The sequence below is a fragment of the Medicago sativa genome, chromosome 2 (assembly GCF_051527215.1).
Source record: "Medicago sativa cultivar Bolivia chromosome 2, Bolivia_mono, whole genome shotgun sequence".
Lineage (NCBI taxonomy): Eukaryota > Viridiplantae > Streptophyta > Magnoliopsida > Fabales > Fabaceae > Medicago > Medicago sativa.
In genome coordinates, this window is record NC_140750.1 from 1600037 (window position 1) to 1721932 (window position 121896).

Sequence of the window (121896 nt, forward strand, 5' to 3'; positions counted from 1 at the left end):
CACTTTGAGTCAGTTTTGCCCCTAGGGGCATTTTGGTCATTTCAAGTGTCAAGTCACTGTTTAAATCCTAAAAATTGTCTCTGAGTCTTTCAGGTTGGTTTAAATAAACTTTTGTTTCATTTCCCTGTCAAAAATCCATTTTTTAAATTTGCATCTGAGTCATTTTCAGTCGTTTTAGCCCTAGGGGCATTTTAGTCATTTCACACAAAATTTCGGCAGAGAGAGGTTACTTTAAAGTACCTCATTTAGGCCATTGGTTCGTTTTAGTCCGTTTTGTCAATTTTAGACGTTTCGCTTTACGTTATTTTCCAATTACCAATTTTAATTCATTTTATTTTTATTTTTAGTCCTAAATTCCTAAAAATTGCATTTTAGTCCATTTTTGCCCAAGTCATAGTCCAGTGCCACATGTCAGTCTTTTATTTGTCCTAAAGTTAGTTACGCCACATGGCAGTTTGTTATTGGTCCAGTCCATACACTTGTCAGCTATAAATAAGCCCAGTCATCACAGTCAAAGTCAGATCCATTCATTCCTTTACACATCATCATAACAACTTTTCTTTTCTCTCTCTATCTTCTCACAGATCAAACACAAAAAATCAGAAGAACTCATTGAAGATTCATCAAGAACTTCAACAAGTTCCTCAAAACCTCCATCATAACCGTCCCTGTAACTAACTCAGACCACCGTAACAAACCACAAAACCACCACAAACCGCCGTAACTAACAGCCACGGCCACCACTAAACCACCACAGACATCAAAATTCCAGAACACATTCAGATTCATCAACCGTTTCACAAACTCAGAGGAAATCGGAAAAATCATCAAGAAATCAATTCGAATCCAGCACTGATCATCACAAACAGTGACGAATTCGAATTCTCATCACAAATCTACAACAATCACAGTCGAACAAATCAACTCAGCACAACACAAAGATCGAATCCAAGCCACAACGAATTCGAGTCAGTTTGGGAGCAAGAAGTAAGAAACAAGGAAACGTGAAAGAGAAGGAGGATCGAAGCCAGAGAGAGAGGAAGCAGAACCGTTCGTATTCTTCTTTTTTCGGTAATTTTCGTTCGTAACTTCTCTCTTAGATCTACGTCCAGTTGTTGATTACTTGTGAAAACCGTTTGCATATTCGAAGAGAGAAGGGAAAGAGGAACGTTTTGATATAAAAATTTTCAAAAAAAAGAGCAAAAAAACTCCGGTGCGGCGGCGCTAGGGCCAACCACCGCACCGGAGGGTTTCCGGCCGCCTCTCTCTCTTCTTCTCCGGCCAGCAGGTCTGTCAGAGCTTCTCTCTCATCTTTGCGTTTAGAGAGAGGAAGTATGGGAAAGAATGAGCCTGAAACCGGTTCAGGCTTTCTTATAGTGCCACTGAACCGGGTCGGACCATCCTTAGACCCATGCCCATACCAGCTCCAAGCCCAATATTCTATGCCTGCGTGATATTCTGCTACTCACACCCCCCTGTTCCTGCGTTCTTGCTGTAAAAAACTGCTACATACACCCCTGCATGTCTATTTTTGTGCCATAAAACTCCATAAATTTTTTCATGAGTCCTTGATGTTTTCTTAAACCTTTTTGTGATATTTCTACGTGTTAAATTTTGATAAAAAGATGTGTGGTATTTTCTTGATAATTCTTTACTATTTTGGTTAAAATTTGTGAAGTTTTGCATGTTCTTGAGTCTAAAAATCTTCAAAAAATTCTAAACATTTTCATAAGCATTTCTTGATATTTTTGTAGCATGTTGTGATAATTCTTACATGATAAAATTGGTAAAAAATAAGGTGTTAATTTTCTTGTTATTTTTGTCATATTTTGTGCTAAAAGTGAATGAAAATTTGCTTGGTTTTAATCCAAATTGCTTGATGAATATTGGTGACCTATACCACTTGATTTCATAGGGTTTTAGCTACTGTTTGTGTTTGATATTGTTGCATAATTGTGAATCTTGGTTAATTGCTTAGGTTACAAGTTACTTGTGTAAATAAATAATGCAAATATGCTTAAAATTTGTTTTAAAATGCCAATTAAATCATGTTGCCTTAATTCCCATTCCAAGACTTGATTCTAAACCTTTAACATGTATTGGAGTGTGAGAATTATAGGTCATATGGTTCTTGCATTCTATGAACAAATTTTAGTCATGTTTGCACTCTTTTTGCCTTTATTTTGGTTTATTGTCTATCCTTTATGCTCTAGTATTTCTCTTGCTTTATTTCCTTTGATATTGTCATGTGTTACTAACCATTTCATTTCATGTCTCATATTCTCCATAAGCATTCCCATTTCATCCCACATCTCATCTCTTTCTCCACTTTTATTTCTTGCATTTTAAGTTTCAATTCCATACAAAAATTAGAATGTAAAGATTTAGGAATTCTTGTAAAATTTTACTTTCATGCTTTTAATTTCTTGGCAAAGAGGCCATAGAATGTATCTAGGGTATGATGTAATAAGGACAATGGACTCTAATAATGTACACCGACACAAGCACCGACACATGCACACACACCACTATAGCTAGAATATGCATGTTTAGATGTATGTCTAGGATTGTATGTTTAGATGAATGCCTAGGATTTATACTTAGAAAAAACCAATTTTCCAAACAAATGTGAACAACTTCACTCAAATCTTTTCCAAATAAACCTTGGGATCCAATATCCCATTGTATTTTCTTTTCCATTTTCTTAATCAAACTTCAATGAAAAAATAATCAAACTTTGACTTCTTTTGCAATTCACTAATCCAACCTCACTATTTCCTAATCTCATGCCCTTGAGGCCTCTTTCTATTCTTCAAAATCCCATTTTCAAACTTAAAATCAACCAACAAAAACAAAAAACATTTTTGAAAGAGAACTACGGTGGATTTGATCCCTTAAACGGGTACGTAGGCAAGGAACAAAATTCCTTCAATTCAACTAAAATAAAAATTCAAACACTTTCTTCTCCCTCCAATTCTTCACTTAGCAAATTTTAGGTGTAAATAACATTTTCAAATAGCATTTAAAAATAAAAGCGCGCGCGTAGAAATTAAAGACGGTTCCTATAGGTTACTATAGTCGTTATGGGTGCCTAACACCTTCCCGTAGCGAAAACAACTCCCGGACCTCGATTCTCAAGGGTTTTGCTTACTTTTTCCCTTCCCAAGAAAAAATAAGATATCACCGGTTTAAAAGGTTCAAACATAATCAATGTTTGACACCCGAAAACCAAGATAAAACAGAACGTATGGGGAAAAAGCCCTTACCTTAAATGCTCTCCTTCCTAATGTTTTTAGAGTATCTACCCAATTTCTGGAACAAGACTTCATGAATTATTCTTCACTGAAGAGAGTGCTAATGGAAGAACAAAAGGATGACTTTATTTAGAATGAAATTAAAGGAATTGAAGAAAGAATGGAAGAAACAGACAATTGAATAGCTCTTACCTCTAGACTTCTATTAAGATGAAGTGTTTATATAAATAAATGGAAGGACTTTAATAGAACCGATAGCTTGTAGTTTCAATTGTTGGCAGGAGAATGACTTTATTTTTGAGTTTAGAAAGCTTGGTTCAATGTTGTACGTGAGATGAAATTGTGTACTGCTATGGGAAATATAAAGATGTGGAAGTTGAGAAAAAGATGGGAACGTATGACATAAAAGTTGAGAGAAATAGGGAGTGGAATTACCAAATACATATGAAGAGAAGTTACATGATTTAACCGTAGTCACGTCCAGCCCTACCACTTCTTTAGTTCCCTATTATTATTATTTTTAATTATTTATATACAAATGTTTGACTTGGCATGACTTTGTTTCCATCTTAGTATAGCTACATTTTAGCACACTTGCAACTCCCATCGACTAGTCACTAAAAACTTCTTCTTAAATTAAATAATTGAAATGATAATAAACCATCAAATAATTAAATATAAAATAGACTTATTGATAAAAATAACTCATCAAAATAATAAATAAATATTTAGAACAATTATAATTATTTTATCATTGTCACACCAAAATGATTAATTAAATGGAGAAAATCGAGAAAATTATAAAATAGCATGTCGAAAATATTGGGATGTTACATTATTACCCCCTTAAAATAGTTTCGTCCTCGAAACTAGAAAGTAGAAGAAAAAAAATACGATAGATATAACAAAACATTTTCGGTAAAATCATTCAACATTTTTATTAAAATTAAATTAAATTTTCAGCCAAAGTACTTTCAAATTATTTTCACAAGACAAAATAATCGAAAATAGACATTCCTGTACAAGTAAGAAAATTTAAGACCGAAATAAAACATCCAGCGTCGATAAAAGAAAAATGTCATGTTTCCGCTGCGCCTCTGATATCAACAAATTGGTCATCTATCATACTGGTGGTACGTACAATCCTACCCCCAACAATCATACTATCCTCTACATCTTACACTTGGCGTTCTCCGAGTTCATATAACTCTTGGTTTACTCTCCTCCACAAAAATAACACGACTTATAACCACTAAGGTCAAGATTTTTGTTTACGAATTGATACCTAAACAGACACTTCTCGACAAGGGATGACTTTAAGACAAAGTCTGAGTGGTGGTGGAACAAGCACACACCATCTCTTAAAGATGGGGAAGAGTAATCTAAGTCTTACATTTTATTTGAGTCAAACAAGATATTTCCAATTTAGTCTTAGGTCTAATAGCTTCCAAAAGTAACATCTAACTTGCAACCAAAAATATTTTACCAAAAATTTAAATCACAAAGCCACTAATAAGGAAAGAATAAAACAACTTAACAACATGTTGTATGCATGCAACACACAAGATACATAATATATATATTTTTTTAACAACAGATAAATCAAGCAATCACCACAAGAAAATAACCGATAAACCAAAATTACAAATTTTATTAATATCATCAAAGATAAGCATGTTTTTAGAAGCAAAGTGAAATAATATCAAAACAAAACCAATCACAAGATATATTTAGATTGTAAAATATCAACACAACTCTATGCATATAGTAGATTACTCAAGGCAATTCTAGCACCCCAAATCTTTAAAGTCTTGCTAACAAACACACAAAATAAATATGGTAATCAAAGATCAAAGACTAAGATAATTGTATTCTCTTAAGCAAATTGAACATATTGATCAAACAACAAACTGATCCTACTACTGCCAAACAAATTACACTTTAACTAAAGGCTCTTTCACTTTCTAAAAACACAACGCTAAGCAAAAATAAATAAAAAAAAATTTACTTAAATCATACAGGAAACAAATTTTTTTTTTTTATCAATGATTCAAAAGGGCACCAAAATTTAGAACACATATGCATTTCTTTCAAATTCACCAATAATATTCATTTCACGCAATAGAAATCATCTGTTATTAAAAATTTCTCTCAATTAAACTTCAACTCTTTTTAAAACCAATTTCTACCATCTACAACATGAACTAGTAATATTGATCATAAAAATATTCCTACCTAAATTTATTGTCATGAAAGAAGGTATTCCATACAGTTTAGAAAATAAGGTATATTAGTTCAAAGATATATTAGACATATAGTACCTTGGTGCTTCATTTGAATCGTATATGTACAGATCAATCAATATAATAAAGTGCATAATTTGTATTTTTAAAACACTGGCTACCAACCTCTTAAAGAAGAACAATTACGTCACTTATTTAATAAACATTGTTAAATGGAACAATAAACTAACACTCACATAGACACATCAAGAAAACATAACCTCAAAAGCAACAATAAAGAAATCAAATAAGCACACATATGTAAAAACATGCGTCAAACAAAAACGTCCCACCCAAAAATAATTTGTCCGAGGATTATTGTTCTGATACCATAATGTAACGCCCCGGATTTTTCATCCAAGACATTACGTTTACATCATTTTCTTTTTCTGAAAAACACTACTATTTTTTTTTATTTCATCAATAATATATATATTCTAGCAAAACCTATACAAAATTCTTAACATAATTTAATTAAAATTCTTAAACTAATATCCTTCAAAATTACTTCTAAAATTACAATTCAATAAAAACCCAATTTTTGTCCCCGCGTACGCTTTCATCACACATCAAACTTCATATATCATCTTTGGTACCTACAACATTATATTAATGTAAGGGTCAATTTCCTTATCCAAATTGGTTCATACTCAAAGCACCAGAAACAATGTCATAAAATAGATAATATCAAAACTTATCAATCAAAAAGAAATAAGAAAAATACATTTAAGTCTTTAAGGTAAAGTTCATACACATTTCTTTTATATATATAACAGTTTAATCACTTATCAACACACAGAGGTATAATAGACCCAATGCAATGCTATGATGTGCAAAATGCATGCTCTTATAACTATATGATCCGGATATAATTCCCGCCACTAAGGCATCCACACAGAAATATAATTGCAATTCCCGCCACACAGGCATCCACACAGAATATAATTGCAATTCCCGCCACACAGGCACCACACAGATGCATATGACATGCATGATAATGATAATGAAAACTAAATCCCGCCACTTAGGCACCACTAAGAAATGCAAACTAAATCCCGCCACTTAGGCACCACAATGCAATATGATATTTACCCGCCACAAAGGCACCACATAGAAAATAATTATATATCTCACATCACCATGAACATGATCAAAAACAATCTTTTCAATAAAACTCACATTTTCATCTCTTTTCATTTTCCTTAATTAATCAAAATCTAACATGTCTTTCTCAGCATCACAAAAACATATAAACATAATAAAATAAAATACAATTATCATTCCACATCACACAATTATCATATAAAACATAATTAAATAATCACATTTAGAAAAGATTAAATTTTAACCTTAAAATACATTTTTAATTATTTTTCTTTTCAAAAGACAAGAATTGCTACCACTATTTCATAACAAAGCCCTAGCACTTAGTATGAACGTATGGGGAAAAAGCCCTTACCTTAAATGCTCTCCTTCCTAATGTTTTTAGAGTATCTACCCAATTTCTGGAACAAGACTTCATGAATTATTCTTCACTGAAGAGAGTGCTAATGGAAGAACAAAAGGATGACTTTATTTAGAATGAAATTAAAGGAATTGAAGAAAGAATGGAAGAAACAGACAATTGAATAGCTCTTACCTCTAGACTTCTATTAAGATGAAGTGTTTATATAAATAAATGGAAGGACTTTAATAGAACCGATAGCTTGTAGTTTCAATTGTTGGCAGGAGAATGACTTTATTTTTGAGTTTAGAAAGCTTGGTTCAATGTTGTACGTGAGATGAAATTGTGTACTGGTATGGGAAATATAAAGATGTGGAAGTTGAGAAAAAGATGGGAACGTATGACATAAAAGTTGAGAGAAATAGGGAGTGGAATTACCAAATACATATGAAGAGAAGTTACATGATTTAACCGTAGTCACGTCCAGCCCTACCACTTCTTTAGTTCCCTATTATTATTATTTTTAATTATTTATATACAAATGTTTGACTTGGCATGACTTTGTTTCCATCTTAGTATAGCTACATTTTAGCACACTTGCAACTCCCATCGACTAGTCACTAAAAACTTCTTCTTAAATTAAATAATTGAAATGATAATAAACCATCAAATAATTAAATATAAAATAGACTTATTGATAAAAATAACTCATCAAAATAATAAATAAATATTTAGAACAATTATAATTATTTTATCATTGTCACACCAAATTGATTAATTAAATGGAGAAAATCGAGAAAATTATAAAATAGCATGTAGAAAATATTGGGATGTTACAACTCCCTTCTTCATTCTCCTCATCTTTCTCTTGCAAATCTTAATATGTATAGTTTTTATAAGTAAACGATGAAAAAATAGTTTGCTATGTGCTCTTGCAATTCTAATTATAGTCTCTCCTTCATGAAAAATATTTAAATGACATTGAGTTTTAATGATATTAGTTGTATTCTGTCACATTAACGTGTGCTCCTTCATCACTCACACTCACCTCACTCTGACGAGTTTCTCTAATATAGTTTGGTGTGCACTGCATCAAAACAACAATGACTCATTCTCCGACACAAAAACCCATGTATATTTTTCTACGATTTCATTTATTATTGTTATTTGCACACATTTACAATTCGAGATAAGAAACACGTGATTATGAAAATATCAAATTATATCGCTTTGTCTCTCTAATTTATATGTATATCAATGAATATTAAAGCAAAAGATTGGGTGCAAAGGGTTCGCCTACCGCAACATTCTTATCATATATAAGTGAAAAGGAAATGAAAGTACAAAGAGATGGTGTACATAGACCAAACCCCTCAAGGAAAATAAAAAGCACGGGAAAGATCAATTGTTCAATTGAAAACCTTTGAAAGTACTTATGCCAAGTATAATAGGGTAATTTTCTTTTAATTTATGACGGAGAGAGTAATCTACTACTACTACTATTTATTTTAATTTGCACATTATCTTTTAAAATTTAAATAAAATAAATAATTTATCTTAATACAAAATATTTATAGGATTTCAAAATTGCTTAAAAATTTGTCTGCCTTTAAGTCAAAAATAAATTTTAATAATTTTTTCATAAATACTTGGGCTTTCCTCTCGGGCCTATTTGGGCTTTTCTTTCAACAATGAGAAAAACGACGTCGTTAGGATGAATGATAAACAAAGAGCGCACACACAGAAAAACCTTACTTGCTTCTAGTTTAGTTTCGTTAATTTCATCTATCATCGCATCGAATTGAGGTATGAATGCAAAGTTTGGTTTTGTAGATTTTTTTACTCATGTCATTTTTTAGGTTATGATTTTAATTTTCCCAATTCGATTATTTTACTCGTTTAGGGTTTTGATCTGAAACCAGTATTTGTGAAGAGAGAAGAACGTAATGGATTTATCAGCAGTGAAAACCGCATTGGAATCCAAATCTTACGACAAAATTGCTGATATCTGCGATAATCTCATGCTTCAGGTTCGTTACTTTCTTTCACTCTCACTGTTATAATACTTAGCGTTTTCTTTTTGTGTGTATTTCGTAGCTTACTTTATTGTTAATTCTCACTCAGGTTGCTGCCGACGGTGTTGCTTTTCACGACGAATGGCCCTACGCTGTTCATCTTCTGGCTCACTTCTATGTTCATGACACGTAATCTATTTTCCCTCTACTTAATTTTATTATTCATTATGTATATAAATAAATAATGTAGATGGAAGTGTTATATGCTTCAAGTTAAATTAGTTTAATGTTGGATTGATATATTGCTACTGTTATAATCTTTGTTTTATAATTGACAATAGGCTGTTAGAATTGACTTATTTTAGTTTACCTACTTACATTAGCATTTGTGAGACTTGCCCGATTGGGTTGGACTTGTTTACTTACATAAGCCCTTGCGAGACTATTTGGTAGATTTATGGAAACAACCTATGACATGTCTATAAGTTGTTTTCAGTTTATTTCCATAAGCTCTCCGGGATTGCTTATGAAATGAAATAGCTTATAGCTTATATGAAAATAGTTTGACTTTATTTTATTTTATTTTATGCTATAGAAACAGCTATGCATAAGTATTTATATGAGAAGCACTAATGCTATAGACGTTTATTTAAGTTGTTTATCCAAACAGGACCAGTATTTTGGAAGGGATGGGGTTGGTTATATCTTATGTCTTGTAACTTCTTTGATTTTAGGTTTTCATGTTTTCTGTTGTGATATTGCAGCAACAGTGCTCGTTTTCTATGGAAAACAATACCTTCTTCAATCAAAGAAAGCAACCCTGAAGTCAATGCTGTGTGGAAAATTGGTCAACAGCTTTGGTTAAGGAACTATGGTGGAGTGCATGAGGCGGTCCGTGGTTTTGAGTGGAGTCCAGAACTCCAAGGCTTCATTTCTGCTTTCTCAGGCAAGCATTTAAGAATTTTTTATTTTTTTTTTATTTTGTTAGCATAGCTTTGAAAGTTCTGTAGAAAGAAACTCTTTGATCTTCACTATATTTTAGGCATGATTCTGTTCAATTTATCTTCACTTAAAATATCTTCTTAAAACTATAGCTGTATAAGCTGTTACTATAGACTCTTAATTATCTAAACGTAGCCGTTGCTTTTATTATAACCCATTATATCTTGTTAATGTTGTCAGCAGACTATATTTTATCATGAAAGTAAGCCATTTCTGCGTGGGACGATCACTAAACCATTGATGTATTGATTATTGAATCTGTAGTATTGTTGGTTGTTTACATTACTGTATTTAGTGTTCAAGATAGTGGCATGTTGCTATGGATGGAAACAAGTGGCTAAAAATTGTTATTGGTTGTTTGCACTGCTGTGTATAGTCTTCAAGATAGTTACATGTTGCTTTAGTATGTTATGGATGGAAACATTGCAAAAAGTTGAATTGGTTTGATAAAAAAAAAGTGTAATATAGTTTGAACTTGGGAAGAACAGTGATTGATCACTTGTTTTTGGCTGTTATCTCCCTCTTTAAATATAACTCAAAAGAGTTTGATGAATAATATAATTTCTTTGGCCAACATGTAATGTCGATGAAGGTGCCATGGATCACATAAAATTTAGTAAACTAGTAATGTGCCACTCCTGCAATAACTTCTGCAATTGCTTTATTATGTTTCTTGCTTTTCAATTTATTTTCTAAGCAGGTTGACTGCAAAAGTCTTTTGCATCTATATGTTTTTTTTTCTTCTAAAGAAGAGTTGTACAGCACAAAAGTTAATACAACCAATATGCTTTTTCCAGAACTTTACACAAAGGAGATTTTTCAGCTTCTTGTATCTGCTTATTCTACAATAAGTGTTGAAGATGTTGCTTTATTTCTGGGAATGAGTGAGGATGCTGCTACAAGTTGTAAGTAGTTTTATGTTCATTTTTAAATCAAACAATGCTTGTCTATTTGTTTTAGCACCTCTTGCATCATAAACAATGTTTACGTGATAATTTTTTTTTACATTAAATAACATCCACAAGCAATCAATGCATTTATTATAACTTGATTGGGGTCAACGTTATTTCTGCATGACTAGATGAAGTTCATTAATGCTCGGCCTCTATCCTTTCTCGACGACCCTTGGAACTGAAAATAGTCCTTTGAATCTTGCACTTGGATACACAATGTGTTCAGTGAAGACACTCAGATACACAATGTGTTCAATGAAAGTGGATTCCAATTCTCCTTGTTATATTCCATGCCACTGCTGTCAATATATCTACTAACTAATTAGATTTTTAGCTAGACTGCAGAGTAGCTAATCAAAATTTTATGCTAAAATGTGATGAGCAATAAGAGAATCTTCTAAGGTTCCTCATGTGCCACATGATGTAATTAATGAAAGTCATATAGATATAGCTGACAGTCCTGTTAGTGACATATATGTTGGATCTTTATCAGCATAGCTTCTGCACTCAATCTTTAACTTCTTAAATGGTTTAATCTTATATTAGTGTCTCACTTTATTGGGTTTGGATTTAAGGTGGTTTGTTTTTGGGTCTATTGACACTGTAGAAACCACGGTTTGGAAATATATGTTTTTTTACGGAGAGCAGTTGCTGAATTTGAGGCTAACTGTTTCTTGAAATTCTAAGTATCTGACAAGTTTACACTTGGAATGAGGAGAAAAGAGAAGGAAATAGAATGAATATTGGATTATCAATTCAAGAAGTCAGTCAGTGGAAAATGGAGGAGAAAATAATGGGGGTGGGAACCAAAAGGAAAAAAATGAATGAAAGGTTAAAACTTCCCTGCACTATCTAATATTATCAGTTTAACTTTTCCCTCTCCTAGAAACAGTAGAACTTGGATATTGATTATATTTTGTGCTTGGATTGAGAAATTAATCAAAATTATATTTGAAGCCCAAATCAACGTGATAATTGGCATTTGATGATGAATTGGTGTTGTCATTCAGCGGCTATCGTGGTGCTTTAGTGCCATAACTTGGCGGAATTTTGACAAACCGCTATTGCTCCCCAGCGATACGCGATTAAGTCCAAAATGATGTCAACTTGCAACTGTATAGGTACTATAACTCTGTAGTGTAGCGGAATTTGAACAATCCACTATTTTCCACCATCTACAATTGACAACACTGGTCAATATGGCAGGCTGGAAGTGATCATGACAACTACTAACAATGAGCTATCTTGGAAACTGCAACCTCTGCTTGTGTAGTCTTATTTTTGATGCCTTTTGAAAAATTAATCAAGCATTAAATTATATCAACCATCTCTTCCCTTTCTATGATATCATTATAGACTTTTTGATTGTATGATTGTAGATGTACTACAACAAGGTTGGACCGTGGACAATGCCTCTCGGATGCTTACTGTGAAGAAGCAACCTGTTGTGTCAGTGCAGAAACTTGATCCTCGCAAATTGCAACAGCTGACAGAATATGTCTTCCATCTTGAGCATTGAAGCTTTTAGTCTTGTGAAGGAATTAGATGAATGTTTTTCTGAAACTCTTCAATCACGTGATCCACCTTTTGAAGGTGTATGAAAGTGCATATATGCTATTGATAGTTTTGGAAACAAGGCAGAATCTTTCTTGTGTTTTAACTTGAGCTCTGATTAGATGAATTTTGCATGGCACTTCTGGTAGTTATTGAACATGCCGTTCTCTTGTATGATAGCGAAACGTAAAGAATTTTGCTGATTAAACCTGCTTTTGAGAAATCCAGTTACTCTGTATATTCTTTAGTACAGTGAATATTTTTTCATGGTATTATTATGTTACTTGTAGGCGGGGTAATACTGATAGTTGATACGTATTTTCATCATAATTGGATTTAGATTGCTACTTTCTAGACCAACTAACCTGACAGCGAAACTGTTAACTAGTTAAATAAGGAAAGCTAAGATCTCACATCGTTGAATTTAACGTGTTACAACTTACAATAGTTCTTGGAACCTCTTTAACTAAAAATATTACTCATCTGTTTCAAAATGAGTGTCGTTTTAGCTAAAAAAAATTGTTTTAAAATGAGTGCCGCTTTCAGTTTCCAATGCAATAATAACTTTTTTTTTTCAATTGTACCCTCCAATTAATATTCTGCACACTACTTTCAAAGTATTACTTTTAAAACTAACCAATAGTTAATAAGGATAATTTGGTAAAATAACAATTCTCTTTCTTTTAATCATTGCATTTTTAATATGTGTGTAAACACTTAAAACGACACTCATTTTGAAACAGAGGGAGTAGTTCTTGGAACATGAATTTTAGAATTTTTTAAACTTGGCCATAGTATTGCGCTGCCCAACATTAGTTGACCTGCAAACTTGTGGTAAGCACATTAATCTAAGACGATGGTGATGACAATGATAATCGCAAACATGCCTTATCAGCGATATATATTTAAAATCGTTGCCCGGAACTATCCATAATTTGGAGAATAATTCTAAGAAATAAAGCCAAAGCTTTGAGTTTCCGGTGCGTTAGCATATTTTAGCATAAAACTACTAGACGGTGGACACAATTTTATTATCCACTTATATTCAAAGATAACCTAAACAATTTGGTCCTCTATCTCTTTTTTTTTTTTTTTTTTTTGGTACAATTGGTCCTCTATCTCTTCTTGAAGAATAAGCAACAAAATTTGTTAACCAAAAAATATTATGCATGAATATAAGCAATGTTCAGAATCAAATATAATGTTTCAGCTTATAGCTAGTAAATACGGCACAAACTCTAACCCTCACCACCATTTTCTCCTCACCACCACTTTCTCCACCGATATCTTTGTCTACCGCATGTAGTCATATGCAATAGACAATCCTTTCCATTAATTTGTAATTGGATAGTCTGAATCACACATTCAAAAAATCACCTTTAAATAATCTCAAATATTGATAAAGATTTGACTGTCAATAACAGTTTTACCGTGACACATAAACCTTACTACCTCCGTCCCAATTTAATTGACACAATTTTGTTTTTCACGCATATTAAAAAAAATGTATAAATAAAGGGGAAAGTGGAATATATTGTATTGGGAATGATAAAAGTAGTATTATTTAGTGTTATATTGTATTGAGAATGATGAAAGTTGTATTGAAAATTGAAATGAGTCAGTTATTTTGGGACTCTTTTTTTTAGAAAATGAGTCAGTTATTCCGAGACGGAGGGAGTATGTTTTATTATCATTATTATATTATAAAATATAATAGCAAGTGATGTGATGTGATGTGATGATTACACAAATTTAGTGACTTGGGTTCATTTAATTTGGACCGGTTATACTTTAGGTTCAACTTGGACCACTCAAGTGACCTACAAATGTAGGTTTGAAACCGGTCAAAAGTTCAAAAGCACACAACAAGTGAATCGTACCAACCTGAAAGCTATAATTATTGAGAAATGATATTTGTACAACCATTTTGTGGCAATTTTTTGACAACTCTCTCTTTCATACTCACATTATAATTTTATTCTCTTTCTTCATTTTTGACCAATTGAAAGAGAGAAAAATGAAGTTGTCATGGTAGTTGTTAAAAATGGTTGTTCAAATATCATTACTCATTTTTTTGGTACATCACTACTCATTATTATTATTAAATTTAAAAATAAATAACGTGTATAATAAACACCTGATTGTTGTCCCTCCATTAGAACGGTCTCATAACTATTAAAATTTATAAATCAAAGAGTTAAAATTAAAAATTTAATAAAGTCTATGGTGCATCATCTATAATATTGATTCAGTGTAGACATTTAGTGTTAAAAATTAACGGAGATGACCAACAGCATGATATATATAAGGGTGCAATTTACAAATTTTAATAATTATGAGATCATTTTGAAACAAAGAATTAAGTTAAGGGATTGACCGTCTATTTTTTTTTTTTTTTTTTTGTAAAAAAGTGAAAAACAAGAAGTGGCTTAAGAAGGGTTTTATTATCATTGTTGTTACCATCACCGCTCACGGCTCACCACACGACCATATTTCCTTTCACAACCTTCTCACCTTATGTTAGAGAATCAGGGGCTGTATGAACATGCATTCAATTTAGCTTCAGCAACAACACCAAGCGAAGGTTGAAAACGGCAATAGTTTCAAGTATTTCAATTCTTCTCATGTGTATCATATTATCTCATTTCTTCTCCTCTTCTCACTGACGACTCACTCGCCTCACCCTAACGTCTCTATTATCTCGTCCTTGTGTTTACTCTCCCGCTGTTTTCTCTCGTCTTTCTCACCTCTTGTTGTTAGATAAGCTAAGGTAAGCCAATCGATTCTCCAATTTCTCATTTCTTCTCTATTTGAATTGGATTCAAGTATTTTGTTTTAATGTGCTCCAAGTGTTCGACAAAATGCCTGAATGATTAAATTTATGTTACTTCAATGGTGAAAAGGGGATGCAATGAATCATTAACAATTACTTTGGTTTTAACTGTTAATGGTTCTATTTCTATGAGTTTTGTTTACGTGCTAGGGTTGTATAAGTGTTTGATGTGATTTAATTAGGTAGAAGATGGAAGTTTTGTATGGAACTCGAAATTTTCTTGAGGAAATTTTATATGCAAATTCTGATATTGTAAGTGATGTGACGTAAGTTTATGATAAGTGATGATAATGTTGTATTATCTGACTAGTAGCTGTTAGGAGTCTAGTGAGAGAAATTCTGTTAATAGGGATTAATCCTAGAGCTAAGTAATTGTAAATATAACATCGAGGTAACAATTTCTGCATGTTTTTGTTGCTAAAAAGAATGCTACTGTTGTAAATACCTTAGGCCAAAACTCTGTCTTCCAACTTCGTCTTCTTCTTTCCGCAACGAAACGTTACGATGAACATGCTGGATTGTTCTCGAATCTAAAAGGCGCGAAAAAAATTATCCTCCCTAACCCTCATATTATTTAAATTATCCTCCCAAACAACAAGTTTTGTCTATAATGTTAGAATTAATTTGATTTTAATGAGTTTTAATGGGTGGAACGGTGGATTTTGTGTCTATTTTAAATCTGAAAAAGTTAAATTTGAGCATAAACGTGAGTAATTTACCATTATTACTGAAAATTTGTTGACCAAATACCAAACTGTGTGAATCTGTAAAAGGCAGGAATTTGTTTGACTGAAGTTTTAATAGGTGGATTTTTTTGTTGTTGTTTTGACCAAACTGTTGATAATTGATAAACAATTGATTTGTGTTTAATTTTGGTTTATTGATTGTTGCTAACATAGAAACTGTGTCTGAAATTCAGGAAGAACACGTATAATTGTTACCGGCTGTGGAAGTGAACAATGGATGATGCCGTATCAAATCCATGTTACCTTTGATGCAATATTACATGATGAAGGCATCAGAAAAACTTTGAGAAGAATCCCAAAACGCAAGCCATTGATTGATTTGCAGAAGTAGCTTCAAGGGTTTTTGTTGGGTTTTTCTCTTCTGCTCCTAAGAAAGAAATGAAGTCACCTTAATTTCATTTCACTCTTCTTCAAACAATGCATCGACACCACCGTTTCACTCTCTCCACTCTCCGCTATCTCACCCACACAAATCCATTCCCATTCCACTCACACCCCCCTTTCCCTCCCTTACACCCCCCTCGCCACTTCTCCACCACTCCCTTCCGCCGTCCACCACCCGACCCAAACGACCCTTCCACCCTCCTTAAGGAAGACGCTTTCTCCCTCATCTCCAATCTCTGGATCGAAAACTTCCGCCAACCCGATAAACTCATCACCAACCTCTCCTCCACCCTCCGCCGCTTCGAACTCTGGCTCCTAGCTTATCAGAAAGTCACCACCGATGAAACCGGTTCCTACACCCCTCGCTCCTCCATCCAACGCTCTGAACTCGAAAACCTCCTCGCTCTTCGTAACGCCGTCATTGACGGCAATTTCAAATGGGGCTCCCGTCTCAAATTCTTCATCAAATCACCCATTGATAAAACCGATCACGATTCCTTATCCAAAAGAAAAATCAAAATCATCTTAAACACCACACAACCTACACCTTTTCAAGATAGAATTGTTCAGGAGGTTTTATTAATGATTCTTGAACCAATTTATGAACCTAGGTTTTCAGAGAAATCATATGCTTTTCGTCCTGGGAGGACGCCGCATACGGTTTTGAGGGTGATAAGAAGGAATTTCGCTGGCTATTTATGGTATTTGAAAGGTGATTTGAGTACTTTGTTGGATGGAGTAAAAGTAGGGTTAGTGATTAATGCTGTTATGAGAGATGTTAGGGATAAGATGGTTGTGGATTTGTTGAAATCCGCATTGGTTACGCCGGTTGTAACGAGTAAGGTTGATGATAGGGAGGTGAAGAAGAAGAAGAGGAAGTATCAGAAAAAGAGGGTTTTGAATGAGGATGAGCCAAAGCCGGATCCTTATTGGTTGGATACATTTTTTGGATTTGCGCCGGAGGAAGCTGAGAAGGTTCCGAGTTGGGGGCATTGTGGGGTTTTGAGTCCGCTTTTGGCAAATATTGTTTTGGATGAGTTGGATCGTTGGTTGGAAGGCAAAATGAAGGAGATTTACGTTCCTTCTAAGAGTGATGTTATATGGAATAGTCCCGAAGGGGAAGCCGAGCAAGGGAACACTTCTTGGCCGGAGTTTGTGCCGACTAGTGGACCGGATAAAACTAGGAAGATGGATTTTATAAGATATGGAGGTCATGTACTGATCGGTGTTCGGGGTCCTAGAGCAGACGCAGCGACGTTGAGGAAGCAGTTGATTGAGTTTTGTGACCAGAAGTTCATGATCAAGCTTGATAATGAATGCCTCCCTATAGAACATATAACCAAAGGTATAATGTTTCTTGATCACGTGCTTTGTAGGAGAGTTGTTTATCCGACACTTAGGTACACTGCAACTGGTGGAAAGATCATTAGTGAAAAGGGTGTAGGAACCCTTTTATCGGTCACCGCGAGCTTAAAGCAATGTATTAGGCAATTTAGAAAGTTGAGTTTTCTTAAGGGTGATAGGGATCCTGATCCACAGCCTTGTTTTAGGATGTTTCATGCCACTCAAGCTCATACCAATGCTCAAATGAACAAGTTTTTGTCAACCATGGTTGAGTGGTATAGGTTTGCAGACAATAGGAAGAAGATTGTGAATTTCTGTTCTTATATCATAAGAGGTTCACTTGCAAAGCTCTATGCTGCTAAATACAAGCTTCGCTCGCGTGCGAAAGTATATAAGATTGGTGCTCGAAACCTGAGCCGTCCGCTGAAGGAGAAGAAAGGGCAGTCTCCTGAGTACCAGAATTTGCTTAGGATGGGTCTTGCCGAATCAATTGATGGGCTCCAGTATACAAGGATGTCCCTCGTACCTGAAACGGATTACACCCCATTCCCTGGTAATTGGAGGCCTGACCATGTAAAGGCATTGCTAGAATACATAAAATTAGCAGATCCAAAGACTTTGGAGGAGCAACAGAGTTGCATCAGAGAACAAGGTCTTGTTACACCTCAAGATTATATTTCAATGCTTGTTTGGAATTACAAAAGGAACTCTCTTCCTATGGACCATCTCTCGTTAGCAAAGAGCGACGAAAGTGTTGTAGGGAATCAGCATTTGCTAGCTTCCTCAAACCAGGACAACACAAGCAAAGAGGAAGAAAATGATGCAAGGATAAATGAAGCACAAATGTAACAAAAGGGTTCGTAATGTGCACTTGCATTGAAATGCTTTATTTATGCTATTTTTTTTTTGTATGTGTTTTTTGAATAGGATCTTTCAAGATAGTGTTCAAGATAGTGGCATGCTGCCATAGTATTGTCGGTTGTTTACATTACTGTATTTAGTGTTCAAGATAGTGGCATGTTGCTATGGATGGAAACAAGTGGCTAAAAATTATTATTGGTTGTTTGCACTACTGCATATAGTGTTCAAGATAGTTACATGTTGCTTTAGTATGTTATGGATGGAAACATTGCAAAAAGTTGAATTACTTTGATGGAAAAAAGTGTAATATAGTTTGAACCTGGGAAGAACAGTGATTGATCACTTGTTTTTGGCTATTATCTTCCCCTTTAAATTTTTTTTTTTGATGAATAATGTAATTTCTTTGGCCAACATGTAATGTTGACGAAGGGGCCATGGATCACATAAAATTTAGTAAACTAGTGATGTGCCACTTCTGCAATAACTTTTGCAATTGTTTTAATAAGTATGTTTCTTGCTTTTCAATTTATTTTCCAAGCAGTTTGACTGCAAAAGTCTTTTGCATCTATATGTTTTTTTTCTTCCAAATATGAGTTGTACAGAGCAAAAGTTAATATCACCAATACGCTTTTTCCAGAACTTTACACAAAGGAGATTTTTCAGCTTCTTGTATCTGCTTATTCTACAATAAGTGTTGAAGATGCGGCTTTATTTCTGGAATGAGTGAGGATGGTCCTACAAGTTGTAAGTAATTTTATGTTCATTTTTAAATCAAACAATGCATGTCTATTTGTTTTAGCACCTTTTGGATCATAAACAATGTTGCCCTGATATATATTTTTTTTTTACATTAAATAACATCCACAAGCAATCAATGTATTTATTATAACTTGATTATGTTTAACATCATTTCTGCATGACTAGATGATATTCATTAATGCTTGGCCCCTATCCTTTCTTGACGGCCATTGAACCGAAAATATTCTTGCACTCGGATACACAATGTGTTCAGTGAAAGTGGATTCCAATTCTCCTTGTTGTATTCCATACCACTGCTGTCAATATATCTACTAACTAATCGGATTTTTTAGCTAGACTGTAGACTGTAGAGCAGCGAATCAAAATTTTATGCTAAAATGTGATGGGCAATAAGAGAATCTTTTAAGGTTCCTCGTGTACCATGTGATGTAATTAATGGAAGTCATGTAGATATAGCTGAGAGTCCTGTTAGTGACATATATGTTGGATCTTTATTAGCGTAGCTTCTGCACTCAATCTTTAACCTCTTAAATGGTTTAATCTTATATTAGTATCTCCCTTTATTGGGTTTGGATTTAAGTTGGTTTGTTTTTGGATCTATTGACACTGTAGAAACCACAGTTTGGAAATATATGTTTTTTTACGGAGAGCAGTTGCTGAATTTGAGGCTAACTGTTTCTTGAAATTCTAAGTAGCTGACAAGTTTACACTTGGAATGAGGAGAAAACGGAAGGAAATAGAATGAATTTTGGATTATCAATTCAAGAAGTCAGGCAGTGAAAAATGGAGGAAATAATGGGGGTGGGAACCAAAGGGAAAAAAAATGAATGAGAGATTACAACTAACCTGTGCTATCTAATATTATCAGTTTAACTAACCTGTCCTCGTGAGCTTAGCTCAGTTGGTATGGATAATGCATAAAATATGCAAGGTCCGGGGTTCGAACCCGGCCACCACCAAAAAAAAAAGTTTAACTTTTCCCTCTCCCAGAAACCGTAGAGCTTGGATATTGGTTATATTTTGTGCTTCGATTGAGAGAGAGAGAGAGAGAATAATCAAAATTATATTTGAAGCCCAAATCAACATGATTATTGACAGTTGATGATGAATCGGTGTTGTCATATAGCGGCTATAGCAGTGCTTTAGTGCCACAACGTGGTGGAATTTTGACAAACCACTATTGCTCCCCAACGATACTCAATTAAGTCCAAAATGATGTCAAAGTGCAACTATATAGGCACTATAATGCTGTAGTGTAACGGAATTTGAACAATCCACTATTTTCCACCATCTACAATTGACAACACTGGTCAATCTGGCAGGCTGGAAGTGAACATGACAATTACTTACAATGAGCTATCTTGGAAAGGCAGCTCTGCTTGTGTAGTCTTATTTTTGCTGCCTTTTGAAAAATTAATCACGCATTAAATTATATCAACCATCTCTTCCCTTCCTATGATATCATTATAGACTTTTGATTGTATGATTATAGATGTACTACAACAAGGTTGGACCGTGATCAATGCCTCTCGGATGCTTACTGTGCAGAAGCAACCTGTTGTGTCAGTGCAGAAACTTGATCCTCACAAATTGCAACCGCTGACGGAATATGTCTTCCATCTTGAGCATTGAAGCTTTTAATCTTGTGAAGGAATTAGATGAATGTTTTTCTAAAACTCTTCAATCATGTGATCCACCTTTTGAAGGTGTATGAAAGTGCATATATTCTATTGATAGTTTTGGAAACAAGGCAGAATCTTTCTTGTGTTTTAACTTGAGCTCTGATTAGATGAATTTTGCATGGCACTTCTGGTAGTTATTGAACATGCCGTTCTCTTGTATGATAGCGAAACGTATAGAATTTTGCTGATTAAACCTGCTTTTGAGAAATCCAGTTACTCTATTCTTTAGTATAGTGAATATTTTTTCGTCGTATTATTATGTTACTTGTAGGAAGGGTAATATTTTCATCATAATTGGATTTAGATTGCTACTTTCTAGACCGACTAACCGGACAGTGAAACTGTTAACTAGTTAAATAAGGAAAGCTATGATCTCTCATCGTTGAAGTTAACGTGTTAAAACTTACAATAGTTCTTGGAATCTCTTTAACTAAAAATATTAGTTCTTAGAACAGGAATGTTGGGATTTTTAAACTTGTCCATGAACTACAGGTACTATTGCGCTGCCCAACGTTAGTTGACCTGCAAACTTGTGGTTAGTACTTTAATCTAAGACGATGGTGATGGCAATGATCATCGCAAGCATGGCTTATCAGCCATATATATTTAAAATCGTGGCCCGGAACTATCCATGACGTGGAGAATAATTCTAAGAAATAAATCCAAAGCTTTGAGTTTCCTGTCCGTACCTCACACACATTGGTGACTGGTAGTAGCATATTTCAGCATAAAACTACTAGACGGTAGACACAAATTTATTATCCACTTATATTCTATAATAACCTTAACAATTTGGTCCTCTATCTCTACTTGAAGAATCAGCAACAAAATTTGTTAACCAAAAAAATATTATGCATGAATATAAGCAATGTTCAGAATCAAATATAATGTTTCAGTGTATAGCTAATAAATACTATTGTAAAGTTGACCAAAAAAAAAAAAAACTATTGTAAAGTATCTGAAGACCATATTACATCTGTATGAAACCTATCTAAAGTTAACTTCTACCACAAGTCAGTTGTTAATGTGACCTAATTCTCATTAAAGGGAGGTAAAATAACTATAGGATCTGTACCTCTATACACTTCTTCAACATATCGAAACCTCTTATTCTTCCTCCTTAACCGTTCATCTTCAATTTCTGCCAACACATCCTCAACTGAATCTGTGGGTGATGATGGTGAAATATCATCACTTCCCTTACTCTGTTGCGTCTTCGATTGCACCGTGACGCTGTTGCTGCTATTGCTATGGCAATTTTCATCCAAGTAGGCTGTGCTATTACTAAGTTCTATTAGGAGTTTCGCTGCATCAATTTCCGTTAGGGAGAAAAAACCATACTTTTTCTTCTTGGGGTTCATCTTTTCGCATGCCATTGAGAGAGGGACAGAGGTCGCAGGTTCTTTTATACATTTCTTTCCATGTTGTACTGTTTTCTGTTTTATCCTTGTCTTTTTGTATATGTATTTTTGCACAGGACCTTCCAAATATCTCTTAATGGGTTTTCTGTATTTGGTAAAATCTGCTTTATGGTGATTTTGATTATTGTAGTTATTTTTTTTCTATTTATGTCTTTGTCATGCTTTTTGTATTTGAACCACACGCTAACGTGTCGGGTTCTAAACATCTTTCACCAAGTTATCTTAACGAGTCCTTCATTGATAAGGATTGTGATTTTTATAATCTCTATTTTTATTGTAGAATTCTTCTTTTTAGTAGAATTCTTAAAATAAAAAAAAAAGTATAAAATTTTGATAATTTTTAATAAAGGAGAGAGAATTATTATTGTTTAAAATTATTGATTTTGACCTTTTTTTTTTCTTCTTCGGTTTTTTCTAAGTATACAACTGTACACACAATGATGTGGAATCTTGATCATTAAAAATTAATGAAGTGAGAATATTTGAAGTTTAAAAAGAAGAGAGATGACTATTAAAAGTTGGGATCAAAACTGTAGAAAAAACTGGAGAGACTCTACCGGAGGGATTCTTCTCCCAAATAAACACTTGTCATGATCTATTTTTTATTCATTAATTACATATTTTTCATTTTTTTTATAGTAAAAAGGATATTAAAGGGAAGGTAATCTATAAAATAATTAATGTAAATATTTTCTTTTTCATATAAAACCAACTTTTTTTAATGTTCCTTAATCTTTTTGTAAAGTTTTTTTTAGGAAAATATATTTTGGTCAAGTTATTGGATGTTTTTCATTTGTTAGTTTTGACCCGTTTTACCAATGAGAGAAAGGGTGGGTGTAGTTTCCTTTTTCAAGCAGGAATATATTGTGATGAACATATATGACTTTTGCTATTTAAAAAAAAGAAAAATATGATATTTGTATGACTATTTTGGAACAAATATTCTCTTCATATTCACATTGTGATTTTACGATCCATTTTCCTATGTCTCGGTTTGTTTTTACCGATAAGAGAGAAAAAAATTATTTCAAATGTTGTCACAAAATAATTATATAAATATCATTGCTATACAATGAATCCGAATTGTTTCTTATTTTTTTCTTCTTCTTTTCAAAAGCGTATTATTTGATGTTGACTCTGGGTATATGAAATTTCTTGCTCCCTTCTATGTCCTTTAGAAGCTTCACCGAAGAAGATCCCAAGTTTGGTAAAGAGTTATACATTAGTGTTAGTAAGCTTCTTGTTCACATTTTGTAAAAAAAAGAAAAAGAAAGAGTTCCTTTCTTGTTGACATATACTCCATAGACTACTAGTACAAAGGTAATTAAACGAGTCTAGCATGTTGTGTTTGGGATTGAATCATTTTTCATGGGTAACTAAATAAATGTCCATTCAAGAGTCAGGGAAATTAAGATTACAAATTTTTTCCTTTTCTTTTTGCAAAGTATTCAAAATGTTAACAAAATATTCAATTTAGTACACCTGATTAGTGATTTCATGAGTACATTGGGTAATTGGAAATATTTCAGGATTTATATGAATGAATATTTTCTAAAACTCTTGAATCACGTTATCGACCTTCTTGAAGGTGTATGAAAGTGCATATATGCTATTGATAGTTTTGGAAACAAGGCGTAATCTTTCTTGTGTTTTAACTTGAGCTGCAGCAAAGTGGCCTAGGACTTTATACATCAATTTATGGTTCTAGGTTCGAGTACTCTTTTAAATTAATTCTTTAAAAAAATAAGGAAAACGGGCACAATGGGAGAGACCTATTATACGATTTTTTTTTTGGGTAACAATCATGTGTGGCTATAACTACGCATAGCCCTATGGTGGATCCGCCCCTGACTTAAAGCACTGGTTAGGTGAATTTTGCATGACACTTACAGTAGTTATTGAACATGCCGTTCTCTTGTATGATAGCAAAAGGTTAACTTTTTTGCAAATTAACCATGCTTTTGAGAAATCCAGTGCCTCTGTATACTCTTAAGTATATATACGGAATATTTTTGCATGGTATTAAAATATTATTTATAGGAGGATAATGCTGATAGTTAATACCTATTCTCATCATAATTGGATTATGCGTTGCTACCTGCGTATATGTGGTATTCAAATCCAAACCAATCAATCCAAATGATTAAACTCAGGTGGTTAATAAGCTCTATAAAAGAATAAATCGTTTGTGAAAACCCAAATGTTAGGCTAATTAGAGTTTACTTGCGAATAGTACTATTAGCCTTCTCTGTTGAGTGTTTGAGATTGGCTATAAATAAGCCTCCCTTGTATCATTAGAGAATGAATGAAATCAATATTTTCGAATACATCGAGTTCAATTTTTAGGTGGAACAATTCTCGATCAAACTTTATTTGCGTTCCGACTAAACATTGGATTATTAACGCTCTTTTCCTAAGTAAACATGAGGGTTAACACAAAAAATCCAAATGAATCCAAAATTCCAAATCAAAACTGCCAACTAATCCAAAAACACCGAAAACTGTAGAAAATCAAATATTATTATTAGATAGATGCATTTGGATATCGTTTGCGTAAACCGCATTTCTTATCACTTTTCTAAAACCAAATTAAAAAAGCAAATGAAATCGCATAAGTAAATTTTAATACTTATTTATTTATTTTATTAGTATAATACATTGAATTATATAGTTTATTGGTTTTTATTTCTTTTAAAAGAATACTTATTAGTGTAATTTAATCTATTGTTTGTATTACTTCATATGTTTCAAACATAATCGATCATTTTCATTCCGCAATATTAATTTATGATATATTTCATATTATACTTTCTATGAAACATACCGCATTTGTGTAATATTAATACTAATAAAAAAATTACAATTGTATTTTGATATAAAAAATCAATCCAAATAAAACATAATTGGATCGTATTCGTTTTTTTTAAGTGCCATCCAAATCGAAGTGAACCGTGCATGATTATTTATTTTTTAGATCGGATGATTTTTTACCTCAAAATCGATCTAAACCCCATCGCAAACCCCCTACTTGCATCCAACAAACCAGAAAAATGTTAAATAGTTGAAGAAAGAAATTTAGACTCAACATCATTGAATTTAAGTGTTACAACTTCCAATAGTTCTTATAACAGGGAATAGCATGATTTCTTAAACTTGGCCATGAACAAAGGGTACTTTTGTGTTGCCAAACATTAATTAAACCCCAAACTTCCGATTAGTACTTGAATCCATGGCGATTGAGTGGATTACTTGCATGTTAATCATCATCGCAAGCATGCCTTTCAGTTTCCATACCAGCAAGATGTATTTGACTCACTGAAGCACATTGTCTTGATTCTTTGTACTTGTTGTATTTCAATTTGGGTTTCTTACGTGGAATGTCCTAAAATCGAGGTCTGAAACTATATAATATAATAAGAAATAAAGATAAAACCCTAGTAGACGGTGATGCAATTTTATTGTCCATGCATACTCAACGCGACAAGCTAAACAATTTGGTTCTCTCTATTTAATTTCTAACACTTGTAGGCGTTCAGAAATCAAGCATAACCACAATTACAGTGTTCAAAAGTAATTAAAATAATGTCTATATAAAAAAAGAATTAGACATAATGCTTTGGAGTATAGCATCCAAAGACTATATTGTAACAAAAATAAAACCCATCTAAAATTAGCTTCTAACACAAATCAATTGTGAATGTGACCTCATTCTTATCAAAGGGAGGTACAATAACTATAGGTTTTGTTGCTCTATATAACTCTTCAATGGAACGCAACCTCGTTTTCTTCCTCTTTAATCCTTCATCTTCTACTTCTGCTAACGTATCTTCAACCGGAACGGAGAGTGATGATGATGAAATATCATCACTACTCTGACTTTGTTGCAGCTTAGATTGCATGGTGACGCTGTTGCTGCTATTGCTTTGGTGATTTTCATCGGAGAGGATTGTGCTAGAATGAGTCTTTTCGTCGCTATTGCTAAGCTCCATTAGAGATGTCACTACATCGAACTCTGTTAGGGTAAACAAAAACCTCTTTTTGTTCTTGAAACTCTTGTTTTTGCATGCCATTGAGAGGAATATGTAGCTATAAAAACCAAAAACAGAAGTTGCCAGTTATTTTATAGGGATTTGTTTTGGTACAATCTTTTTATAAGATTTATTTTTTTTCTTCTGTTCTTTTATTTCTTGGTATAATCTTCTTTACTGATTTGATTTGTATTATTTTTTGGACAGGACTTTTCTAATATCTCTTATGGATTTTTTTTCTCTATCTGGTAGATATGCTTTTTGGTGATATTAATTGTTGTGATTTTTTTTCTATTTATGTCTCTGTCATTGTTTCTGTATTTGAACCACACGTTAACGTGTTGGGTTCTAAACTTCTTTTTCACCAAGTTATCTTATCGAATCCTTCGTTGATAAGGATTGTGAATTGATTTTTATGTTTCCTTGCTTTTAATATATCGGAATTGATTTTTATATTTGCTTTTAATATATCTAATAAAGGAGGGTAAATTATTATTATTATTTATTAGTTCTGATTTGGAATTTTTTGCCTTTTAGATTTTTATGTTTGCTTTTAATATATCTGAATTGATTTTTATATTTGCTTTTAATATATCTAATAAAGGAGGGTAAATTATTATTATTTATTAGTTCTGACTATTATCTTGTACAAAAAAAGAATGTTAATATCTTCTTTTTAATATATTGAAATTATTAATTACTAGCGTCAAAACGCCAATAACATAGTCTTTTCACTTTTTTAATATGTTTAGTTCTATTTTTTTTAGAGTAAATTACACTCCCCTCTCCTCAAAGATGCTTGAATTATACTCCCCTCCTATGTTAAAATATACACTTAAAATCTACACTCCCCTCCCCTATAAGATGCTTGAATTACAACTCTCTCCCTTAATAATTAAATATGCACTACACTTTAATCTATTTTAATATAAATAAATATTTTTATGATATATACTAATTTTGAACCACCATTTAAAAAAAATAAATTCATTTCTTTATAATTTAAATGTCAATGATAATTAAATTTAAATATTTTTCTATTAAGTATATAATTTATAATATAAAATTAACTTTTAAATAACCATACTTTATTGTCTTTAGTGATTTTTCACATATTTTAATTTTATTTTTGTTTGTTTCATATTTTATAATAGGACTTAAAATTATATGTTAATGAAATTGTGAATAAAAAATAGCGAAAAATATGTATTCAAATTTTGATTATATTAAAATAGACCCGTAGTACTATTTTTTTTCGAAGTGTGTTAGATTATTATTTTTTTGCTAGATTATTAGAAATAAAAAATATATTGAGGGAGTAAAGTGTAGATTTTAACATAAGAGGGCAGGGGAATGTAATTCAAGTTTCTCTTAGGGGAGGGGAGTGAAATGTTTTCTAATATGTTTCGAATGAGAGGGGAAGGAAGTGTATATTTTAACATAAGGGGGGAGAGATGTGTAATTCAAGCATCTTTGAGAAGAGGGGAGTGTAATTTACTCTTTTTTTTAATATACTACAATTACATGAAAACTTAACCTTTATAAGGAGATTTAACTACTTTTTTTAATTTAAGATTTAAATAATATTATGCTAGGTATTAGAAACCTAATTATTACATGAAAACTTAACCTTTATAAGGAGATTTAACTACTTTTTTTAATTTAAGATTTAAATAATATTATGCTAGGTATTAGAAACCTAATTGTGTGATCAGTGGATGCTTTAGCTTAGTTTAGCAGATTGCTTGGAGTACAAGTAATATTGGTCTTTACATCTTAAACATGTACATGGCTATAAATTGACCTATCTCGTATCATTAATTGTAGAATTGAATGAAACACTCTTTACATCTCATATATTATACAAAAAATAAAATTGTAATAAATTGTAATTTGAATAGTTTAACCGAAAGGTATAATTGAAAAATAAAAAGTCATTGTATAATAATGTATCCTCTTTATTTATAGGTATAAATATATTTTTCTATATTTATTTTGTAGGAAAAGAAATACTAAAGGGAAGGTAATTTACCAATAATGGAATGACACAGTCACACACAAAGTCAAGCTCTCCAACTCCAGCCTCAACCATCATTTTAAATTGATTCCCTGTTTTAGCATTCAATTCCATGAGTGAGTATAACATGTTTATTTATTTATTTTTGGGTTAAATATGTTTCTGGTCCCTATAAATTAACAAAATTTTTGTTTTAATCCTTCTAAAATTTTCCTTCAACTTTTAGTCCTTATAAAATTTTCAATCACTATTTTCGATCCCTATTTTTAAGTAAATTTTTGTATTTTTTTTTAATGAAATTGTGCAGAAATGTGTAGAATTTTTGTATTTTTTCAATCACTATTTTAGAATTTTTTAACATCAAAACTATCAAAATTCATATTTAATTCATGTTTTCTAAAAAAATTCTAACTTTTTCATTTTGGAGAGATTCTTATAATATTATAATTTTTTTTTTTGCAAAATTTTATTCAAAAATATGAGTTCTACGTATGAGTTTGCTATAAGACACAGATGTATACTATGAGAATGATTATCTTATATGAGAATAATCATCAATCATTAGATAAAAAATAAATGGATAAGATTAAAAAGTCACATATGTACCTCACCTTATTATTTCCCTTCTCTCCACAATCAGGATTTCTGCTGCCATAATGTTATAATGGTTTTTTTTTTCCTTTTAATCACCACCATTTCCATACCTTGTTTCTTCATATATTTCATGGATCGGTAAAGTATAAAAACCATTATATCTATACCAATTCATGGCTCTGCTTCATAATAATTGTGGTTCGCACTATAAGTTCATAATTGTGTATGAAAAAATGTTAGAAATACTCTCTTTCTTAACACTTCAAACGTAGTGCGATTGGTAGTGTGAGTATTCGTAATTGCGATTGTTCATAAGCATTGATGCAGTAGTTTCCAACAATTTTGCATGGAAAAATATTTTTATACATTCTTTATCTATACTTCGTCAATCGTTAAAAGAGAGATAAAAATAGAAAGAATTATGTGATAGATATGATAAACAAATGATACGAATAGAAAAATAAAAAGAAAATAAGATGCTGAAGAACGTAAGAAATATGATTTTGTATAGAGATTAATTTTATTATTTTAAGTATTTAAAAATTTTCATCTCTATTCACTTCCCTGCTATCTTGTCTCATCTAATAAAAAATGGAAAAAGTCCCAAAGCTGCTTCGTTTGCATGTGGTTGGTAGCTTGACTCGTGATTCAACCCACGTGCACATCACCATCTTGATACACATTACGTGCAAGGCCAAGTCAAGATCCTCATTTCTTTTCTTCTTCATTTGAGTTTTTGACTCGAACATAATTTATTCAAGTATCTTGTGTGTGGAGTTGGGTTCTGTAACAGGAGTCAGGAGCATTTATTTTACATGAATTTTAAACAAATGAGTTGAATGTGAGATTTGGTTTTTTGAAGGGGAATGTGAGATTATTTATATTTAGGTAATTAAAAGAAAATAAGTTAAACAATAAATTAACGAGATTAAATGATATTTTCCATTAGTGTAAAATTAGTTCACAATCAATCAGAGCTTGCCAACACAACATAGAATTGAGTAATGATTGTTTATTCAAAAGAGGAAATTATATATGATCACAATTTCAAATAAAAAATATTTAGACACATTCATATAATTAAAATGATAAAAATTAAAACAAAATAATTTATCACATCAATTAAGATCATTTAATCATATATTTTTTAATTATGTCATTTTATATGAATGTATCCAAATATTTTTTATTTAGAGTTGTGAACGCACCAAATTAACTTGCTCTTTTCATACATAATGTGATAGATTGAAGAGTTGAGATTAAATGCAACTCTTATAATAAATTTATATTGACGGTGTATATCCAATTAATCACTAAATTTAGAACTAAAAATGAATTCCAACAATAAATTTTAATTCATTTTAATGTAATGATTTTAACTCTATGTCTTACAATTTTAGGGAAGGCAATGGTGTCTCAATCTCTTTCTGTTTATGAATCGTGTCGTTCGAATTGCATACGTACTCTCAAATATTATTTGTTTTAAAATATATGTCGTATTTTTACACGTACATTATTCACATTATTATTTTGACCTCATTTTTTTAACTTATATATAAACACAAATGTTAATATATAAGATATTGTTTTTCTTCAAAAAAAAAAAAGATATTGTTTGATTTACCTCGATAAATATTTTTAAAATATTAAATTTTTATAATTTTTTACTATAAGTAATTAAAAGACATCAACAATCAAAATTGTGTATTGTATATGCAAAGTGACTGTGCGACGTATGTTTTAATACAGAACGAGCACCAACAGTCGAGCATGGCACATTTGATTTTTTTTTTGCCACATAATTAAATTTAAACTTGCAATAATTGATCAAATTACTCAATCCTTTTATGCCCCTATTTTCATGATTATGCCCCAAGCCCCCAAATGTGACGAAGCTTGCTTTATATATATAGACAGACACAGTTACCTACATATTTCTCACTATTCCACTAATATTTAAACTTTCAACCTTTATATATTTATATTTGAGCATCTTTTATTCTTAATGATGTTGAATGAATTTTGGGTGTACGAAAATAATTCCTCTTAAACTTTGACAAAAACTTAAGGTAATACTAATACATATCATAATCATAATGTATGAAAAAAATGACTTACCATGACATTAAGTTTAACAATTCAAAAATAAATTAGAGTGTGGACGTGTGGTGTCGTAGTCAGCACCGCCACCGCCATGCAACAAATAAAAGCATTTATTAATTCGGTGAAGCTATGTCTCAAAGTTTATAAATTGTGGTATCAATGATCAAAGTAAAACACAACACAAAACAAAGCAAAGAAAAAAATGGTGAAACAGAACTCAAGCAGTAGCAATAGCAACAACTGCGAGATCATAAAACTTGAAACCTTGAACACAATACTTATAAAACCCTCCAAACCCACACCACCACACCTTAAAACCTTCAAACTCTCTTTATTCGACCAACTTTCACCTAATATCCGTGGTAACACCACTTTCTTCTACCCAAACCATTCATCTGACTCATTCTCCCAAAAATCAAAACTTCTTCAAAACTCACTCTCACAAACACTTTCCCTTTTTTACCCTCTAGCCGGACGTGTCCAAGACGCCACCACCATTAACTGCACCGACGACGGCGTTTTCTTCGTCGAATCACAAACCACCACCACTCTCGCTGATATCCTCACAAACCCTAATTTCAACACACTTGAATGCTTCCTCCCAACTACCGAATTAGAAAAACAAAACATGCTCTTAGTACTCCGTTTCACTTTGTTCAGTTGTGGTTCCACCGCAATTACCGTGTCCCTTACACACAAGATCGTTGACTTTAACACACTCATCACATTCCTAACCACTTGGACCGCCGTCTGTGGCGGAGCACAACGGGTTTCACTCCCGGACTTAACCACCGCAACCACTCTCTTTCCACCGAGAGAAATTCCTGGTATGTCCGCTTCCATTAAAACTTCAACCAAAAAATTCACTTCTAGAAGATTCATTTTCGAAGCTACCAAAATAGAAGAACTCAAGAGAAATATCAAAAGCAAAATAGAATGCCAAAACGAGTTTCAGTTTCATCCTTCTAGGGTTGAAGTTATTCTAGCTCTCATTTGGAAATGTGCTCTTTCTGCATCTTCTCGTTCAAAAACGACGTCGTTTAAGCAGCGTTCGATTATGTTCCAAGCAGTGAACCTACGTCCACGAATGGAACCCACCATACCGGAAACCGCCGTCGGAAACTTCGTATGGCCGTTTGCGGTGACGGTAGAAGAAGAGAGCCATGCAGCGTTGCATGAGATGGTGAAAAGAATGAGGAAGGGTATAATGGACTTTATAGAAAAGAAAGCAGAGAGGTTTAAAGAGGAAGGTGGGTTTAAAGTGGTGATGGAGAGTTTGAAAGAGAGGGTTGAGATTTTGAAAGGAAACAATGAGAATAAGAATGAGGGTAGTTTGGTAATTTACAAATGTTCGAGTTGGTGTAAATTTCCATTGCTTGAATTTGACTTTGGGTGGGGGAAACCTGTGTGGAGTTGTAGTGTGAATAATTTGGTGAGTAATACGATTGCTTTGATGGATACAAAAGAAGGTGGTGGAGTTGAAGCTTTTGTTACTCTTGATGAGGATGAGATGGGGTTTTTTGAACAAGATCAAGAGTTGCTACAATATGCTTTGCTTAATCCTACAATTATCATTTGAATTTAAGCACTTCTCATGCTGCCATAATGTTTATATTATCCACATCCATTCGTAGAAACAATCATATGTTTTTCAAAGATCCCTTAGAACATATGTTTTATTGTGAAAAATATATCATATATGTTTCATAAAAAAGTAACAACCATTATGTAAAATATACTTGAAAGCATTTTGGCTTAATAAATTTATGTCTTTTTTTTGTAAGAGATGGTTTGACCTTTGGAGGCATTCTACTTTTTTTTTTTTTTTTTTACAAGAATTGGAAGCATTCTACTTAATAATTTTTTTTTGGTTACAACTTAATAAATTAACATAAGACAAAATCCTTCAAAAAAAAAATAACATAAGACAAAAAAAAAAAAGAGTAATTCATTTTGGGTATCTTATCTCTCAGCTAGTGGACTATACTGTTCCATATAACATTTATCCAACTCATAATATTTTTACTGCAGTGGTGAATATTTAAGCAATGAATAAGGTACCATCGCTTAATTAATTCCTTTGGTTGTCGATTGCAAGCTTAAGCAGTGCTATTTATCAAGAAAGATTTTATGAAACTGTCCCGAAATTAATGTTAACCAATAAAATTACTGTATGGCCGGAAATCATGGGGTGGTGGGTTATATGGATTTTTTTTTTTTTTTATGAAACAATAATCATATAAGATTGAAATTCAAGGGACAGTATTGTGCCATGTCATTATGGAAGCAATCGTGATTTTCCTTTTCGCTTTACATAGCATTACGCTAATTATATATGGAAAATGTTGTAGATCACGACAAAATTTCAAGCGAAATTATCACTATCTTGGTACTGTAGCATGATGTCATCTTTTTTTCCAGCCATCCTTGATTTATGCCAAAGAAAATCCAACGGTGGTCTTGAATTCACGAACTCTCGGGGAATAACTTGTCGCTATGAATAGCAATACTCATTATATAGTGGTATAGAATGGTAGCTTAAATAAGATACTACGTAATTTTTATGGAACTCAAATTGTTACATAGATGTCCTCCAATGAAAAACAAAACAAAATAATAGAAAAGCTATATAGTGAGGGACGGACATATGAACAAAGTTTCAATGTGGCACCTGTGTATAGTGTATAAAACTCAACAATGAAACTCTTGTTGGAGAAGTTTTAGCATTTGCCATTTAGCAATGACAAAAACGTTTGTTTTTATACAGGTGCCAAAGTTTACGCCATCCTTTTGTACGTAACATCAAATAATCAAGTTTGAATTCGTTGTGTTGTTGAATAATTAGCCACATTATCGGGGCCAAAGTACTGGTTTTGTCTTGTGTGTTAGACCTTACAACGTGTATGTGACTCTATGTTTGTAGATGTTCAATTATATATATTTTTTTATAAAGAACATTCAATTATATTTTGTTAACTAAGAAGTAATATTACTTATAAAATATAATTAAACATGTATATTTAAGTCCTACTTAATATCTAAGTTATATTTACGTAGTAAGTTTTTATACATGTATTACAATTTATGGATATATATGAACTCTTATTTCACTACCAAAAAGAGAAACTCTTATTTTACATATTTGCTTTAAATATAAGAGTAGATTATATGGTGTAGTGTTTGACTACGACTATGTTTGGTTTGAATCTTGGTTGGTAGAAACTAAGGACAATTAAATTTACCCTTCTTGAGCTTAAGTATAGAAAGTGCAATGCTATTTGTGGCTAAAGGAAATAATTCAAAGTTTTACGAATTGTTAAAAAAGGGAAAATATTTTTGTCCGAATTTGTGGCCAACATTTTCTTATACGAACACAAAAAGAAGTAAAATAACATAATTACTAAGTAGTTAATTCACTAATTGAACTAATTTGATGCTTGAACACATGCTACATGATGAAGGAAGGAGATTAGATTAATGAATTGCTTTTGTTGATCTAGAGATACATCAGATTGTCCTCGAAGCCATCATCATCCACACTACATTTTTTTCACAAAACAGTGATGATATGCATGAATGCATATATTTTTCCACACTAGAGAGTATATAATATGGTCACACTTTCACACCACGCATTTTAATTCTATAGCTTCCACGTTGTTGTCATGCTTCTCTTTTGCATCTTCCTCACCTACTTTCTTAACTTGAAATTGTTGGTTAATCACGTCTTCAATACTCTCTTTATTTTCATCCAAAGGAATTGGAAACACTTCTGAAGACCCTAACGGGTTCACAACAACAATGTTAATCACTGCAGGCTCTACTTGCTCCTTCTCCTTTGCAACACCATATTTCGAGTAATAGCCATATAACACCATCTGAATTATTCCAAGTATGAATCCAACTACATTTGGGAGCTGCAAAAAAAAAAAAATTAATTAATAATTGGTATACATAGCTGATAATTGTGATCATTTTTATTTAAATAATTTAATTTAATGCAATATATACTTACAAAAATGCAAATATCCCTTTTAACAAAACCGTATAGAAACCATACTACGGCACTCAATGTAAGAAAAAGTGACAAATTGAAGGGCATAAATTCTACACTCTTTGTTTTAACGACCCGTACCTACACATAAATAAATAATGAGTTTGACAAAAGTTATTGATATAGAAATTAGTTGAAATTGAAATTATATATACTTGACTTACCACAATGCTTAGTGGTGCTGCAAAGACACTAATTGATAAGGATGTACAAATCCATCCAAGGACTTGAACACGGTGGTTTTCAGGTATAGCAAATTGTACGATCAAGAAGATCAAGACAAATGAAACCACATTTAACACCGTAAAAAGTTTGATGGTTAATTTCTGCAATTAAAAACAAATTAAACAATTTTTTTTCTTCAATAAATAGAATAAAACAACTTCATTTTGTAAAACAAAATGTAACACATATATTTTTAATCAATAAATAGAATTTATAATATTTACCCTGGCATCCTTGGTTGCATAGGCTATGTACATGATACAGTAGATAATCTCTATGACACATCCAAATGCGTTAATCGAAACAATGAAAATTGTATTTGTTTGAATCAATCCATAGTATAGCCAAAGCATTGAACTGAATAATGCTACCAAGTATGGTAGTGACTGGAAACATTCCGTGCTTTTCTTTTTGTATATTTGGATAAAAGTAGGCCTGCAATAATATATACAACATTTAAGCCAACGAAAAAAATATAGTTAGTTCAGTTTTTTATATATTTAATTTAATAAACTTATAGTAAAAATCGGCATGATTTAATAATATATATTCTGTTTAAATTTACTTACAGAGGAGCCAAGTACACCATGCAGGAAATTATGTTACCTGCAAATCCAAAGAAAAATATGTTAATTTGTTAGTTTTTTTTTTAAAAAATATTGAAAAAATGTAAACTAACGGAAATCGCAAAGTCCCATTTTATTAAAAGAGAAGGAGGAGAAAAAGAATTTTCAACAACTATATAAAAAGTTGGAATTTGTGATCAACCCATACGTCAACTATAATTCATAGCAATGGGGCTATCACCTATTCACTACTTCCAAAAAATGGAAAATAAAAGAAAAAGAAATACGTACTATAGGAACTTGTTGGAAAATAAGATAGTTAAAGATATGAAAAATCATATATGAGCAAGAAAATTATAAAGGAAAAGAAAAAGGTATAAACCAAACACATTTTCCTGAATCAAGAAAGAAAGAAAAGAAATGAAAGAAGGAAGAAAGAGATCAAGAAAGAAAGAAAGAAAAGGTTACCTAGTAAGCCAAAAGCAATGACTAAAAAATGGTTGTTCATCGAAATCATAGCCATGATTTTCTTCTTCGTTTTCTTCTCAAGATTTTGATCTAGCAGAAGAAAATAGCTAGCACAAGGTTTCTTTGGGGTTGGGACTTGGGAAGAGGAAAACCTTATAGGTTGGTTTTTCTTCCAAAGCAACCCCTTAATGTGATGCAGGTACTGAATGAAGATTTTGTTGAGCAACTCTTGCTATATATACAGATACGAACACTGAGTGAGAAAGTTTAATAAAAAGATGAAAAATATGAGCAAAGAATTAAATAAAAAAAAGGGAACCAAAAACAGAAAAAATGGCACAAAGTATGTATTGTTATGTTATTATTAGTGAATGTGCATTCATGTGTAATTGAGTCATTCAGGGTTCATGAAGGGTTTATTCATTTTAGTAGGTAGCGTGCCACAAAACCATTTCCCTTCCCAATTCTCTTGAATTATTGCCTACGTGGCACATCAATTGTGTATAAGAGGCAAAAAAAATTATAACCTATATATAGGTCATCAAACAAATTTGACAAACCCAATTGCATGAAACTCATAAGAAACTAACACGTGGTAAATAATTCTTGTTTAGGAGAATTCTTTTTATCTTTTTTCTTTTGGTAGATAGCATATAGGAGAATTCTTTACCCTGTAGTTTAGTTTAATATATGCAAAAATAACCACTTGAGTTGGTTTACTAATGTTTATTTTGTGACTTTAGAGTGTGTTCTCTTAATGTTTTAAGTTTGATCATTTCGTGTCAACTTTGATAAGTTGGTCTAAACAAAACTTTGATCTGATTTTAAATGAGGTTCTTATAAGTGGTTGGTGGGATTAGACCAATCAAATTAGTTGGTTTTCAGATAGGTACTGAGTTTTTAAAAAAAGTTTAATATATGCAAAACTAATTTAAAATTTAGATTTATTTTAAAATAAGTAAATATAAAAAATACATAAAAATAAATGATTGAACAATAAGTAGATAGTACATCACCAAACTTCAAGATACTGAAATGTTCACCACTAATATATAGTAAAATGTGTCTTTTTTTTTTTTTTTTAGAATAATCATGAATTGTATTGAAATATTGTTTCTTATCACGTCAATTGATATAGTTTTTTTTTTAGGGGAGTTTCCTTTTTTTTATTTTTTATTTGGTGAACACTCTAGTGCCCTATCATTCAATAATTAGAATCAAGTCTTTTTTTTGTAATTAGTTTTTTCTTAAAACTAATTAATTAATTTTGTCAACATGTACCAATATCCAATAAAACTCTAAGATATGGAAGAATTTTTACTATTTACGATCGGAAATACAACATAGCAGCTATGGGCTAAAGAGGTCTTAGACTAGGGTATACATATTTAGGATTAATAAAGTTTTCTACAATTTGGAAAGAAATTTAATTAAGTTTACATTCCAAAAAGATATGTAGAAGGTATGAACAAGGTAGGGGCAAGGGTAGGTTCACATGACATTTCAAAACGGTACCCTTCCCTATAGTTTGTTGTTTGTATGAGATGATGGATCAATTGCATCCAGTGACAAATTTCAATTAAACATGCCAATGCCATGCTGAATCCTACGTACACACACTTTCTTTGCCGTTCTAGTGTTGAATTGTGTCATATTGTGTGAGCTAGCTGTTTTTATGTCCAAATTGAAGGTTTTTCATGTGTAAGAGGCACAACTCCCTCTTTGCCTATTCATTCCTTTCCTTGCAGTACAAGTACATTATGCAAAAGGTTAGAGTGGGACAAAATAAGAAACTGCAATCAATGATTTTTGGTCTTATTTTAGTTTTCTACAATCAAGTACCTACCTAGATAAGTCCAAAGGAAGACCTTAATTTTGCTGTCGTATTCATTCAATTCTGTTTCTCAATGATTGGGATTGATCGATTACTTGAGCTTGTGAACAATTTTCATTTTCCAATTCAATTAAAGGATATGGTAGTATGATGTGATGAATGATGATGAATGCCTAACCTCTAACATGGTCAAATTTGCATTAATTACAGGCTTAATAATTGTATATATTTTTGGTTCCTATAGTTTTCAATTGCTTATATCAAGTTTTCCTTCAAGCAAATTTAATTACTCAATACTCCTTTAGTACACCTTACGTTAAAGAGGCGTCTTTATAAATTGTGAAAAATCACAATTGAATACCAACAAATTTCGTTGCATTGAAAAATAAATCTTGATTAAATACAAGAAGACTTTCAAAGAAAATTTGCAATCATCATCAAAGTCATATTAGTCAATCATTGCTTGTGACAAATAACAGTGATCTTTAAAACTCTCTAATTTAGATTCCATCAGACCAACACACATTTTCATTGGACCTGTGCTTCAACGATCTAGTTATATGTGTACTACTTCAACGTTTGTTGATTGCATTTAATTGATGAAAAAGATTAGTACTATGTTTCTCATGGTATATGAAAAATTGAAAAAATAAATCAAAATTTAATTTCATGGTAAATTGGAAATAACAACTTTAATTATAGTATTCAAAAAAAACTTTAATTATAGTATTTTTAGACCTAACATATATTATGCATTGTTCTTACCGATTGAGGTAAATTTACTGTGATTGTTTTGTGGTCTTTGTTCGATGATACAATTACAATCAAATTGAATGCTTAATAAAAAATGAAATATAAAGTGATAAAGAAAAATAATTTAAAAATAATAAATGGGTTGAACCATTTGCGAATCTAATCACATCGGATATGGAAAATGATCATTCTAGTTATCCCCCAATATTATCATTCTATAAATAATAAATATATATAGATTTGTTTGGAGGGATTAATAAATAAATACATACATATATAATTTTAAATGATTAATTACACTCAACTTCCATAAAGTTTCTTTTAATGACACGGACACCCCCTCTAATTTTAAAATAAACATTAATCTCCTTTAAGTTCTCATTAAATAGACAAGGATCTCTCCTTCTCTCTTAACATTATTATATCTATCTATCTACTAACAATATATAAAAACAAAGTACTACCAAAGTTACTTAACTACCCATACCTAATTTTCTTCCAAATTTTTTCCTTTACAACTTTAAGGTTATTTTTGTCAAATCCACTATCAAAACTCACTTTACTAAAACTCACTTTCTCACCCATCTTTATTTAATAATAAAATTTTCTCTCTCATCCCACTTTCTCACATTTCTTTATTTAATAATAAACTTTTCTCTTTCATCTTTCTTTATTTATAATAATAAACTTTTCTCTTTCATCTATATTTATTTAATAATAAACTTTTCTCTCACCTTTATTTTAATAAACTTTTCTCTCTCAATCTCACTCTCCTCTCTTATCTTTTTCTTACCATCTTTCTTCATTTTTCATTTTCTCTCTTCATTTTCAACTCCATTTTCTCTACTAATTTTCAATTCAGTTTTACTAACAAGTTTTTTTTAGAGGAACCTAACAAGTGTTGTTGTTATAACAGAATATGATTTTGTATTTTACGATAACACTATTATAAAATACGTTAATTATATTTTTTCACGGGACGCATATTAATATTTTTCACACTCAAACATATTAGTAAATAAAATCTATGATTATTTTTATTTATTAGCTTTTTTCATATCGTCAATACTAAAACATGAACAATATTATAATATACTATGATTAATCATACTTCAATTTTTTCTGTTGTTTTTTTTAAATGTATCCCTAAAAAACCCGTTGGAGTGTACAATTGCAACACGATACCCATTTTAATAACTACAACGAGTGATCAGTTTTAATTAGTATTTTTTTAATATCACTAATTTAACACCACGATTGCCTAGGTTTTATTAATATATTAATAAAATATATGTGGGTGTATGGACTATATATTAATAAAAATATATGAGTAATGTTTGTTTTATGGGAATATATTAATATATTCTTATTTCTAAAATTTAATGGGAGCTATATATTGATAAAATACAAATGAGTATATGAACTATATATTAACAAAAATATATCTCACTATATTTTTTTTACGGGAATATGTTAGTATATATTTATTTATGAAATGTATTTTCATTTATTAGCTTTTTTAATATTGTCAATACTAAAACAAGAACAATATTATAATATATTATGATTAATCATACTTCAATTTTTTCCCTTTTTTTGAAAATGTATCACTAAAAAAATCATTGGAGTGTACAATTGTAACACGGGACCCATTTTAGTAACTACAACGAGTGATCAATTTTAGTTAGTATTTTTTTAATATCTCTATTTAAACACCGCGACTGCCTAAGTTTTATTAATATATTGAAAAAATATATGTGGGTGTATGAACTATTTATTAATAAAAATATATATGTGAGTATATATTTGTTTTACGGGAATATATTAGTATGTTCTTATTTCTGAAATCTAATGAGAACTATATATTGATAAATATATATGAGTGTATGGACTATATATTAATAAAAATATATCTCACTATATGTTTTTATACGGGAATATGTTAGTATATGTTTATTTATGAAATGTATTTTCATTTTTTTTTAATATCGTCAATACTAAAACAAACAAAAAAAATTATAATATACTATGATTAATCACACTTCAATTTTTTCCATTGTTTTTTTAAAAAATGTATCAATAAAAAACCCGTTGGAGTGTACAATTGTAACATGGGACCCATTTTAGTAACTATAACGAGTGATCAGTTTTAATTAGTATTTTTTAATCTTTCAAAAAAATTAGTATTTTTTAATATCTCTATTTAAATACCGCGACTGCCTAAGTTTTATTAATATTAATAAAGTATATGTGTGTGTATGGACTATATATTAATAAAAATATATATGAGTATATGTTTGTTTTACGGGAATATATTAGTATATTCTTATTTCTGAAATCTAATGAGAACTATATATATTGATAAAATATATATGAGTGTATGGACTATATATTAACAAAAATATATCTCACTGTATTTTTTTACGGGAATATGTTAGCATATGTTTATTTATGAAATATATTTTAAGATAACAATATTATATAATCAATTAATTATGATTTTTCACGGGATGCTTATTAGTATTTTTCACACCAAAACATATTAGTAAATAAAAACTATGATTATTTTTATTTATTAGGTTTTTTAATATCATCAATACTAAAATCTAATATATATAATTGTTCATATTAAAATTTAATTATTTTATAATTTTTTATTACTAACGATCAATATATACATTATTATGCTTTAAATGCTTTACATGTTTTCACTATAGACAAAAAAAATCACTATGCCAAGTGCATCCGAGACGCGACACGCGGCGGAGCCGCGGCCATACAGCGCGGCGAAGCCGCGCTACCCGTGCTGTAGCACGGGTATCTCGACTAGTTTCCGTTAAAATACAAACATGAAGTTCACGTTCTCACAATCTTTGACCTTTCAAGTGATTTGTCTATTTTAAAGATAACTTCCTCCTACATAACCATTTAATTGTTGTATTTTTGAGTTATTAAATATTTCAAAAGTTTTTCTTTTTACTAGATAACAATTTAAATTAGAATTATTACTTTATTCCTATTTGTTGACTAGTTCCAATATCCCCTTAAATATCTCCATGACTCACCATTATTAAGAGATACTCATTTTATTCCTTTTGACCACATGTTCCTATTATTATGGTTAGTCAAAGGTTAGTGCCACATCAGTAACGGTTTTTGTTAGCCTATGAGAATGGACATTGCTTGCTATATATTTACACACACGAATGGAACAAACAGATTGCAGTACATATAACCCACACACCACACATACATACTCTCTTATTTTTCATATGTTTCTATGTACACACCATTATTTTCTCATAAAAAATTCTGAGTTTCTGGGTTATATCTCCAGTTATCTTTGAGATACATTCGAGCTGTTCTGTCACTTCTGGCTATGATTCATAACGGGGAAGAACTGTTGTATCCTGGGAGGATATGCGCTTATGAGGCGGATAAAATCCTCAAGGACAGTGACTATGTCACGCCTCAGGTTACATAACAGTGTTTTGTTTTGCAGGTTTCCCCTAATTTGATTTGTGAAGGTTTTGATGGAGTCGTATCGACAACCAAATTCGATAGTTCCTTTTACTTTGTTTCACTTTATTATTAGTCATATTTATTTATTATGATATTTCTCTTTAATTTCTTATTTGTGATAATTCCACATCTAAATTTTACAACAATTACTTCACTTACTCAACTCTCCAACATTTTCTACCGTAACAAACCAAGCACCCTCTCCATCATGGCAATATGCTCTAAATTTCCATGAGTCTAAAAAGCTTCACCTTGCATTTGAAGCGTACAAGTCAATTTACACACACACACAAAAAATCCTAAAACATATCAAAAACATACTTAGTTGATGAGCATGATTAACTACAAGTCAATTCAATTTTAATTTTGATTTTATGTTTAACAAATCCCTAACTTGGTTTGGAGCCTCTGGTGGGTTTGGAAAAAGGGGTTTAAAGGGACCTTAAATTTGATTTAAATTTGATTTTCTTTTTTGAGTGAAAATTGATATTGTTTAAAGAAGATAAAATTGGGAATGAATAGCAAGAAAAAGAAAACAAAAATAGGAAGAGATATGTTATATTAGCTTTCTAGTGTTAATACTTAATACTGATTAGTGTAAATAAAAAACAAATTGAAGAGGAACACACTCTTACCGCAAAACTATTTGTATCCATCGTTAAATAATTTGAATTAATGTTTTCATACTTAATTGGTAATATAGCACTGTGGCTATATATCTACAGATTGCTATTTTGACGGGTGTTTTCTTAACTTAACATATGGTTAACAGAGTTTAGTTGAGAGAGGTTACTGCATTTTTTTTTGACGTTTACTGCATTTTTTTAAACTAGAGGGGAGGTGTGGGTCATTTAACAAAATCTTAGGAGGGGTTAATTTTATTTTCCCTTAATTAAACTAATTAGATACTAACATAAATGTTAATGTCCGCTTGAAAGAAGCCAAATAAAAATCATACGACTACGTTCAGGCTTCAGTGCAAGAAAAAGTTACAAATATAAGAGTGTTAATCAAAATATTTTATATTTAATAATGAATACCGAGCGTTCATGCCAAAAGCACCAACTTGCGAGCGCATGTGTGGGAAGGTTGGGGGTACAATTTGGCAAACCAATCGAAAATACCAACTTCAAACTTCCGGGAGTGGACTGTGGTTGGGCACCATAATCGCTTTCAACAAAGAATCCTGCTCTTCTTCCATTGCTCCCACCCAACCAAACTGACCAAAATACCCCTGCGTGAGTTAACTAACGCATGTGTAAAATTCTGCGTTAATTAACTCATGCAGTGTGACTTAAGTCACGCAAGTGTAAAACAATGCGTGAGTTAACTCAAGTTGGTTATAAACAATACCAGAATTATATTACTTTCCTCCGTTTCTAATCAATACCAGAATTTAAAAGGAAGGTACAAGATCTAAGTTGCTATACAACTCCTTACCAAATACTCCATCCGGTCACTATTATAAGCAAATTTTGATTTTCTAGGTTCATTTAATAAATGATGTATGTGGTCTATATTGTAGACTACATACATCTTTTATTAAATGAATCTAAAAAGTAGAAATTTGCTTATAAATGAGACCGGAGGGAGGAGTAATAATGAAGAATCTAGTAATTCTCTTTTGTTGGATCATTAATCCAACATTGGCCTTATATGTGAATAATTATGTATTGTGGACTGTCATTTAAGTTAGGCCCAATTAAAGTGATCTAATAAGGTTTGGCTAAAGTGGGCTTATGAGTATCTAATAGGGTGTGGGCCTTTAATGTGTAGAGACTAATGGGTAATTCTATTTTTATGATGGGCTAAAATAGAAATACCAATAGTTAACCCTAATTTGGGTGCTATAAATAAAGAGGTCATGGTCCCCAAGTCACACACACCAAGCCGCCGTTCTTTGCTGACATCCCATCATCACAAGGAGATCAAGAGAATAACAAAGGGTTCTCTCAGTGAGAGTGTGTGTTGATCTGGAAGGCCATTACCACATCAACAATCTCCGAATATGAATTCAGGTACGCTTCCGCATATTGATTTGTTATTTCTGATGATTAACATGATTGACTCTAGGGTTTAAAATTTAGTTTGGTTCTAAAAAGTGGTATCAGAGCCAATCATGTTTGATCGTTAAGAAATCAATTTTTTATGTCGTGATTATGTTTCTCGGCATGATTCAGTTTCAGCTATTCATATATCTTTCTTTTGTTTTTTGTTTGTGCGATATGCACATGATTCAATTGCCTTCGGTCAGTTGCCTTCGGTTTGTTTTCAATTTTTATGAATGCATCGATTGTCTCTCAGTCTCAATATATATATAGTTTAATGTATAGCTTCCGTTTCAATTGTGAAACACTGTTATGCATGGTTTATCAATTGAATTCGGATTGATTTTTATCAAAATAAAATTATGCTATATGTATTTTGTGAATAAATTACTACTAGTATATAAACAATTGCCTTATGAATTCCGGACCTCTATATATTTCATTCCTCTGTCTTGAAAATCAGCTAGCAGAGCAATTCATAAAGACAATTGTTTAATATGTCTCGAAAGTTTACTTTGGTGCTATACAGAAATTTTGTTCCAATCAATTTTTTTTAAGATGTAAGGTAATTGGGACAAGACTTAAGTACTGTTTTGCAAAATTGCAAATTGTGTTGTCGTGTTTGCAACTTTGGTTATGTTTAGTTCAATAAATTATAATTAAATATTGGAAAGTTAGGTATATAGATTTTGAGCTGAATTAATCTTAATAATATGTCGCCAAAGTGACCTCTTTTATGAAGATTAGTTTATTTTAAAATATAACAGGTTAATTTTAAGTTTTGGTTAAGTAATTATAAATTCAAATAAGGAACAGTTTATGTATATATTTTGAGATAGATTGATTGAAGCACTATGTCGCCAAAGTGACCTCTTTTGTGGAAATTAATTTATTTGAAATATAAAAGGTTGTGTGTTTGTAACTCATGTGAATAACTAATCGGCCCAAAGGAAGGTTGTTATTTGACAGAATTACAAGTGCTCATGTGGTAATAAACATGTGATAATTATTCGGTTTTACATGGGATAATAAATTGGCCCAAAGGAAAATTTATTGTTTGACATGTTCTTATTATCAATGTTTGATTACTGCGCCAAGGTATCACTGAAAAGTTAATATTTTATCCAAAGATACAATGTTAATGGATTCCCGATATCTTGTAATGGGATTTACCTTTATTTGAATTTAGTATTACTTTTATTCTAAGGTTTATATGAGCATGTTTTGCTTGTTTATTGTTCTCTGTTCGGATGATCCTATGAATATTACACCCAACATCAATTATTTTGTTAAATGGCTCAAACTTCAAGTTCTAGAAAGTAAATATTTTGATAGTTCTTTGAAGTTATGGCTATCAACATTGCATTAAGGTCTGACTCTCTCTTACCTCTTACGGATGAGAGTATCTCTAAAATAAAGAAGTGAGAGAAATCAAAATTGCATGTGTTTGATGATAATGATGAAGGCCATCCGGAAACATTTAAGGGCAAACTATCTGGAAAAAGAAAAAAAAGATAATTACAGTTAAGGATTTCATTTAATTTAAGATATTGAAAAGAGGTTTGTCAAGCACGAAAAGTCCAAGATAGATACGTTTTTGACAAACTTTAATTCGATAAAATGTAAGGATAAGGAAGCTGCGAATACAATTCCTCAAAAGAGATAACAAAAGATATTTATTTTGTGGAGTTGAAAAGGTATTACATGTTTCTTAATTTGGTTTGTTTTCAGATCAATTTAACTTTCATACCTAGTGTGTCTAGGACGTGTTGTCTAAATTGTTGAAAACTAAGTGATGGTGAAAGATACAACTATATTGGTGACAACAATACAGTTCAGGTTGAGGCAATTGGAAAGCTTAGATTATTGTTAAAGACTGGATTTTATTTGGATCTTGTTGAAACTTTTTCTTTGTAGCGTCTTTTAGACGAAATTTTCTATTTCTGCTTTGGGCAAGTTTAGTTTCTCTTGTTCATTTGGAAATAAAAAAAAAATTAGTTTGTTTCAAGATTCAAAATTGGTTGGTTCCGGTTCTTTATCAGGTTATCTCTATCTAATTGACACAATTGTTTCATTTGATGAAACACTGCAGTTAAGCACATTAAGCGTAAAAGTAAAATTAGCCAATGAGAATTATGTTACAGTATGGCACAAGAGATTGGGTCACATCTCCAAATGGAGAATATAGAGACTTGTGTCAAATGAAATTCTAGAACAATTGGATTTTTCAGATATTGATATTTATATCAATTTTATAAAGGGGAAACAAACCAATACAAGGAGATTTAAGGCCAAATAGGACTTTGGGCGTCTTAGAAGTTAAACATACCAATATTTGTGGGTCATTCCATACAGTTTCTTGGAATGGTCAACAATATTTTATAACGTTCATAGACGATTTTTGGTAGATATGGCTACATTTATCTCATTTATGAAAAGGAAAAGTCTTTCGACATGTTCAAAATATTTGAAGTTTGAAGTTGAGAATCCACTCAACTAAAGAATAAAAGGCGTCAGATCAAACCTTGGTAGTGAATATCATGGTATATATGACGGTTCAGGTGAACATTGTCCAAGACCAATTGCTAAATTCCTAGAGGAATGTGATATCGTCTCATAACACACTATGTCAAGTTTTCTTTCTATGAATAGTGTTTCTGAAAGGCGAAACAGAACGCTTAAAGTTATGGTAAGAAGTATGATTGCTCATTCTAACTTACCAGAATCACTCTGAGGAAGGAGAAGCAATTAAAATTGCAGCATATATCCTTAATAGGGTTCCAACTAAATAAACTACACAAACTCCTTACAAACTTTGGATAGGCAAAAAGCCTATTTTAAAGCATTTGCATGTTTGGGGTTGTCCAACTGAAGCAAGGCCTTATAGGCCAAGTGAAAAGAAGCTGGACTCAAGGACCGTGAGTTGTTGTTTTGTTGGATATTCTAAAAAAATGAACTAGGGGTATAAATTTTATGATCCCATAAAAAAGTCGATTTTCAAATTAGGAGATGCCCATTTTTTTGAGGATGTCGAGTTTGCAAGGGGAGATATGGTTAAAGACTTTGATGTTGAAGAGGAATATCTTGATATTTCCATAGGTGTCATTGACATTGCTCAAGATCATTTTCTTGACTTTGTCTAAGACACAATAAATCAAAACAATGTTGAAATCCCCATGCAAGAAATTGTTCCAAAAAGAACAAAATCTTACATCTCAAAAACATATGCCATTAAGGAGATCCACAAGAGAAAAGAGAAATAAAATACAATATGAATATATTGTGTTTATCCAGGAACATGAGGTTGCCATTGGAATGATGGATGATGATTCGATCAACTTCCGTCAAGCCATGGAAAGTTAGAATTCTTGAAGGTGGATTGATGCCATGAATTACTAGATTAAATCCATAAAGGACAACGACATTTATGATATTATCCCATTGCCACAAGGTCCGGAAATTATTGGTTTCAAATAGATATTTAAGACCAATAATGATTCCAATGGCGATGTGGAGAGATACAAAGCTTGTCTTGTCATATAAATGGTTTATACAAAAGAAATGCATTGATTTTAAAGAGACTTTCTCTCTAGTTTATTTGAAAGACTCTTTTAGGACTAAAATGACATTGGCGGCATATTTTAATCTTGAGTTACATCAAATGGATGTAAAGACTTTGTTTCTAAATTGCAACATTGACGAGACACTTTATGGTGCAACTGGAAAACTTTGTTTCAAAAGATTCAAAGGATATGGTTAGCAAACTTAAGAAATTCATGTATGGGCTCAAGCAAGAATCTCGACAATGGTATTTCAAATTCCATCAAGTGATCATCTCGTTTGGTTTTGAGGTGAATTTGGTTGATGATTGGATATATCATAAGTTCTGTGGGAGTAAGTATATATTTTTTATATGTTAATGATATTTTGCTTGCTAATAACAATATAGACTTGTTGCATGAAACCATGAGATTTCCAGCAAGAATTTTGAGATGAAAGATCTTGGTCATGTATCTTTGGTATTGGGCATTCAGATATACCGAGATCGTTCTCGGGGTATTCTTGGATTATCCCAAAAGAGCTATATTGAAAAATTTCTAAAAAGATATGGCATGCAAGATAGTAAACCAATAGATACCCCTGATGGCTAAGGGAGACAAGTTTAGTCTCAATAAGTGCCCTAAAATGATTTTGAAGAAAAGAAAATGCAGAGGATTCTCTATGCATCAGTTGTAAGGAGTCTAATGTATGTTCATGTTTGTACGCGTCTAGATATTGCGTACATTACAAGGATGTTGGACAGGTATTTAAGTAATTTAGGTTAGAGCATTAGAAAGCAGCCAAACGGGTCATGCGGTACTTAAAGAGAACAAAAGACTACATGCTCACATGTTGGAGGTCAGATCAGTTTTGAGATCATTATGTATGCTGACTCCAACTGTGTTGGATGCAAAGATTTTATTTTATGAGGCATCTAACCATAGTACATAACTGAGATAATTTGTCACGGGGCTACACATAGTGAATATGAAATTGAAAGACCACTAAAGATATTTTGTGGCAATTTATCAATAGTTCTATTTTGTAATAATAACAGGAACTTGACGAAGTACAGACACAAAGAGATCAAGTTCTTGGTTGTTCAAGAAAGATTTCAGAGTGAATAGTTGTCTATTGAGCATATCAGGACAAACCCCATGGTTGCGGATCCGCTTACGATAGAGTTGTCACCCAAAAGGTTTCATGAGCATATTGCTCGTATGGGTGTTTTGGCATTAAGTGATATTCGGTTTTAGTGGGAGTTTGTTATTTTAAATGCTTTTATGATATAGACATATTTCAGGTTAGGTAAGGCTTAAGGATATTTTCTGCAGAAATAAAGTTATGGTAGTTTACACTCTGATTTTGGTTAAGGTTTGATCTCACTAAGGATTAAGTAGGACCAATTGGAATTAGGCATGTTTAGATCACATGACATGAAAATTCCATGCTACACATCCACATCATGATCCATGTCATTCTTTTGTGTTAGCATCTGTGACCATTGATGGGTTTAGTTACGATAGTTGTAACGAAAACTGCTTTGATCCTATGTTGGCATTATTGATGGACCGGATTGGTTATAGATACATTCAGTAACGACAGTCATTTGAGCTCATAAGGATAATTTTTGCAATGCATAATTATAAGGTTGCACATATAGTCCAAGTGGGAGATTGTTGGATCATTAATCCAACATTGGCCTTATATGTGAATAATTATGTATTGTGGACTGTGTTATACCCTAATTTTGGACCTAAAAATACTTGTTCAATTCTTCTTTTCTTGCATTATACTACCTCCGTCCCTAGTTATAGGACCCTTTTGCTAAAATCACGGGAATTAAGAAAGTGGATATTTATATTAAAGTTGTTTGTAATCACTATTGTTTTTACAATTTTATCCTTAAGAGAGAGAGTTAGTTTATGTTTTCCAAATGCTATTTATTGCTGATTGAAGAAAAAGATGTATAATAAATAGGGGCATGTATGTAAAGAAATAATTAATGTAGTTGGAAATAGCAAATGGGTCTTATAAAAAGGGACAAAAAAAATTCTCAAAAGGGTCTTATAATTAGGGACGGAGGTAGTAAGTCATTTGATATGTCTCTGATCAATTGCATCTTTCTCTGCATTTTATTTCAATGTTATTTACAAAATTCATGAAAAAGGGCATTTTAGTCATTTCCTATGTCAAAAGTTCTTTCAGTCTTTTAAAATTTTGTTTGAGTCTTTTCAAGTAGTTTGAATAAGTCTTTGTTTCATTCTATGTCAAAACCCTTTCCAAAAATTGCATTTGAAGTCATTTCGAGTCAATTTTGCCCCTAGGGGCATTTTAGTCTTTTCACGTGTTAAAACCATGTTTAAATTCTAAAAAATTGTCTCTGAGTCTTTTATTTTGCTTGTATGAATTCTTGCTTTAATCCCTTGTTAAGAAATCATTTTAAAATTGCATCTGAGTCGTTTTTAGTCGTTTTAGTCCCTAGGGGCGTTTTGGTCATTTCACATAATATTTCTGATTCGTTTTAATCTGCTTTGTTGTTTTTAATCGTCTTGCTTTACGTTAATTTTCAATTTACTTTTTCAATTCAATTTTAGTTTAATTTTCATTTTTAGTCCTCGTACTTTTGTTATTTACATTTTAATCCCTTTTTTAAGTTTGTTAGAGTCCAAGTGCCATGTGTCCAAATGCTATTGGTCCTTAAGAGTTTGTTACTACTTAGTCCATGTGGCATTTCCTCATTGGTCCAAGCATCCCTTTCATCACCTATATAAGTCAAAGTCTTGGTCAATTTTTCATTACCAATCATTTTTTGCAAATTCCAAAAAATCACAAACTTTTTTCCTCCCATTTCTTCCTCCTCCTTCTCTCACGTAACCAACTAACTTCTCCTCCATAACTAACTTTTCCAACCACCACTTCCACCACCACAACAAACTACAACCACCACCCAAACCTCCATAACAAACTTCTCCTCCACCTCTAACCACCACAAAACCACCCTAACAACCTCCTTAACCACCAAAACCGCACCATTTTCAAGCAAATCGAATCCAATTCCGACGAAGGTTCCGCTACACCGATTCAATCACAATCGAATTAGCAAGATCAGCAACAACAACACGTTTTCGAACAAAGAGAGGCTCAAAGGAGCATAACCGAACCAGATTCAAAGCCGAAGCCTCAAGTTTCCGGTAACGGCGAAGTTGCGAAGAACGGAATCGAAGAAGAACGGAATTGAAGCTGATTCAACTCAGAATTCAAAGAACAAGGACGGAATCGAAGCTGTTAATGAATCAAAGGCATCCAGATCCGAACGTAACACCAAGAAATGAGAGGAAACCGATTCAAGCTTAAAGAAGGTGAGCAGAGCCAAACCGGTACACAATCTCATACGGTTGAAATCAAAGCCATTCGCATTTGCACAGCAACAATCAATTCGTGAAGGCAAAAAGGAACAAATCCAGAATCAAGTTCAAGGAAGGAGAAAAGCGAACGGAACGATGAAGAAAGCGTAATAGCAATTGTTCGTGAAGCAGGCTGTGAAGCATTCAGTCACGATCCAAACAGAGGTAATCCTTTTCTCCCTTTCTTTCTCAGAGTTGTGTTCGATTTTGAATCTAGTACTTGTATGATTGTTTGAAAATTTTAAGAATGGATTTGAAAAGAGGAGGAGATTCTGATTCTAACTGTGCAATTTGTTTTCGAAACGGAGAAGTTTTACTCTCCGACGCGGCGGCGCCGCCACCTTTCGCCGGCAGCCACCGCGTCGGAGTTGGTTGTGCTCACCGGAGAAGATGAAGTTCATCTTCATGTTCTTCTTTGTTTCCAGCGGTTTTAGTGAGAAGGGAGAGAGCATGTGTAGTTGAAAATTTTTAGAGAGAGAATGAGATGAGGAAAATGATTTAAGAAAACCAGAAAAGCCTCTTATACTCCCTCAGCCCAATTCGAAAATTGCTCTAAGCCCATTCCTCATGCTGTTTTCTGATTCTTCTCTGCAGTTTTGCTATGCGCCCCCCCCTGTCCTGCATGTTTCTTGCTGTTTTCTTGCTATTTGCACCCTTACATGTCCAAACTTTTCTAAAAAAATTCCTAAATTTTTTTTTATGTATTCTTGATCATTTTCTTGACTTTTTTTTTGGTGTTTTTATGTGTTAAATCTGGATTAAAAAATGTGTGGTTTTTTCTTGTTAATTGTTTACTATTTTTGCTAAAAAATTGTGAAGTTTCATATGTTTTTTGTGTCTAAAAATTCTTTAAAAATTCCAAAAAATTTCATGTGTGTTTCTTGATAATTTTGTGACCTTTTAGTGTTAATTTTACATAATAAAATTGGTAAAAGATAATGTGGTGTTTCTCTTACTATTTTTGTGATATTTTGTGCTAAAAATGAATGAGAGTTTGCTTGATTTCAATCCCAATTGCTTGATGAACGTTTGTGACCTATGCCACTTGATTTGAGGGAGTTTTAGCCACTGTTTGTGTTTGATATTGCTGCATAATTGTGAATCTTGGTTAATTGCTTAGGTTACAAGTTACTTGTGTAAATAAACAATGTTAATATGCTTAAAGTTTGCTTTGAAATGCCAAGTTAATCATGTTGCCTTAATTCCCATTCCAAGACTTGATTCTAAACCTTTAACATGTATTGGAATGTGAGAATCATAGGTCATATGGTTCTTGCATTCTATGAACAAATTTTAGTCATGTTTGCACTCTTTTTGCCTTTATTTTGGTTTATTTTCTATCCTTTATGCTCTAGTATTTCTCTTGCTTTATTTCCTTTGATATTGTCATGTGTTACTAACCATTTCATTTCATGTCTCATATTCTCCATAAGCATTCCCATTTCATCCCACATCTCATCTCTTGCTCCACTTTTATTTCTTGCATTTTAAGTTTCAATTCCATACAAAAATTAGAATGTAAAGATTTAGGAGTTCTTGTAAAATTTTACTTTCATGCTTTTAATTTCTTGGCAAAGAGGCCATAGAATGTATCTAGGGTATGATGTAAAGGACAATGGACTCTAATGATGTACACCGACACAAGCACCGACACATGCACACACTTCACTCTAGATAAATAGTTAGAATATGCATGTTTAGATGTATGTTTAGGATTGTATGTTTAGATGAATGTTTAGGCTCTATACTTAGAAAAATCATTTTCCAAAAACTTGAACAAACTTCACTCAAACATTTTTCATAATAAACCTTGGGGTCAAAACCCCATTGAATTTTCCTTTTATTTTCTTAATCAAACTTCAATGAAAAATAATCATACTTAGACCCTTTTTGCAAATAACTAATTCAACCTCACAATTTCATAATCTCATGCCCTTGAGGCCTCTTTCTATTCTTCAAATCCCATTTTCGAACTTAAAATCAACCAACAAAAACAAAAACATTTTTTGAAAGAGAACTACGGTGGATTTGATCCCTTAAACGGGTACGTAGGCAAGGAACAAAATTCCTTCAATTCAACTAAAATAAAAATCCAAAAACATTCTTCTCCCTTCCATTCTTCACTTAGAATACTCTTAGGTTTAATAAATACTTTTCAAAATAGCATTTAAAAATAAAGCGCGCGCGTAGAAATTAAAGACGGTTCCTATAGGATACTATAGTCGTTATGGGTGCCTAACACCTTCCCGTAGCGAAAACAACTCCCGGACCTCGATTCTCAAGGGTTTTGCTTACTTTTTCCCTTCCCAAGAAAAAATAAGATATCACCGGTTTAAAAGGTTCAAACGTAATCAATGTTTGACACCCGAAAACCAAGATAAAACAGACTGTCATTTAAGTTAGGCCCAATTAAAGTGATCTAATAAGGTTTGGCTAAAGTGGGCTTATGAGTATCTAATAGGGTGTGGGCCTTTAATGTGTAGAGACTAATGGGTAATTCTATTTTTATGATGGGCTAAAATAGAAATACCAATAGTTAACCCTAATTTGGGTGCTATAAATAAAGAGGTCATGGTCCCCAAGTCACACACACCAAGCCGCCGTTCTTTGCTGACATCCCATCATCACAAGGAGATCAAGAGAATAACAAAGGGTTCTCTCAGTGAGAGTGTGTGTTGATCTGGAAGGCCATTACCACATCAACAATCTCCGAATATGAATTCAGGTACGCTTCCGCATATTGATTTGTTATTTCTGATGATTAACATGATTGACTCTAGGGTTTAAAATTTAGTTTGGTTCTAACATCTTTTTCTTTTTTGCCAGAAGAATCTAGTAATTCTCATTTAACCTTTTTCACTAATGATGGTGTTTGATTTTTACGTCTAAGGTAGGCAAAAGAGTATTATGATAGAGTTGGAAAGGCATGTGCATAAAGTCCAATACATGTGCATAAAGTCAAGACGAAGGCAGAGATGAAGAAGAAGAGGTGAATGGCTTTTTGTTCTAGCGTGACTTAAGTCACGCTGCGTGAGTTAACTCACGTAGAGGTATAATTGTCAATTTAGTTGGGCGTGAGTGTTTTGTGTTGAGAGAAGAGCAGAATTCTTCAACAAATGGATCTCCAAGGTGTCGAAGTTGAGAGAGTGCACCATAATCTAAATCCAAATTGTAGGGTAGCCTGCAATAGTTTTTTAATAAATTAAATAGACTTTTCATAAATTAAAGCAAATATTGTCTAACCTAAATGATACTACTATGTCCTTTGAGTTATATGTTCCATGTATCTATCCAATACACTTTCCATTTGAGCGTCATTATCCTCTTCGGTAATCTCATCATCTCCTACTGGCTCCGTCACTTCAAAACTTCCCACAACTATTCGTCTTCTTTATTCTCCTCCATTGTTCTGACAAAAAAAATTAATCTAGAAAAAAATATAAAAAATAATATTTTTATTCTTAATTAATTTCATTCTTATTAAAATAAATCTAGAAAAAATAATAAATATAATTTTTTGTATATTCTTCATCATTATCATCAGGCCCGGCCCTGAGGGGGTGCAAACAGCTCAACAGAGCTGGGCCTCCCTCAGTCATGGGCCTCAAGTTTTTTTTAATATCCACTAGTACTACTGCCCTCCAATTTTTTTTAATACCCCTAGCCATTTTATGTCCTCTTGTTTTAGCCTTTTAGGCCTATTAGAATTAGGTCCTCTTGCTTTTGGTGTTAGGTGGGGGTTCCTCATGTATACGGTAGTCATTTTCACCTTTCGGTGTACCACATATATACGACACCTTATATTTATCTTTTAAAAAAAATAAATAGAACATTGCTCTTTTAAAAAAAATACGTTTTGATTTTATCACTGACCTCTTTTCATTCCCAGAGCCGAGCCTACGAATTCTTAGGGACGGCCCTGATTATCATCATCTTATTCTTCAAAGTTCAAATCCATAAAAGTAGGAAATATATACCTCTCATTTGAATCTGACCTAACCACAATAGTCTTCAGCTCAATATGTTAAAAGATAAAAGATTAATTATACATAATATAGCATTAAATGTTAATTATATCATACCTCATTTGTAGTTGCTACCGTCTGCCCAGGCTGGGGTTGTGGTGCATAAGGAAAATCCTTATGCACCCTGCATAAATCCAGAAATGGTTTTTGTGAGTTGTACTCCAAAACCATTGGATGTACTTAATGGTTTCCAGCACCCATAAAATTATAGTATGTTGTACTCCAAAACCATTTTACTGTGGGAATGGTTTCTGTGAGTTGTACTCCAAAACCATTTCTGGATTTATGCAGATCTGGATTTATGCAGGGTGCATAAGGATTTCCTTATGCACCATAACCGAACCCGTCTGCCCATACCGAGAATAGTATAAGTAAAATCCAATCTGAAAGGCCCCCAACGTGAATCCAATCATATTGGGAACCAGGAAAAAAAATTAAACATTTAACAAATAAATGTATAAAGAATGATTTTAATAATTTTTTATTAATTAAATTAAATAAATACTTACATAGATGCTAATGTTGTTGAGCATGAATTCATACCCAAACCATATCACTGAACTTCCGATAAGGGAGAGTAATAGAGTCTATTGCTTGGACTCCATATTTTGTGTATGAACTACATGTATCTACAAAATATTGATGCATAAAGTTAGTGGAAAATTTGTAATATTAAAACTTATAAAAATTAGTATAGAAAAGTTTACTTACCATAACACTCAGCGGAGCCGCAAAGACACCGATAGATACACATATACACATCCAACCAGGAATGCTTACACTATAGGAAGCAAGTACATCAAAACGTATGATCAAAATGATCAATAAAGTTGTACCCACATTCATACCCGTAAAAAGTACGCGAGTAGATCTCTGTAAATAAAAATAAATTAAAGAAATGTAATTATATGAAGAATATATTAATAAAAATTAGAATTTATAAGTATAAAAAATAGAGGTTAGAATTTTGAATTTACCCGAAAACATGTGCCGGTGCATAGACTATGCATACAATGATATATATAGCCTCGATGAGGCATCCAAACGAATTGATTGATATAAGCAGAGCAACATCAGCTTGCATCAATCTGTATAAGAGCTATAAAGTACAACTAAATAGTGCCACCAGATATGGCAATGTTGAAAAATCTTGTGTGCTTCTTTGTCTGTATATGCCTACAAGTAGGCCTGCAATAGAAAATTCATGTCAAACTAAAGATTAATTTTATGACTAAATTGGAATTGTATGAGAGAGTGTTCACGAATTAAGTTGCAGACAGGAAAATAATGGAGAAGTTGTAAAAGGATAAATTATTTCTTAATTGATTTTTAATTTTTAATATAATTAATAATTAATGATGAACATCAAATTGGATGAATATTGAGTTGAAGTTGAAATGATGAATTTTAAAATAAAATTAAAAAAAACTAGGTTTTTTTCATGAAGATGATAAAGGTTGATGAATATTTAATAAAAACACATCAATTGCACATTGTATTATCTTCCAGCATGGTATATTTTCATTTCTTGTGCTTTTATTAAATTTTGTTCAAATGTTACTATTTTTAGCTTATAAAAAATCTAAAATCCATATTTAAATTGTAAAAACCCAAGAAGTTTGAAATGAATAAAATAATCAAATTTACTTACACCGGGGAGAGAAACACCAAGAACGACACAATATTTCCTACATAGAATAATTACCCAATAGACCCAAGCAGTTGGTAAGCAGGAACCCAACTGCTCTCACATGTAAAGCCATGATTGTCTACAAGAAAATGAGGGAAAAAAAGAGTTAATTCTATGAAAACTGGAATGTTGAATCTCAAAATTGTGAAAAGAGAACAAGGAGATCGATATCCCACACAATAAGGATTGATTTTTTCCACACGAGGATGAAATACGAGATAGATGTAGAGGTTTTGGATAAGTATCAGTTATGTCAAGGACTAACCTAGAAGTCTTGAGTAGTGAGGGCAATACATGCACGCACGCACCCACCCACACAAACACACACACACGCAAACACTCATGCGCGCGCACACACTACTTTAATTTTGAAAACATAGATATACTTCATAATTCTTTCAAAAAAAATATAATTCATAATTGTTCTCTTGCGATTCCGCATTCGATTCTTAATAATATTCAATATTTATTGTGGAGAAAACTCTTTCAACAATTATAGAAAGATTCATGTATATAAAAATAAGAAAATCCTAACAAGCACCTTTAGGACATTCTTTAAGAAATCAAAAGTGGTAACTTTTGCTTAAAAATTTGTGTAATTATTACTAAGTATTTTTAAAACAAAAATTATTTTTATGAAATCCTTAAATAACACCCTTAGAACACTTGTTTACATGATCATATATAATATTAACCAAAACATCTATATTATTATGCATATATCATATTACAAAGATCATTATTTTAGTTAAGAATGATACAAAATAGTACTCTCTCTCTCTCAACTAAATTGTTTTTATTTATTTATCATCATCATTTTTTTTTCTCAAGAGTTCAAACCCATGAAAATATAAAAATAGATATATATCTCAAAATCTGACCTACCCACCACAATACTCTTGAGCTCGGTATGTGAAGCACCAGGTACCTAATGAAAATAAGAAATATGTATTAAAAATAAAAGAAAAGATTTTTTTGAAAAATGTTAAAATATAAAAGATTAATTATACCTCCTCATCTGTAGTCTGTAGATGTGTGCTCTATCTGCCCATACCGAGAAATATATATATATATATATATCGCGATCTGGATTGCCCCCAACGTGAATCCAATCACGTCTGGGAGCTGAACAAAATCTGACCTACCCACCACAATGCTCTTGAGCTCGGTATGTGAAGCACCAGGTACCTAATGAAAATAAGAAATATGTATTAAAAATAAAAGAAAAGATTTTTTTGAAAAATGTTAAAATATAAAAGATTAATTATACCTTCTCATCTGTAGATGTGTGCTCTATCTGCCCATACCGAGAAAAGTATATATATAACGCGATCTGGATTGCCCCCAACGTGAATCCAATCACGTTTGGGAGCTGAACAAAATCTGACCTACCCACCACAATACTCTTGAGCTTGGTATGTGAAGCACCATGTACCTAATGAATATAAGAAATATGTATTAAAAATAAAATAAAAGATTTTTTTGAAAAATGTTAAAATATAAAAGATTAATTATTCCATCAAAAAAAAAGATTAATTATACCTCCTCATCTGTAGATGTGTGCTCTATCTACCCATACCGAGAAAAGTATATATAACGCGATCTGGATTTCCCCCAACGTGAATCCAATCACGTTTGGGAGCTGGAAAAAATTAATCGATTAAAAGAATAATATATAAATGATAATTGATTTAATTAAATAAATACTCAAATACTTACATATATGGTAATGCTGTCGAGCAAGAATCCATACCCGAACCATATCACTGCACTCCTAGTAAGGGAAGGTGATAGAATAAGTGGCATGGGCTGCACACTATGCGTCCGAACCACAAGTATCTACAAAATATTCATACATAAAATTAGTGGCAAATTGGTAATATTATAATTTTATAAAAATTATTATAGAAAAATTGACTTACCATAACACTTAGCGGTGCCGCAAAGACACCAATGGATCAGCACGTACATATCCAACCAAGTGTGCTAACACTATAAGAAGCAGGTACGACAAAACGTACAATCAAAACGATGAATACGAATGTACCCACATTCATACCCGCAAAGAGTATGAGAGTAGATCTCTATAATTAAAAATAAATTAAAGAAATGTAATTATATGAAGAATATATTAATAAAAAATTATAATTGATAAGTATAAAAAATAAAGATTAAAATTTTGAATTTACCCGAACATGTGCTTGTGCATAGACTATATATATGGCGATATATATAGCATCGACGAGGCATACAAATGAATTGATTGATACAAATTTTTATAGAATAATTAATTAATTAAAAGTAGGATGAATGAATTGTAATTGTGTGATGAGTGTGATTGGATTATGTGTATCTAATGTGGAATTTGAATCTCTGATTCATTTGATCTCTCAACTCGAATATTTACCTCATTTAATTGTTTGGATTGGCTTATTTCTATCAAAAAAGATACATGCTAATAAACCATGAGAAATCACAAGGTTTTCATATTAAGTCACTTAAACATGGGACTTAAATTCTTACACGATACTCATACAGACACGCCAATCAATTATAACCATTAGTTCCTTTAAAAACATTTGACTTCAATCCGTACACCTTTTTATTAATATATTCTTCATCAAATTACATTTGATTAATTTATTTGTCATTACAGAGATCTACTCTCATAGTTTTTGCGGGGTATGAATGTGGGTACAACCGTATCGATCGTTTTAATCATACATTTGATTGTACCTACTTCCTATAGTGTGAGTGCGCGCACGCACGCACGTGCGAGTTGGTGCTTTTCGCATGAACGCTCTGTGTGCATTATTAAATATGATATATTTTGATTAACACTCTTGTGTTTGGCTTCTTCAATGCTGAACATTAACATTTGAGCAATGCTATATCTCTAGAGAAAAAAAACATCAAGAATTCTTCAAGAATAAAAAGCAACCAATCACAATGCACTATTTGCCACAATTCAAGGAGGTGTGGCTGAAAAATAGGAAGTAGACAAATAAATCATGCAATTAAAACTTGTCACAAGTGTCTTGAAAAATTTTTGATGCTATTTTTCTAGATAAATAGCATTTTCCTTAACATTTATGTAGTATCTAATTAGTTAAATTAATCATTTAAAATAATTACAATTATCACCTATATCTATATATATACACATACATATTTATTTATTAATCCATCTAAACAAATATGTATATATATATATGAGGAGAGATATATTGACTCCAAGAGTAAATCTATAGACTTACTCCAAATCCCTACCCTTGATTCTTTTTAATCTAACGGCTTTGAGGTGTGTTATATCTGCTCTTCCCGTAAACCCCCTCTTGGTTTTTGTCCTCCTAAACACATCTCCAAAAATACATTTTTTTATTCACCAAAACCTTCAAAGAAATTGAGTATTGTGGTGGCCGTTTTCAAGCAAACTCCATTTCATGATTCGAAATCAATTTTCTATGATGCAAACCATAGTAGTCTTTCGTTAATTTTTCCTTGAAATAGTTTCGTTCTTCTCTTTCAATAGCGTAGAATTCTTAGGGTTTGTAGGAAATGGAATTGATAATTTGAAGAGGAGCCATGACATATACAATGAAAGAAAGATCTGGAAAATCATGTTTTATAAAACCGTTAAAATAATCAAGAATTGAAATAATGTGGAATTGTTTAAATAATTGATAATTTGAAGAGGAGTTAGTCAATTAGAATGATCTTGGGTATCAATGGAGTTTAAATTAATCTCAAAAAAATAAAAAACCATTGGGTAGCAAAAGGGAAGGAATCGTTTAATCTATATAAAAAAAAGAATTGTGGGTATCAATGGAGTTTCAAATTTCCGACATGTTTTGCAGCAAACCTTTTGTTTTGCCATAGAGAAAAGAAATCAACCTCACAATAGCAATTATTATTCATTAATCCTAACCATTAATTGATATTAAAATTAAAGGTCTAGATTTGGAGTAAGTTTATAGACTTGCTCTTGGAGTCAAAATATCCCACCCCTATATATATATATATATATATATATATATATATATATATATATATATATATATATATATATATATATATTAACATTCTTATGGCAGCTCCCCGTTGTGTCTGGATTTGTATTGGGGGATAACTCAGATGATAATATATGGATACTATTCTAAATATAGTGTTGCGGAAAATGACACGCAAATAGAACACACTTAGTTACAAATGAGAATTGTAAAAGAATCAAGTAACCAAGGAGTTGTTACAGATGATGTACAATCTATATGTATATGGATAAGTTTGAACAATTCCAACTCTCCAAGAACTAAATCTTTTATCATATATATAGATGAGTTTTTTTTTTTTTTTGCTTAATAACAATTTTGACCCCTTAAGTATCACGATTTTGGCCTCCTAACAAAATAAATTACGATTCAACCTATTGCCCCTTTTCAGTTTTGAACCCCAAACCAATTTTGACCCATTCAACGCACACGTGGGCGTCACATGTGTAATTTTTAATTTAAAAATAAATAAAAATATCACGTGTGTAATGTTTTAATTAAAAAAATAATTAAAACAAAAAAAAAACCTTATTTCTCTTCTCTCTCATAATCTCTTCTTCCGTTATAACTTGAAGGCAGCAAACATTTATATTTTTAGTTTTAATCAAAATCAAAACTTCATAAAAAATCACCGTTAATAATTTTCAAACGTTAGCGCAATAAAAATAGCGGAAAGACGGGCATGTGAGTGTCCGTCTTTTCGCTAGTATGTATAATTAGTCTTTAATGCTATGACATATACTTCCTCCGTTTTAAAATGAGCGTCGTTTAAGATTTTTACGCATAAATTAAGAAATATAATAATGATGTCTAAAGACATGATAACTTTACTAAATTAATATTATTTACTATTGATGGAATGTTTTAGAAGTAGTGTATGCTCAGTTAATTAAAGGGTATAATTAAAAGTAAAATAATAATTCTGCATTAAAAAGTGTAAGGGACATTCATTTGAAACTTTGTCTAAAATGACACACAACGATAAAAACACAATTGAGTTTGAAAAAGAGGAATGCTATTCTGACATCCAATTTTCAACAACTTTTAGGGACAACTCTCTTTTATACTCATTATACTTTTATTCTCTCACTTCCTTTTCTCTCTCTCTCTCTCTCTCTCTCTCTCTCTCTCTCTCTCTCTCTCTCTCTCTCTCTCTCTCTCTCTCTCTCTCTCTCTCTCTCTCTCTCTCTCTATTATCATTGTCCAATAAGAATAATGGAAAAAGGTTGTCCCAAAAAGTTGTTGAAAATTGGATGTCAAAATATCATTCCTTTTTGAAAAATAACAACCCTCCGAAAACAAAATATTTAACATATCGGAAGTGCTATATATAGCGACAACAATTGTCTCGAATTGGTCCTGAATTAAAAGCTATGTTGAGCGGATATCATGGGGAGGTGGGGAAAAAAGATGGAAAACATGAGATAAGGGTGACCGGCATACATGCCAGTGTATCGTGAAAATTTCGCCCGACAGTTTTTTGCTTTAAATAGCATTTTTGTGTTTGTTTCAAGTTATTTTTGTAGATTCTTGGGAATAAAATCATAAAAATGCATATGCCTATGTTTGTTACAAGTTTATTAAATTTTATTCCCGGGTATAAAATGTTCCTGGGAATAGAAAAATTTTCCCAAAGAAAATGGTGGGAATAAAGTTCCCATGGAGATGAGAATAAAATTATGTATAATTACCTATTATATTTCCTATTTTTAAGGTTCCTTGGAATATTATAATGTTAACCAAACATTTTTTTTGTAAATACCTTGGAATAAAATTCCTATCCTTATATTCCAAGGAATGTTATTCCTAGGATTAAATTTGTTACACTTGAAACAAACACACACAGATGGATATATATATATATATATATATATATATATATATATATATATATATATGATAACTTTTTTAACGATATATAGATGAGTTTTTTGTTTTTTGAAATGGATATATAGATTATGTGCACATAATCATATCTATAACAAATAAATGTGGTGTAAAGTCATAATCATATTAAAATACTTAAACATAATGGAGTGTTATATAATGTTAAATTTGATGTGATTTTTATTTATTTTTGTTCAAATAGTTCAGTAATTATAAATCTATCCTTAATGTGAATAAGCAGGAAATCTGATATATAATGTTTAACTTGATGTGATTTTTATTTATTTTTGTTCAAGTAGTTCATTAATTATAAATCTATCCTTAATGTGAATAAGCAGGAAATCTGATATTCGAATCTCGGTCCATACATATATAATATGATATTCCTGTCAATTGAGTTATGTGTATGATGTCTTTGATGCGATTCTCTCTTCATTGAAATTAAAATTTGTAAAGTTTAATTTTCACAAATTAAAATTTGTATAGTTTTTTTTTTGACAAATTAAAATTTGTATAGTTTTTTTTTGACAAATTAAAATTTGTATAGTTCTTTACATTTAATCACCAAGGATCAACGTGCATTCTTCAAGCTGAGCTCATGGCCATCCTCAAAGGCCTTCATCTAGCAGTAAACATGGGAATTGAGGACCTAGTATGTTTCTCAGACTCTCAACTGTCAGTTAATCTCATAGCAGGAGAAGTTTATGAATATGAATACCATGCCTATGCGGTGCTAATTCAAGATATCAAGGATTTAATAGCTTCCCACAACTATAATATCCTTCACACTCTAAGGCTCTGTTTGGTAAAAATAACGGATAGCTGATAGCTTTTAGCTGATAAGCTAGCTGATAGCTTTTAGCCGATAAGCTAGCTGATGACTGATGACTGATAAGCTAGTTGAAGTGTTTGGTAAAATTAGCGGTTCAACTAGCTGATAAATGTAAAATGACATAAAAGGGTATTTTTAATTTATAATAAAATTTATATCAATTAATATTTAAGTATTTGAAAAATATTTTTATTTAGTTCAAAATAACAAAAGGTATATTTTCATCAATTGTAAAATACAGCTGAAGGTATATTGATTTGCACGTTAAAAAAAGTATATTTGGTTTGTAAAAAAAAAAAAACTAACAAAACTGACGGTATGCCGTATAAAGAAAAGAAAAAAAAACAAGGAAAGACAAGTGCTTCTTTTTTTAATTTTTTTGAAAAAGAATTGGATTTTTGTTCGCAAGAGACACAGTAGTATTTATGAGGAAGTTATATTAATAAATTGTAATGGGTAAAAATGGAATTTAGTTAGAATAATAAGGGTAGAAATGGAATTAAAAGTGAGAAGCTATAAGCTATAAGCTCAAATGCTACTTGGAATAGCTTCTGAAAAATAGCTTATAAGCTCGTTGAAATTCGTGAAATAAGCTATAAGCTCATTGTAAAAAAAGTTACCAAACAGGGCTTTTTTTGTCAAATGAGCTTATAAGCTATAAGCTATAAGCTCTTTTGGTAGCCTTACCAAACAGACCCTAAGAGAAGGGAATCATTGCGCCGATTTCATCGCCAAGCTTGGGGCTTCGTCAAATATAGCTTTCTTGGAGCATCAGTCACCTCCTCATGATCTCATTGACAAGCTTAAAACTGATGCTAGAGGAACTTGCTTCCTAAGAGCTTGATTGTCTTTTTTTTTCTTTCTTTCTTTTTTTTTCTTTTGCTTTAGCTTTGTAACAAAAAAAAAAAAAATCACCATTTCCATTCAAGTCATATAATTTCATGACAATTTTGACTTGAACTTTTTTCTTATCCAGTTTCGACCTTTTTTTTTTTTGAGGGACTATCCAGTTTCGACCTTAAATTCCAAATTCAATCCGGAGGCATTTTTAAAACTAATCCCTAATTCGTGAGCCTATCTACTAACTTCTTCGAATTTATGCAGTCACACGAATTAAATATTTTATTTATGTTTTAAACTTTTGGTTGATTTTTTTACACCAAAAATACCCTCTGACATATTGTCATTTTTCTAAAAAAATAAATGTTTTTTAGTCATTTTTCCCCATAACAAATGGACCAAATCTGAAACAATTTAAGAGGGGGGAACTTCATTGGAGACCTGGGCTCAACAAAAAAACAAGAATAAAAACATGTTAAAAAATTGCTTTTCTGACATAGAATACTTCCAATTGACACATGGAAATGACCATTTTACCCCCAGCGGCAGTTAACAGCCGCTGGTTAATGCGCCGGCAGTTAACACCCGCTGGAGTCTTCCAGCGGCAGTTAACAGCCGCTACGTGCGTTCTAGGATGCACCGTCCTTTTCACCCTTCAACCTCTTTTTCTTCATTCATTCAACACATATTTTCCATATTTTTTCCACATTCAACCTATTTTCTTTCAACATTCAACCTATTTTTTCTACATTCAACCTCTTTTTCCATCATTCAACCTCTTTTTCCATCATTCATTCAACCTATTTTTTTCTACATTTTTCCCCTATAAAAACCCTCACATTCTCACATTTCCTCACATTTTCTCCTCCTTACTCTCATGTCCTCTTTACTTCTTTACTCTTTCTTCTACAAAATGTTTGTTTGTCATAGTCCAGTACTCAAAGAAACTCAACCAGAACTTGTTCATTGGTTATATATTCAAGTGAGGAACAACACGAATTGCAGCATGAACCTTCTTGTAAAGCTCCTCAAGGCCATCTGCCTCGATTCCTTTCTTAATGTACTCACTAAAGTGAGTCTGGTATTTCTCAGGCTCATCCTCAGTCAATAAATTGAGTCTGGTATTTCTCAGGCTCATCCTCAGTCAATAAATGTACGACGAAGATGACTCCACCTATTAAGGAATAAATGTACGACGAAGATGTTATTTTTAATGTTATTGGTACGACGAAGCAGATTTAGTTTTACCCCATTGTAAATGTATTATTATATTAATAAAATTTGATTTTATATATATTACTTGTGTTCCTTTATTTTAGTTTTTATTTTCATTTATTTATATAAAATCCGAATAAAATTCGAATAAAATCTAACGTGAATTCAAATAATTAAAATTCGAATAAAATCTAACGTGAATTCGAACAAATATTGCGTATCGAATAAGTAAATTATAATAAGTGCACAACATTAATTCAAATAAAAATGGCGTATTGAATAAATAAATTCGATAAGTACACAACATTAATTCTTAGACAATTTTATTTAGATATAATTTCATCTACGTTACATTACATTGTGGTATCATTACATTACATTACATAAAAACATGTACGTCAACTATCATTACATTACATTCGGAAATGTAACTTCCAACTACAACAATTATCTTACCTTTGAATGAGGTCAATTCAAACTAGCTAAAAAGCAGGACTCCGACATTCGTACAGAAGTGTTTTTATTCCATTCCAAATGTTAAATTCTGGTTGGTCTTGGTTTTAAATGATAGTATCTAAGAGCCAACGGAATGAGGTCCAGACCTTGACACTTCGATACCATCATTTAAACGAAGCCAACCAGAAATTAACATTTAGAATGGAATAAAAACACTCCCGGTCGAATGTCGGTGTCCTGCCATTTAACTAGTTTGAATTACCCCATCCAGAGGAAGACAATTGTTGTAGTTGGAATGTGCATTCCAATTACAACAATTGTCTTACCTCTGAAATGAGGTAAATTCAAACTTGCCAAACAACAGGACTCAAGCATTTCGCTCAGCATTCATGCTTTCCTTTGAAAAGAATAAATTTTTGTTAGGCTTGATTTAGATGAATGTATTCCAGTGCCACCGAAATGAGGCCCATTCCTTGACACTTAATACCTTCATCTAAACCAGCCAAACAAAAATTTAATCTTTTTAAAGGAAAAACATGAAGGCTGAGCGAAATGCTTGAGTCCTCGCCGTTTGGCAAGTTCGAATTACCCCATTTCAGAGGTGAGACAAATGCTGTAGTTTGAATGCACCTTACCCTAACTAATGACGATCTTCTGGCGGAATCAAGTTGTTGATGATATCTTCAGTTGATTTCAGCAACGTCACCCGCATATCGATCCACTGGAACTTGGTGTGCTCCCAAAACTTACTCGTCATGTTTTTGTCGTTCTTTAACTCCACCCAAGTGAATGATACCATCCCCTCGTCGAGCGTTGGACGTTTATACCGAACGTGTTCCACCCTCCTTGTGTCTCTGGGGTTGACTCGTTGGTTGAATTCATTCAGTTGATCCTTAAGACCTCTTAACGTTACATCAAGGCACCGAACCTTCAACCTCTGAGGTTCTCCGCCGTTGAATTCTGCATGAACGTCGATCCACCCGGCCATTGTTTCAAATCTACACACATAGAAATTAAAAATAATCAATGAAAAACTCATTCAAACACTTGTAGTGAAAATTTGACATAAACCCTAAAAATCCTAAACAAACCCTAAAAAATTTATAAAATTCGAAAAAAATTTATAAATTCAATCAATATAACTTCATTATAACATGTATTGATAATATATGTTAATATCATTTCAGATCTACAACATAACTATATTAAAAACAAATATTCAAAATTTAATAATTAAACAACAACTAAAATTATAAACATATAAACACATATACTAACTAAAATGTATGACAATAGCATAAGTGATAACTTACTTGTGATTTAGTGGAAGAAATTTTGGATGATTTGGTAGAGTTTTTTTAGAGAGAGAGTGAAAATTTGAGAGAAAGATGGTGATGGTGATGATGGGTGAGTGTCTGGATTGTGCTACTGACTTGGAGTTATCACGAACACCAGCGGTAGTTAACAACCGCTGGGTACCAGCGGCAGTTAACTACTAGCGTGTTTACCAGCGGTAGTTCACTACCGCCAAGGGCAATATGGCCATTTCCATGTGTCAATTGGAAGTATTCTTTATCAGAAAAGCAATTTTCAACATGTTAATTCACCATCCTAAAAAAGGGGAGCCAATTTTTTTTAGAGTTATGAAAAACAGCAAAAAAAATCTCACATGAACCTCTTCATGTGTACCATTAAACCTCTTCCTTTGTGTCTACTCTCTCAATCTGGACAAGAGAGGTGTTTGGGTATTGTTTTGATTCTATAAAAAATACATAAAACTTACAATTAATTTTCTTTTTTTATTTTAAGGACACTCGTTAACATGACATTATTTTAATTTAGTGAATATGGATCTCAGGAGAGAGTGATCCAAGTCTATTTTATGTTTTTGGCCTCCGCATTTTTTTTTTTTTTAGTGAATTCTTATTAGAAGATCATATCATCGAAGAATTAGGTGCTTGATTAGAAAAGGATCTTCCAACATTTACCTATCTAATTATAACTTAACTAAAATTTTGTATTTAAAAAAAAAAATCTACCTAACTAATATTGGATTTTTAGCCCTTCAATTTTCAAAGAAAATAGTATTTTTCTTTTTACCATAGAGAAAAGGGTCTTGATAATCTCAAAGATAAATAAGATCAAAATTACAAAAATAAATAAGATCAAAATTATTTTAGATAAATATTAAACTCGGACTATGTAATCAATATACCTTCTTAATAAGAATATCCACTTTATATAAAAAAAATCATATTTTCCAACCAATAAATATGTAATTATTTCTTGTAAATCAAAGTCAATTTGATTATTTTTTCTTTATAATATAAACAATTTGAGTACTATAATACCGTGTGTGGTCCTTCTCTATGATGTCTCACTTTTGACTTTATTATTATATAAGAGTCATGTCAAAAGCATTATATATCATGTGGATTTCTTTTTCATTGATGACTAATACAAAAAAAGACTAATAATTGTTTGACTTTATACTAGGACATACCTTACCTGGTATCTAAAGGACTCCAGCTTATCAGTACTGTGTTTTGGTCTACAAAAGAACTGGTTATTCATTTTTTGAAAAAGAACAAAGAAATTATGTTACCTTCCTTCATATTTTTGCCTTGTTATTCCTAGTTGAATCACACACATTATGTTATCTTCCTTCATATTTTACTAAATTGTGTTATTTTAACACACTTTTAGACACCGTACCTAACGCTGCAGAGCTCTATCTATCACTTGAATTCTCGAGCACAAAGAAAAGTTGTGTATATTTGACAATTTCTTGTGTCCATTTCTTCTAATATACCATGCTTCTATTATTAGTCTATTTTTCAAACTTCTTAGGATTCAAAGCATTGTTCATCAAAACAAAAAACAACAATCAAATCAGTATAATCAAGTTTAATTTTATATAAATTTTTGTAGAATTGATTGTAAGACCATCCACAATGGTAATGTCTTAACTATTTAAGACCCGGTACCTAATAGGTACCCCCATTGTGGAGAAATTTTCTGGGGGTCTTCTAAGACCCAGGGTCTCACTTAAGACCTCAATGCTTAAGTGGGTCCCACATTACTTTTGCTTAAAATAATCAATGTCATTGTACTATTGCTTTTCAATTGCAATTTACCTTGGTTTTTTAATGTTATTGGTGGGTCCTATTTAGACCTTTTGTTGGAGGATCTCCATTGTAGTGGTTGAGTACCTATTAGGTACTATTATTAAAAAATAATAAAAAAGTGATGTGTCAATGTGGGACCCATTTAAGACCTCAAAGTTGAGGGTCTCCATTGTGGATGCTCTAATGGAATTTGGAACAGATTTTTATGAATAATAAAGCAGCAGAAAAGCCATAAGCAACTGCAAAGAAATTAAGGGCGGAGAAACTTCAACATAAAAGGCAACCAATCGGCAGCTTCATCACCTTAACATGCCAATCCTGTCAAGCATGTACACGAGCATGCGTTTGATATCAAAAATATTTAGACAGATAGAAGAACCTAAAGTCTTCAATTTTATCAAAAGCAAATTGTCATTTTAGACACAGGTTATTAAACTTGTGATAGATTGTTTCTTTTTTCGACATAACCTATAATAGTTTGTTGGTACAAGGATAACATGGCCTTGGTACGCATGAATCTACCGAGAAAGAAACACAGCAACATTTTAAGTTAAAAATGCTTTAAACCCTAATACATAGGTTACAACATAGTTATACAGCATCTGAGCAATAACAATGGCCTAATCCCATAACACTAGTAATAAGAATAAGACAGATAGATATAAAAAACAAGGAGACTTTTACCATCACCAAAGTTTGATTAGTTCACTTTAAAGGCCTCTCTTTGCTTCATGATTAAAACTATTCACAAGCCAACTTGGTGTCAAAGCTGCTTAAGCATATTGCAAAAGCTTGGAATGCAGATAAAGGATATCGATAATCCATGGTGAACATATCTTTCCCAACTTTGCCGAATTGCAGAATAATCTTATCATGTTCCGGTGGTGCTGGTTGAGATGGTGTCGGCGCCCCAGCAGGTGGTTGGGTGGAAGCAATCAGCTGAAAGTTTTTAACAGATGCAACAGTTACTCGTCCCCGAAAATTAAGGCACCAGCACTGTAATTGTTCATGCCATCTTGGAGGCTTGTTTTTCAGAACCAAAGGTCTCATCTTGCCGTCATCATCCTCATTACAGGATCCCCCAATCTCAGAAAACCGTGCACTGCTGAACTCGATGGAATGATCTAGAGACTTCGAAAATGAGATGCTCCGGAATGAGTCCTCTAGGGAACGGTGAATTAGCTCTGGCTGTCCAGGAACAGAGCCGCCAGCATCAAGTGCTGAATTTGGTATTGAATGCATAATGCAATGCATCTTCCTTGGGCCTCGAGTTCCGAGCACATTTAGTTCATATGTTACCTGAGCTATGTTGTAACTCCCAGATGGGACCTTTGGCGATACCTTTTTAAAAAATCTACGGCTCGTCTTCCCAGTCCCTGGAGGACATATATGGGCAGAAGTGCAGGGAGGCTGTGTATCATATATGATGAATTTTGTTCCAAGAAAGTTTGATCTGGTGTATCAAAATAATAACAAATAATCTTGCAAGTAAGAAGACAGATATAAAATAGAACAGAAAAAACCCAGTAAATGGTCTTGAAGATATGAATAGCAAACAAGGAATATCTGCATCACATAAGTGGAAAATTATTTATGGAATAAGAAGCCTAGATTATTTATTACCTCTGATAAGTGATAATAACATTTACAACACATTTTTATTTAATTACAGTAGAAACTCTTTGAATTAATACTCAGTAAATTAATAAACTCTCTAAAATAATAAATTTGTCCGGTCCCGACTTGGGCCAATGTAAAAAATTGAAAAACTCGATAAAATAATAAGATAATAATTTTTCGGGAGATCCCTTTATAATTTTCGGTCCCAAGAAAATCGTAAATTAATAATTCATAGAAACTGAAAAAAAATATATTAAGAATACATTGAACACATTTGTTCCTCTTGTTTACATTTACTGTACTTCAAAAGTCATTATTGATTTCCAATGCATATGAACACAGTAGTTACTAATTTACGTTGAGTCCCAAGGTTCGCTGCAACGTAATTCTAAGAGGCATAGACTAATTTGTCTTTTTGTTTGGTATGTACAGTATAATTACTTAAAAACTCTTTAAATTAATAATTATTAATTTATCGATAAATTAATAACGCTCTAAATTAATAAATTTCTCTGGTCCTGACATTATTAATTTATAGAGTTTTAACTGTATAGTTATGTGCACTTAAACATAAGACGATAAAAGAAGTACTTAATCTTAAACCAACTGAAATTCATTGCAACTTTGGGAGATTATTGATTCTGCTGTTTTACTTCTGGGAGTTAGAATGCATTTTGATAGTCGGAACAGTAAACCATAGTAGTTTTAAGAGTAGAATTTTTTTAGACACCTAAAAGAAGTTTTTAACATAGTAGATGAGAGAAGGACAAACTTTTGCAAGTAGAAAATTTACCTCAGTTTTCCAATGTAAGTATTACTTGATCTAGAGATGTTGTCAGCATCCATTGAAATCACATACTCAGTGTAGGTTGTTCTCCTGGTCCTCTTAGCAGAAAGAAGGAATTTTCCATTTTCAACCAACAAAGCTGCAAAAGTCAAAGTAAATAAAATTGAAACAGGAACAAAACTAAAAAGTCAAAGTAGATAAAATTGAAACAGGAACAAGACAAAAATGAGTTCAAGATGTCGTAGAAAACTTCCCTAGCATCAAAACTTTAGAAATAATGTTGCTAAAATAATTAATATAAAACGACAAAATAGACTGTTAAGCATTGCCCCCCCGATGTAATGGACATCAAAGAAAGAATATCCAAGACTCCTAGAATCAATCACAAAAGGAAATAAATCTTCACGGAATAACAACCATTATAGAAATGTTACAGAAATGTCTGATTTTTATGCATTGGCGCAAATCGCACTGTTACAAGTGTCATCAAATGCACAAACACACCAGAACAAATCTTCATTGACGCATACATCTACACGTGCAGCCACAACCAACATATGCACAAATATTCATATAGCCAGTAACTTAAAAAACCTAAACTGTTTGAATTTTGAAACATCACATCAGAACAAATCTACACAATCACACCAGAAGCATCTGAACATAAAAGCATATAAACCCACTAGGTAACTAGGCGTAAGCGAAGAGCGCTTACCAGGGCTCAGACAAAGGAATAGGTGGTATGTTAAGTTAGATTTATCTCTTTTGATAAAGCATTGAATGATTCCGTCTCGTGGCCCTGGCTGAAAAGTGAAACGAACGAGAAAGTCAGCATGTTGCTAACATATCATTATTATTTCAACATAAAGGTAATTGATTCTTAGTAAAAAAAAAAAAAGAGGTGAGATAATTTGCAACCAACCTGCTTCAGGGACACAGGGAACGTAAGTTTGCCACAGAACTCTGGGCTCTTAACGATGTCCTTGCACATATTCCTCCAAGACTGGCAAACAGAAGCACATGCAACTACATGCTTTCTTGAAGGCCATGTATTCTCACTCTCCTCTAGTCGCCGAATGACATCAAATAGTAATTCCGGGGGCAAGTTCGCCCAGCAGCTATTTTGAATTACAAGAGGCTGATCATGCAAATCCTGTACAGAACCATGAGACTTTCCTCTATGATGATGGCCAGTAAGTTTGACATCAAAACTACGCCTAGATAAGCTCCCAAAACTATCACGAACGTCACGAACTATGCTACGGAAAGACATTCCGGAGTAGAATCCCAAGAATAAGTATCTCTTTTGTGAACTTCTGATGGACTATAACCAACCAGTACAAGCATATGGCTGCCATCAAAGAAGAGTATCAGTTCAACAGTCACATTATTATTGTTGAATTTAGCTATTACTGTTCATTTTCCTACCAAAATACTATCCAAAAACTAAGAACCAAATCAGAAAGCTTCCGATATTTCAATATTTACACACAATCCAGTTTATGCATCCTAGCCATGAATCAAATGCAAAAAATATTTCAACATTTTAAGTTAGTGTAGATTACTGAAGTAAAGTTTGCATTGTTTTGCTTCTACGTACTTAGGGGGAAAAAAACATAATTTTGTTACATTACAAATCTTAATTAGATTTTATATGGTTTATGGAACACCTTACAAGGCAAATAAATTATTACAATAAATCTTGCAAAATTTATCACATATTTACCAACTAAAGTTGCATATATCAAGGTACCAAAAAAAAAAAAAAGGTTGCATATATCAAAGGGAAAAAATCACTTGTAAATTTCTTTCTTTTAACCATCATCGTTAACACATGTAAGATAAGCATAATGTAAGGGATGAAGCAAGAGAAACTACCTCATAAAACTTGCTAGTTAATGTAAGTTGACCAAAACTCCTAAGCTAGATCACAAAGCACCCTTTATCTGCAAAACACAAATACATCAAATTATTATCAAAAAATTTCAAATCACACAAACTTGTTTAAGATTTCATCATACGAACAGTTGAACAAATTTGCCTCATTACTATGCTTACAAATTTCAACCAAAAACCTAAAAAAATATATTTTTAAAAGCTGAAAAATACATTCTTCAAAAAAAAAAAAGCTGAAAAATACATAAAAAATTCTCTTGGTAATTTCAACAGAAACCCAGTTGACCAAAGGCTTCAGATTTGAAGAAAAACTTCACAAATTGTTTGAATGAAAAATTAAAAAAAATAATAATAACTTTGGATTTGGAAGATAAACTTACCCAGAATAAATAGATCTAGAGAACACCCTTGTATTGTATGAAGCTGAGATGAAAGATACAAACTTGAAACAAAGCAGAATGATAAAAGCTTTAGGTCAGAAAATGCTAACATACTCAGTTTCTTACACCTCCCTCATCTCTCTCTCTCTTCTCTCACTCTTGTACCCGGACTCAAAAATTTCATTCAATCTAGTTCATAAAACTAAATGTAAAGGCATGAATCAACTTAAATTATTTTATTATTTTACTATGAATTTAAAATATTAAATGTGTTGGTCAAAAATAATAATTAATGTAAAATATTTTATTTCATTTAAATTTTCTCCACCTAAAGGTACGTATTAGACTTTTATATTAAAAATTTATATAATAGATAATTAGAATCGATAAACTTTAATATCATATTATATTTTTATATTAAATATAATTTATTCTTATAAAGTGAAGAGTGTATAGTTTTATAAATTTTAGTCAGGCTTTATCTTTGAAACTTTTTTTTTATGTGTATAACAATAATTAATGTAATTTTGATGTTGAAAAATTAAAAATTAAAGAAAAGATATTTGTATATCTATTTTATGTCAATTTTGAAAGAAGTAATTATACAAATATCTTTTTATTCAAAAAAATATTACAAAAATATCTTTATTATTTTTATTAAAAAAATGAAAGGATGTTGTCCAAAAATAATTATACAAATATGTTTTTGAAAGGATGATTATACAAATATTATTTTGTTAAATAATAGTAATAATATAAATTCCGTCAAAAAAAAAGTAATAATATAATGATTCTGTTATAATCATCTTTCTTCAAAAAACAAATGATAGTGGTATAATCATGTTAATAATAAGGTGTTTTAAGTAACGTATCCACCTGTTGTCCACCACCAAAACAAGGAATGCAATGTCATGCACTTTCCTGTTATTATTTTCGGACATATTTTCGAAAACATTGATAACTATTTTCTCGGTGTCTTTCTTCAAAAAAAAAAAAAAACTATTTTCTCGGTGGTTTTCTTTTCTTTTGCGGACTTTCTTTTAGAAGTATCTCTAAATTTCCTTTTTTCATTACGTATCTTTTTTCAAAGTTTCTTTATATATATATAAATTAATATTTTTAGTCTTTAATTTATTAAAATTAAAGACTACTGCTATTTACTTTTTTTGTGTGAATAAAGACTATATTTACTTTTAAAACTATCACTAATATATTTAAATATTTTTTTTAACTTATTGAATTAAATAACAATGTTACTTTTGAAATAAGTGAGACTCATAATTTAGAAATTAATTCAATAGATGAGTACTACTTGATGTACTTGAGTCAAAAATAATAATAAATTAAAAAAAGTTATATAAACAAATATTACTTTTCAGTCCCTAAAAAAATATTACTTTTTAGATTCATATGATAATCGATATATCTAAGTTGTATTATATTTCCTTTGTCCATGTATGTAAGCAACATTTGCATTTTACACATTTTTTAAGAAAAATTGTGTCTATTTTGTGTGTTAATATTACCAAATTGTCTTTTGTTTGTATGTGTATTAAATTTGACCTTTCATATTTAAAGACAAGTTAATTAGGTGTATGTTTAGAAAAAAATAAATAAATGCATCTAGTAATTTGAAAAAGGGTTTGTATTTAGAGATAAATTTTTAGTCAAAAATGTGTTTAGATATAGAGACAGAGAGAGTAACTTAAATGGATCAATTATTCAATGAATTTGAAAAATGAATTGTAACTTGTTATAATGATGAGATACTACCAAATAAAAGAGAATTTTTGTTTTGACACAGAAATGAAATGAGAGAGGTTGAAACCACAATTAACTCACGTTAGTAAGCATAATCATTGATATCTAACACCTCATTCCAAATACTTCCTTCTCTATCTCAAAATAATATTCCAAATATTTGTGAAATACAAATATTTGTATCTGATTGACTCGTATGATTATCATTTATTTATGCTTAAAAATCAAATATATTTTAGTCACGGATTTGTATTGCTTTTTTTTTAGGGAAAAAAAAAGCAATACTCCCTCCGGTCCTTATTATAAGAAAAAGTTGACTTTTTAGGTTCATTGTATAAGTGATGTATCTAGTCTATATTTATAACAAGATACATTAATTATTCTATGAACCAAAAAAGTCAATTGTTTCTTATAATAAGGACCGGAGGGAGTAGTTGTTTAAAGTTTATTCATGATTTTTAAGAAAAATGATTAATTATGTTGATTTAAGTGATAAAATTAGTAATATTTACTAAAATATTTTTATTAATGTAGTTCGTTTAATAGTTAAGTTAAATGTGATTCAATAAAAAAGGGTATAGTAGCGTGAAAAAATAATAAATGTTGCATTGATATTCGAAAGTGACAATTATTTTATCATTTTATTATTATTTTTTAACTTACAAGTTCCATACGAGTTTTTGTAAAAAAAAAAAAAAAAAGTTCCATACGAGTTTAAGTTGTTTCCGTTCAAGGCTCGTGGCATAATTATGCACAACATGTAAATAACATATTAGCTTAAGAGCAATTATTGGGTGGACAATTATTTGGTCACTTAATTTGTGCAACATGGACATGTAAATAGAATACTTAATTTTAAGTAAATCTGCATGTATATGTTGCCAAAGGGTGCAAAACCGCTCTCTTCACTCATTTTCTTTCCCCCTTATTTGCTTCCTTCGTCTTTCCCTAGATCAAAACACAATGTAAGTATCCAAGAACTCGCATGGCTTCTTTCCAATGAGCTTTTAAAGGTTCTTGCATGAACTGGATGAGTATGTGGACCAAGTAAGTTATTTCAGGATGAGTGATGGTTAAATAAATAAGTCACTTGATTATTCTTGTGTGCCGTGAGGGATCCAAAAAAGATCACCATATAGATAATGCCAACCTATGATTTTGTTCCATCGGGAAGGTTGATGGCGTACAAGCAAGCATATATCATGCATTCATCTTGAATGTTCAAGTTGTATTTTTGTTGACACTCTTTGAAACCATATGTCGAAAGTTCACAAGAGAGCTTGAAATACCAGTTTCACGGGGCTTCTTTCAAATCGTATATGAACTTCATTAAGAGATAAACTAGTTCCAGATTCGATGTTTTGTAGCCTCGTGGGATACTCATGCATACTTGATCATCTAGTTTTTCATGCATACTCTCTGTGTTTCAAAATGAGTGTCGTTTAGCAAAAAAAATTGTTTCAAAATGAATGTCACTTTCACTTTCCAATGCAATAATAACTTTTTCTTTTCAATTGTATCATTCAATTAATACTATATACACTAGTTTTAATAGTTGATTAGGATAATTTGATAAAATAACATCTCTCTTTCTTTTAATTAATACATTTTTTAATATGCGTGTAAAAACTTAAACGATACTCATTTTGAAAAGGAGGGGTACTATTTTATCGTAATTTTCCAAAGACAAACAGTGTGACCCTATAATTTTGAGGGGGCAAAATGACTATTTACTAGAAGTTTAATTTAGGATGAAAGCCAATAATCACGCGTGTAATTGCTCAGTTGCGAAATTGGCAGATGACTTGGACTCAAAAGGTTTTGAACTTTGAAGCCTCCTTTTTGTACCATTCTCCTCATTAATTCCCTTTAGATCAAATTTGATTAATGTCAGTGCTCCCTCCGGTCACATTTATAAGCAAAAAACAACTTTTTAAGTACATTGAATAACTAATGTATCTAGTTTATAAACGTGGTTAGATACATTAGTTATTCAATGTACCTAAAAAGTTGTTTTTTGCTTATAAATGTGACCGGAGGGAGTAGTTACTACTGGTAGTTGGAGTTCTAATGTCAAAGTTTGACTTTGTTGACCCTCGCTCAGATATAATTAAGGAAGCTTTCACACATGTTTTTGCTACTTAGTGTACCTTACATGTTTCTTTACGTTGAATTTTAGTAGCTGTAGTATTTTTGTTATCTCCATAGTCTATATAATTGTTGAGAAAAAAAATAGAATAGTCTATATGGTGATTTTAAATTTTGTTTTTTAATCATTGTGAGCATAACTCAATCGATAGATACATAGTATATAATAAGCAAGTTGAGGTTCAATTCAAATTTTAAATTATATACTTATTCACTTTAATGGGAAGGTGTAAAAACAATTTTTATTGGTCATTGATTATATAGAAGATGTGAAGAGAGAGAGCAAATTATGAGAATAAGTAAAAAATATTGTTCAAAAAGATTATTTTTTGGAATAACATTATAAAAGAGATTAATGTTGGTCTTCTTTTCGTTATAATTTAGGACAAGAAAATAAATTTGTTTTGCTTGTAATTTTTTTTTGGAAACAAAAGGGAAGGGAAAAAAAACTAAAGAGGACCCATACTAGGGTCGAACAAACGCAACACCCACGGCATCTGCTAAGAGGACAAAGGTCATATCAGGAGGGGCTTCATTCAATATAACAAAGCTACTACCACTAAGAGCACCCTTTTTAGCTAGAAAAATCAGCTGCAGTATTACCCTCATGCAAAGTATGTCGTAAACTAACCACCCAATCTCTACGAAGAAGGTGTTTAATAGCCATGACTAAATTTCCATATTTGTGATGAACATTCAAATCCTTTTGGATGAGGTCAACAACAATAGTTGAATCACAGAGACACACCACGTGCTTAAATCCAGTATCCCAACACAACTTCAAACCATGGTATAAACCCAAAATCTCAGCATGGAGGATGCAAGGTCTACTAATTTTTCCAAAGAAACCATGCAAAAAGGAACCTGTATGATCACGAATAAGACCGCCAAAACCTCCCAAATTGGAATCAAGGAACACACTGCCATCAACATTAGAATTTTGCTCTACACCCAGCACTTTTCGCTCGCGCCCTGCAGCCATTCCGAAAATACCCCTGCGCTAGTTAACTAGCGCAAGTGTAAAAAAGTGTAAAAAAAGCGGGACTTAAATTTTACACTTGCGTGACTTAAGTCACGCCGCGTGAGTTAACTCACGCAGAAATTAACACTTACGTGAGTTAACTCACGCAGAAATTAATACTTACGTGAGTTAACTCACGCAGGTCTTTATCTGTGCTTGTTATTTCTATTCAAAAGTTATATACTTTTTCTGCTTTGTCTACAATTTTCCTCAACTTAAAACTAGCATTTCTTTAAAAAAAAAAAATATCTTATAACCTCTTCTTTTGCTCTGGAATCCCAAAATCTGCACCATTTATCTAGTGTTACATTTGATCTTTTGTTAACACATCCTTATCCTACTTTAATAATTTCATTGCCTTTTTGCTTGACAATGATAAAAAATTATGACAGGTAAAATAAAATTATCATCAAATTACACTGCTAAAACTAAAAATCGATAGTGATAGCAGAGCAAATTTCCTTTGTTTTCTGTTAACTGTTTCGTTACTCAACTTGAAAGGCCTTTTCCTTGGAGTGTACTTGGGAGATGAAAACTGTATGAGTTTTTTATTTACTGTTTTTGTTTCTGGTTGGTGGTTTGGGTGGGGTAGAGGAGATGAAGACCACAAACAATTATGCTGCATGTGAAATTTGTAGTAGTTTGGTGTGGTTGCTTGCATATTGATGGCACACCAACTTTGCAGATGAAGAAAAACAAATAAAACAAAATGAAGAAGATGATGGTTACTATGAAAAACAATACATGCGTGAGTTAACTCACGTAAGTATTAATTTCTGCGTGAGTTAACTCACGTAAGTGTTAATTTCTGCGTGAGTTAACTCACGCCGCGTGACTTAAGTCACGCAAGTGTAAAATTTAAGTCCCGCTTTTGTTACACTTTTTTACACTTGCGCTAGTTAACTAACGCAGGGGTATTTTAGGAATGGTTGCAGGGCGCGAGCGAAAAGTGCTGAATCCATACTAGGTCGTTGCTTGTAATTTGAGACCGAATGAGTATTTTCCTATGCCACAAGTTTGTATGATTCTGAGTAAAAAAGAAAAATGTTAACAAATATCCTTAGAATCATCCCTTATTTATTCATTCTCTTCTAGGATCCCACATTTTATTTTATCTTCAAGTAATAGAGCACGGCTAATTCGTGCCCTCATTATGAGATCAAGGCCTCTGTACTATAAACCCCCAACAAGTTTTTGTTTTCGGTCAACATCTCCCTTCAATTCATGAACCTAATAAAGATGGTGTATGATTCGCTTCATGCCTTCCCTCTTTGCTTTGGACCATGAGATTATAAACTGAACTAGTGTTTCAGATGAAACTTGTTTTGTTTTACTTTAATCTTAAACTTTGAGATCAAATTCTCAAGTTCGATCGACTTTATGCTAAAAGTGTTGATTTAGTGGTAAAAATTTAACATCGTAAACCATTGAGCGATTTGAATCTTTTAAAAGTATTGAGTTTGAATCTCTTCAAAATTTCACATTGTAACCCGTTACGGTAAAAGTGCTGAGTTATAATCTCTTCAAAATCGTTGTAAACCATTAATGCTATCTGAATTAATTAAAAAAATTCCAATGTCCTATTTTTTTATAAAGATGGGATCTAATTAATCCCTTGTGACAGAAATATGTACACAGCCATGAAATAAGTGAGTTGATCGGTTCCCTTGACGGATCTTTGGCACGTGGATTTTTAGTGGCATAGATTTAAAGTTACAAAATTTGTATTGTTTTAGTAAAAAAAAATAGAAATCCATTTTTTTTGGAATAAAATAGAGCCTAAGCGCAAAAAAAAGGGTTACAACGGAATAGTACGAGGATATACAAAAAGAAAAGAGAAGATATGAGCTCACGGTTGCTCATAAACAATCAAATTGGATCCACTACTACATCCCAAAGCTGCTAATGCATCAACACAAGAGTTGGTTTTATGGTACGTATGACACACCTTGACCTCCCACTTCAGTTCTAATAAGCGACAAATTTGTTGAACTAGTCTAAAACTAGCAACACAAGCATCTCCATTATTACATAAAGGGTTATGTTAACTTGTGCCCTTATGGCATATGTTAAGCAAGCTAAAAAGAGTAACTTTACATTGGAAAACATAATATTTTAACTTTTAAGATGTTGAATGCACGACTTTTGATATGTAGATTTATGCACGTCTAAAAAGTGAATTTTGCTTATATTTTGAAACGGAGGGAGTATAATGAATTCTTTAACATGTGCACTCAAGTTAACATTTGCCTTACATAAATTACTTACCACAACCTTAGAGTTAATATGCAACTCAATCTTGTTAAATCCATACCTCCTAGCCAACCCTAAGCTCTCCAACACACCCCAAAGTTCAGCTACATAAGCACTACCATTCCCCTGTATCTCCTCGAATCAAACCACCACATCCAGCTTTCACGCTGCCATGACTTGCACCATAAAAATTAATTTTAACCCACCCCATTGGGGGAGGCTTCCAACCAACCATACACTCATGGCTTTCTAGAACTGTTCTAATACAAGTTGAAGAACTGGCTTGCACGTACTGCTTCATAACATTATTAATATGACACCATGGCTGTCTAGGCCTCTCAAAACCAAAAATTTTCTCAAACTCCCTCTAGTCCCCAAGATTTTTATTATTTCCCACAATGTATAATGTATTGCTTCGATTATAATAATTAATTAAAGGCCTTAAGCTTTTTAACTTAAAAAAAAAAAAAACAATTTTGAAGATGTATTGTGATAGCAGAATTGGTATTAAATTGCCTTAAGCAATTACTTGCTACATATTACAAGTAATAATAATATATCGATATCAGCATTATGAACAAATTTGATCTTAAAAAGATTTCTACACTCAACCAAGTTTAATTAGAAGGCACTACAACAAGCAGCAAACATTGAATAGGTAGCTAAGATTTATTTCATACTAATAATAAGTAAAAAGCACCGAGACAGTTGACAAGTTGTTGGTGAAGTGAGTAATGCTTCTTGCTTGCTTATTCAATTCAATCCATGCCCTTCTCCACCATAGAATCTGCAAAATTAAATACAGAGAAAAAATACATAAAAAAAATGTATAAAATTGTCTGAGCCCAGGTTCGAACTGGGGACCTCTAGTGTGTGAGACTAGCGTGATAACCGACTACACCACCCAGACCTGTTGTTTACGATTATTCAAGAAATTTAATTAAACCTCGGTATCTTTTCAGCACTAAATTATTATTTTTTGACAGAAATAATCCTTTCATTAAAATAGTATTATTTTGGGTAATGTTAATTACCTGGACCGCATCTAATCGAGCACTTGCGCTCACACCTTGCCGTAAGCCTTGCTGCATGTCACATACATATATTTAAGTCTCAAATCCTTGAAGCTTTTTAATTAATTTGATAAACATCATTGAAGTTTTTATGCATACAATATAAGTAAGAGTCAATAATGAATCCTTAAATTAAAAGAAGAAAATCAATTAAGAAAAGTAATTAAAAGGATGATGATTGAGAAGAGTGACTAACAGTCTCTTTGAACGCAGGCAGTTTGGCAACCATCAAGGCAATCAGAAGCATCAGGAACAACGCTATCCATTTGAGAAAATATCACAAATAAAAGCATCATAGCAACCACCGTCGTCTTCTTCATCATCTTCACAAACTTTACTTTCTCTTTTCTCTTTGATCGTTTGGTAGATTCTCTTGAATCATAAAAAAAAAACATCAAGGTAGATAGATATTTATTGATTGTACTTTAAAGAAATGACCATAATAATCTTGAGAAACTACGGAAATGCCAAAGTCATAAATGCACAACTATCCATGTGGAAGTACATGCATACTTGCTTAATTGCTACAGCTGTGCGCCATTAACTACGACTAGTACATCACCACATCCATCCTAAGCCGCCTATATTGAACCATTTTATTATAGTTCTTCAATTTGGGTCCAATACTCATTAAGTAAGGATCTCATAGGTCTAAATTTCTTTTTAAAATTACATAGTTTGATAAAAAAAAAAAAAAAAACTTAATAGCAGTTTTGACCCCTATGTTTCAAGAAGTTGCGATTTTAGCTTCCTAACTAAAATAATTCGATTTTGGCCCCCTATGTTTTACCCCCTTTGCACTTTTGGCCCCATAGGGCAATTTTGACCAAGTCAATGCTGACGTGGCGCCACATGTGCAATTTTTTTTAATTAAAAAATAAAAATAAAGATTTTTTTTAATTAAAAAATTTTAAAAAGTATTTTTTTAATAATTAAAAAAATAAAAAATAAAAAAATTACACATGTGGCGCCACATCAGCATTGACTTAGTCAACATTGGCCTAGGGGGACAAAAGTGCAAAGGAGCCAAAATCGAATTATTTTAGTAAGGGGGCCAAAACCGCAACTTCTTGAAATATAGGGGGCAAAAATGCTATTAAGTCAAAAAAAAAATTGTTAGCTAGTTTAGTGGTCAATAATCCAATTTTTAAGTTGAATAATCGATATTTAAATCTCCGATCCTCTATTTACTATATGCAGTGTCCATATAACTAAATGAGTTAAGCTCACAAAGACCGAAGATAGTTTGATATTTTTAACCATTTTTATTTATAGCATAAAATTTTTATAGCATGTGATATTTGTCTCTATATAAAAAAAATGTGAATCCATCACTGATTTTAACCGACTATCAAAAATAACTTCCGATCAAACATGAAATTTCACAACTGAAACAAACATATCATAAGGTTATACTAAAGTAAAACACATGGGTTGACTTGATTTTGTTGCTGGTTAAATCATTAGTCTCTATCTGAAACTCTAGGTTTTGTTTGGGAGTTTCAAGCGGAAGGGAATGGAAGATTTTGGAGGGTTAAAAATTTATGAGAAAATAGTAAAATCTTTCACATTTTTTAAAAGAGTAATTTTTTAGAGAATGATAAAACAATGCTTATGATTAATATATTTTTAATTTTAAAAATATTATAACTACATAGATTAAAATTGTAGAATTCATGTAAACCCCTAAAAGTCCTCATCCAATACAATTTTTATGTTCCACAAATGAGAATGATTTTGTATTATGAAGAAAAATAAATCTCCAAAGCCTTCCCCTCTCAATGTCATCCATTTCTTCTTCTTATTCATTTTTTTTCAAACTCCACCTCTCCCTTCCCTTCCAAACATGCAAACAAACCTAAACTATTTTCCGCCTTTGTTAAAATGTTATGCAATCTCTAATCTTACAAGTCATACCTCTGGGTTGAATCATGCCATCTTGGTTACCAACATGAGCATTATACTACGAGTCTCTAGTATACATTGGTTGCTCTCTTGAAATATTTTAGACACATTAATTAATGGAGCATTTCTCCACCGTTCGATCTCCAAGACTCGAACACTATTAATTTCTCCATTTTTTGACAAATTATTGATACGATCTTTATCAACTTCATTTTGATTGTTAGAGAAATGTAATTTATCAGGATCTATGGATATGCATGTTACAACAACGTCAATAGCTTCAGCTTCTTGGGCATTTTTTTTGAGAGTTTTACTTTTCTCACCCCATGTCTTATCTCACGCGCCCTATTTTTTTTAAAGTTTACCCCTAGTCCGGATTTCGTATTCCGGAATGGATTGTTAGTATTTTGCAGATGTTTCTGGATTTTAAAATCTGGAATAGTGTTTTAGCAGAAGTAAAAATAAAATAAAATGCGAATAAAAATAATAAACTGAAATAAAAAGACATAAGAATAAAAAGAAATCATTTTATTAATATATGAACAATACATTACAATAATTTTCAAGCTTTTTAAGCTTATTACATCCTAAAACTATTTCTAATCCTATCCTATTACATAAGCTATACCAGTGGCTCCAGCCCCAGCCACTGGTGGAGAGGAAAGAGGGTGGGAGGAAAGAAGATGGCGGGGAAGAAGAAATGTTGTTGGTGGGGAGACAGAGGGGGCATAGGTGCCTCTAGGGGACAAGAGACCATGATGGTCAACATGAAATCCAGACAAACCAACCTCAGATTCAGACTGACCCCTACCCTATTGACCGATCATATGACCCCTGATGGATTTCCAAAGAGGCCTCTTTCTATGAAAGGCCAACGATGGAAACACATCGTTGTAGAAGAGGAGAAGAGAAGAAAGAAGAAGGTGTGAAATTTTATGAGAAAATGAACCATATTTATAGGGGAGGGGGATAAAAAAACGTGCGGGAGGCCATAATTACAGTCAAAAAACGTGTAAAAACACGTTTTTACACGTTGACCACCGCCCAAAACGTTTGAAAGACGTTTTCTTTGTGGTGCAGACCACCGGCCAAAAGCTTCTGGTGCAATCCGGAATCTATACTCCGGAATGCACATGCATTCCAAATTATATATTCCGAAAAAAGACGATAATGGGGTGTACCAAAGGGAAACTTCGGCCTTTGTGTATGGTGAGGGTTGGTTCGGATTTTAGAATCCGGATTGCTTCAACATTGGATTCTTCTATGTGGCCCACATTGCACCGACAAATTTTGTGGTCCACAGCGCCCAAATACCTCTATAAATAGGGGTCCCTGATTTCATTACAAGTAAACTACACTAGGAAAACAAAATCATGGAATTCCCTGACTTTGATCCGAACACCAAGCTAGCGGCAGTCTACTACAACTATGGAACACCACCCCATCTGTTTAGGATTCGCGACGATGTCACCCTCTCCGGGCTGAAGGATGAGTTGGATCAAATCAACCGTCAACTCAACGACACAGACACGAGGAGGGTGGTCGGTGTTGAATATCGATGTCCATTGTCCGACTCAGCTGGATCTCTACGCTTCAGCTGGATGAAACTCATAAACGACGGCGACGTGAGAACCATGCTCTCTGTCTTTGGTCAGCACAACGCTAGAGGACCATTCGAGTTGGACGCTTTGTTGGTTAGATCTGCTGAACAAATTCTGAAAAGTTTGCACCGGCCCAGGAACGAACTACAAAGAGATCAGGGCTCTGCTTGAGGGACCAGAGGAGGAAGAAGTTAGTTTAAATGATCCGTGATAATGTGTTATGTTTTAATTAATCGCGTGTTTTATGTTGTTTTAATTGCGTGTTAGTTATGTATTGTTGAATTAAGTTGTTGCATTATGTTTTAATTGCGTGTTAGTTATGTGTTGTTGAATTTAATTGCGTGTTTTATTATGTTTTAATTTACGGTAAAGATGTTCATTTAATCGATAAAATAACCAAATATATGCTTTTCGGATTACTAAATCCGGAAAAACATAGGGTGTAAGTATATTCCGGAAAACGAAATCCGGAATGCCTCAACATAGGATTCTTTTGTATGGACCACATTGCACTAAGAGTTTATGTGGTCCACAACATCCAAGGACCTCTATAAATACATCCTCTCCGGCTTTCACCTTCAATACCATCAAAACACACAAACACACCAAAGGAAACCATGCAAATTTTTGTCATCAAGCTGAGGATCTTTCTCATGCTGTTTTAAATATATAGATCTCTATATAACGGCATGATGAAGATCCTCAACATGCTGTCAAAAATATATAGGTAGTCCTTGATGCCTCCTTGATAGATAGATAACTCAAAAATATCAAGAGGTTTCTATGAGTTAGATCTTGCTGCCTGCCAGATAAATATGTCATTTGGCAAGGCAACAGGATCTAACTCAAAGAAATATGAGTTAGATCTTGCTGCCTGCCAGATAAATATGTCATTTGGCAAGGCAACAGGATCTAACTCAAAGAAATCCTCTTGAAAACACCTTGCCTTTCTTCATTGTGTTGCAGATCTAACTCCAAAGAAGAGGTTCTTATGAACTCGATCATGTCGGCTTGCCGATCGTAACATGTCAGTTGGCAGGTCGGCAGGATCGAGTTCAAAAGCTTCTCTTCGAACCACATTCCCAAAAGATTCATCATTTATGTTATTCTGGAGCAGTTCGGACTATATAATCCGGAAATACTTCATGCATTCCGAATTATAAAATCCGGAACCACTCAGTAACAATTTGGCCGGTGACGTTTCACCAAAGCTTTGGCCGGTTAGTGGAGTTTTAAAGCCTTTTTTGGACGGTTTCGAATGAAAAACACGTTTTCTTTGACTTCCAAATCACCTAGGACTTGTTTTAGGATATAAAAAGGCTTGGATCTTCAACATTTTCCTTCATTCTTCTTCACCTCCTTTCTTACATTTCTTCAAAAATTATAAGTTTTTTAGGTAGCTTTTAGGAGTGTTTGTGGTGTCATGGTCATTGTTGACCACTCATACGACCCCTGCAATTGCATTGCAGCTTATGCGGGGGTCGTATAACGGTCAACAGAGACCCTTGACATCAAAGAGAGACACAAAATATTCATATCGTTTTTGTCCGGATTTTATAATCCGGAAACACTAACAATCTGGTTCGGAAAATGTAATCCGGACCAGGGATATTTTTAGAATTTTTGCAGGGCGCGCGAGAAGGCAGTAGGGTGGGAAAAGTAAAACTCTTTTTTTGATGGCATCATTTGAGCAATATTTTGCATCTCTTTACTCCACCAAAGAACCATGTAAATCCCACGCACTCCACCAATCAAACTATACATTACAAACCAAATCATGATCAATATAAGTGGAAGGTATTTTTTTTAGAATATTAATTGGGAGTATGTTATATTAGTAGGATCAATGTACATACTCTGTCAAAAGAAAAGGATCAATGTACATATATTTATTAGCTAGGCGAATATATACCTTCCTAAATATAATTTTTCATCTAGCATAAAAAAACCGAAAGTGATGATATATATAGTCACAAACAAGAGCAATAGTTTTCAAAATACAATAACATAGATTCTAATTGTTTTATGGTAGTATCTATACACATAGACTTAGATTGCAATTTTTTGCTAACCATATTAATAACAAGCAAAATATCATACAAAAAATTCATACCATGCAAAAACTTAACTTTCTAGTGCATTAATCAAACTCTTCACCCCACTCTTTGTCTTTGCAACACTATCACAACATTCATATAATTTCAACCGAGCCAATCTTTTTTGAAGACATTGAAATCTAATAGTTTTAACACTCTTAATTCAACTTTCCCAATCTTATTTTTGAAATCTAATGGTTTTACTTCTCAATTTTGTGATTAAGCAAATGAAATGATGGGGGTGTGAAAAGGAAATTCTTCTAAGTTGCAAAAAGAAATGGTGAAGGACTGCTGGCCTGATAGATGTTTGGGCCTTCATAGTGCTCTTTGCGGTATGCACCACGTATAAAACAACGCTTGCTATATACACCCCCTATACAACAAAAATTTCTTGACCCCCCTAGAAGGCCCAATAAATTATTCGGTTCAATAATGGTTCAAATACAATTCGAATTCTGCTCTTTACCCAAACGATTCTGCTCATTCCCAAAGTAAAAGTCCAAAATGCCCCTACGCATGTTAACATGCGTTAGTGTATTTTGAGCGTATGTTAAGTCACGCTACGTGACTTAACATGCGTTAGTGTAGTATGAACGTGACTTAAGTTACATACAACTTAGCACTAACGCAAGTTAACTCACGCTAGTTGGCCGGTGAAGAACAAACGTTTTTCCAACTTTGGTCAGCTTTTCAACATTCAATGTACACTTTTTTTACCACTTTCACACGTTTTCTACCTATAAATACCCTCACATACTTCCCATATTCCTCACATTATCTCCTCCCACTCTCTCACTCTAATTCTCTTCTTTCTTTGTTTTTTTTTCAATATTCTCTTTGGGGGTAAAAAGTGATCAAAATTCGTCGGGGTAAAATAGTGAGTAGCCGACTTGGGGAAGTGATCGACCCTTGGGATAATTTTAAATTTGCTTTTTTAACTGCAGAAACTTTTTACCATGGGTAAAAAGAACTTCTTGTGGTAAAAGAAAAATCAGATTTAAATTTAGCCCAAGGGTTGATGATGTATTTTCCCCAAGAAGGCTGCTCACTATTTTACCCCACGAAGATTGATTCCTTTTTACCCCAAAAAGGAGAAAATAAGTAGATTTAGTGAATAAGTTCAACATTATTGTATGACAATTGTTGTAATGTACGAATTATTAATAAAATAAGATATTGTTATATTTACTTTTATTTATATTTAGTCCATTTGCTTTTATTTATATTTAGTCCATTTGCTTTTATTAATTTAGTCCATTTACTTTTATTTATATTTGTATTTATTTAAAGAATAATATCGAATCAATAATTTAGAATAATGTTAACAAAATAATTTCGGAATAATGTTAATAAAATAATTTAGAATAAAGTTAAGAAAATAATTTAGATTAATGTAAACAAAATAATTTAGAATAAAGTTAATAAATTAATTTAGATTAATGTGCACAAACTAATTTACAATAATGTTAAGAAAATATTTCAGAATAATGTTAATAAAATAATTTAGTATAAAGTTAAGAAAATAATTTAGATTAATGTAAACAAAATAATTTAGAATAAAGTTAATAAATTAATTTAGATTAATGTGCACAAACTAATTTACAATAATGTTAAGAAAATATTTCAGAATAATGTTAATATAATAATTTAGTATAAAGTTAAGAAAATAATTTAGATTAATGTAAACAAAATATTTTAGAATAAAGTTAATAAATTAATTTAGAATATAGGCCTTAAATGTAACCAAAAAAAAATGAAGGCCTAATTGAAAATTGTTTAGTGCATAAGTTTTATATGCACTAAATTCAGTCAAAAACAGTAAAAAAAAACGTGTAAAACACAATAAAAGCATGGTTGAATAACCGACCAAAGTCCAACAAACGTGTTCTTGAGTTGTGACCACCGGCCTAACTAGCGTGAGTTAACTCACACTAGTGTTAATCTGTGTGTGAGTTAACTCACGCTAGTGTAAATCCTAGGCGTGAGTTAACTCACGCTAGTGTAAATCCTGGACTCAAGAACACGTTTTTTTGACTTTGTTCAATGGAATTTAATTGATTTTACACTTTTTTTGTTAAGTTTTTACACGTTTTTTGACCCTATTTATGGTAGATATAACCTATGTTACAATCTCCCCTATAAATACACTTCTAAACTTCCCCATTTCCTCACACCATCTCTCATTCTCACTCTCTCCCCCTATGAATCTTCTTCCTTTCCTTCTTTTTTTCCTTCTTTATTTTGGTGTAAAAAGAGAAAGAATGATAAGTTGTGGGTATGCTGGGGAAAATATAAGTAGTGAGCAGCTTTCTTGGGTAAAACTAAATGTGCAGATTTAGTTTTACCCCAGGAAGGTTGGTTTTCTTGTGGTTTATTTTTAGTTTTACCACAGGAAGATAGGTTTTCTAGTGGTTTTTATTTTTTCGCAGTTTTAGTTTTACCCCATTGTAAATGTAATAAGAATTATATTAATAAAATGATATTTTATATTTATTATTTTTGTTTCTTTATTTTTGTTCATTGTTTTATTTCATTTTATTTTATTTTATATTTATTTTACGATTGCGTATTGAATTAATAAATTCAAATAAAGGAAATTAGAATAAAAACTGCGATAGTTAAGTCACGGCCAACTTATAACTAGCGTGACTTAAGTCACGTAGCGTGACTAAACTCACGTTCATCTTATAACTTGCGTAAGTTAACTCACGCTACGTGAGTTAACATGCGTAGGGGCAGTATGGACTTTTACTTTGGGAGTGAGCAAAACTATTTGGGTAAAGAGCAGGATTCATACAATTCAATCTATTGATCCTTCGCCAATAGATCAGCCGGTTCAACATCCAATCATGTTTTAAAAACATTGGTATTTTGGTCTTACTACAGTTTGGACAAACTAAAAGCTTTAGGTTCGCGTGAGCATAACTCAGTTGGTTTAAACAATGCATAATATATGCAAGGTCTGGGGTTCGAACCCGGCCACCACCAAAAAAAAAACTAAAAGCTCTAGAATTTGTGAAAACATTTTCTAAAATGTGTCAATTTTACTCATTTCGTCCATAATTATACGTCCCGTTTTTTTAGAAAATTTGTGTCTGTAAATTTAAGTTTTAAAGCAATTTGCTAAGTTCATTTATTTATTTTATCTTTCAAACATATAATCACTTTTATTAAATGCATGTACAAAAAGCAAGAGATGCTACTCGGGTGGTGGAGGGGTGCTATAAGAAAAGAGGAATGATATTTTGACAACCAATTTTCAACAACTTTTGTGACAACTCTCTTTCATACTTTCATTATACTTTTATTCCCTCTCTTCCTTTTTCTTTCTCTATTGTTATTGTCCAATAAAAATGGAGGAAAAAGATTATCTTTAAAAAGTTGTTGAAAATTGGATGTCAAAATATCATTCCTTATAAGAAAAATAAGAGACCATTGATGTGAACGAATAATTTAGCCTTTTTTTTTCTTTTACATTTTCGAATCCATTACCCTTAGAAGAAGAAAAAATACAATTGAAATATGTAGATTGTACATGTAGTTCATTAGTTGACTAGGATATTGAAAGAAATAATTAAAGACAAAAGCATTAGCGAACAAATTAAACTAATCTGTACTATTTAAAAAAAAAATGCTCTCAGCAACTTCTTTTCGTCCGGAGCACTTCAATAAAATATTTCAAACACATCAAGTAGTGATCATTTCACTACTTCTGCACCCCCAATACTATTAATTTCTCCATTTTTTGACAAATTATCTACATGATCTTTATCAACTTCGTTGTGATAGTTGTAGGCATGTACTTTATCATGATCCTCTACTATTGGTGTGGACACAACAACAACTTGTATAGCTTCAGCTTCTTGAGTGTTTTTTGATGGCACCAACTGAGCAATCTTTTTCATCTCTCTACTCTTACCCCACAAAACCATGTACAACCCACACACAATCAGCACTGCTCCAATTGCACTATACAACACAGCAAAACAAAATTATCATCAATATAACCATTATTTGTCTTATATTAGTTAGGATGTTATATTAGTAGCATTGGTGTACCTTCCTTAATTATAATATCCTTTAAAAAAATGTTCTTAAATATAATAGTATAGATAAATTTTTAGATGTATTTAAAAATTTAATATAAAAACATGCGCTCTTAAAGTATAACTTAACATGAGCATATATTTATTAGCTAGATGAATATTTACTTTCCTATATTACCAAAAAAAAATAATTTACCTTCCTAAATATAATTTTTCATCCAACATCAAAGAAGCTACAATAGTCACAAACAATAGCATTAGAGGGTTGAAGACAGATGCAAATAAAGGCCCCCTCATCTTTATGCACCACGAAGTCACAATAACCACTAATCCAGAGGCAACAACCCCCTACAATATTAAAATCAAACATCACATCAATATTATCAATTCATACATGAAATTTATATAGAATTTTAACCGTTGATTTAAATAAAGAAGAGTATATATACCGAGTAAGCCACGGCTAGTAGCCTGATATTCCAACCCAACTTCCATTGGCTCCAATCTCTTTCAACACAAAGACCAAAAGCAGTGGCTTGTATTGCTCCCATTGTAGACATTAAAGCTGTACTTGAGTAATGACTTGGATATTCTTTGCTCATCTTTGCCTATGCCAAGAGCCAAAACATGTCAATTAAACAACATTTTCATACAAGTCCATCATCGAGTCTCTATAAAAGAAGCTACACATGCTTATAAAAGTCTCAAATAGTAAATCTCTCTGTTTTTTTTTATACAAAATAAGATGGTTGCTCTTTAGGTCGGAAATCCCACAAATGCGCAAACCGATCCAGAAATAATTCACGAAAGATATTTATTTATGTTTTCAAAGGCTCTTGAATATTGTTTTTAATGATAAAGAGAAAATAGGAGGGCCAAAAGAGCAATCATCAAATAAAAATCCGTTTGTTACGGACCATAAGAAAAATAACTTAGGTATCTAATAAATCTATAACAAACTAATGAAAATTTGAAAAAAAATTTATTTTCTTTATAGCAAATGATTTATTCACAAAACAAAAAAGGGTAATAAACGACCTCTTTTAGCTTACCTGAATTATGAGCCATAAAGCAAAAGAGAAGCAACTTGCCACTGCACACAGAACACCCAACCATTTACTACCAAAGTCAGCATGGACTGATGCCACGTGGCTATTTTGGTGTTGATGTGGATGCATAAGGTTTATGTGGAATGGCCAGATATTAATTTCTAAACCTTTGAGAAATATCAACATCATTGCCCCACCAATTCCAATTAGTGTTCCTAACACTTTGGCTTTTCCAGCTGCTGCCCTCAAATTTAATCTTTCGAAACTGTATGTACAAAGTTTCAAGTAAATATTAAACCTATGTAATGCAATAATAAAGTTATTAAGAGATATTAATTGCATGAAAATGGTGATGATTAATTAATTACCCGCATGAGATGGCCATGATAAAGGTTATGGCTGGAATGAGATTGTAGATAGCTGATGCAAATGTTGCTGATGTTAAAGCCAAGGCCTCATAGAAAAGGTTTTGAAATAAACTTCCCCTGCATAATTCATTACATAACTAAAATTACCACTTTGATGTATTATTCATATCTTAACTACCTTATATACATACATACATACATACATATATATATATATATATATATATATATATATATATATATATATATTATATATATTACATGTTCATTGACAGTTACTAGTATATGTTTATTTAATTTAAATAACATACCCAAACAAGCCACAAAGAAATGCCATGAAAAGTACCCTCCAAGTCAGCTTTGGCCTCTTATTCCTTCATAGAAGAAAACAAAACAAAAGCCATTTAATTAATTATATGTAGTTATTTAGGTAATATGTTCATTATTTGATCTTCCTATAAGCAATTATAATTTAGGTAATATATAAAATAAACATAATTATAGATATATATTGAACCTTTCAGAAATGAGAGCAAGGGGAACGGTGAAGGCAGAGCCAAAAGCAAGACGGTAAGCAGTAGCAACTTTAACAGTCATTCCATCATTGATGGCAAGTTTGTAGAGCACATTGACAGCAGCATATGCAATTTGAACCAACACCATAAGCATCACTGGTTTCAAACCATGTACTCCATTCCATATCCCTTTCATTGTTCTCTATCTATATCTATATATGAAATTGGAAGCAATATAGAGAAGTGTGAAGGTGTATGAAATATATATCCTCCACCAAATCAAAGGGGTTATTTATAGTTGCTTGTAGAGGGGGATATATTCATATTTGAAGATTCAGATTCCAAAAAGAATGATTGGATGATAGTTATTTACATAAAGCATAATTAGTACACCTTTTTAATATCTTAGCATTCTTTTTTATTGTTAAAAACGGTATAAAGATTAATATTAAAAAGTACTTGAATGCAATTTTAATCCACTATTCTGTCTTATTTTCAACTTAAGTCTCTTTATTCTCAAACTACGATTTTGGTCCCCCAATTTTTAAAATATACGAGATTTCCCCATCCATATGTATGTATATGGGGTTAATGACATGTAAACTAATTGTTAAGTGAGAAATTATTTGAATAATGTCTGTCTTTCATCAATATTTTTTGGTGATAGAAGAAATGACAAAGTCATTGGTAACTTATAAACATTAATGGATGAGCCAGTTACAACACTCGATCTAGCAATTTAGACATATTTACAATTTGAGCTAAGATTTCTGAACGTCTTTCATCAAATTTGATTGTCATATATAAATTAATTTATATTTTGGTTAAATAAAATTATTTGTTAGGTGACGATCCATCTACACACTAGTGATCAACCTTGCCACATCACATTTGCCATATCATCAAAATATATGTAATGGAGAAAAAGTTATATGTTTAAAAACTGAAGGACCAAAACCGTGTGAATTTAGAAATAGGAGGAACACAATTTTTTTTTTTTTTTGAATAAAGGAGGAACACAAATTTGAATAGTTAAGCTTATAAAGATATTTACATGGCACACTATATATGATTATAGAGAAATGATATTTTGACAACCACTTTTTGACAATTTTTGGACAACTTTCTCTCTCATACTCACATGATGTTGTTATCCTCTCTCTTCCTTTTGACCAATAAGAAGTGAGAAAAATAAGGTTGTCAACAAAGTTGTCATCAAATGGATGTCAAAATATCATTAGTCGTGATTATATTATTACTTTGTTCTTATTATTAGTTCTATAGAAATAGTCAAAGTGAGTTCATCTTTACGTAATAGAGGGAAATTAAGAAGCATGCACAAATTTATATACACGTGCAAATGATCAAGTTGGTCAATCAGGACGTCTTGCCAATTAGACATTAAGCTTTTGCCTTTAATTTACTTTGATTTGCTTGTGCTTTATTTACGCTGACAAACACTAGACAATGGAAGACAATAGTTGACAAATTAGACAGTGGCAAGATTACATGAACTGATTATATAATTTGCTTGTGAGGCCTACTGTGTAGGACCCTCAGGGTTCATATACAATTAGTTTTAGAATGTACTTGGGGTTTATTGTCTTTTTGTTCCCTCAACAACTATTCATAGAAATATCTGTCGTTCTTAAATTTGTCACCCTCTTGTTTTAGAATTTGGCTAACTAGGTCTTGCCTCTTGGTATATCTACCAAAACTAGGCATGAATATATTAGGGAATATATACATATACAGGAAGAATTTGAACGTGTAGAAACTCTTCGTTATCAGAATAAATTGATTTTGTTGGACCAGCAAATGAATTGACTTCGCTAATGAATTTCATTTTCTTTCATTTTCTCTCACATTTTTTTGGAAGAAAATGATTGTGTTGATAAGCTAGCTGATTTTTGGTACAAATATCATAGACTATACAGATTAATAATGCTATATTGCTTTACATATTGTCGACTAATTTTCTCTTGTCAAAAAAAATAATAATATTGTCGACTAGTTTTTTTTTTTGACGGTAAAGCTTTATATGTTGGCACTTGGCATGCTGCTTTAATAGAAATGTACTATGTCTTAACACGAAAATCAAAGCAATAGAGAGAGAAAACAAGAGCATAATGAGTGTATGAGAGAGAGGGTTATCCCAAAAGTTGTAAGAAAATGGTTGTACAAATATCATTTCTCTAATTTTATATATTGTTGACTAGTATTTGTCAGCCATTTTTAATATTGCATAACTTCTTTTTTGAGAGCAATATTTCATAACTTTATAAGTTATATGACACTAATTGTATTATTTTTTTTTTTTTTTTTTTTTGGTCAGGTAGCCTAGTGGCTAGAATTCACCTTATAAGGTGAATAAGTGGGGTGTCCGGGGTTCGAACCCCGGCCCCTGCATATAATAATGCATTGTCCTACCAACTGAGCTATGCTCACGGGACAATTGTATTATTTTTCTTCCGAAGCATACACTAATTGATTTGAAGTGATTAATTTGGTAAAGCTATCATGTATACTCAGGAAAGTAGCCAGTCCCATTATCCCATATTTGAGTTTATACAATTATATGTAGCACTTTTAGCTACATGATGAATTCACACGATTACACGAATCAAAATACCTTTACTAAAGTGTTAATGTCCAGTCCTTTTTTATTAAATGCCAGCATGCATGTGAACTTTATTTGGTACACAAGAACTATATCACTTTTATTTGAATAATTAAAATATAGTTTTTAATCTTATACTATTATATATGAGATGCACCTAAAACAGGTAACTTACACTACATGTGATACATTTCACTCGTTTTATTCAAAAAGCATAGCCTTCACCAGTGGAGCCACTTCACCAGATCCCCCATGCCTCTCTCACATTTCAAGTTGGCAAAATCCAAGGAAGAAAGCCGGAAAAAGGGAAGGACCAAATCCCTTATCCCATGAACGAAAAATCCAATATATTTTGTATTAAGATTCCAGTATCAAACATCAACTCATATAAAAAAAGTATAAAACATCAATTGCATGAATTAAAAAGTATATCATAATGACTTGGACACAAACTTGTGCGATACTATCGATCAGACTATGATTTGGTGTTTGGTAAGCATGATTATGATCAATGAATAAATTTGACTTTGTAAATTACTAACTAATATGCATATATTCATGCCATGCACAAAAGAAATATATTTTTTAATTACTAACTAATTATGGTACGTGAGCATATATATATCGAAAATCAAGTTTGATTCAAATTAAGTAACCAAATGGCTATATTTTAGAAAAATCACATTTCATATATATAGGAGATAAAATCAAATTTGACACTTCCTTCGAAAAAATGAAAATCAAATTTGACACTCCTCATCCAAACACATTACCACTTTTAATCACTTTGAGCCTTTGAGGTCCGGAAGCAAAACTAGTGTTGGTACCGAAAATCTAGCGTTAAATAAGTTTTGGATCTCTAAACATCTTGAATTTCATTTTTAGTTACTTTAATTTTTTTTAGCGAGTTTTTTTTTTTTATGAAGCTAAAATGGATTATATTAACTGAGATCCTAGAATTTTCAGCCCAAAGAGTGCCGAAAACCAGGATGAAAAGGTTCAAATTACATCAAAAACGAAAACAAGCAGGAAAAAGAAGAGGGCAAAGCAGCCTCAATACAAAGTGATTCCCAAACAAGCTAACGGGTTAAGCCACCACAAGTGATAGTTAAAAAAAAAAATTAAGTCTATTTGCTTTCAGCCACCAACAAGAATGAATTTAATTTTGTCTTGAAGATGTTGTATCAATTCTTCTTTTTGACGAAAGACCCGAACATTTCTTTTACACCAAATCACTCATACAGTTGTTAACCAAATGAGTTGAGAAGTAGCGCGGATGTATTTTGAAAACTCCCCTAAGTGTTCAAAAATTATAGTGAGTTTTAGTCCCCAAAATATTTTATGTCACGATTTATGGCCTTGTTTTAAAGTTAACTCATGTGTGCCATTCATATTTTTAATGTATTATTACAGAGAGATGTTAACAATCCCACCCACAAAAAATTAGAATATGTTTTAACAAAACATGAATTTTTGGACCCTAAAAACTAAAAAGTTCATATTTATCTCTTGTTAAATAATTTAAAATTTAGTAAAAGGCGAAAGAATAGTTCGCTATGTGCTTATCACATGTTGCAAGAGATATTTCTACAGTGTATTAAACATGACTGCGAAAACTAATTCAAATTCAAATTTCGACGGTTGACAAAAAATCAAGGATCAAATATCGTGAGGAAAAACATAAAATTAATCAATAATCTTATTCTCAATGGGTGGATATCAATCTAAATCCAGCTATACATGTATTTGTTTTTGAAATAATTATATCCTTATAGATTTTTTTAAACATATTTTTTTGACAAAATTATTTGATTAATATTAAAAATAGTTTCTTCAAACATAATTTTTTTTATCGAATTTTTAAATATAATTTTTTAACAGAATTTTATTTTTTGACAAAAACTTTTTACTAATTTGAAAAAAATATAATTTATATTAATAACTTTACCAAATAAATCATTTAAACGAAGACGATGCCTTTTTTTGAAATAAGCAAAAATTCAATATATGCAAGTAGAAAAGATACTCAAGTCCTCGTGAGCTTATCTCAGTTGGTATGGACAATGCATAAAATATGCAAGGTCCGGGGTTCGAACCCGGCCACCACCAAAAAAAGAAAAGATACTCAAAGTTCAAACCCATATACAAAGAGAAGCTTACAAGAAAAGGAAAAGATTAAGTAACAGATTAGAAATCTAATCAGAATATAAGTAGGATGTTGACTCGACATTGTTTCTACAAAATACGCACAAGGCTTGATTTGATTCATCAATAATCTCTCTATGTTTAAACTAAGATAGTGTTCCGGTGACCCCATGGTGGATCATGATAGTGCTCCGATCGCCCTCAAATCAGGTCTCTGACGACCCCACGACGACGGATGACAATGCTTAGATGACCCATGTGGTGGCAGACAACGGAGCTTTGACGATATCAACTTGTCCTTTTCTCTTTAGTTTTTTTAATTTAATTATGAAATTAATTTTATAAATAAAGAATTTGTTTACACATTTTATCCAATGAAATTATATTATGATTCAAGGTGATCTATATGGATGGATTCAATCCAATCTATCAACTATTAATAGATGAAATTATCACCCCTAAATTTCATTCAATTTCATATCCAATTCAATGATCTTTTTTGGTCAAGTGATTAGAGACCTGATATGGAGTATTATTGTGTCCAAGAGTACTTGAGTTTTTCTCTCTCCAAATAATACTAGTTTCTTTTCGTTTTTGTTGGAACTTACAAATTAAGTTTTCTACTATATCTTTCTTTTTGTTAAATAAAATCAAATTGTTATTATGTTAATGATCTCAAGAGATATTGCGCACAATAATGAATCTTGCATGTGGTTTTTATGATTGTAGAAACTCTGTATTTGTCTGGGTTGAGGCCAAATCGATCGAATGCTGGAATACTTATCTTCAATTGGGGGCCAAATATTCTAACATCGTCAAATTCAAAATGGTATAGACTGTTGTAGCATGTGGCATCTTCACAAACAGACTTTTTAAGAAGCACAATGTATGTTCTATATTATGCCAAGTCATGTCACCATTTTTATACACTAAATAGTGGAATGGAACACAAAAACAGACGTACCTCAAAAGTAAGGGATGATAACATTATTTGTCATGACTAAGGACTTTTAGGAGTTGCTCAAATAAACACCAGGTTGTTTATAGGCTTTAGATTAACTGATTAATTACTTACTATTATAAGTAGTAATATTTTTGTATACAAATATAAATGTCCGATCTGATTAAAAAGAATGTTTAGGCAGCCTTCAAATAGAAAAAGTTTTGTTAAAAAAAATAGAAAAAGTCAAATTCGTATAGCGGATAGAATTGTAGATTTATTATACTCTCTAGTCACATTGATAAGACTTTTTTTTATATTTTAAATTCATTGAATAACTAATGTATCAGACATATATATAAACCGGGTAAATTAGTTATTCAATAGATCTAAAAAGTTGTTTTTTGCTCGTAAATGTAATTGGAGGGAGTGTAGTAATGATTCATACAAAGTTAAGAGAAAGACATAGATCAATAGCATTGTTAGAAATTTCAAGTAAAAAATAAAAAAAATAATTCTAATGAAAAAAACAAAAGATTCTATGAATGTTGAAAAATAATAGTAGTAAAGAGAGTGGAGAGAGATCGCCAATTAATTTTATTGGAGTGATAGAGTGTGTGCAATAAATTACTCCCTCCGGTCTCAAATATAAGAAAAGATTCATTTTTTAGGTTCATTGAATAATTAATGTATTTGCTTTACAATGTAGACCAGATACATTAACTACTCAATGAACCTAAAAAATGAATCTTTTCTTATATTTGAGACCGGAGGGAGTATGAATTTTTGGAGAGAGGAATAGTGTATCACAATTGTTTGACATGAGAGAAAATATGAGATATCAAATTTATTGAAAAAAAGATAAAGTGATTGAAAAAAAAACTTATCTCTCTTAATATAAGAAAAGACTATGCTGTGGAAAACCAAGTTTTACCCTTGCTTACAAATCAGCCACGTCTCCTGCTTAAGGGTAAAAGGAGTCTAAATAATGTTTTTTGTAACTAAATTACATCATCTAACAATAATGATGTCATGTAAGTACTGGTTTCCAATTAGTTTCTTTGTTTTCTGTTACCCAATTTCATTGTCATCCCAATCTAACTACACTACTACACTGTTCGGTTGACAAAAAAGTGAAAAGTACCCTTTTGTAAAAAATTTCTAATGTCAGAAGACCTTTCCAATCTATATTTCACACTTCTCAATACTCTTACTATAACACATCTCTACTATCTCTCTTGATACATTAGGTTATTTCAAACTTGAACTTCTCTCTAACTCATCTCAAGAACATAGCAAAAACTGCATTTATGTGGTAAGATTCGTCCTTCTCCTTTATTCTTTTAAATGTATGTTTCCGTTTTCATATTTGTGTTTTATATCAAACACATCTTTTTGACCTAAAGTTCTATGTTAAATGTGAAAAGGTCAAATCTTTCTAAAGTTCATATTTTTTTATGGTTAACTCTTGCAAAAACATGAATTTGTGAACCAAAATCATGATTTACATTAAGTATTACTTTTAAATGGGTTTCCGTCCATTTGTTTTGTTTATTGGTTACTGAAGTTTAAATACAAACCCATTTAAAGTTATAATGAAGTTGTGATCAAAATCATGATTTACATTAGGATTTTCTTTGAAATGGGTTTCCCTTCTTGTGTGTTACGAACTTATGATAAAAATGTCTTTTATTTTACACAATCTTTAGGTGTGTTACAAATTTATGATAAAAATGTCTTTTTTTTTCTTCTTTCAAGTTTATACTTTTATCAGGACAGGTCCTTACTTTGTTTATGGTTCTTTATGTTTGTGTTTGTAAATCTCTATTAACAGACATTAAAGTTATATTTTGTGTTATCCATGTCTTTAGAAGTAAACAATACTTACACTCTTGAGTAACTTTCAAGTCTTGAACAATGATCTGATGTTCAAGGCATCTGATCATAAGTTTAAGTTTCAAGGCATCTGATGTTCAACACTCATTATTTTAACCTTCGTTTGTTATCAACATGTTCCTATAATGAACCTTATGTTGTTGTTCAGATGGATTTCATTAAGGAAAGACCACTGGAATTCATTGGTGATATCACAGACAAAAAGGATTTCTGGAAGTTAGCAGTTCGAGTCCAAGACAAATGGACAGTGGTTAAGAATGGAAAGGAACACTTGGAACTGGTTATTGTTGATTCTAAGGTGATGTATTTTGGAACAACTATTTACAATGGTTGAAAACGTACATCTGTTTGAGTTCGAACTGCATACAAAGTTTATTATGTTTTTAATATTTATGTTTTTACATGTTAGGGTCATGATGTTCAAGTGGTTGTTCCAACTGATTACAAAGCGAATTCTGACAAAATTCTAGAGCCAAATACTACCTACGTATTAAGTAACTTTCAAGTAATGATTAATAACTTAACTTTCAAAGCCTCTGACCATAAGTTTCACTTGAAGTGGACTGGTGGAACTACTGCTGTTGATGTAAATGTGCATAACATTCCTGCTCCTGCCATCAAATTCAAGTCCTTTGCTGAAATCATAGCTGGAAAATGGAAACCTGATTTATTAGTTAGTGAGTACAAGTTTATACAAAAAATCCAATAGTTGATATAATTATTTTCTTATATTAATCTAATGCACATTATTATTGTTTTCAAGATGTTATTGGAGTTGTTCAGGACATGGGTTACTGTCAACTTAATGAAGGAAGTGGCAAAAAACTGCAAGTCAATTTCACTATGAGAGATCTTAGGTATATCATTACCAATATGTTAATCAACTATGTATTTAGAACTTGGATACCTTATTAACTTATGTGCTTATATTGGAAAATTGTAGTGACATGATTCTCAACTGCACTTTATGGGAGGATTATGCTGCGAAGTTCATTAAATACATGGGTGACAAGAAGCAGGGTGGACCAGTTGTTGTAATGCTTAAGTATGCCAAGATCAAAGAAGAAGGTAACTCATTCTTTAAACCGCATATGGCATACATTTTACAGAACTACTATTTTAGTACTTAGACTAAACATTTCAATTACTCAGGACGTTACCCCTTAACTGTTTCAAACACTTACGGCTACACCAGGTTATTTATCAATGACAACCTCCCTGAGATTAACAACTTCAAGGGCAGGTTTGTTATTTTCAGTACTATCAGTCTTTTTCAAATGCACTTTAGGTACTATTATGTTAGATGTAACTTATTGCTTCTGCTACAGCTTGCCTAAAGATGATGTGAGTCAGTCCCAAAGCCAACTTATGTGTACCCAATCTTACTCAAGTTCACAGCTAACTTCTGAAGAAGATTTCCTTTCTAATAATATGATTCTGCCAATAGCTAACATTATCCAGCTGGACCAGGTATCCACTCTAAACTATTTTAACTTATATCACTTAACTTCTTAATCTTTGCAATTATATAATATTGCTTATATTCATCTTGGTTGTACACATTATGTCCAGATTACTTATTGTGTTACTGCTGCTACCATTGAGAAAGTCAAATCCACTAGACATGGTTGGTACTACTTTGCTTGTCACAAGTGCCCCAAAATTGCTAAGGGTGACAATGCTCCTTATACATGTGAAGATGGCCACAACACTGAGACTGAAATAGTCAAGTAAATAACTTATACTTTAATTTCAATATATTTCTTTAGGTACATTTTTTATTGCCTAATCATAATTAACCCCATCTAATCTGAGAATGATCACAGATACAAGCTAGAGATGGAAATTTCCTATGAAGGAGAAGTCACCACTTTTGTGTTCTGGGATCGTGAAGTCACTCAATTGTTGGGAGTTTCTGCTTCTCATCTTCGCTCAAACATGATTCAGGTACATTCATAATATTGTATGTAAATTAGATGTGTCTTCATTACAATTTTCATTTATATCTATCTATTTGATCATTACAGGCTGGTATAACTAATCGTTTAGAGTATCCTCTGATGATGGATGGCCTTGCTGGAAAAAACTTTGTTGCTAAAGTCAAGTGGCAACCTAGGTGGAAAACATTTTCAGTTGTTTGTTTGAAAGTAGAGCCTGAGTTATTTGCTAAGGTCATAACTAAGTTTCCCAATTATCAGGTAAACTAACTATTTGTCTGAAACTAATAAATAATATCCACCTCTAATTTTATGTCATTATGTATAAACCATGTTGTATACAATATGCAGCCTGCACCAGTACATGTTCAGGATGATCCATCTGATGACACAATTGGTGATATACAAGTTCAAGATAATGATCACACAGTTTCAACTGTAAGTTATTTCGTTTAAGTGCATCAATGAACATTATCATATGTTATGTTATTAAAAGAATTAAGAATACCATCTAACCTGTTGATTTAAATTTAATTCAGCATGATATGTCTGCATCATCTGAGTATGATCCTGATTCACTAAACCAGATCACACCTCTAAGCAAAATGAAGACAGTTGATGCTAGCCAGAATTGTGAATCACTCAGCCAACTCACTCCTAATTACCTCAAGTCTGTTGCTGAAGCTACCCCTGCACAAGTTGCACCACCTAATAACACTGCCCAACCAGACACCACTGATGAGATCACTCCTGCAAAGCAATCATCATCAAAAAGAGTCAGGCTCATTAAACAAGAGAAAAAATAAGTCTACCTGTTGTGTGGTGTCTTACATCCACTATTCCTATATAATTAATTTCCTTGCTTTCTACCTATGTTATGTAATCTAAATTTTAATCAACTTGGATAGACTATGATTTCCAAGTTCTTCCAGACATATTTATCTTATCACTATTATGCTATCAGACACCCTTATGTCTTTATTTATAATGTTTCTAATTCAGATTGTCTGGGATGCACTATTCCTAACTTGAATGCTATGTTGTGTAATATAAATATGAATCAATTTGGATAGACTATATATTCCAAGTTATTCCAGACATATTTATCACTAATATGCTATCTGAAACCCTTATGTATTTATTTATAATGTGCATGATTCGGATTGTCTTACATCCACTATTCCTATCCGATTATCCAAGTTGATTTCTACCTATGTTATGTAACCTAAATGTCAATCAACTTGGATAGACTATGAATTCCAAGTAAACTCATACATATGTATTATGTATTATGCTATCAGAAACCGTTATATGTTTAGTGATAAAGGGTTCATATTATATCTAGAGACTGTTCTATGTCAAAACTACTCTATCCAGCACATTAATATCTCAGATTATTAATGTATAACTCATATAACTTAGCATAACTCATATAACTCATATAACTACTGTGTCTTGCTAAATCTTAAAGGCACATAAATAACAAAATATTGGTTAAGTAGATCATCCATAAAACCACTTTACATTATTAATCATGTTTATTTTCAATGAATCAGTAGTAATCTTCATTTTCAGTAAAAATCCATAATACAATATGTCCTATGGTTACTCAAATCACTTTATTACATCAAGATATCTATATACTCATGCATATTATTAATGTTAACTATAAACATCAACCATATCAACATTGATCATGCTTTATTGTTTTAAAAAATAGGCTTAAGGATATATGATATTTTATCTTACCTTTAGGAAGCAAAATTTACTAATAAGGTTGTTTTATGATACTCAATATTTAGAAAGTACTTTAGCACACAAGTTATATAATACCATCTTCCAGCCTACCTAACATGAATTGCAGCACAATTTATAGCCTGCTTTATTGTAAAGCAGCCTGTTTTTGACAAGACATCTCATACAAACCAATGTTTCTATGCTAACCTTTGCATTTAATGCGTAGCCAGTAATGGTACTACAAGTTATAATGTGAGAGACCTACAAGCCCTGCCATTCTATACAATTGTGTTGTTCAAGGGCTACAAAACTTATTACTTTATTATTATGTTTATTGCACTGTTTGTGTAACAATTAGTTTGCAAAAACTTTGAATTCAATTATATTAGAAGTCACACTTATGTTGACAGATCTCAACAGTTGCAATTATCCAGCTATTTGAAAAGTTACATTGCTACTTCCTTCCCCAACTTCTGAAATACCTCATATAAACTTAATACATTATCATGTTTTTTTTTAATATCCATTTATAATTCCTGCCACACTTCATTTATCATCAACATTCACTGTCAGGTTTGATTCATTTTCTTTTATCTACATATTTCTTCATATTTATTGTAAACTGAAAACATGATTCCCCTAACATTGCTATCCTTAACTATATACCTCTACAACCTGTAGTCATGTTCAAATCTTTCATGCAATTTGATTATCTAGGTTTTCTTTACAAAGTATGTTAACATTAAATATGAACTGCAATCTTCTGTTTACTCTTATTACCTCATTCTATAATGTTGGTTCATCTATACCCAATCATAATTTTTAACTTCGTACATCATTTTTTATGAACCTGCTAAAATAAGTTAAGTGATTAACTTCTATATAATCTGACATAAACATAAGAAAGATCAGTGACAATTAAAGTTAATTACTCTTATCATTGGTTATATACTATTCTGTAGCCAGCTATCAGTGCCAACACCATTATGTTCTCAGTCTGTATTTTACTTGACCATGTATGTTACTCTATCAGGTTATGGATCACAATAACCACAATGTTGATGCTAAAACATCTCAGGCTAGACAGAAAAGGAGGTTGTGTGTGAAGAAAAATAAGAAATCTGTATCATTAAAGGATTCAACTAATACCCCTCTTTCTGATATTACTTACTCCTCCCTTAATAGGAATATCACTTCCCATACTAATGTGCCTAACCTTCCTATTAAACAAAATGTTTCAACCAGTACTTCTCATTCAGGGTTTGAGAGCAGAAACTTATGTGAGAACATTCAACCTACAACATCTAAAACCACTCAGAAACTAAACACAAAGCGCAATGCTGACCACCTGCTCAGTGTTACCAACATTAGCAATAACAAGAAAATTGCCACACAGAACCATGTTCAGACTACATCAACACGTTTCTTAAATGACCACTCAAACACAGTCAAAAGTCAATCTACAATCAGAGCAATCTTAGAATCAAGTTCTAAATCAAAAGAAACCAATCAGACCCATTCTTCAAATATCCCTTATAATAAGTTTAATACTGCTTGCAGGAGTAAGAGAAACATACCTGGTATAAATTTGCTAAATAAGTTTTCTGAAACAGACCATATTGATTCCAATTATGCTCCTACCACATCCAAGGTCAATGCCAAAGATATTGATTATGCAACCAAGGAGAAGGTCAACAATGTCAAAGTCCATAAGAAAACCAAAACACCCTCAGAATCTATTCATGCACCTGAAACATGTACCAAGCGGAATGCGACATTTCTTGATAATTCAACCACTGTCAGAGTCAATAACAAAACCAAAACATCCTCAGCTGCCAAAGTTATTGATGCTGGAACCAAGGTCAACAATGTCACAGTCAATAATAAAACCAAAACACCTTCAAAGTCTGTTCATGCTCCTATAATAATAACAAAGCGAAATGCGACATATGTTGATGATGCAACCAATGTCAGAGTCAATAAGAAAACCAAAACAGCCTCAGAGTTTGCTACATCATCAAAACCAGTTCAATGTATTCTATCCGGATTGCTTCAACGACTTAATGCTACAGCTTCAACTGACAATATTCCTCTTCAGCCTACCAATAGAAATAAACATACATCACCAACCATAATTTCTGATGACCAAACATCTGCCCTTCCTGAAACAATTGAAAATCCAACATGTGAACGAACAAACAAACCCACCAATATATCAACTGATGTTGATTATTTCAATAAAATGTTCACAAATCAGTCAAACACCAATCAACAAAATGAAAACAAAAATGATGATACATCTTCAGATTCTGATGACAGTGACGATACTCAGTCATCTAATTCTACTGATGAAGAGATTGAAGACATCGATGAAAATATCTTGGGAGGTAACTTTTAGTCTCAGGTTACAGACATTTTTTTATTATTTCATTTTTCATTTCAACAATTCTAATATTAATCTTCAGGTATTTCTTTTTTTGCCATAGTATATGGTGACATAGGAGATCCTGTATGGGAGTGTCAGCAATGTGGAGCTTTAATGTGGTATCAAGAAAGGAAACAGAAATCTAAGAACACTTCTAATCCAAAATTTCAATTATGTTGTGCTGCTGGCAAAGTACAACTACCTCAGTTAGAACAACCTCCACAACTACTTCAAAACTTACTATCTCAGAACCAAGGCACACAGAGCAAGAATTATCAAGCTAATGCAAGAACTTACAATAACAGAGTATATGAATAACACTGCACATTTCACATCGAATTTTAACAAGTTTTCCTGACCAGATTATTATAATAACAGAGTTTTATAATTACCTCATAATGACGAATTTGAGCTTTATAGTTGGAAGATTGCTTTTTTCAGACAAAATGAAAGCTGAGTGGAGTAATGTTATAAATTATACAACTTACCTTCCATATCCTTTTCACACTGCTATAATTTCCAGCTACTCTAATAAATAGACTAACAAAATACCAGTGAACAATTAAAGGAGCACATTATAGTCAATATCTGTTCACTGTCATACATTAAAGTCACACACCTACTAAATGTATACATTCAAAAATCTTAAAGGCACATAAAAAACATTATATTATTCAAAGTTAAACATGAAACTATGAATAGATAGCCTAACTACAAACATTCAAATTGACAAAAAACAACATCCAAGAAACTTTGTCAACCAAAATATATTTTACATTAAACATATTATACAACAAACTTACATTACACATAATATTAAACCATTAATCGAGAGGACAATACATAATACATTATACATATACATTAACTTTCACAATGATCACATCATAATTTAACCTCTTAACATTATTCATCATCCATTCACTACGATACATCACCATTATTTCTTACACAACAAACTATGATCACTTGACACACTTCTCATCTAATACAGACATCATTTGATACACAAACATTGCTTCTGCTTAAATTACCTTTTTCACAATTATTATATTTGCATCTTTATCATATATAAAATCCAATTGCTCTCCAACCTTTAAATTTTTTGCTTGGACATACTCATACCAGCCTGGCCCTAAGAACTTTTCAGTCATGTTACCAGCAGCATTCAGGATCTCACAATTATATGCCCAATCAATTTCTTCATCGATTAACATCACAAGTTTCTGAATCGGATACATGAAATTTTTTGAAATCTCCCTAGGCAATTTCTACAATAATCATTTCATATTGTTGTCAACTTTACATGCAATTTATTTAAAAAATTCCACTAATTACAAAAATTTATTACCTTTTGTACTTACCAAAATACTTTTTGAAAGCATTGTTTCTTCTACAACCTTTAACTGCCAATTATATTTAGAACTATGCTCAATCAAACTCTCCCTTGATGTTGTGCGATCAGAATTCATAACACCAAAATGTTCTTCAAATCCAACTGGATCAATGCTTGCAAGATAATTGGCATAATCCGGATCTAGCGTGTCACTACACAGTATCAAACTCTATCACATGCTGGAATTGATCTCAAATTAAGTACTCAAAGTCACAATTTTTTTTTTATTAGTAAAGCACATTGACCATACTTTCAGACAATACAGATGCATGCACTACAATAATTAAATTAACATTAACTTACTACGTACCTGCACGAAGAAGACATAATTGGGGATAATATATGTTTTGATTCAATTCTTCAAGTTTAGCAGGATAAACAAATACCACAACTTCATTTTTACACCAAACTTATTAACTATATAGTTATATATATTATATATATACATGCAAAACCAATAATACACTTAATAAATATGGCATAAAAAGTTGATTCAAAAAAAAAAATAATGGCATAAAAAGAATACATACATTTGCAGGTTAGTGGAAAAAAGACACACAACAAGACAAAGCTATGCATGTGGGATGTAAAGTCATGTTCTCTCATTGAAAAAACCAACATAATACAAACAATGAATAGTGGAGATTCGTTGGGTCCTGTAGAAGTCAGTGGAATGTAAAAAGTGATTCTTTTGTACACATGATAGTAAAGATTCCTGATGTACTATTATGCACACTTTATTAACTTTACATACATTATAATATGGTGCATTTGACATTAACAGTTAACAGAATAAATTATATTGTTGTTAAGTGTATTACTAAGAACCAAATCATGAACCTACCACAATGTCCAAGTTCAACATACATATATCTTTTTACGTGTTTTTTTTAAGTATACATATAAATGTTATCTATAACTGACTATAAGTATAATTATGTTTTTTATGAAGATATTACTAATAAAAATTTGTTACTCTTCCTTCAAAATTTTTTTTTGTTACTCTTAACTATACTGACAACTTATTTTTTGACTATTTTTTTGGGCCAAAAGCACACATATAATTTTAAATTATGTTTATTTTTTATATCTGACCAATATTGTTAAACAATTCTCCAGTTTGTTTTTTCAATACAAAGTTACATTTAAATTGTATTAAAATTATATCTATTTTTAACAATATTGACGGAAATTTATTACTAATTAAGTTTACCATATAATTTTGATATTTTATTAGATTAATATCTTATAGCTTATAAAACAGCTATAATATTAGCGTATATAATTTTGGATTTATGTAAGTTATATTAAAAACATAGCAATGTTTGGGGTATACTAACAAATAATTTGACATGCCTATGCAAGAGGCCCATTTACATCAGCCTGCGAACTCAAATCGGGTCATACCTGATCCAATTCAATATTTCTACATCCAAAAACAAAATGAATTATACACAAAATGAATATTGAAGGAAAGAATTACCTAATTGGTGGTCGCAGAGATTTATTTTTGACCGTAATTAGGAGGAGAGTAGACGAAAGCAGCCACGATAGCGACTGGAAGCACACCGAATCTCGCCAGCGCTGCCACTTTGCTAACAACTGCCTTTCCCTTCATGAACGCCATAGCTGAAGCTTCTCACACTCAGATCGATCGCGTTTTTGCGTTTTGATTTTTGAATCACGAATTATGAAGAAGATGAATCAGAATTGTATTTTGTTATTTTTTGTGTGTAATGAGGAGTGTGATTTTTTTATTGAAATTATTAAGGTTCTGAACAGTCAAATAATTGTTACTCCGATTCAACCTGTTTGAGAGATCGAGCAATCTAATAATCGAATATTAGAATTGCAGCAAGGATCAAGGCGGTTGACGCAAGAGGATGAAGTGAGCTTCAACATTGGATTTGACATTTGGGAAAGGATGGAATTGAAATCACTTAAACGGAGGGGTAATAACAGCCACAAGAGGAGCTTAATACATGAAGGAATAAGGATTAAATGGCTATAGAACAAAATCAATTGACTGGATTTATGAACCCTGGAAAATTTAATTGACCAGCCGCATGCAAGAAGAAAGAAAGACTAGGTTTAATTACCTGTGTTTGAGGTTGATATTAAAAAAATTAAAGAAACTAAATCTGAACCGTTGAGGAAGAAAGAGAAGATATTTTATTTATCTTTTATGGACTTTTTTTATCTGCCTATATTACTATCTAAATTTCTGTACTATAACCACATCAAAGTTGTGCATGATACTTAACTACGAAGGAAGTCCTTTTTTTATCTACCTGTATTAATACCTATATTACTCTTAACTATACTTAACTACAGTTATACAACCATTACATTTTAACACTTGAAATTCTTCCATTAATTCAATAATTTAAATGTTTCATATTTTTTAAGTTATAATTGCCAAAACTATAACTGTACCCGTGCGTTAGCACGGGTTTTTTTACTAGTTGGTGGATTAAAATGATAGTATAATAAAAAAAACATAAAAAATCCACTTCCTTAATTAGAGTGTATTATTTTATTTTTTTTGGTTACAATAGAGTGTATTATTTTAAAATGACACTTAAAAAGAAATGGAGGAAATAATTAATATATGATTTTTTTGTCTTGGCTATTATGGAACAATAGCTACAATTATTGTCCTCTAAAAAAAAGGTTCAATTTTTTTTAGGAGAGATTCAATTATTATTATTATTTTCTTTTGAGAAATGATTACAATTCATTGTCACCATCAAATATTAAATACAAAAACATTAAAAGAAAAAAAATACCTTTTATTAAAATGAAGGTAAAATATATATATATATATATATATATATATATATATATATATATATATATATACTAGATTTTTTTTTGTTGAGAAATTAATATATATTAGATCATTATTTACATTTTTTAAATCGCATTGTTGGTTTCAACTTTCAATATTAGAAATGCAGAAGTTTTTTTTTCTTCTTTCAAACATAGTATCTTCTGCATGTAATTGCGAAAAATAATCTCTCAAACATTTTATTATTCAAATGGATGAATAATTTCTGTGAAGAATAATCTGTTGAGACATTTTATGATTTATAGGGACAATAAATTTTCCTAAATTTTTTAAGATTGTTTTTTCCATATTCAGATTAACCTTGGTTAAGATACTCAATATATCATTAGCCCTAACAAATTGGCTTAGCACAAATAATTGACGGTACTCTTGGTTTCTTTTGGTACAAGACAGTACTTTTCTTTACTTTCACAAAACTTTTTCTTACATATTGACGAATCTACTTTCATAAAACTTGTCTTACATATCAATTAAAAGCAGAAAATGCATGTAAAAAAATTCTTTATTCCACCATTGACCACTGTATGCAGATTCATCCCCTTTAGGTAACTTGGTAGTTTTCTTTATTCTCTACGATGACGAATTAGAAAAATATATGCATGTTCAATTAATCAAGCCAAGAACTCTCGATGCTATGGAAGGTGAATATTATTTTTTTATTATATTTTATTGTGCTTCATCAAATTGTAAATAGGTGCAACAAAAAAAATCGTAAATAAGTGTGTTTCAGTGATTTATAATTACAATTTTTTCGAGGGATTATAATTACAATCTGTATTACTATTGCAAGACAAGGAACCAACGCCCGTCTAATGGTGCAACATCACTAGTAGCCATCTCCTTCTTCACAACGATGGCAAAGGTCGGCGCTAGGAAGGTTCGATGGCAAAGGTCGGTGCTAGGAAGGTTCAAATGCAATATTGATGTTTCCTTTTCACTAGCACGCAACATAGTAGGTACATGGATATGCACTTGTGATGATGTTGGCACGTACGCACTTGCTAAACTTTATGGCTCTCTCCCATGTGTTCAGTGGATATGGGAGAGACGTTGGGACTATATCATGATATTAAGTGGGCCAATAAACTACGACCGACAAACATTGATTTTGAGGTGGACTCAGAAAAAGTTGTCGGCTACTTTAGGAGAGGTAGCATAGATATTACTGAGTTTGGGGAAATTATGGAAATCACTAGTGTAATTTATTTTTCAAAACTCTTTTGTCGAGTTTACTCAAAATCATGTGAATTAGGTACCCACATCTCTATCAATGTACCTACATGTATTACCAGTTTGATATCTAATGTAATGATGTAAGTTTTTTTCCTCTAAAAAAATATATCTTCAAGCGAATGCTTCAGAATTTCGGTTTGATTTTGTAGTTTTTTGTTTGGACTTTGACCCTTTTTTATACTAAATTATATATAGATAAAAAATCAAATTATTTTTTGGTAAGTAGCCTAGAAAAAATTACTTATTCACCTCTTAAAGGAAATAAGTGAGATGTCCGGGGTTTGAACCCCCAACCCTTACATATATTATGCAATGTTCATACCAACTCGGATAAACTCAGGAAAAAAAAATCAAAAGAAACCAAGTAACACACACTTTTCTTTTTTAAATTATGGATATTTTAATTTTTTTAAAATTAAATAATAACATGATAAATTATTCCTTCAAAAAAAAAAGATAAATTATGGTATAATACTTCAATCATACTTAGTTTATTTATTTTAAAAAAATTATATTTCCCGTAATTTAAGAAAGAAAAGTAATTTATCTGCTTTCTTCCCTTCCTAAACCATCAATCCAAACACACCTACTTTAATTTAGTGTGTGGCAAGTACTAAGGATAAAATATGTAAACATAAAATCTTCAAAGAACAAAATTAGAAAGAAAAAAAAATTAACAAATATAACTAAAGTTGTAAAATTAACTAAAACATATTAATATAGGAATACTTCGATTTAGAATATTCTTATTTACACATTTTAGGCCATCATTCAAGGCTTCCCTTGAGGGTTTGAAACCAATTCTTATCTTCCGTTACTTTAAGTTCCTTGTCCTTCTTGTTCACCTTTTGATGAGTTATCATGTTCATGTTTATCATCCTTGTCAACAATGTTGCTCTTACAATTGGTGTTGATGTTGTTGCTACAATCATGATCTACTATGGTGGACGTGACAACAACTTGAATTTCTTGGAGTTCTGAAGTGATTTCTAAATGAGTCACTTTTTTCGTTTCTTTGCTCTTGCCCCATAACACCATGTAGAGTCCAATCATTATTAGAACTGCTCCAATGACACTATAAATATTTCAAAAACCAGATCAATATAAGTACTTGACATTAATCATCATCATATACTACAAGTAATGATTTGGGAAATTAGAAAATGTATTGTTAACCTAACTCTAAACTAGTTTTATACAAACATTTAATTAGAGTTCAATATTTTACAATTATTTCAAAAATTGCACTTATGTAGTTATGTAACAATGATACATTCTTATTTCTTTTATCCAAAATAAATGACACATTCTTTTTGACAAAAAATGACACATTCTTATTAGATGTTAATATAAAACTAATTTATTTGAACAATGCATGTTTGTAAAACTTGGGTATACGTAGGTATACTTGATGTGTATATACCTTCCTAAATATAGGTTCTCATCCAACATCAAGGAACCAGCAATGGCCACAAGCACAAGCATCAGAGGATTGAAGACAGAGGCGTATAGTGGACCTCTCATCCCTACACACCATGCAATGACGATGACCATTATTCCAGAGGCCACAATTCCCTGCAACAACACCAATTAAATCCACCATGTTATAAACTTAACAAATTATGCGAATCAATAATTATGAAAAAAATGAATTAACATTTAACTTACAGAATATGCTGAAGTTAGAAGCCTAATACTCCAACCTAACATCCATTGACTCCAATCCTTCTCAACACAAAGGGCAAAAACAGTTGCTTGAATTGCCCCCATTAAAGACATTAATGCTGTACTTGAATAATGTCCTTGGTACTCTTTGCTCATCTTAGCCTGTAGTGATGCCATATATTAGATTAATTAAAATGATATCAACATCAATTATTTATTTTTTTTATTTTTTATGTGTGTTTGATTTACCATTAAATTAAATACCGTTGTTTCTTAAACAAGTTATTTTTATGATTTTTACCTGAATAATGAGCCATAAGGCAAAGCAGAAGCAACTTCCAAGACCAAAAAAAATACCCAGCAATTTGCTACCGGAGTTATCATTTAGTGTTCCATTGTTTCCCTTACGCAAGAGGTTAACGTGGAAGGTCCATATGTCAATTTTAACACCTTTGAGAAATGTTAACAACATTGCCCCTCCAATTCCTGTTATTGTTCCCAACACCTTAGCTTTGCCCGCCGCCGTTTGGAAATTCAATCTTTCAAAACTATGCAAAATGAAACAAAATATACAACAAACAATTAATGTCAATTATATAGTATGAATATATATGATCTATGTCATATTTAAATAATATAATAATGCATCAACAAATTAATGTGTGTGTCTATATATATATATATATATAGTTTGTAGTGGTGAGAAATATAACCAACTATAAACTAATGTGTGTATGCGCGTGCGTGCGTGCATAGTTTATAACCAACTATAAACTATATAACCAACTATAAACTAATGTGTCTATATAAAACAAATCTCAAATTATCTTTAACTTAGTTGAGTTTGAGTACGACCCAAAAGAAACGGCTAAGATAAAAGTGACGGTAGGAATGAGATTATAAACAGCTGAAGCAAATGTTGCCGATATCAATGCCAATGACTCAAAATAAAGGTTTTGGAATAAACTTCCCCTGTTATTTTATTGTATAATCATTTAAAAAAAATTGTTAAATTAATCTTTACTTATAATACATTATTATTTAGCTAATAAGGAAGTGGAAATTAAAGGGTGATGAAGTTTACGTAATCTTACCCAAATAGACCACAAAAGAATGACATAAAAACTACCCTCCACGTCAACTTTGGTCTATTTTTCCTGTAAATTAAGAAGAAAGGAAAAAAAAACAAGTTAAATAACAAAGTAATTAATTGAAAAGTAAAAATATAGTACAAAATGTTAATCATCTATCTAGTACTTATATATATGAATATATGAATGAATGCATGGAGTAATTGAGAACCTTTCAAAAATAAGAGCTAGTGGAATAGTGGTAGCTGCTGCAAAAATGAGACGGTAAGCTGTAAGAACCCTAACACTCATTCCATCGTTTATAGCAAGTTTGTAGAGAACATTTACTGAAGCAAATACAATCTGAACCATCAACATCATCAAGGCTGGCTTCAATCCGTGCACTACTTTCCTAATATCTCTCATTTTCTTTTCAACTGTTGTTGTATACTAAACTTGTACTAGATACTAATTTTCTTCAATATATATGGCTATATATACCACGTAGAATATTAGTTAGCTTCTGTTAAAGGGTTTTGTGAATGAAGGAATTAAATGGTAAGTACAACGATACGAAGTTATATATATATATATATATATATATATATATATATATATATATAAGTTCTATGTGATGGGTAGTTTACACATATAAAGCAAAAATACTTAATGGAGAACACAGATTTCCAAATTCAAATTAAAAGGTATGCTTTTTTTTATTCCACTTAGTTTAGTCAATTTTGATTTTTTTTTTTTTTTTTTTACACAAGTTTAGTCAATTTTGATAGACATATATACACATGTCACTGATTATGTTTTCAGGTTGGACCTTCGATTGACAAATTTACATCGTGGGGTCCATGAAGTAAAATCCCAATTTGTTGCAACTGGTAACATTGTGTTTGTGCAACTTTGTCATATATCACACATGGGATCAGGTGTACTTAGACACAGAGTGCTGCTAGTGCTAGGAGGAGAAATAAAGTTTCGACACTTCAACTATATATAAAGGAAACATATATGTTTAACTCATTAGTTTATTTTTCCCTATATTCCTTGTTATGTTATGCTACAAGTATTTATGACTATATGTCTAAATTGAATTGGATGTCCAAATTCTCGGGTCCTAATGCATTTTTGTTGTGAATGACTAGAATTTATATATTTGTGGCTCATTTACTTGATGAATCAAGACACTCTATTTTTTAAATAAATGTTTGATCTCATTTATAAGAGAGAAAAAAAAAACATTAAGAATTTTGGTGGATCCATCAAATACGGGTTCTACAAAATATATGATCCACAAATTTATTCTTCAAGAAAATATGACATACTAAACTCTAATGTGCTATATTATAAATGAAATCTTCCATTTCTTCGAGAAATAGAGAAGATCTTGATGACTTTAAAATGTGTTCATGTCTAGTTAGATATATCTAAAGCTAGCTCAAACATACCATTTAAATCACTGCATGTTTTTTTTAATAAAATAAAAAGCAACAATTTCATTATTTTTGCATGGTTGGGTGTGGCAATAAATTATTGGAACCAAATATACACAAGTCTATTACCATATGCGCAAACAAGCACATATAAATATATTGTTTTATGGGTTTGGTAGTGCAATGGAACTGTTGGAACTTAGAAGCACACACGATATAAGAAAAAAGTTTGAGCATCTCAGAAATTTGCGTGGCAAATCTTTAATTAGCACTCAGAATTTTATAATTAAATAATTTAATAAAGAAAACGAGAAAATTGCATTTTCATTTATAAGAGTATGTTTCTTTAGTGGGAAGAGAGTTGGACCACTGGTTAGAGTTCAAAGTGGAAATAGTTAACTTCCCAGTTAACTCAAAAATAGAAACAACTTTAAAGTGGCAGTATTGTTTATATAAAAATAACAATTTTTTTTGTGAAGGATATAAAAATAACAAATAGTTAAGTTATATGAATCTAACCTTGTACGTACAAAGTTCAAATTCCGTAAGAACGAGTATAAAATGGTCACCACTTTAATTAACAAAAAATTTCTCTTTCTCACAATTTTTCCCCTAAAAAAAAATTCTCTTTCTCCATTTTGTTCTAATTGCCTCAGGTAGAAAATGTAGTTTGGTCATACTTTGTAAGGAATGATGCAATTTCTATCTAGACTATGTTTAGTTAAACATAGAAGATAAACTAATCGATTGAATTTGTAGTGTTTCATAAAACTAACAATTGAATTAATTTATAAATACAAAATGACATGAAAAAGATATGTTTGGTTAATCAAAGCCCTAGTCACTCAACCTCTTTGGGAGGAGGCAACTACAAACAAATGCGTGTATCTTATTTTTGAGTCCAGATCCTCTCCATTTAGAGAAGAAATGGCAATCACAATTTCCATCATAAAAAGCTGACACGTGGCAAAAAGCAAATCAATATGGCCTAGATTTTTTCAACTTAAATAAATTTATTTAGAATATCAAAAACAGAAAACTTGTTGAGATCCACTGTCCCCTTCTCTATCACGATGCTCAATGCTCACCCAACGAAGCTCGGAGGCCACAACTCAAGGTTGTGTTCCGTCTGCCATTCATGAGGAATTCATCTCTTTCATGTTCATGTCTCTCTATCTATTACTGTCTCTCAAATTTTCTCTATATGTTCCTCAAATCTAGGTTCTAATAATGAAAGGAGTTGGGATGATTGTGGGTAAACATGCTTCCCTTTCTCTATTTCACCCGTTTGTTCTTCAAAATTAGATTAATAGTGCTGGACAAACAAGCTGAGGAAATTATTAATTGTTGAATACCGTAAAATTGTAGGTGGAGAGAAAAATCTCAAAAAGGGACAAATTAAAAAAATTAAACACGGTGTCGAAACACGTTAATTCAAATAAAAAATGAAGAGAGGTACATAGACATGAGCGTAGTGACGGAATGACGACGGAGTTAAAATCTGAGAAAATAGGAACTCTGTCTGAAAGAGGAACGCAAACGTAGTGAGGAGCAACGAAGTGAGGACCGGAAAGTGGTTGAGCAACGGAGTAAGGGGGCGAAAATCAGTGGAATTGGCAACGATGTAGAAACCGATAGCTAGGGACGAAGATGCAATGTCCAACGGCGGCAATCGACGCTGGAAACTTCAACAGGGACAATGGTGAAAAAGAGAACTGAATGCGTCTTTTCATTTCTTGTTGTTGATGTTGGAACAAAATGTGTTTAACAATGAACCTTAAAGAGTTTTGATGATAACAAGGTATTGAAAATTGTAAATTGGACTAGCTAATATTTGTTCAAGTGTACAGGATCATAATTATAAAGTTACATCATCATTGGTTCTGAATGAGCAAATAAAGAGCAAAGGAAACAACAAAAATTTGAAGCTTGGACGCTCCTGAAGGCAACTTGTTACTGAAGAGAAAAAGCGCTCCTGAAGTTAAGACGCTTCTGAAGTAAGAATAGTGCTCCTGAAGACAGGAAGTCCAGAAGTCATATCATCAGAAGCTGCATCATCAGAAGCTGCAGAAATCATATCATCAGAAGCTGCATCATCAGAAGCTGCCTCATCAGAAGCTATTTCACCAGAAGCTGAATCTCAACTGGAATTGCAAAAGATTCAAGAATTGAAGAATTATCAATGCAAAAGCTGTCTATTGGATTCGTAAACACAAACAAAGAATTAGTGGAATTTTGCAACGGTCATTTCAAAGGTGTTTGAAGGCTTGTGCTTGCAATTTGGACGAAAGCGTTGACATTGTACTTTGTACGAATTGTACAACCACGTTCTCCATGTTTTATCTTGGTTTTCGGGTGTCAAACATTGATTACGTTTGAACCTTTTAAACCGGTGATATCTTATTTTTTCTTGGGAAGGGAAAAAGTAAGCAAAACCCTTGAGAATCGAGGTCCGGGAGTTGTTTTCGCTACGGGAAGGTGTTAGGCACCCATAACGACTATAGTATCCTATAGGAACCGTCTTTAATTTCTACGCGCGCGCTCTATTTTTAAATGCTATTTGAAAGTGTTTATTTAAACCTAAGAGTTTTCTAAGTGAAGAATTGGAGGGAGAAGAATGTGTTTGAATTTTTATTTTAGTTGAATTGAAGGAATTTTGTTCCTTGCCTACGTACCCGATTAAGGGATCAAATCCACCGTAGTTCTCTTCCAAAAATGTTTTTGTTTTCGTTGGTTGATTTTAAGTTTGAAAATGGAGTTTGAAGAATAAGAGAGAGGCCTTAAAGGCATGAGAATTTATGAAAAGAATGAGGTTTGATTAGTCATTTTGCAAAAACAAGTCAAAGTATGATTAAAGTTTATTGAAATTTGATTAAGAAAATGAAAAGGAAAATCAATGGGGTTTTGACCTCAAGGTTTATTGTAAAAAAGATTTGAGTGAAGTTTGTTCATATTTTTTTGGAAAATTGGTTTTTTCTAAGTCTAAAGCCTAAACATACATCTAAACATACAATCCTAATCATACATCTAAACATGCATATTCTAACTATATAGTGATGTGTGTGCATGTGTAGGTGCTTGTGTCGGTGTACATCATTAGAGTCCATTGTCCTTTACATCATACCTTGGATACATTCTATGGCCTCTTTGCCAAGAAAATTAAAAGTGCATAAAGGAAAAATATTACAAAACTCCTAAGTGTTTACATTCTAACTTTGGTACAAATTAAATTGCAAGAAAGAAATAGAGATGAATATGGGATGAAATGGAGATGCTTATGAAATGATGAAACATGAAATGAAAGGAGTTAGTAGCACATGACAATATCAAAGGAAATAAAGCAAGAGAAACACTAGAACATAAAGGATAGAAAATGAGTGCAAACATGGCTAAAATTTGTTCATGGAATGCAAGAACCATATGACCTATAATTCTCACATTCCAATACATTTTTAAAGGTTTAGAATCAAGTCTTGGAATGGGAATTAAGGCAACATGATTTACTTGGCATTTTAAAACAAACTTCAAGCATATTTGCATTATTTATTTACACAAGTAACTTGTAAACTAAGTAACCTATCAAGATTCATTCTCATGTGTTAATATCAAACACAAACAGTAGCTAAAACCCTATGAAATCAAGTGGTATAGGTCACCAATATTCATCAAGCAATTTGGACTAAAATCAAGCAAATTTTCATTCATTTTTAGCACGAAATACCTCAAAATAGTAAGAGAACCACCACGTCATCTTTTACCAATTTTTATTATGTAAAATTAACATTAAAAGGTCACAAAATTATCAAGAAACACTCATGAATTTTTTAGGAAGCTTATTAAAGTTTTCAAGTGAGCCAGGGGTGTAAAAATTAAAGCATAGTAGTAAAATAGCAAGAAACCCTAAGGAACTAAAGGAAACTACCAGACCTAAGGTCCAGGCCCAAGCACCAAACGGATTTGGGTCTCAGGAAGCCATGTGAGCCACACGATGGATCTAGAGACCCAAACCCTTGGATCAAACGGTACACACGCTCCCATTGAAGTGAGGATTAGCAGTAGCCGTTAGATCAAAGATCTAACGGCTCACAAGGAGGACGCACGATGAGCTTCAGAGACGCGCATGCACTGGATTGGGGAGGGGTATATAAACAAACCAACACACAGAAGCTCATTTCTAACCCTAATCTTCTAACCTCTCCGCCGTT

General features: G+C 31.8%; 10 protein-coding genes, 1 long non-coding RNA gene and 1 other non-coding gene across 18 annotated transcripts; 5 read left to right on the forward strand and 7 right to left on the reverse strand.

The window, feature by feature from the left end:
- Positions 1–8733: 8733 nt before the first annotated feature.
- On the forward strand, positions 8734–12727 carry COP9 (COP9 signalosome, subunit CSN8). Of its 2 annotated transcripts, none has more exons than XM_085741735.1 (6): positions 8734–8786; positions 8884–9010; positions 9105–9184; positions 9760–9941; positions 10795–10902; positions 12330–12727. In XM_085741735.1, exons 2-6 carry the CDS (start codon positions 8927–8929, stop codon positions 12467–12469), a joined length of 594 nt encoding a protein of 197 aa, XP_085597861.1. In that variant the 5' UTR covers positions 8734–8786; positions 8884–8926; the 3' UTR covers positions 12470–12727. The 2 variants fall into 2 exon arrangements, with proteins under 2 accessions (XP_085597861.1, XP_085597862.1); XM_085741736.1 differs by having other exon boundaries at positions 8903–9010.
- Positions 12728–14965: 2238 nt separating this feature from the next.
- On the forward strand, positions 14966–21321 carry LOC146943473 (Intron maturase, type II family protein). 2 transcript variants are annotated; one of them, XM_085741737.1, is made up of 4 exons: positions 14966–15274; positions 16257–18667; positions 19310–19416; positions 20924–21321. In XM_085741737.1, the coding sequence occupies exon 2, from the start codon at positions 16501–16503 to the stop codon at positions 18658–18660; it is 2160 nt and encodes a 719-aa protein (XP_085597863.1). In that variant the 5' UTR covers positions 14966–15274; positions 16257–16500; the 3' UTR covers positions 18661–18667; positions 19310–19416; positions 20924–21321. The 2 variants fall into 2 exon arrangements, with proteins under 2 accessions (XP_085597863.1, XP_085597864.1); XM_085741738.1 differs by having other exon boundaries at positions 20980–21321.
- A 10127-nt stretch (positions 21322–31448) lies between these two features.
- On the forward strand, positions 31449–33059 carry LOC146943474 (akuammiline synthase 1-like). The gene has a single exon (XM_085741739.1). It carries the CDS (start codon positions 31479–31481, stop codon positions 32853–32855), a length of 1377 nt encoding a protein of 458 aa, XP_085597865.1. The 5' UTR covers positions 31449–31478; the 3' UTR covers positions 32856–33059.
- A 1601-nt stretch (positions 33060–34660) lies between these two features.
- Positions 34661–36792, reverse strand: LOC146943475 (bidirectional sugar transporter N3-like). Its single transcript, XM_085741740.1, has 6 exons — positions 36590–36792; positions 36125–36161; positions 35780–35990; positions 35495–35656; positions 35292–35411; positions 34661–35193 (listed from the first exon to the last, which is right to left on the reverse strand). The coding sequence occupies exons 1-6, from the start codon at positions 36642–36644 to the stop codon at positions 34900–34902; spliced, it is 879 nt and encodes a 292-aa protein (XP_085597866.1). The 5' UTR covers positions 36645–36792; the 3' UTR covers positions 34661–34899.
- A 19285-nt stretch (positions 36793–56077) lies between these two features.
- Positions 56078–57679, reverse strand: LOC146943476 (uncharacterized). The gene is made up of 3 exons (XR_015025578.1): positions 56696–57679; positions 56430–56591; positions 56078–56347 (listed from the first exon to the last, which is right to left on the reverse strand). It is a non-coding gene; the product is annotated as an uncharacterized LOC146943476 (long non-coding RNA).
- Positions 57680–70207: 12528 nt separating this feature from the next.
- Positions 70208–74696, reverse strand: TLP10 (tubby like protein 10). The gene is made up of 6 exons (XM_085741741.1): positions 74499–74696; positions 74101–74168; positions 73145–73573; positions 72938–73025; positions 72229–72361; positions 70208–71268 (listed from the first exon to the last, which is right to left on the reverse strand). The coding sequence occupies exons 3-6, from the start codon at positions 73493–73495 to the stop codon at positions 70557–70559; spliced, it is 1284 nt and encodes a 427-aa protein (XP_085597867.1). The 5' UTR covers positions 73496–73573; positions 74101–74168; positions 74499–74696; the 3' UTR covers positions 70208–70556.
- Positions 74697–82517: 7821 nt separating this feature from the next.
- TRNAV-CAC (transfer RNA valine (anticodon CAC)) lies at positions 82518–82591 on the reverse strand. Its single transcript has one exon. It is a non-coding gene; the product is annotated as a tRNA-Val (tRNA).
- A 3441-nt stretch (positions 82592–86032) lies between these two features.
- Positions 86033–86431, forward strand: LOC146943479 (uncharacterized). The gene has a single exon (XM_085747710.1). The coding sequence runs from the start codon at positions 86033–86035 to the stop codon at positions 86429–86431; it is 399 nt and encodes a 132-aa protein (XP_085603836.1).
- A 5360-nt stretch (positions 86432–91791) lies between these two features.
- On the reverse strand, positions 91792–94670 carry LOC146943480 (WAT1-related protein At1g68170-like). The gene is made up of 7 exons (XM_085741742.1): positions 94337–94670; positions 94131–94193; positions 93820–93936; positions 93455–93716; positions 92852–93010; positions 92599–92750; positions 91792–92325 (listed from the first exon to the last, which is right to left on the reverse strand). Exons 1-7 carry the CDS (start codon positions 94528–94530, stop codon positions 92055–92057), a joined length of 1218 nt encoding a protein of 405 aa, XP_085597868.1. The 5' UTR covers positions 94531–94670; the 3' UTR covers positions 91792–92054.
- Positions 94671–101399: 6729 nt separating this feature from the next.
- On the reverse strand, positions 101400–111891 carry LOC146943481 (uncharacterized). 4 transcript variants are annotated; one of them, XR_015025580.1, is made up of 5 exons: positions 110914–111891; positions 109399–109582; positions 107187–109305; positions 104389–104622; positions 101400–102582 (listed from the first exon to the last, which is right to left on the reverse strand). XR_015025580.1 is itself a non-coding variant. In XM_085741744.1 (3 exons), the coding sequence occupies exons 1-3, from the start codon at positions 109755–109757 to the stop codon at positions 109060–109062; spliced, it is 447 nt and encodes a 148-aa protein (XP_085597870.1). In that variant the 5' UTR covers positions 109758–110904; the 3' UTR covers positions 108789–109059. The 4 variants fall into 4 exon arrangements, 1 of the variants encoding a protein (XP_085597870.1); XR_015025581.1 differs by lacking the exon at positions 110914–111891 and adding an exon at positions 109741–110907 and having other exon boundaries at positions 109386–109582; XR_015025579.1 differs by lacking the exon at positions 110914–111891 and having other exon boundaries at positions 109399–109730.
- LOC146943482 (uncharacterized) lies at positions 102082–104905 on the forward strand. The gene is made up of 11 exons (XM_085741743.1): positions 102082–102233; positions 102345–102612; positions 102699–102792; positions 102879–103003; positions 103088–103178; positions 103264–103405; positions 103508–103665; positions 103762–103882; positions 103963–104133; positions 104224–104310; positions 104412–104905. Exons 1-11 carry the CDS (start codon positions 102084–102086, stop codon positions 104676–104678), a joined length of 1674 nt encoding a protein of 557 aa, XP_085597869.1. The 5' UTR covers positions 102082–102083; the 3' UTR covers positions 104679–104905.
- A 2311-nt stretch (positions 111892–114202) lies between the features above and the next one.
- Positions 114203–116833, reverse strand: LOC146943483 (WAT1-related protein At1g25270-like). Of its 2 annotated transcripts, none has more exons than XM_085741745.1 (7): positions 116482–116833; positions 116274–116336; positions 116035–116151; positions 115481–115727; positions 115183–115341; positions 114938–115089; positions 114203–114589 (listed from the first exon to the last, which is right to left on the reverse strand). In XM_085741745.1, exons 1-7 carry the CDS (start codon positions 116673–116675, stop codon positions 114334–114336), a joined length of 1188 nt encoding a protein of 395 aa, XP_085597871.1. In that variant the 5' UTR covers positions 116676–116833; the 3' UTR covers positions 114203–114333. The 2 variants fall into 2 exon arrangements, with proteins under 2 accessions (XP_085597871.1, XP_085597872.1); XM_085741746.1 differs by having other exon boundaries at positions 116274–116327; positions 116482–116800.
- Between the last annotated feature and the right edge of the window lie 5063 nt (positions 116834–121896).

Excerpts from the sequence above, each read along its gene's own strand:
- COP9 (XM_085741735.1), top strand. The coding sequence starts at position 8,927 with ATGGATTTATCAGCAGTGAAAACCGCATTGGAATCCAAATCTTACGAC. Across the intron at positions 9,185-9,759 it reads CACTTCTATGTTCATGACAC|CAACAGTGCTCGTTTTCTAT; the intron begins GTAATCTATTTT and ends GTGATATTGCAG. Across the intron at positions 10,903-12,329 it reads TGAGGATGCTGCTACAAGTT|ATGTACTACAACAAGGTTGG; the intron begins GTAAGTAGTTTT and ends GTATGATTGTAG.
- LOC146943473 (XM_085741737.1), top strand. The coding sequence starts at position 16,501 with ATGCATCGACACCACCGTTTCACTCTCTCCACTCTCCGCTATCTCACC.
- LOC146943474 (XM_085741739.1), top strand. The coding sequence starts at position 31,479 with ATGGTGAAACAGAACTCAAGCAGTAGCAATAGCAACAACTGCGAGATC.
- LOC146943475 (XM_085741740.1), bottom strand. The coding sequence starts at position 36,644 with ATGGCTATGATTTCGATGAACAACCATTTTTTAGTCATTGCTTTTGGC. Across the intron at positions 36,162-36,589 it reads CATTGCTTTTGGCTTACTAG|GTAACATAATTTCCTGCATG; the intron begins GTAACCTTTTCT and ends TTGGATTTGCAG. Across the intron at positions 35,194-35,291 it reads AAAGGGATATTTGCATTTTT|CTCCCAAATGTAGTTGGATT; the intron begins GTAAGTATATAT and ends TTTTTTTTGCAG.
- TLP10 (XM_085741741.1), bottom strand. The coding sequence starts at position 73,495 with ATGTCTTTCCGTAGCATAGTTCGTGACGTTCGTGATAGTTTTGGGAGC. Across the intron at positions 72,362-72,937 it reads ATTCCTTTGTCTGAGCCCTG|CTTTGTTGGTTGAAAATGGA; the intron begins GTAAGCGCTCTT and ends TGACTTTTGCAG. Across the intron at positions 71,269-72,228 it reads ACTTACATTGGAAAACTGAG|ATCAAACTTTCTTGGAACAA; the intron begins GTAAATTTTCTA and ends TTGATACACCAG.
- LOC146943479 (XM_085747710.1), top strand. The coding sequence starts at position 86,033 with ATGGAATTCCCTGACTTTGATCCGAACACCAAGCTAGCGGCAGTCTAC.
- LOC146943480 (XM_085741742.1), bottom strand. The coding sequence starts at position 94,530 with ATGAAAGGGATATGGAATGGAGTACATGGTTTGAAACCAGTGATGCTT. Across the intron at positions 93,011-93,454 it reads CTTTATGGCTCATAATTCAG|GCAAAGATGAGCAAAGAATA; the intron begins GTAAGCTAAAAG and ends CTCTTGGCATAG. Across the intron at positions 92,326-92,598 it reads GAAAAATTATATTTAGGAAG|TGCAATTGGAGCAGTGCTGA; the intron begins GTAAATTATTTT and ends TGTGTTGTATAG.
- LOC146943482 (XM_085741743.1), top strand. The coding sequence starts at position 102,084 with ATGGATTTCATTAAGGAAAGACCACTGGAATTCATTGGTGATATCACA. Across the intron at positions 102,234-102,344 it reads TGGTTATTGTTGATTCTAAG|GGTCATGATGTTCAAGTGGT; the intron begins GTGATGTATTTT and ends TTTACATGTTAG. Across the intron at positions 103,883-103,962 it reads TTCGCTCAAACATGATTCAG|GCTGGTATAACTAATCGTTT; the intron begins GTACATTCATAA and ends TGATCATTACAG.
- LOC146943481 (XM_085741744.1), bottom strand. Across the intron at positions 109,306-109,398 it reads TGCTTTCAAAAAGTATTTTG|AAATTGCCTAGGGAGATTTC; the intron begins GTAAGTACAAAA and ends TGATTATTGTAG.
- LOC146943483 (XM_085741745.1), bottom strand. The coding sequence starts at position 116,675 with ATGAGAGATATTAGGAAAGTAGTGCACGGATTGAAGCCAGCCTTGATG. Across the intron at positions 116,337-116,481 it reads CTAGCTCTTATTTTTGAAAG|GAAAAATAGACCAAAGTTGA; the intron begins GTTCTCAATTAC and ends CTTAATTTACAG. Across the intron at positions 116,152-116,273 it reads TTCTTTTGTGGTCTATTTGG|GGGAAGTTTATTCCAAAACC; the intron begins GTAAGATTACGT and ends ATAAAATAACAG.